At 49.9% G+C, this 139,643-nt stretch overlaps 5 protein-coding genes across 17 annotated transcripts in view; 2 read left to right on the top strand and 3 right to left on the bottom strand.

Annotated features, from left to right (window-relative positions):
- Window positions 1–28,095, bottom strand: part of MEF2D (myocyte enhancer factor 2D) — a 32,444-nt gene extending 4,349 nt beyond the window's left edge. The window contains exons 1-11 of one of the 8 annotated variants that reach the window (XM_055583967.1): window positions 28,030–28,076; window positions 27,333–27,439; window positions 26,044–26,366; window positions 9,534–9,725; window positions 8,717–8,920; window positions 7,214–7,351; window positions 5,972–6,182; window positions 5,701–5,757; window positions 3,955–4,145; window positions 3,439–3,459; window positions 2,135–2,264 (exon numbers count right to left, since the gene is read on the bottom strand). In XM_055583967.1, the coding sequence (XP_055439942.1) occupies window positions 2,135–2,264; window positions 3,439–3,459; window positions 3,955–4,145; window positions 5,701–5,757; window positions 5,972–6,182; window positions 7,214–7,351; window positions 8,717–8,920; window positions 9,534–9,587 (1,006 nt within the window). In that variant the 5' untranslated portion in view covers window positions 9,588–9,725; window positions 26,044–26,366; window positions 27,333–27,439; window positions 28,030–28,076. Of the gene's footprint in view, window positions 1–2,134; window positions 2,265–3,438; window positions 3,460–3,954; window positions 4,146–5,700; window positions 5,758–5,971; window positions 6,183–7,022; window positions 7,158–7,213; window positions 7,352–8,716; window positions 8,921–9,533; window positions 9,726–13,337; window positions 16,782–26,043; window positions 26,371–27,332; window positions 28,000–28,029 lie in introns of those variants that run through there. The other 7 variants (XM_055583968.1, XM_055583965.1, XM_055583971.1 and 4 more) reach the window with 7 other exon arrangements.
- A 28,576-nt stretch (window positions 28,096–56,671) lies between these two features.
- IQGAP3 (IQ motif containing GTPase activating protein 3) lies at window positions 56,672–96,023 on the bottom strand. Of its 3 annotated transcripts, none has more exons than XM_055583955.1 (38): window positions 95,871–96,023; window positions 93,582–93,669; window positions 89,629–89,785; window positions 88,917–88,994; window positions 87,576–87,652; window positions 86,761–86,828; window positions 86,557–86,670; window positions 86,141–86,319; window positions 85,610–85,697; window positions 84,880–85,043; window positions 84,057–84,144; window positions 82,331–82,494; window positions 80,741–80,898; window positions 78,973–79,094; window positions 78,707–78,870; window positions 77,319–77,409; window positions 76,040–76,207; window positions 75,807–75,946; window positions 75,529–75,699; window positions 72,082–72,165; window positions 71,846–71,917; window positions 71,675–71,744; window positions 68,677–68,885; window positions 67,827–67,979; window positions 67,370–67,533; window positions 66,812–67,036; window positions 65,824–65,964; window positions 64,308–64,392; window positions 63,643–63,875; window positions 63,144–63,276; window positions 62,940–63,042; window positions 62,240–62,366; window positions 60,893–60,980; window positions 59,919–60,131; window positions 59,308–59,474; window positions 58,914–59,015; window positions 58,374–58,482; window positions 56,672–57,699 (listed from the first exon to the last, which is right to left on the bottom strand). In XM_055583955.1, exons 1-38 carry the CDS (start codon window positions 95,905–95,907, stop codon window positions 57,586–57,588), a joined length of 4,908 nt encoding a protein of 1,635 aa, XP_055439930.1. In that variant the 5' UTR covers window positions 95,908–96,023; the 3' UTR covers window positions 56,672–57,585. The 3 variants fall into 3 exon arrangements, with proteins under 3 accessions (XP_055439930.1, XP_055439931.1, XP_055439933.1); XM_055583956.1 differs by having other exon boundaries at window positions 85,610–85,688; XM_055583958.1 differs by lacking the exons at window positions 93,582–93,669; window positions 95,871–96,023 and adding an exon at window positions 90,076–90,482.
- A 43-nt stretch (window positions 96,024–96,066) lies between these two features.
- Window positions 96,067–108,131, top strand: TTC24 (tetratricopeptide repeat domain 24). The gene is made up of 11 exons (XM_055583964.1): window positions 96,067–98,727; window positions 100,533–101,242; window positions 101,434–101,637; window positions 102,186–102,314; window positions 102,450–102,562; window positions 102,902–103,000; window positions 105,747–105,844; window positions 105,981–106,081; window positions 106,681–106,777; window positions 106,946–107,101; window positions 107,182–108,131. The coding sequence occupies exons 2-11, from the start codon at window positions 100,537–100,539 to the stop codon at window positions 107,273–107,275; spliced, it is 1,797 nt and encodes a 598-aa protein (XP_055439939.1). The 5' UTR covers window positions 96,067–98,727; window positions 100,533–100,536; the 3' UTR covers window positions 107,276–108,131.
- A 3,619-nt stretch (window positions 108,132–111,750) lies between these two features.
- NAXE (NAD(P)HX epimerase) lies at window positions 111,751–114,757 on the top strand. Of its 2 annotated transcripts, XM_055583963.1 has the most exons (7): window positions 111,751–112,058; window positions 112,193–112,301; window positions 112,452–112,562; window positions 112,641–112,754; window positions 113,523–113,670; window positions 114,000–114,208; window positions 114,523–114,757. In XM_055583963.1, the coding sequence occupies exons 1-6, from the start codon at window positions 111,877–111,879 to the stop codon at window positions 114,200–114,202; spliced, it is 867 nt and encodes a 288-aa protein (XP_055439938.1). In that variant the 5' UTR covers window positions 111,751–111,876; the 3' UTR covers window positions 114,203–114,208; window positions 114,523–114,757. The 2 variants fall into 2 exon arrangements, with proteins under 2 accessions (XP_055439938.1, XP_055439937.1); XM_055583962.1 differs by lacking the exon at window positions 114,523–114,757 and having other exon boundaries at window positions 111,752–112,058; window positions 114,000–114,256.
- Window positions 114,758–114,895: 138 nt separating this feature from the next.
- On the bottom strand, window positions 114,896–122,484 carry LOC129654609 (G patch domain-containing protein 4). Of its 3 annotated transcripts, none has more exons than XM_055583959.1 (8): window positions 122,350–122,484; window positions 119,046–119,182; window positions 118,519–118,592; window positions 118,319–118,411; window positions 118,141–118,227; window positions 116,369–116,460; window positions 116,089–116,139; window positions 114,896–115,856 (listed from the first exon to the last, which is right to left on the bottom strand). In XM_055583959.1, exons 2-8 carry the CDS (start codon window positions 119,122–119,124, stop codon window positions 115,103–115,105), a joined length of 1,230 nt encoding a protein of 409 aa, XP_055439934.1. In that variant the 5' UTR covers window positions 119,125–119,182; window positions 122,350–122,484; the 3' UTR covers window positions 114,896–115,102. The 3 variants fall into 3 exon arrangements, with proteins under 3 accessions (XP_055439934.1, XP_055439935.1, XP_055439936.1); XM_055583960.1 differs by having other exon boundaries at window positions 119,046–119,155; window positions 122,350–122,472; XM_055583961.1 differs by lacking the exon at window positions 118,319–118,411.
- Between the last annotated feature and the right edge of the window lie 17,159 nt (window positions 122,485–139,643).

Raw genomic sequence — 139,643 nt, 5'->3', positions numbered from 1 at the left:
ACTCAACCCCCAGTCCTGCACTTTCCCACCACACTCCCGCCCTGTCTACCTACAGATCTGACTCCCCACCGGCCCCTTGGTCTGCTCCTAGAAGGACCACAACCAGACCTCTGCAGCCACTGTCAACAAGGGGCCAGGCCTGTCCCTTACCCGTGGTATTTCCAGAGGCAGATCACCCCCAGCTGGAGTTTGGACGGGGGCCAGGGACTGTAAACAGTGAACAACTAAACAGCAACGTGTTCACTGGGGTTCTGTTTATATACAGAGGGTCACCTGAAAACACCTGCTGTTTAAACTGAGATCTACTTAACTACTGCAGCAGGAGGAACTGGAGCCCCTGGTTTTCGAGAGGATGTGAGAAAGCCCAAACACTTCCCAGCAGGGCTCCGAGGGCAGCCCAGGGTCAGAATCTCCTTTCTCACCAGCCTGACAAATAGAGTCTAAAGTCTGGCTTTGCTGAGTGTCTGTCCCAGGTTCAGGGACACTGACTAACCTCCCTCCTGCTCCACAGAGACCGGCGAAGGACCTGAGAAGACGGCAGAAAACCACCACCATGGGATTCTCCAGTCAACAGCAGCTCCTGAGCGCTGCCCTCTACCAACCACCCTGGCTGCCAGGGCCAAAAGGGCCTTAAAGACCCTGTCCACCCACAACTCACTGGGGAGAACTCCTGCTGGGCTCCAAGGGTGCAGCCATCTGAAGCAGTCCTCTCTAAAGCTGCCCAAGGACACGACAACTCAGGAGTGCACACACACAGGAGCACGTGCAAGGGACAACGGGCTGCACAGACACCCAGTGATACACTCTGGACCCCCAACACACACGCCGGGTCTGCCCCTCAACATGGGGCAGTCCCTCCAGCTCTTCCACCTGCCTTAAGGGCCTTTCCTACACACAGGGCTGGGTTCTGGATTTCTACATACAGGGAAGAGGTGGGATTCTGTGGCTCTCTCTACTGGTGTCTGGGACCTACGTAGCATGATTCAACTCTGGAATGGGGGCTTAGAGAGTGGGGAGAAGTTTAGCGGTCTCTGGTCTAGTCTGATTTCACTGCAGAACAGCCCTGATGCAAGTCACTCACAGCTGAGAGAAGCTGGGGAACATAAGAGGCTCGCCTCAGTGAGAAAAACAGACCAGGGTCACAGCCACATAGATGCTCTGAAGCAAGGTGACAAGGCATTTCTGCACTGGGAAGTCCTTCTTGACACAGCAGCTTGGAATGCAGGCAAGGATGTTCCATCACAGACTGTTCCTGGGAGGGTGTGAGTGGGTGACAGAGGCCGGGACAGCCCTGGGGACCCAAGACAGTCCAAACACTGGGTGTCCTTTCTGAATTCTTCTACCCAGAGACCTCCCTCACGTCACCAAGTGACAAGTCACCTTCAGATCCCCTCCCCCACCTTCATCGGATTTCCTCCTCCCTTCCCCCATCATCATTCCACCAAGCCAACAACAGGGTGAGAGCCTGCTTCTTCCTCCTCCACCTTGCCCTGGAGTCCCTACTTGGCTTTCCCAGGAAGCTGGATACACCTTCCTAACCATGCTTTCTCTCGGGCCTCCACTGCCTCCCTCTCTCTCATTTCTTCATCCTCCTCCTTCCGGACCTGGACATGCTTCCCTCCCCACTCCCCGACCTGGTCAGCCTGAGTCACCCAGCTGCTCAGCCCACCTCAGACGGGAGCTGCCCAAGGACAGGGCTCTCCATCTCCATCAGATCCTATGTAAAAATAAGGGATACTCACACTCACTCAAATTTGATTTTTCAGACGAAACAATGAATAATTCCTCCGTAACTATGTCTTGGAGACAGTTCCAGGAACACCAGCACCGTGTGAACGGCATCTGATGCTGCGATCTGCTAAACCTGGCACCCTTAATTAGGCAGTGTGCTGTGTGTGTGCCCATTCATGTCCGGCTCTGCGACCCCATGGACTATGCAGCCCACCAGGCTCCTCTGTCCATGGGATTTCCAGGCAAGAATACTGGAACGGGGTACCACTTCCTGGGGGCTCCCCCAAATCAATGGCCTTCCTCAGATTGGGGCAGCCCCCAGAGAATACATTGTGTTTCCTCTGTGGTCCCACCCCTGCCCCGAGGTCAACTGCACCCGGCTACATGTAACATGGACACTCACCTGTATTGTAGGCAGTGGGCATGGAAGAGAAGGGGAGGCCCTGGCTGAGTAAACTCGGTGTTGCCACGGAAACCACTGGGGTGGTGAGCGAGTGGGTGGACTGGGAGACCCCAAGGCGCTGGGCGTTGTTCTGCAGGAGAAAACAGTCTGTCAGAGGTGGCAGACGGGTGGGCTGCTTTACCCAGGGCCCCACTCCAAAGCCCACCTGGGCAACTCAAGGCCCAGGTGGGCTGCCTCAACATGGGAGGCCCCAGAGACACACACACACAGGTGCATACAGGGGCGCTGAAATCCACGGGAGAAACGTGTACGCACAGATGTGCCCCCACCTGCACATGTTCAAAGGGGAAGGTGCACATGCGGCCCTGCAGCCCCAGCACCAGCCGGGGCGCCACCCCCGCTCTCCTCCCGGCTGGCCCCTCCGTCCGCCACACCGCAGCACACAGCCTGCTCGAAGCGCGCTGGCATGTGTGATGGGAACGCGGGGCCGGCGTGGCGTGTGCCTGCGTGTACGCACGCACGTGTGTGGGGCTGTCAGCTCCATCTGCCGCTGAGTCACTTGTTTATTCCAACTCCACACTGGGGCCGAAACTGCCGCCGTGTTGGCCGCCAAAGCCTGCCTGCCTTTTCCAGCCTCTCTGGCCTCCCGTCAGGGAGATGGGCGGGGAGGGGTGGGGAGGAGCCCCCGCCCCACTCCGGCTGAGGGTGAGTATGTACGTGTGTGTGCGTGTGAGAGAGAAAGAGTGGCTGTGTGCGCCTCTGAGTGCCTGTAAGACAGGCTGTATGCAGGAAGGAGCACACGGAGACGGGGGAGGCAGGGAAACCCACAGCCAAGGACAACTCTGGCCTTGCCTGGCCTCAGCTTCCCCAGAAAGCCGATTTTCCTGTCTGGCTGGCACTCCGCTGGAGGGCCCTGTCCTGGGTGGGCCTGAGTGGAGTCAGAGGGCAGGGGCCTAATGCAGGCACGCTGGACACAACGAGATGGGACCCCTGAGGCCTGGGGCAGGCCTGCGCCCCTCTTACGCACATGTGCACGCACACGCAGAGATGAGTCTGCACGAAAGCAACATCACAGGAAGACGTCCACAGACACTCAGGTACACACACGTGCGTGTGTAACACCCCCACTGCATTCACTTCTGTACCCCACCTGGCACCAAGCACAACTCCTGGCAGCTAACCGAACACCACGCGCACACACAGGTAAAAGGACAGGGCACACACAGCACTCCATGCTGGGGCCACAGAGCAATGGGTTGGCCCGGGATTCAAAGCCACAGCAAACACCTCACAGCCTCACTTACCAGATCTAAATGGTCCTCAGTCTGGGAGCAGAAATAAAACCAAGGGAATGGTTCAGTCTCTGGCCTCTGCCCTTCCCTCACACCCCTGCCCCCATGGCCATCCCATCTACCTCTGCATCAGAGCAGGGCAGCTCTCTGGCCCAGAATGAGAGAGCTCTTCACTGATCTCCAAAGGTGCTATCTCCCAGAGCCCACCAGGGAGGAAATCCTCACAGGCTAACCCGCGTCCCTCTGCTGTGACGGCAAGTCCTCCTCTCATCCTCCTGTTATCACCAGGAAACCTTCTCTCCACCTTGTGTCCCGTTTCACCCCCTGTGAGGCTGGTAATTCTGTGTTCCAACCTCTCGTAAGGCCCTTTGGGAGACAAAGAGCTCATAAAAAGCCACGATTCCCCATTCTCTCGGGAAGCCCTGGCTGCTGGTTAACTTTCATCTCTTCCGCTGGAGGTCAGCTTTGTCCTCCCTCCCCACTCTCCCATTCCTCGGCCCCTGCCCTTGGTCCAAACACCCCACTCACCAAGTGATGCATTAACCCCTTTCCTCCCTGGGAAGTGATGACCCTCAGGTCAGGCTTGCGGCTGGGGGCTCCAAGCTGGGCGCTGTGGGCGGGTGGGGGTGGAGACTTGGCAGGGATGACCTTGTTTAGGCTGTTGCCGTTGGCCACGGGGAGGAGGCCAGGGGAAGCCCGAGCACTGACATAGCCATTCCCTGGAGAGGTGAAGAGAAAGGGATAAAAGGAAAAACATGGACCTACCACTTATCCTTATTAGCTGTGCCAGAACGCCTGTCACCCAGAACTTCTCAGAATCATGCTCAGGTTTTGAGTAGGGGCTGAGTTCTCTAATTTTCCCCTAAAACCACCTTGTCTTGGCAATAGGGGGAGAACACCCCTTACTCCTCAATCATCAGGTTCATCCCCATGCCTCCAAGCTACATGTGATGGGGCTAGGTGATAGGAGCTGGTCACTGATGACAGGAAGTCTACCACTTGCCCCCAACCAGGCCCATAAAGACACAGGTTGTGCAAAGGTGGCAGCCTGAAAGCTAAGACTCAGTGCGGATCCTGGTCACAAGATCAAATCAATACTCAGACTGCTCCCCTTGCCTTGAGCTGGGAATGCCGGGAAAGACGCACCATGAACTTGTCGTGGTGGTGTTACTGGAACTAGCGGGCTGGTGACACAGCTCCCCCATAATTAGACTGGTAATAAGCAGAATAACCATCTTTTACACTTGTTCCACACTCCATAACCAACACAGGGCCTTCACATACATCTCAGCGTATTTAATCCTCACACTAACCCTGCAAGATGGACAGGACACGTATCATTAGCCACATTTACAGAAGCAGAAACAAAGCCCACTTGGCAGAGGTGTGATGTGTCCAGAGCCACACAACCACTTTCTACTGCTGTGCTTGAGGGTCTACAAGGATCATTGTTCCTTAAGGTCTGCAGACATTTCTCTGGCCCTTTCTCTGCGGGGGGAGGGGTATTCACCCATTCCATGCCCCATATATAGCTCTTGCCAAGGAGGTAGTAGGACATGGTGCCTGGGGAGTTCTAAATCCCAGAGATGTGGGAGTGGCCACAATCAGAGGTGTCACCTTGCTCTGTCTCCTGAGAGCACACTGCTTCCCTGGAAGTGTGTGGCTGCCTCCATCCCAATTCCCGGATCACTCCGGGAATGGCAAGAATGTCAGGGTGACGTCAATGGTGACATTCGAAGTCACAGTCACCAGCGGACAACGGCACAGGCAGGAGGGGCTGTCAGCTGCTGGGGTTGGGGGTGGGGGGCGCACGGAGGGAGCAGCCTTTCTTCTGTGGTTCACAGATGTGTGCTCACAAGTACACATCTATTGTCTGGATATTCCCGTACAAGTGAGAATGTCTGTGTGTGAGAGTGTATGTGAGTCCATGCCTCTATCGTCGGCAATGTCAGATATTCGTGTCCTCCAGACCCCAACCAGACACACCTAACTCAACTGAAGACCCTGGAACCCCTCCTCCCACTGGAAATGTTGGTGAGTTCTCAGTTTGCCCTGAATTCCCAAAGCCTACATCTTTGTTGATCATCCGCACCAATCACTGCTACAGACAAAAAAATCCAGGGGCTTAAAAGTCCTCAGACTCTGTATACCACCAACTCAGGTCCTGGGATCTTTCTCTCCTCTGACCTAGGTCCCTCCTGGTCCCTGGACACCTGAAGCCACTGAGCAGGCAGACTCTGGCCCACTCCCAGACAGAAGAGCAGCTTGACTCACCAACAGGGCTGGGGCAGGCTCCGTTAGCACTGCTGAGGTCTCCCCCCAGCATGGCCCCTGCAGGAAAAAGAACCATTAGCTGACAGGATGCCCCCTTCCAGGGGGAGGCCTGGGAACTGAACAGGGAGAGGAGTTGCAGCCCCTTCCCTCAGGAGCCCCGCACATGGGACAGCGCTGCAGTGGGGGACGTGGGACAGTCGCTGTGGAGACAGAGTCCCCACGTCCTCACCACACCTCACTGCCGCCTCCCCCAGCCTGTCGGCTCACTCACCTGCACTGGCTGGCCGCTGGGGCAGGCCGGGAGACACGCTGCTCCTCTGCAGTGCTGGCTGCTGGGGGGACAGGAGCCGTGGGTCCGTGAGGGACGACGTCACCAGGGAAGGGGTGGCCAGGGAGCCGCTGGGATTGCTGAACTGCAGGGAGCTCTGACTGGACACGGGCACCGTGACGGGCATGGCAAAGTTGGGGGCCGGGACAGCTGACTAGACAGAAGAAGGAGAGGCAGGGTCAGGCCAGGGTGACCCCTTAGCCTGGACCCACTCTGCCTGGGAGGGCAGGCCGGGGCTCCTCTATAGTCTCTGGGCTGTGTGTCCTGCGGCCAGCAGCAGCTCGATCTCTCTGCTCTGGGCCCCCCTGGAATCATGCCTGCCCCTCCCACCAAGAAGTACGTAGGCTGGAGTGCTTTGGGATCCAGTTCTGGCCCAGAGAATGAGAAGAAGACTCTGCTCACTGCAGATGGACCCGGGACACCTAGAACCCCCCTAGTGGAGGTGGGTTAGTCCTCAGCCAGGCAGGACACACAGAGAGCAGGTTAGAGGCCCTGAGTATAGACCCCAACTCACACACAGAGCTGTTAAGGCTGAGCGCATGGGTCGGGGTGTCACCTCACTAGTCGTCTCTCATCCGCCCGCCTGCTATAGAGGGTGTTCACCCACCTCACTTTCTTCCCCTTCAGCAGTCTCTGCCTCCCCTCAGCAGTGCGACTGAGTATCTTGGGCTGGGGTGTCAGAGCAGGCTGAGAGGGGCCTCTCCCCAAAACAGATCTGGACAAAGAGCACATTCTCTACTTTCTAGTCATCTAAGGATCTCAGGCCATCTACACACTTCTTGCTGGTGAGGGGGACACTCCAGGACTCTCCCAGCTTATGCTCCATGACAAGGGTCACGGGTTTATCACAACCAAGGTCAGAGGGTCCTCAGTGGTCACCAACAGCCCCACGCGGCTCAGAGCAGAACATCCACCAGAGGCCGCCGAGGGCCGGGGCGGGGCGCAAAGCCACACCATGCACCACAGGGAGGCGCTCCTCCATGCGACTACTCACGGCCAGTCTATAACTCTGCATCATTTTATCAAATTCCTCGTCTATCTTTTTATATTTCTCCTCCGTCTGGGGGGTCAGGGCAAACACCTCGTCCACCTCAGGGCTCTCACATTCCCTGTGCTTCTTGTGCAGCGCCTGGGGGGGAAGGGGCCGGGAGGGGGGCCAACAGAGAGAGAGTGAGTGGGGCTCACCCCGTAGCGCCGGAAGAGCCCGTCCAGCTCCTCGCTGGCGCGCCGGTACTTGTCCTCCAGCAGGGGGCTCTGTTCCAGCGAGTCCTCCCCGTCGGGCTCCGGGCTGTCGCAGCCGTTGAAGCCCTTCTTCCTCAGGGTCTGTAACCGCACCACCACCGTCAGCAGGGGTGAGGGTCCTCCCCTGCCTGCCCTCTGGCGCTCCTTCCAGCCCCTCCCCAAGACTCCCCTACTGTCTCCCCACGTCAGGGTTCTCAGCCCCCTCCCCTCACAGTGGCCCACCCCTCCTGGGGCACCGTGTGGCTCTGTGGTTGGTGGCAGGGCAGGGCATTTCTGGGGGATGGGTTGAGGGGCCAGCCCTGAGCTGGCGGTGCCTGTGCAGCCTTAGGCGAGCCCCGGCCAGAGGCACAGAAGGTCCTCAGGAGAAGGCAGCTCTAGGGCTGACTGCCTGACTCCACCCCTGGGCTCTATTTAAAAAAAGAACGGAAGAGAGAAGTAGAGACTGAGACAGAAAGGGAGAAGAATAAGAGGGAGAAAGGCAAAATCGTTCCTTGCATTTACTGAGTTCCTAGCATGCACCACCTTGTGCGCTGTCCCTGACCGAAGGCTCATGCTTTTCTCGTGCATTCATACAGAGCAGGGCACGCACGCCTGGTGCGTCTAGAGGAGACCCCCAGGCCGCCCTCTCCACGCTCAGAACATCTTCACAGATACTTGCTTTGTCTTGGAAATGAATGTAAATTTTACTTTCTAGTCTAGAGTAAATCTGTTTTCTCTAATATAAAAATAAAGGAATTTCCTCCGTATCTGTTGAAATCAAGTCTTGCTCCCAGAAGGCAGGCCTGTGGCTTCCCAGGCGCCCTCTTCATCGGCACAGGTCCTGAACCCCCAGTGAGAGAAGCAGACACTGCACTGCCTCATTCAATTCACAACACTCTTCAAAGCAGGCACTGGCCCCATTTCATGGGGGTGGGCACCAAGGCTTGCGGAAGCTAAACCACCTGCCCAAGGCCACACAGCCAGTAAAGGCCAGAGCTGGATTCCAAAGCCCATGTTCTTTAATGGTTCATCAGGTCGGCTCTCTCTGAAACAGAAAACAGAGCCACGGGGACCCACAAAGGGACAAAGACAGAGCAAAGATGGAAACAAAGAACGAGACAGAGAAAGAAAGAGTCAGATGCAGGAGCACATCAAAAGATGGAGAAGGAAGAAAAAAGAGAGAGAGAATCTGAGAGAAGACAGAGCAGAGATGTCATGTTATACCTGACAGATGTGAAGAAAATGGCTCAGAGAGTGCTGGGTGGGCGTGGGCTGAGTGGGCAGCCCCAGCTGACAGCTACCTTGCTGCCCTCCTTCCTTCTCGGGCCCGGGGTTTGTGTGAGAGGATGTGGGTTTATACGCGTGTGCACATGGGTGAGGGGGCTTCACGGGGCAGGTGTACACGTGTGTGTGCGTGGGCGTGGGGTGTGCAGTTGCAGGCGGGGGCGGGGTCTGCGCGCGGCCCACCTCGATGATGTCAGCATTGGTGCGGCTCTCATGGGGCTCGTTGTACTCCGTGTACTTGAGCAGCACCTTGTCCATGTCCGTGCTGGCGTACTGGAACAGCTTGTTGGAGTGGTTGAAGATGATGAGCGCGATCTCGCAGTCACAGAGCACGCTCAGCTCGTACGCCTTCTTCATCAGCCCGAACTTCCGCTTGGTGAACGTCACCTGTAGATGGGTGGGTGGGCAGCGAGGTATGGCTCAGTCAAAGGCTGCCCAGAAGTCCCACCCACAGGCAGCTGGACATAGCCCCTACCTCAGGGTAACACAGCCCTGTTCTTAGGAGCCCCTGTCTGGGGAAGGAACAGGTCAGCACCTCTCTGCCAACACATGGCCAAGACACAGCCCGGAGCCAATTCACTGAAGGCAAAGAAGTCAGATGGACAGAACTCCACACCTCTGGGCTGTAGGCTATGAAGAGGTTAGGGAAGGAGAAAACAAGAGCTTCCAGGCTCTTCCCTTGGGATAGGAGGAGGGGAGGGATTCATCCTGTGAAAGGGGAAGTGCCTGGGCATGTTCTGAGGCCTGCACGCTGAACATGGGAGGGACACAGGTCTGCCTGGCCGCAGCAGCAGGTGAGTCCTAGGGTTCTAGGACACAAGACTCTTAAGAGATGCAGGGAGATGGGGGTTCCTCTTCTCCCAATTCAGCCCTTACCCTTCCATAATAGACTCCAGAGCCCCCTTATTCCAGGAAGCCTTCTTGGAGTGGCTAGAAGGATTGGAGGCAGAGGCCAGCTCCCTACCCACAACCACTCTGTGGGGCTCCAGGATCCCCTCACCTGTCGGTTCCGCTCATCGGTGATTCGCTGGATCTGAATCTTTTTCCTCCCCATCTTTTCTGGGGATCCTCAGTGCCAGGAAAGGGAGGGGACTGCTGGGTGGCGGGTCTCGGCACACCTTACACTGTGCTCATGAACGGTCTTGGACCAGCGCTCAGTTCATGGTCTGCAGGACACCTTCTGCACAGCCTCCTAGGTGGGGAGGATTACAAGAGGACTGTCAGCCATGGCAACCCGCAGCCCAGCTCCCTGGGCACACCAGCCAGGCTCACAGCACCCCTGTGAGAGGCTGGCAGCATCTGAGCCCCATCCACAAACCGAGGAGATGGTGGTGAAGAGGTGATGGTACGCCACAGCCAAGCACGAGCTAGAATTCACTCAGGCCCAGGACTCTGCTAAAGGCTTTCCCCACACTATCACAGCTGCCCTCAGGCTTCAGGTCAGACAATATACACTCAGGAAGCTCCCTGACTTCCAAGGGTCTGGGTCCTAGAGAATGCCTCAGGCCCTCCTTTCTTCCCAGAGCTCACCCAGAGCAGAGACACCTGGGCTCCCCGGCTGCCCCACTGGCCGAGGATGGCGGTTCCCGTACGGAGCCTGGTGCAGAGAATGGGCCGAGTGAACACACTCCAAGAGTGTGAACAGCTCACACGGGGTACCTGCTACCAGAATGCCAGTGTGTCTGTGCCCCTGGCTCAAGAACATACCAGTGCAGGTCCAGAGCAGTGGGTCTCACACCTGACTCGGAGCCCTGGAGCCTGCAGACCCAGAGCAGGGCTCAGGCTGCAGAAGCCCTCTCTCCCTTCAACCAGGGCTCCTGGACACCAATCTGTTCTACTCAGTGGGCCTTGGCCTAAATTTCAGGCTTGAAGAAAGGATTCTGCTGCTTTAAACAAACAAACAAACCCTCTAGACCAGAGGTCTGTGAATTTTTTCTTTAAAAAGCTAAATCGTAAGTATTTCAGGCTTCGCAGGCCATACACTACTCAACTCTGCCACTGCAGCGTGAATGCAGCTGTGGACAATACAATTAAAGGAATGAGTGTGGCTGTGCCCCCAATAAAACTACATTTTTAAGAACAGGCGGCATGGCCAGATTTGGCCCAGGGGTCATAGTGTGCACACTCCTGCTCTAGAGGAATGGGCCATGTCTAGAGCCCAAGTTCAGACTAAGAGCAGTGCCCCCCAACCTTGCTCAACTCCAAGCAGCAGATAAAATATAAGATCAGTGCCATACAGGAAAGAGGCTGCTGGCAGCCAGGGGACACAGGCACCAGGTAGAGGGACCCCCGTCTCAGGACACCTACAAACCCATCACGGCCCGCTGCTCAAAGAGCTCCAGTTCCAGAGCCGGGAGGGGAAACGGAGCCCCACACTGAACAACATGAGGTAATGGGATGGAGGGAGGCACAGAGATGGCAGCCATGCTCGAGCCAGAAAAGGTGCATGCTCGGGGTGGACAGCGCTCTAACAGGCCGGGCGGGGTTGGGGGAGGGGGCAGGAAGGGCCCGGGATGGAGGCACAAGATGACCCCAGGGCCCTTCCAGCTCTGATTCCAGAGATGAAGCAGTAGGGAATGGTGGCAGGGGGCCCATACCTCCTAAAGCCACTCTGAAAGGGTCCTGGGAGGAGTTCCGGCCACATGCCAGCCCTCCTCCCGAGTTCCCCTTCCGCAGAGTCCCTGCGGGAGAGCCCACCAGTGTCCAGGGGGGCGGGCTCTCACCTCTCCCACCCAACTCAGACAGAGGTGTCACTGGAACCCCCTCCCCAGCCCCCATTTCAGTGGTTGCTGAGTTTCTCTGGAGCCTTTACATATCCAATCAACTGTGGCCCCCTGGGTTCCACAGCAGGTGCCCAAGTTCTGCCTTGGCCACAGAGGGGAGCAGAGAGGGCCGGCAGGGACTCTGTGGACTTGGAAGGAGCCAGGAATATCCCTCCCCACTCTCTCCCACTACCAGGACTTTCCCTCAGGCCTTCCCTAGCTCAGTTAGCTGGGAAGAGCACTTCTGCTGAGTCCAGGTATCTCTGGAAAACAATGTAGCTCCCTCTCCAATCCAGGAGGGACCTTCCACCTCTCCCTCTCTCTTCCCAGGGAGAAATCCCCAAACATTCCTCCCCGCTTTCCTACCCTCAGGGTGCTCCATCAACCCTGGGCCTTCTACGGTCCACCTTCACGCATGCCCTAGGACATCACCAAAAACAGCCCAGTCAACCCTGAGCTGGCTGAGCCGACATCTGGACCCAGAACCAGCTCCAGCCATCCCATCCCTTGCCTGTGACCCCAACCTCTGCCAAACACTGGAAAGGCTCTACTCCAAGGATTTCAGCTCCTCTGCCTTCCAGTGCAACCCAAAGCCTGTATTTTCCAGAGTTTCAGTGGTATGGGCTTGGCAGTGAAATACTGAGGGCAAGGGAGGGCTTTCTTAAAATTTAATTATTCGAGAAGAGGGCTTTTAAAACAGGATTCTCTGATCTAGCCTTGAAAACCCCAATCCAGACTGGTAAATGCAGTCACGATAACCCTCCTCTGGCTTATAGCATCCACCTGTCCCTCTCTCCTATTTTACTACCTCATTCTTGTCACCTTTTGTTCACCAGCAAATTTTTGCTGAGATATAACCACTTTCAGCTTATGGCCCATGCTCTCTTTGCTCTCATGATCCTCAGAAAAGTCATTCCTACAATCTAACTTCTTTCCTTAGGTCCTCCCCAAATTACTGACTCTCGTAGTATTCTAATCTTTTCTTTTTAGCACTTATCGTGAATATGTGTGTTTGTGTGTGTGTGTGAGAGTCACTCAGTCGTGTACGACTCTTTGCGACCCCATGGACTATACAGTCCATGGAATTCTCCAGGCCAGAATACTGGAGTGAGGAGCCGTTCCCTCCTCCAGGGGATCTTCCCAACCCAGGGATGGAACCCAGGTCTTCCCCATTGCAAGCAGATTCTTTACCAGCTGACCCCCCAGGGAGGACCAAGAATGCTGCAGTGGGCAGCCTATCCGTTCTCCAGTGGATCCCGACCCAGGGATCAAACTGGGTCTCCCGCATTGCAAGTGGAGTCTTCACCAGCTGAGCCACCAGGGAGCCCTATCATGAATGTAAATAATCATCATTCCGTGCTTCTGTTTAATGCCTGGCTCCCCTATAGGACTGAAGCTTTATGAGGGCAGGAACCACGTCTATATTCTTCACCACTCTATCCCCTGTGAAGAGGAGCTCAAGAGATGTCTGTTGAAAGGAAGGAAGGGCTGTTTTATTGCCATGACCCTGTGAGAAGTTCTTCCTGGGGTCTAACTTCTGTTAGTCCTGCTGCAGGACCAGGTCCCCTTACGCTGTGCTCTGTGGAAACACAACTCTTCCTCTCCCAGCTGCACCAATAGCCTGCCTGTTTGGACACCATCTACCCTCCAACCACTCCTGCCACTTCAGTCCTCAACCCTCCCTACCCTCAGGTTGGTTGGTACAGAGGGTGAGACTCTGAAGTCTTCTAAGGAGCAGCCCTGAACACATGGAGATGGAAAGGATGGGGTTGCTCAGGCAACTGTCGCCTGGCAACCAGCTCCCTGGCTGATCTCCTACACTGCCCCCCCACCCCCACCCCCGCCTCATGCTGGGGGAGCTGGGATGCAAGAGGGAGCAGGACTGAGAAGACAGGGAAGGCACCGAGGCCCACTGAGCCTTGGCTGACAGAGGAGAGCCGGGTAAACAGGCCAGGCCTCAGCCACCGCCAGTCCCTGCTAAGGCCCCAAAGCACTTTCGTGACTCCAGGTTCCCATGGCCCCTTCCCCATTGCCACTCTCACCTCTGTGCTAACCGCCCAAGGAGAAGATGCCCCTCCCACGGGCAGTCCTTCTTCCTATCTCACCAGGAGGCTCCCATAAAGCAGGCTCAGTCTGTACTCCTTTCCCCTTCTGCTATCCATCCATTCTCTGTTGCTGCAGAGTCTTGGAAAGCTTGGGGGCAAGAAAATGAATTCAGCCCTTACTTTGGTAAAAGGGCTGGCTGGGGCCTGGGTGGGCATGATGAACCCTAAACTGACCCTCCATATCCAAGGTATGGAGGCCTACCTTGTCCAAGCTTCCCTCCTAGCCAATTAGGGAAATTTTAATGAACACCTGGATCTCCTTAATTAGCCCTCTGCCTAATTACCTAACCAACTGCCAGGAGCCGGAGGCCTGCGCATCTGTTATCCAGATGTGAGCCTTTTCTTCCTCGCCCAGCCCAGCCCCACTCCTCTTCCCCTCGCTAGTCACTGCTCCTCCAGGAAGCCCTCCCAGATGACTGGCTTTTGGCTGCTTCTCCTGGAGGCCAAAGGCTTGGGAGGGTGGAGAGCTGCTATGCAGACAGGGGGCTGTCCAGGATGGCCTTTCTGCTCCGATGGCCCCAGGGCCGAATCATTCCTGACCTCAGGCCACAGCTATGACTCGGGCTGGCAGCTGTCACTGAAAGTCTCCCCTCAAAGGCTCCAGTTGACTCTGATTCACCTACTCTGGGTAGTGCTGGGAGGACAGGACTGGAGGGTAAGTGGGAGCAGACAGAGAGAGGGCCTCACCCCACGGAGACAGAGGAGTGAAGGACGAGGGGGATGGCAGCTGAGCTGAGCCCCAGGGAGGCAGGCGAGGACCCACTGTGGAGAAGGGTGGCTGTAGAGAAGCCTTTGCTAGTGGAGTGCAAAGAGGCCAGGAGGCTTCTCTCACAACACTCTTGACAAGGAGGAGAGGCTGAGTGAGGGGACCAGACACGGTGGGGTTCCAGGAGGACCCCACGGACGACCAGTTTTCTCTGCTGGGCCACAGACCCAACAGGAACATGTGGGTTGTACTGACAAGCAAAGGAGCTGCAAATAATACATGAAGTGTACCCTAAAGGGGGTCTTGGTTTGGAGGGGGCATGGGAGAAGTAACAGGCCCCTGCCTCCCCCAATGTAACACCTCTTGGTACCTGAGCAATATTCAAACCATTCTCGGGTTTCAGAATGATGCTATCTCAGTTCCTGTGTGAGGGTGGCCTGGGGCCAGCTGGAGGAGTGGGGGGAGCGGTCAGGGCAGCCTCTCGGAGCTGCCGTTGCAGCAGGGCTGCCATTCCTGGGGGAGCTGCGGGACAGGCACCTTCCAAAGGTAACCCCCACCTCCTCTCTCCTGTTGCTGTCAGGGGACCACCTACCTCCCCGCTCCCCTTCCACCCAGATCCATCCTCTGTCCCAGTGGCCCAGAGGCTCGGAGGCACTGCAGAGCATCCGCTTTCAGAGCTGCCACACCAGCGCAAGTCAAAATGGAGCAGCTGCCCAGAGAGGCTGAGTGAGCAGCCCCCGTCACAGAGCAACGGGCTTCAAACCCCTGCTCTTCCACAGTGAGAAAGGCAACTCTCATTAAGCAGGCCCTTCATCCCTTCCTCCCAGGCTGCTCAGGGCTGCAGGCTGTGGACTGGAGGGGAAGGCAAGAGGCGCTGGAGACAGCTGTCGTCCCTCCTCCCGCCCCTTCCCTGTGGCTGGGCTGCAGGGCATGAAATAAGCAGCAGGCGCTGGGGGAGGGGGTGACAATCCAATCCACCTGTCACCCCCACAGTCAGGCGGCCTCAAGCAGCCTGCTCACTAACAAGGGAGGAGGCGTGGGTGAGCCAGACACAGAGGGAGGTGGCAAAGGGGGACAGACGCACAGACACAGGAAAAGAGACACAGAAAAAGAAGTAGAGTCCAAGAGGAAGGCAGAGTGAGGGGCAGAGGTGGACAGAGACAGAGAGAGCCAGAGGAGAAAGCAAGAGGCAGGAGACCAGAGACAAAGATTCAGAGAGAGGCGGGTAGAGAACAAGAGGCAGGTTCAACAACTGCTCGCAGCGCCCTGATGGAGGCTGGGCATGGGGGCATAACTCCACAGGACTCCATCCCCGCCCCAAAAACCTGCAGTCCCGCCAAGAGACAGACAAGGGCAGGGCAGGGAGAGCCAGGGAGACCTTCAGGGGCCAGGACTGGGCCCAGACCTGGCCTGGGACAGAGCATCTCGGCTCTTGGGGCTCTGGCTAGGTCTAGGCTTGAGGGCAGGCAGGCTGTGAGAGCGGGTGGATGGAGGTAAGCGTAAGGCCCAGGAGCCCTCTCAACACCCTGGGCACTGCCTCTATTCCCGCCCCACTCCAGGGCTCACAACCTTCCAAGCCACTCTCTCTAAGCACAGACACAGGCTGGGTGGGGGCTCTGGAAGATGGGTGGGAAGGTGAGCTCAGGGACCACTGACAGGTGGGGCCCAGGCAGGAGTCCTGGGGTTTGCAGCCTCAGGGGTATGCAGAGCCCTTTCTTCACAAATGCTGCACTAGTCCTCGAGTTGGGGGCATTCCCCTCCCCTCAAAGTCTGGGCCAAGGCAGGGCCCCTCTCCCTGACCCTGCACAGTCCAATTCTCACAGGCCCAGCCAGCTCCCCACCCACTGCTCCCTGGCTCCTCTCTGCTCTCCATTCTCTGCCCCCTCCCACGCACTTGCCCTGGAGTTCTAGGGTCTGCTCTCAAAGGCACAGGCCGGACCCATCCCCATCCTCCTCCTCCTCTCTTCAACGTACTGTTTGGCAGGCTCACTCCCCAAACCCCTGGTTCCCACCATCGTCCCCTCCCTCGGGGACTCCCCTCCCCCAGCCCAGCAGCCTCAGGGCTGGGCAGGGGCTATTTTTAGTCTGGGCACTGAGCTAATTTTAACTCACCGACAGGGGACCTGGGGGCGGGCTGTCGGGCTGGGGGGAGGGAGAGAAGGACCAGTCCAAGAAAGCTGGACGTGGGGCAGCAGGGGCGGGGTGGGGGGGGGGTCTTAGGTCCCAGGCGCCCTAAGTGGAGGCAGGCACTGCAGCCCCAGTTGAAGGCACAGGAATTGACCTGCCAAGAGGAGCACCCAGTGTGGAGAGCAGGGCTAGGGGCCCTCCCTCCAGCTTCCGCTGGACAACTCTCCACCCTGGGCTTCCCGCCCTCTTCTCCTTGGCAAGTCTCCTGGGATGGGTCATCCTGTTCTCTGCCCAGGAGATGCCTCTCTCGTGAGGGTCTGTCTCCTGAGCCTCCTCCACTGCTTCCCCACCCCAGCCTGTCCTTCCTGTAGTCTAGCTCTCATCCTTCCTGTAGCAGCTCAGAGGCCCAATGGCTCCCTAAAGAGGCAGCTGCCGACCCCCACTCCCAACCTCTAGCACTTCCCACCCAGCTCTGGCCTTCCATTAGTGGCCTCTGGGCTGGCTCCCAGGACCCACCCTAGTCCCTACAGGTTCGTGAGCCATGCTGCTGACCTCAGAAATAACTGGGGGGGGGGGGGGGGGGCGGGGAAGTGGTAACAGGAGATGGAGTCCTCGTAGAAAAGGGAGAGGTGAGGAAGGGCAGTGAACAGCCCAGGGAAATACTGGGACTGTGGGGAGGGATTCTGGGTGCTTGGGTTCAAGTCCCTGCCCTGGCCCTAACTCACTGTGTGAACCTGAGTAAGTCATTGCCCCCTCCAGGGTTCACCCCCCTCCCCTGGCCAGTACAATGAGTAGGTGGCATGGACCAGGTACCCTAGTGCCCTTCCAGCCTAGACATTCTGTTCCTATGCTCTTTATAGAGCCCCAAAAAGAAAGGGAGATCAGGTCTCTCGTGACACCATGGAGAGGTGACAGGGGAGGTGGCCCGCTTATGTGCCGTCCTCCAGCTTAGGAGGGGAGGGCAACGTGGAGGCCAGGAGAGAGGAGGCACAGGCCTGACGAAGAGGGGGTGCTTTCGGAACGACACCTCCACAACAGATGGCCAAGGCTTGACAGAGGCTCATGGTAGGTCAGGGCAGGTGCCAGGCGGGGCACACGAGCCCCGGCGGCAGAGGTTCTGCCAAACAAATCCCCTCACACACACAGAATGCTATCCACCCAGGGCTGGGGCACCTGCTTCCAGTTAGAGCAGTGACTGACCCAAGGTCGCTGTCATGGTCATTAGGGGGGCCAGCTCTGGAAGCCAAGCTGGAGCCTCGCTTCATGCTCTAGCTAGCAGGCTGATCAGTCATGACTCACTACTGCTCATCTGCATGGGCATTTGCATAGTGTATCTGATCTTATTCCATCAACTTCTACTTCCCACTCCAGGGCCTGGGACACCCCCATCCAGCATCCCTAGGCACTCAGGGACCCCAGGTGGAGTTCTTGGCACCTCAGGTCTCCCATCTCATCCTTCTCCAGAAAACATCCCTCACTTGATCCAGTGGTACCGTCTAGAGCTCTCAATCCAACAGGGTCCTCCCCTCTTGTCCAGGCCCCCTGTCCAGGAAGGGAAGAGAGGGGAGAAGGTGTAATTACGAGGAGCAACTGAGCACTGGAGCTAGAGGAATTTTACAAGATTCATGAGGTGAAGTGTGATCTTTCCACAACGGCCTGGGGTTCCTCCAGAGAAAAGCCCTAGTCCCCTCTTTAGTGACAAGGCTGGGGCAGTGGGAGGCTAGGGGTGGACTGTCCTTTACTTCTATTTCTGTCTCCATGTCTAAATTCCACTCTCAAGAGTGCAAAGTGAGAGGAAACAGCCTAGTGCAGTGTGCAAGACAGATGTGAAGACTACAGAGAGGACTTCCCAGGGCTGTCTGTGAACTCACAGTCATCTCTGGGGCTAAAATTTGCTTTGTTAGACGTTACTTGACCAAGCATGGGCAGCTGGTTAACTCTTGGGAGGGGATGATGGCCACAGCATTACAGTCCAACCACGGGACCTAGAAGACAGCCGATCCCTTGCCTACCTTGAAGAGGTCAAACTGACCTCTGTTTGTCCAGTTATAATACCTACGCTTCCACCCCTGAAAGAATGAAGTCAAGCAGTGGTCTCCTATCCCAGGAAGTTCTTCCTGCTATCTAACCACCATGCCTCCCACTGCTGCCAACCCTTCCCTGGCAACCTAAGCTCACTCCACTCATCTCCATCAGAGCGATGGCCAGGGGCCCGGCCAGCGGAGCCTGGGCTGAGGAGGTGGAGCGGTTGGGACGGTTAGCGTGTCACCTTCCACCTCCCCACCCAACTTCCCTCTGGGGTCTCAGGAGACAGAAGTGAAAGTGGCAGCTGGGGCCTTGGGGGCGGGTCAGCTTGAGAGCCGTTGGGGTGAGCTTAATGCCACCAGTGCTGGGTCTGGGCTGCCTGCCATTGCAGCAGGTGGGCTGATGGTTAGATCAGGAGAGGGACTGCCCATGGAAATGAGGGCTTGGGAAAACTATGATGTGTGGGCCCCTGGCCAAAGGAAGAGCAAGCTGAAGAGAAAAAAGTGGAGAAAAGCAGGCAGTAGTCTCAGAAGGGCACTCTCTTCCACGGCTGTGGTTTGTTCCCTTGTTTAAAGCAGCAGGGTCCTTTTTTCCACATCCACAGAACAGGGGCAAGACTGCTCAGGCTGAAGCAGGTGAAGGGACTGCATGTCCTGACTGCTGGGACACGACAGCAAGGAGAGAAGGGAGGGGCCTGAGGCCGGGCCCTCACACTGGACAGCACCAATTCCAATGGAAGGGAAGGCAGTGGAGGAGAATGCAAAGTGTTCACCTACTATTACCGCCAGCACCCCCACCCCAAAGAGGCCAATCCAATCAGGGAGAGCAAATCCTCCTAGAGACATCATGACCTCGGGAAGCCACCGAGGATTTAAAGGGGCCGCTCCGGGTGGCAGCTGGATCTCCTTCTGACTCGAAGGACAGTCCTCTAAGCCCCTGGCAAGGGAGGGCAGGCAGTGCGGCTGCGTGGGCCTGCCGAGGCGGGCAGCCAGGCAGCTCTTACAGGATTACCTTGCTGCTTTCAGGAAAGGTGCCAGGTGAGGTTAAGATGCCCAGCCAGATGGAGCACCCCCCCACCCCCATGGGCAGACAGTGGGGGGGGGCGGTGGGGGGGGAAGTACCTGCACAGATCTATGCAAACACTTGCCCCCAAATTTGATCCACGCCCTTCACCGACATGCAGTTTCTCACCCTTTCTTGAAGATATTGTACAAAGACCCCTCTGATTACTGACAGTGAGGATCCCTGTGTACCCAGCTTTCTCTGCCACTTCTATCATCAAGAGTTACCCTCCGTCTAAGGAGGAAGTCCAGTCTATCGTCTGCTCTCAATCCTTCTGCTATACTTTACAACCAGGGCCCCACCCCAGCAAGCAGGTGAGGAGGCCAAGAGGTTCCTCCTCTCTGCTCCCTGTCAGCTCCCCACCCTCTGGGCTGACAGGTGGGGGAGACAAGAGGGAACAGCTGGGCCAGGACACCTGTCCCCACCCAGTCAGCCTGGGCCTCACAGGCCACCATGGGGTATGCACAGGGGAGTCAGCAGAGAGGGGCAGGCAGCTGTGGGGGGTGGAGGGAAGGGGCTCCGAGGCCCAGAGATGTGACTGGGAAGGCCTGAGGCAACACTCTCAAAAGCAGCCCTCCCTCCAGGTCTGCCCCCAACCATCAATACACATAGGCTCTAAAGGTTGAGGTCATCTGCCCCATCCCCTTGCCTCTGTGCTACTTGATCCAGCTGGAGCAGGGAGACTCCACAAAGAGACCAACCCTCCTCTCCCCACCCACACCCACTCCTGCTGTCGGTCTTCCCTTGAGGTCTGAGCATCAGCTCTCTCTTACTCCTCCTTGTTCTCCCAACCCTCACTCCCAAGTATTTGCTGGCAGGGGTGGGGGCAGGGAAATCATGAGAGATAAGTAAGCAGCCAGAGGGATCTGCTAACACTCTGGGGTGAAATGAGGAGGGGACAATTCTGAGACAAGGAGATGTCTGGATGGGGAGGGCAGAGGTGGGCTCAGCTTCCCAAGCCCACCCCTGGGTCTTCTCGAGGCCCTCCTCAGCCCCCCTCACATCAAGTTCCTGCCTGGGACACAGTGTGCCCCTGCCCCACCTTCAGGACCACGGCCTTAGCAGGCAAGTCCAGGGCCAGGCTGGAGCTGACGTCTGGAAGAAAGGATACAGCCACTTTCCAAGCACTGTGTTGAGTACCACAAATTTTCCCATGGAACCTTTTAACCTTTTTTTCCCCCAGGGGAGGCATCTCTGTTTCATAGAGATGGAAACCAACTCAGAGATGGGCAGAGACTTGCCCAAGGTCACCAGGAGTAAGCGGCAGAGGTGGGCTGACTGGTGGGCACAGCGCTTCCCTGCACAACTTGGAGTGAGAGCAGGCAGGGTCTCCCTTCCCGGGAGCAACAACACATTCCTTCCGGGGCAGATTCCCTACCATCAGGCTCAAGTCAGCCATGCCTCTCACCCTTTGCACAAGCCCAGGACTCTTGTGGCTCAAATCTTTCCTGATCCTCAGTCATCTCACATGGCAGCTTTAGAGGGTACTAACCAGTACCCAGGAGGGGTCTGAGTGTCACCTGTTCCTGCTTACATATCCCTGCTTTGGGAACCTTACCCCATGACAGTCAATCAGAAGACCTTCTCAGGGAACAAAGCATGCCCCCCCCCGCCCCGCCCCCAACCTGCCACCAGACCCTAATCCTCTGTCTTCCTGTCAGGGAATCCTACTGGGTTGGTCCTTCCCTTCAGTGTATCTTCCTTTTACCCCCAGGTCTCCCTGGGCCTTCCTTTCCACTGCCCTTCCTGTGGGCACGATCCTTCCCTTAATCTTAGACAAAAGCCCTTAGCAACTCCTAACTAGGAAAACTTGAGCAAGTCACTTAAATCTCTTACTCAGTCTCCCTAATTACAAAGGAAAAAACAAATGAAATAGTGTATGAGAAATAAATGAATCTTCCCATGTTTCCATGCCCAGCACAGAGCTTGGCACACAGGGACACAATAAATGGAGGTTTCCTTCCTCCAGTCCCCAGGGATCTCAAAAGTTTTAGTTTTTAGTCTCCAAAGCATATTGGAAAACAGGGTGAGTGGGGTCCTGCCCGAGGGTGAAGTGCTCATGACCACGGAGCAAAATAAGCTCCCTCTCTATATGCTTCCTGGGCCTTTCTAACTCCTCAGGGAGTGGCCAGAGCACCAAGCCAAGGTCAGTGACCAGGCCTAGAGCCTGGAGCCTCCTGGGAGGCTGGGAGGGTGAGTTTAAGTGAGTAAATATGGTCCCGCCTGGGTGAGGCCAGCAACAGGCCAGAGCTCCAGACAAGTCCCCCTCCTCCCAGCCTGCAACAGAGGGAGGGACCAGACAGGAGGCGCAACTGTCACCCCCAGTCCCAAGCCCTCAGGGTCTCGTGCAGAGTCAGCAAACGCATTGCCGCCTCCACCCTAGAGAGGATCAGCCAGAAGCATGGCTGGGCTCCCAGGAAGGGGAGCTTGTGGACACAGCCTCAAGAAAAGGGAAAATCAGATGCAAAGGGCCTAGGGGATCGCCCAGGCTAGGGGTCAGCCCCGAGATGCCTGAGGGCTCAGATGTAACCTCGATACCTCGGACTGGCCTTGTTTATCTGGGTGAGTGGGGAGTGCGACAGAGACCAGTGACAAACCACCCAAAGACCCAGGTGCTCTGCTCACCACAAAGCTAGGTGAAACTCCTGTACATCTGCAAAGTGGACTCACCCAAAGACATGCGGGTAGCATGAGGGGCCAAGGCAGGCTGAGCCAGGGCCACAGAGGGACAGATGGTGGCGGGGATGGAGTGGTGGGCAAAGGGCAGTGATGGAAGTCAGCCAGGCCTCCCCAACTCACACGCCATGCTCTAGCTCTAGACTCAATTCCTCGAGCTCCCTTCAACACTCCTCTCTTTAGGGTTCTCCATGCCTCTGCCTTCTTGCCTCCAGTCCTCTCACCCTGTTCTCAGTCTCTGATCTTCTTATTATCTTTGCCTTTCAGTACCCCCACCCCCTACAGGACGCAGTGGCTCCAGCGTGTGACACACCATGTGTATGTGCTGCATACCTCCATGCACGTGTGCCACTAAACGCTATGGACCTGCCAGATGTACCCAGGCATGCTGGTTTCCATAGGACCCCCACTCACCCGCCCTTGCCAGGGGAAAGGGGCCCAAAGGCGAGCCATCCCACAAGTCCAGGACAAACTCTCCTCAGGATACTTGCAGTCCCAGACAGCGCAGGAGAGGAGAAGATAAATATTCCAGGAGCCAAAGAGCACCATCCATACTAGGCCAAAGTTCAAGGCCTTTCAGCAGAGCCACCAAGAGCCACTGGAGAAGAAAGTACTCTGAGATCCGTCTTTCTCCGGCCAAGCTGGAGCGCGCTCTCTCTCCCTCATCCACCTCCACTGTTAAGTCCTTCCTGAAGTCTAAGCTCCATTCTGCCTGCTGAAGCTGTGGGCAGACGGGGACATCAACCGCCACACAGAAAGGGGTTCAGCTCCCAGAAGAGAACTACCTGCGCCCGACGCCTCCCCCTCATCCCATGAGTAAGTCACCAAACTGGGACCGAAGGACAGATGGCTGGCCGGACTCCGGCCCCATGACTGGCTCGTAAAAGCCACTAGCGATTACAGTGATGCTAAGGCTACGCTGGCCCCGCCACCATCTCTTCCTTCCCTCTAAAAGGCAGATAATTGCCTCAAACCAGTTGGCTTGAGAGCCTGGAGAGCCCCAGCCCTGATCCCAAGGGGTGGGGCACGCCTGTCAGCACAGTGCCTCAAGACCCAGAACCTGAGCTGAGGTTCGAGGGCCAGGTCTGATCCTCAGACCCACTTCCAGAACCCAGGTGAACACCAGCTATGACTTGTTCCCGAGAGCTGAGGTCTCCATTACCCATCCCCCCCAACTCCCCTTCTCCAGTAAGGCCACCATGCTCTGGACTAGAGAGACACGGAGGCAGGAGGCCTGGCTCTCAACACAGCTAGGGGAGAAATGCTGGGCCCACCATTCGTTTCTGGCACCTCCCGCCCACAGAGGCACATGAGTGGGAGGCAAAGTGTCCAACACAGGGTCCCATCCACACCAGGCCAGGGCGAGCACTGAGAGTCTGGGCCAAAGCCAAACGGGGAGGGTGGGGGCCTGGCTGGCCAGAAGACGGTTGACAGGAGGAGTAGAGAGGCAGGCCTCTCTGGGGGCACAAGGGCCAGGAAAATCCAAGGCACAGAGACATTCCCAGGAAGTCAGGGGAGGAGGAGGGGCTAGGCCACAATCAGTGAGGGCCTAACCCCAAGGCCTCTTCTTTCCTGTCCTTCTCGGAGGCCAGGAGGCCTCCTCCAGCCTCCTGACTATCGGTTCTCCAGCCCCAACCTTGAGAGTCTACCCTCTGCCTTCTCCCCTCATCACACCTCCCAGGAAAAACCCAGGAAAGATTAAAAAAAAAAGAAAAAAAAAAACACCTTCTGGAGAGATTATGTAACAAGCAGCCAGAGAGACGATCATATCTCCCAGCCTATGAGAAGAGCCAGGAGCCAAGAGAGGCAGAGTGGGGAAGCCCAGGCTCCTCCAGCGCAGGGACAGCGGGTACAGAGTAGGGGGGAACGGGCACCCCCGTCACACTCCCAAGTCCTCCACTACTGTGTTCCAGGCACTGGGTACAGCAGACAGAACCTCCCATGCCTATGCCCCATTACAAGGGCCCTGCTTCTCCCCTTGGACCAGGGCCTCCATGGGGAAGGACCGAGTCCTCCTTCCTGTGGTCTCTCCCTGCTATGAAGCCATGCCTGAAAGAGTGGTGGCTGGACTAAAGCACTGACACAGACTTGCTGTGTGACCTCAAATTTAAAAAACAACCTCTCTGGCCTCTAAAGGAGTGTAAGTAAAAGCTCCCCATTCCCACAGAGAAACCAGAAACCCTTCCCTTTACAAATGTACACACACACAAATTTACAAACACCTACCAGTAGTGTTGGGAGAGGGGTGGCATGGAAGTTACAACAAAGAGAATATGACCACTGAGACCCAAGGGTCCATATGTCTGCTGGGCAAAGTGGGGAAAGACTTACACATGAACTCCAGTGATTCCCCAGTCACTCTATCTAAACGGGTACTCAGCCACCTTCACACTGATCCCACCCCACCCCCATCTTCTGCCCAACACACTGGGAAACCACAGGAAGGAAATTCATTCCCAGGCATGCCGTGGGAGCTGGGACAGCCAGGCTAAGTCCTGGGGCGGGTGTGACCCGGCGGCCACAGGAGGGTGGACATCTGTGAACACTGACATGTGCTTTTTTCAACACTCTCCTTGACTACTAAGACTTCCCTGTTGGAGGTTTGGAGGGGAGTGGGAGGTGGACAGCTCCCTAACTTCAAAACACCCAATCTCCTGCTGGCCTGGGCTCCCCTGCTATCTGGAGGCCAGAGCAGCCCAAGGTCACCGCCCCAGACGTTAAACTTCCCATAGTCCAGGCTGGGCCCTGAATTGCCTAGACGACCCACAGAGGGAATGGGGGGAAGGGGTGGGGAGGACCACTCACCCAAACCAAAGAAACCAAGGCTACAGAGACCTCAAAAGGGGGCTGGGCACTGAAAAGGGGGACACAGGATCCACCCACTGTACCCTCCCCCAACCCACCAACAATGAGCTGCTTAAAAGGAGGCAGAGAAAGCCTCCCACTCAAAGGACAAACCTGGGATAACCTAGTCAGTGGTTCCAAGGGTGCCCACACTCAGGAGCCCTCCTTTCATTAGGGAGAGACCTCAGGAGGCCTTTGAGAGATTAGCTTGAATCACTAGGGGAAAGGAGACCCTGCCTGTAAGACCAAACCAGACAGGAAAGGGGCTGGCACTGGAGTGAAAGACTAGATGCATCTCAGTCTCCTTGGCTCTCCGTCCCCAAAAGCCCCTCAACACTCACTAGACCCCCACTCCCAGCCCAGCTCAGCCTGCCATAGGTGAAGAAAGCGACTGGAGAACTCTCGCCCAGATGTTGAACAGCTGCAAACTTCTGGCCGGGGGTTCTCCAGTTGGGTCTACTGACAAACCAGATCAGGGGTCTCGGGAGGAGAGGGCGAGGAGGTCCCAAGGAAAGGCCCTGCGTGGCCACCTCCGCGGTGATTCCGCGTCCCAACTCCACAGGCACCGGGCAAGCCCGGGCCCCGGACACACACACACACACACTCACACACACACACACTCACACACCCCAACCCACCACCCTGGTGTCATCTGAACAACATCCCCCCTCCCTCCCCCGCTTCCCAAACAGCTGCGGCTCCCCCCGCCCCCACCCTCCCGCCGCCCTCCCAGGCCCCCTTCTGCACCATTTCGGGCCAAGGAGGAGGGAACAGGCGGCGCGAGGAGGGAGAGGGAGGGAGGGCCGGCTGTTAAAATGTCAGTCGCTCCCGGCTGTCACCGGAGACCCCTTCTGAGGATGGCGCCCCTTCCCAGACCACTGGGGGGTCCGCCGTAACCCCGGGACACCAACAGACCGGCGCGCCCCCAAGCCGTCCGTCCCCACCCCGATCCCAACACCCAAGGGAATTACAGCCCACTCCACTTGTCCCCGTCAGCCGACTCCCTCACCCAAACAGTCCCCCACGTAATCTCCCATCAACGCCACACGAAAAGAGCCCGCTCCGCGAGTTCCTCCCAGCCCAGGAGGCCACCCCATCCCACCTCTCAGGGGGACGGTCTAGACCACCCTCCACCCCAACCTCAGGACGGGGTGGGGGAGGGGGCCTCTTAAAGCGGCAGGCGCATTATTTTTCTTTACTCACCGGCCCCGCTGGGGGAAGGGAGGATGTCACGGCTGGGAGGGGGTAGCTCTCGCCCCCTAGTCCCGGGGCTCTTCAGCACCTGAAGCCGCAGCTCCGGGCGGGGGGAATAATTAGTGAGGACGGCGTCCGCGCGGGCCCTGGGCGGCGCCGGGGGGCCTGGGCCCCCGTCGTGGGCGCGCGGGCGGGCAGGCAGACGGGGGACCGGGGCCGACCGCCCGAGCCGCCTCGGCTGTTGTTGATATTTTGCTTCCTTCCTCCTTTCGGGCTCCAAAGGTAACTCCTCCAGCCCCCGGGAGTCGAGGCCGACGTAGGCACAGCTCAGCCTAGCTTGAGGGGTGGGAGAACGGGGGTGATGGACAGGCGGGGGGGCCAATGGGAGGAACCCGTGGGGGCGGAGGGGCGGGGCCGGAGTAGGGGCGGTCCCGGAGACGCGGCCCCGCCCCTCGCTTCCCTCGGGCCGGCCGGGCCGGGCAGGGTCGGCCCCCACCCCACCGCCCTTCCAAGCTAGGCTGCGGCGCCGGCAGCGGCAGATCCCTCCGCCTGCCGGGAGGGAGGGAGGGAGGAAGCGACAGAGCGAGGCAAAGTGGAGAGGCAAGACCCAGAGGCCTCTAAAGGGATCAGCCCGTGCCCGTGGTGCCGCTTTAGCCGGCGGGACGGCTGCCTAGCACTGCTGCCACCATGCGCTTGAGGAGGTCCTTTCCGGGGAGGTTCAGCGGTCTGCGCGTATACTCTCCCATGCTCTGAAGCTATATCGACAACTCCCCCAACCCCCAAGCTCCGAGAGAGTTGGAGGTGGGAGTCTTAGTAGATAAATTAAGGGTAGATGCTAGGTGTTGAGAAGATTCCATCTCTCTCACTTAGGGTGTGCCGAAGCCCCACTTAAAGAGACAGGTGCATTTCTAGGGAGTTACCTGGCGAGCTCGTTTGCTCCCTCTACCTGTGACAGGCCCCCTCCCTTCCCGGGACCCGGTTCGGCTGACGCCCAGCAATTTAAAGCGACAGCTCATAGTTCCTGGGTGACCTAATCCGGGGTGCCTGCGGCCCCAGAGCACTTACAGCCGAGGGGGCAATTTAAAGGGGTGTGACCTTAATTTCCCCCAGCACAGGAAACGCCCAAAAGCATCTTATTAAAGAAGCAGTAGTAGCTGTTTTAAAAAGTTAATAATTCCTGTTTGCTCCAGGGTGTGGTGAATCCTCTCCTGCCTTGCAACAGGAGTGTGGGTGCCATGTGTACTGGACAACTGACCCTGTCAGACTTACTCCCCGTTACTCCAATGTCAGCTTCCTACCTTGAGCTTGACGAAATGATGGAATCTGGCTTAGATCTCAAAGAACCTTGCAGAACAGAAGGGCACTCAGTTCTTCACATACTCGGATTTCTACTGGGTCTGATTTACTGGACAAAGAGTCAATTCTAGGTTAAGGGTTGCTAAGACAAATATATCCCTGAAAGGGGCTGCATGTTATGGTGATTAGAGGCATCAACTTTGGGGGAGTCAAGCTATCTTGGTTCAAATCCTTCTTCCACCATTTATTAACTGGAATACAGGCACATTACTTAACTTCCCTGTACCCCATGGGTAAAATAGAGATGATGATAATAGTACCTAACTCATAAATTGGTGTGAAGATTAAATTAGTTCATACAAGTAGATTGCTTTGAATGATAGCCCATGCTGCTTTATAATAAACTCAAGGGCAAGACCCCTTTAGGCCCATTATCCCACAGGAGCCTCAGAGGAGGCAAGTTCAGTGGAATTGCTTTGCAAATAGGTTGGAGGCTTGTCTATGTTTTAAGACAAGAAGCCAGCAGGCTATTTCCTTGGCCTTGGTTTCCGTCTCTTCCACCTGACCACTCCTGGAAACCTGATTTAAACTGTCCCACTTTGTTCCCAAAAGTGGCTTCTTAGTTCCCCATTAGATTTAGGAGTTGGGGCCCCAGCACCAGAAGATGTCTGTCTTCCCTATCAGGCACAGCTGGCTTACCTGAAGGACCTCAGGGTAAGCAGGGGGAGCCCATCTGCCTGGTCCCCAAGGACTGTGAGAAGAACAGAGCCTTGTGCCAGGTTTGGGGCTGTGGCAATAGCACGATGGGAAAGTGCCCCCCCACCCCTCAACTGGGGAACCTCCCCTCACTTGTGGCCTCTATTTTTAGTGCTTCCCCAGGCTCTAGCTGGAGAAACCGTTTAGTCATCAGGGTGTTTATTTTCCGGCTGTTTCCGACGTCGGGAAAGCAGAATGTTGAGACTGGAGAGATCCAGGGCTGCTGGAAAAAGACTTCTTAGGGACGGGCCTGGGAACTAAGCCTTCAGACTACTGGGTCCCAGATCATAGGAAAAAATTAAAGTGGGGAGGGGGGCATCCAGGTCCCAGGAGACCAAGAGAGCTGGGTCAATCAGCCTGCCTTCAGTTTCGAGGCTCTCCCAGCTGAAGACCCTTCTGGCCCCAGATCTAGTTGAAGGATTCTCTCCCAAAACATCAACGGTCCTGGTACAAATTCTTTCCCAGAGCTGATTCCCAGAAGCCCCCTCCACAGTATCCTATATATCTGCGTGGTGAGCCTCCCGCCAGCCGAAGCTCAGCCAATCTCAAGCCTGAGGCAGGCTTGTCAGGGCTGTGATTGGCCAGCTGGTCCTCCCCACCTTGGAATGTTGGGTCCTTAACAAAGGAATGAGGAAGGAAGGTAGGTGAGTCACCTGGGAGGGTGATAAAGGGCCAGGAAGAGCAGGAGCGAGAAAGGAAGGGAGGTATAAGCTCAGCAGAGGAGATGGAGTATCCTGGACCCTGAGACGCTGAAATGATAATCCAGTAGAAAACAGAGTAGGAAAGAGTAGAACAGGCTGACATTACAAGTGGAATAGAATTTACATATACACTTATTTATAGAGAGAACTTCATAGGAAAGGAAAAGTAACAAACATGAGGTCTTGATTTCCATGGAGAACTAAGAAAGGATCTAGGGAGTACTGCTGCAAGTTAGACTATAACAAAGACTTCCGGAAAATGACTCACTATATCTTTTTCTTCTAGCCCCTGGACGACCCATCCCAGGATGCACTAAGTGAAAAATGCCTAGACAGGCTCAGACGCCGGGGTCTCCCTTATCTTTCTCTCCCTTTACCAACTCATCTTTCTTAGAGAAAAGTCACCTAATGTTGCCATAAAATCCCCTAGGAGTTAGACAAATGCCCACCAAGGTTCTAAAAAGTGTGTAAACTCCTCTGTACAGTATCATCTTCATCTATTTGTATGGCAAAGGGACCTCAGCAGCTCCCTTGATTCGTGCTTCCCCAAACACCCCTGTACAACTTAATTTGGAAAGGTCTGCCTCATTCACAAGGGCTGCTGCTCTTCTGACTGTTGTCCTGACTATGGAACTCTGGGACACCATTACTACCATTTCAGCCTCCGGCTGGCTGTTTGGTTAACCCCTCTTGCCTTCTCCACAGCCATCTGGACAATCTCCATCCTCACCTCCATCCATGTCATCCTTTCCATTGGGCTGATCATTCTTCCTCCCAGTTTTCCAGTAATCCCAACAAAGGCCCCCAATCTCTCCCCACATCTTCCACCTTGTTTGTGCCATCAGCACACGTAATATACTGGTGATTCTTCTGTGTACACATTTTCCATGTGAACTTGTGTTTTCCTGTACCTCTGTATAGTGTATTATTTGTATCTACCTCATTAGTACACAATGCATTCATTGTACTGGCATTCTTGGTTTCTAATTTACTGTCTTTCGCTAATTTTGAGCTCCTTGAGGGCCGCAGTTTAACTCAACTTTGAGCTTTGTAGGGGCTGGCATGGTATGCGCTCAGCATTCTGTTGCATGAATTTCTGTGTTTGTAGCTGTGTAACTGAGTTAAGATTACAAAAAACTTTATTGAACACCTCTATTTGTCTATTGATAACTGTGCTAGGCCAGGGATGGGGCTCTGATCTGGGACCGAACAAGTCCCATTCTGAGCTGGGGGTAGGGCGCGAGGAGGAGTCAGGCAGAGAGATGTCCAAGACTGTTGGCAGAGCTGTCCTCCAAGCTCAGTGCCAGGGTGCCTGGGGCCAGGCCCGGGGCAAAGGGCAGATGCCCCACCCTGGAACTGAAGGGGGCAGGGACGGGGTGCCTAAGCCGGGTCCCGGGTCAGTGCCCCCCAACACGAGTTCCCTGCCCCCGGCTGGGCAGGATGTGGTGGCAGCTGCAGGAGGGTGGGCAGGATGTGGGGGTGGGGGCAGCTGAAACCAAGCCTGACAGTCGACTCCCCAGCTCCTCCCTTTTTCCCTCTCCCCACCCCCCAACCGCCCCCTCCAGGTCACGTGGTTCCAGCCCCGGCACCGAGGGACTATTTCCCCCTTTCCGCGGAAGGACATAATCGACATCGCAAAGTCTAGTCACTACAGATTTTAGCTGTACCACGCCTTTTTCTTGTCCCCTAGCGCAAGACGGAAAGTTTTCCAAATACACAAATCTTTAATGCCTTGAGCGCCAACCCTGGAGTGGCCCCTTTAAATGCAAATAAACCGCCCTCCGGTTTTCGCCCCCCCACCCCCATCCCAACTTTGCTCCTCGTGCCCAGACTCCGCCAGCTGCCATTGACGTCACGCGTGCGTCAGCGTCGCCAGCCCAACCAGACGGCACGTGGGGGGAAGAAGGTGGCCTTAAAGGGCCAGACGCTTTCGTCCTGCCGGGTTAGTGCTGTGAGGTTTGGCCTTGAAAAAGAGAAATGAAATGCGAGGTGGGGAAATCTATTGGAACAGAAAGAAATGCAGGATAGACGTTAGGAAGGACTTCCCAGAGTAGGACGGCCGGGCCTTTCCTCTAGATTACCCAGAAATTTGGGTATTTGTCCCTGGGAGAGAACAGAACAACTCTGAGGGTAAAGGCAACTTGGCTTTACGATTCGCCCAATTATAACTTCAGCCTTTCTTCTATCCTTGAAGAGCATGTCCACAGCGCAAGGACTTCGGTCACTTCAGGATCCTCGGCACCAAGAGCAAAGGACGGAGTATCTAGATATTCAGTTTAAGAATTTGTAGAATGAATGAAGTACAGGGCAAAACCACATCTTTCCCTGATTGCCCCCACCCAACCACGCATAGCACATACCCAAAGCTAAAGACAGTCTCGCTCTCTTTTGAATATCCACGGCATTTAATGAACTTACATCTTTCTTTCCTGTGTTAGCCACCACAACGGCACTGGTTAAGAGCACAGAACTTGGAATCACGTGCACACAGGTTCCAATTCCGTTTACAAGCTTTGTGACTTTGGCCAGATCTCTTCTCGGTTCTACTAACTGTCAAATGGGGGCTAATGCTGCTTAGACCACAGACTTGTTATGAGGATTAAATGGGACAGTTGATGCGAAGTTCCTATATGGTATCTAATTCATACTAAGCGCTCAAAAATGGTGGAGAGTAGGTTTTAAGATGGCCATCTTCCTTACTAAACTTAAGGTTTCTTGAGAGTAAGGAGCTTGCCATACTAATTTATTCCCAGCACCAACACAAGGCAAGACTTAGAGTTGTGCTTTTGAAATGTTTGTTGAATGAATAAACACGAATGAATGAGTATAAGTATTTCAGTATTTCCTGAAATCTGACCTCCAAACCCACCCCTGAAATTGTTATCTAAAGGAGAAAACATGACAAGTGCCCCCTCTGTGCCCCAGGTTTTTAAAGCCTCGGGGTAGAGTTGGGGTGAGGCCCTAATCTCTGCGGTTGAACCAAAAGTATTATGCAAACAAGCCACAAATGATTGGTCTGCAATGGAGAACTGAGGGGGCCCTCCCCACCGCTCCCCATTCCCAGCTCAGCTGCTAAAGCTCTGTCCCAGCAAACCCAGGCTGAGCATATGCCAGGAACACAGGACACCAGGGAGCTAGAAGAGGAGAGCTTCTTGCCCCTTCAGAGTTTCTCAGCCCTGACACTAATCCAGCTTTGGTCTTTTCTTCTCTGGAGCCTAGTTCGCCACCCCGTCCCCCAACATACACCCTCAATTCTTCTCTCCCGCTCTGCCTCCCATCCTCCACGCCAGTCCTCATCCCCCCCACGGCTTCCCAACAGATATATGGGGAGTGGGGGTGGAGAGGGACACAAAACCTCCTATCACCTGATTCCAGCTCCTTGGCCAGAGGAGCTGTAGCCACCTCCTCCTGATTCAGTCTGTCTTGAAGCTGCTTATCGATTTGATTTTCAATATCTGTCACCATCTCTGAAGTAGAAGGGCTGACAGACAACAGAAGGGACTTCCTGCCAGGGGTGGAGCTATAAGCAGAAGGCCGAGAGAGCCCTCTCCTTCCTTGAAGACCAGGAAGAAGCGGTGAGACCCTCCTCTGGCTGACAGCAAACCTGTCACCCCAAGGAACCCTGGGGGATGCGGGTGGGTTTCCCCCACAGGAATCTCCCATCGCCGTCATGCTGGCTCCACCCCCTACAGGGGTGGGGTGCCGCCCAGGAGCACTCTGTGTTCTAGAAAACCCGAAAATAACCCGCCTTAGCTGTCCGGCTGCTATTTCTGTCCATCTTGTTTAATTATTCAAACCCAAGTTGGGGAGTGAACTATAAAAAGCTCTCCCACTTGGGGACCCAGGAGAGCTGGGAGACTCGCCAGGTTGCAATAGCAGCAGACCACAGGGTTTGGGTGAGGTCACTCGGTCCGGCCTCCTGCCTGAAAGTTCCATCTGCTGTTTGCTGGCTTCCTCTGCTAGAAGGCAGAATCCAGGCCTCCCTCCCTAAATCTCTCTCATGCCCTCATTTCAGCATCCCTCCAACCCAACCCTGCCTAGGAGCTGGGCTCCACCCCATCTTCCTTTACTCTGGAAGTATTTTCTCAGCCATCTCTTTGCTGACTGCTCCCTAGTCCTGATTTTTAATCCACAGATGATATCGTCAGACCCGAGCCTCAGGGACTGAGGGAGATGGGGTAGGTAAAGAGATCAGGCCAGGTGACACAGACAGGGGGATCGTCGCTATGCCCTGGGAAGGCACTCTTGTCAGCTGGGGCAGTGCTAGGCAGCACTGTTCTGGGTGGGCGGGTTCCTGCCCACTGCAGGTGCTGAGCCTCTGCAAGGGCTTCTCTCTGGGACTCTGACATTATAGCTGATGAGATGGAGGGAGAGCAGCAGAGAGGACTTGCTTTTCTGGAGCCAGTCCTCTTCTGGTTAGCCAGAAGTTCAATGTCAGTTTCCATTGAACCTGAAATGGGGGCTGGCTGAGTGCAGAAAGCCTGGGGGTCATTTCTGTGAGGCACCTCCCACCACAGACTTTTCCTGAAAAGGTGGAAACAAGGGGTGTGGTCATGGTTGCTAAGGCAACATGGGGTCATCACAGTGATCAGTTTTTGGAGGTGGGGAGTGAGGGGATAAGTGTTAGTGAAGGGGAGACAGACAGTTACTCATTCTAAGCAGGAGGGGCCTAAAGAGAGCCTGGGACAACCACAGAGACCCCAGAGATAGACACCCGTGGATGTGGAGTTACAGGATTACAAGGAATTACCAGGGGCCTTGAACCTCAAAAGAGGAACAGATCACATGGGACAGATCCAGAGACCCAGGGCAGAGAGAGCACAGCAGTGGGGCGAGATGTCCAGTTGGGAGGGGGAATCATCGGCCTGGCAGAAGCTGGGGACAAGGGAGGGTGGCAGGACTTTCTGAGAGTCAGTGTGGAACATAAATGTTAAAAAAGAACCTGGGCCTATTTGGGGACTTTTCCCCACACATTCCCTAGCAGCAGCAGCAGCTCCTGTCAAGTCCAGCTTGGCTCTCCCTGCTGTGGCTGATACTAAAGCTACGGAGAGGTTGCTGAGACAGGGAGGAGAGGCACGCCATTGCTAAGCAACCAGAGGCTGTGTACCTGGCAGCATAGGAGGGGGCCCTGGCACCGTTTGTAGGGGGCAGGGCAGGCAGGGAGACAGTAAGGGAACAGAGTGGCCGAGACTCAAGGCTCCCTCTCCTCATGGGTTACAGAGGAGAAAGGTACTTGTCAATCCGCATGTTAATGAGTATGTAAGTGTGTGGTCCTTCTCCAGGGTGCTGTGACTGTATGTGCACTTGCCTGTGATATACTCCTCAGACTACCTCTTGAGAGCAGTCAGCGGTGGGGATGCGAGCTAGGGGACAAAGGACCAGGTTAAGCATTTTTCATCAGGTGACAGAAGGGGTCAAATGCCCCATCCGCTTAAAGGAGTTTCTGCAGAAATGCATAGGCCAGAGGGTAGAAATTTGGCAGGAGTTGGAATGGAGAGTCTGGTTGACCCTGCGTTGGCCTCCCAAGTCTGATGAAGGCTCCATAAAGGAGAGGCAGTGTGGTAGTGGGAGTCGCTCACTCGTTCCGGAAAACTGAAGATCTCCAAACTGTTCTCAAAACTGAAGATCTCCACTGTATTTCATTATTTTCATTCTGTTACTTAAAATTTGTTTTCAGGTTGGCTGGAGTTTGACAGAAGCAACCATCAATAGGAAAGAGTATATTCTTTCTCCTTTGAGCCCTGTCGCTCATTCAGCCGCACCTCTAACAAGTCTGTCAGGAAGTAGCTCAGGCCTTCATGCAGGGTGGTCTAAGGGCCATCACTCTTCTGCCGCTTCCTCCATCGGTTCAGCCAGCCCCTGTCCCCAAAGAGCACCTTCCTTTAACAATTGTTTATTGAGCACCTGTGACAGGGCACTGGAGAAGCAACAGGGGGTGGGCACCATGGTGGTTCATGCTCAGCAGCCCCTCTGGAGTGCCAGCCTGCCCGCTGGTGTCTTGCCAAACTCTGGTTCTCCCCCTTGCCCTCCACTCACACATGTTGCACATACTGGTTAATAACTTCTGGAGGTCAGTCTGGGTATGGTCCCCAAATTCCATAGGGAACAGGGTGTGCTTCAGCCCCCTCTTGCTCTCAGTTATTATTTATTATTGTTGTGTGCGTATTCTGTGTCTGACTCTCTGCAACCCCATGGACTGTAGCCCGCCAGGCTCCCCTGTCTATGGGATTCTCCAGGCAAGAATACTCGAGTGGATTGCCATGCCCTCCTCCAGGGGATCTTCCCAACCTAGAGATCAAACCCATGTCTCCTGCATCTCCTGAATTGGCAGGCAGATTCTTTACCACTGCTCCCCCTGGGAAGACACCCCCCCCACCCCCAAACATCCACTCCCCCACGCCCGCCACCCCCGCTCTCAGTAAGAGCTGGGAAATCGCTTCATCTCACACACTCCCCACTTGCCCCGGGGAGGCTGTGTTGCTGGGAAGACTCAGAGGCCAATAAGAGGCTGTCTTAGTCCTGATCCATGAAAAAGTTTAAAAATCAAGGATAGAAAAGGTATAAGCTTTGTTTTGTTTTCATTCCTGCCTGATGCCAGGCACTCTGAAAGGCATTAGATGCCCTCTTCTCATCATCCTACAATAGCTCAGCTGACATACAATTATCATCCTTATTTTACAGAGGATGAAACTGAAGCTCAGAGAGTTTAAGGAATATGTGCATATTCATCCAAGAGGTGGCTGTGGGATTCCAACCCAGGCCCATCTGTGGCCAGTCAAGGATCAGAGAGAAAATGGTTTCACTGTTTCCAAAAGAAGAAACACTGGAGGGGCCCAGGACTCCACACAGAGGAGAGACCTCAGTGGGTAATTGGAACTGTACTCTCGTGAATTCAGTGCTGCAGCTGCTAATGAGGAAGAAAAGCACACCGAGAGACCCAGCATGGTCACAAGGGACCTCGGAATTGCTCAGATTTCTAGGGAGAAAACCTGGGGAGAAGGCTGAGTCAGGCAGATCTGAGATCCAATCCCAGCTAGTCATTTCTAGCAGTGTGGCCTTAGATGAGTCACTGACCCTCTTTGAGCTTCAGTTTCCTCAGAGATGACGTGAGGGTGATACTCATAAACTACTGCAAAGATTACAATAAGTAATGTAAATGTGCCTTGCTACAAAGCCCCTCTCCTTCCATCCCCTACAGAAGGAGAGGATCGTGTGTAACTGAGCCCAGATGCCAGAGTGGTGCAAATCTGTTGGTATAGTACCAGGATGCTCAAAGCATGGCAGAGGTTTCTCTCTCTCTCTCTCACACGGCAGGGTGGAGGAAGGTCATGTTTAGAGCAAAAGTGTCAATAAAGGGCCAAAAAAGAGTCCTCTACTGGAACAGATGGAATAATGATGACAGATGACAGAGGGAACACAATTCCCAACACCCGTTCTCTACCCATTTCTCTCCTAAAGCAGATATTTAAAGTGGAAATGAAAGCACTGAAGTTCTGGAAAAGTGAGAATCACATCTATAGCCCATTCATTCAGTGACTTCTGGTCTCCACCCCATGAAGTTCAGCATCGAGGGACCTTGCACAGATGGTTGTGGTAGCATTTTCCCCGGTCTGTGAAGAATCCTGGAGAACAGAAGGGAAGTAAAGACTGGAGGTGAAAATAGGAGCTTCCAGTCTTTAGGAGGAGGGAAAGATCAGTTTTCAAAACTCCAGGCCTGAACCCCACCCCCATACCATTTTGGAAGGTGAGCAAGGAAAGCAAGGGTCATCAACAGCTAGCTGAGGTTTGGTAACCCCTGACTCAGCGGGCATGGGCATCACCTGGGAGACGGTCAGCACTGCTGAGAAGGTCAGCCCACTCCAGAACTACTCATCACAGCATTCATTTTAACAAGATTTCAGGGGTGATTCGAATGTACATTCAAGACTGCAAAAAACTTCACAAGAGAAAATTGGAACTACATGTGATCGTGGATTGTGCTGGTCATTTCACAATATATACAAATATTGAATCATCATTATGTTGTACACCTGAAACTAATACAATGTTATATGTCCATTGTACCTTAAAAAGAGAGGGAGAGAATTAAAAAACAAACAAACTAAAAAACAACAGATGCCTGTATGGGAAAGGAATCTAAAAAAAAAAAGTGGATATATGTGTGTGTATAACTGATTCATTTGTTGTACCACTTGAAACTAACAGCATTTTATATCAATGCTATGCTAATCAAAGTTATGCTGTGCTTAGTGGTGTCCAACTCTTTGGCCCCCATGGACTGTAGCCTGCCAAGCTCCTCTGTGCATGGGATATTTTCCAAGCAAGAATACTGGAGTGGGTTGCCATTTCCTTCTCCAGGGGGTCTTCCCAACCCAGGGATGAACCCAGGTCTCCCTCATTGCAGGCAGATTCTTTACCATCTGAGCCACCAGAGAAGCCCAAGAATACCAGAGTGAGTAGCCTGTCCCTTCAGGGGATCTTCCTGACCCAGGAGTCAAACTGGGCTCTCCTGCATTGCAGGAAGATTCTTTACCCACTGAGCTACCCGGGAAGCCCGGATCAACTATACTCCAATATAAATTAAAGCAAAACAAAACAAACAGATAGAGAAGCACTGCTTGACCTGTCCTTAGACCCTCTACAAGGTGATTGATTTGTAAATGTCATCTAAAGCTAGGAGTCTCTTCAGAGGCCTCTCCCTGTATGGAGGTTAGTGAGGAGAGGCACTGACTTGGACCAGCAGCTTATTTGACTTGTTTTGAACTGTGAGTTTCCAGGAACTCTTTTCCTTTGAAGAGGCAGTTCAGTTCAGTTCAGTCGCTCAGTCGTGTCTGACTCTTTGCAACCCCATGAATGGGGTCAATGGGACCCCATGAATGACTCTTTGCGACCTCCCTGTCCATCACCAACTCCCGGAGTTCACCCAAACTCATGTTCATCGAGTCAGTGATGCCATCCAGCCATCTCATCCTCTGTCGTCCCCTTCTCCTCCTGCCTCCAATCCCTCCCAGCATCAGAGTCTTTTCCAATGAGTCAACTCTTCGCATGAAGTGACCAAAATATTGGAGTTTCAGCTTTAGCATCAGTCCTTCCAAAGAACACCCAGGACTGATCTCCTTTAGAAGGGACTGGTTGGATCTCCTTGCAGTCCAAGGGACTCTCAAGAGTCTTCTCCAACACCACAGTTCAAAAGCATCAGTTCTTCAGCGCTCAGCTTTCTTCACAGTCCAACGCTCACATCCATACATGACCACTGGAAAAACCATAGCCTTGACTAGACGGACCTTTGTTGGCAAAGTAATGTCTCTGCTTTTGAATGTGCTATCTAAGTTGGTCATAACTTTCCTTTCAATGAGTAAGTGTCTTTTAATTCATGGCTGCAGTCACCATCTGCAGTGATTTTGGAGCCCCAAAAAATAAAGTCTGACACTGTTTCCACTGTTTCCCCATCTATTTCCCATGAAGTGATGGGACCAGATGCCATGATCTTAGTTTTCTGAATGTTGAGCTTTAAGCCAACTTTTTCCACTCTCCTCTTTCACTTTCATCAAGAGGCTTTTTAGTTCCTCTTCACTTTCTGCCATAAGGGAGGACACAGCTAAAGATGTTCGAAAATTCTCTATGCTCTGTTATGCAATATCTATGCTATGGAATACTGCACAGCCTTACAAAATATTGAGTGGATCTGAGCCCACTGACACACAGCAGTCTCAGAAATTGCTCAGTGAAAAAAGCAAACCTTGGACCTCCCTGGTGGTCCAGTGGTTAAGACTCTGCCCTTCCATTGCATGGGGCACAGCTTCAGTGGATCCCTGGTTGGGGAACTAAGATCCCACAAAAAACAAGTCTCACTTATGGTGGCAGGGGAGGAAGGAGAGGGTGAGATATACTGAGTAACAAAGAAACATACATTACCATATGTAAAATAGATAACCAATGGGAATTTGGTGTATGACTCAGGAAACTCAACCGGGCTCTGTAACAGCCTAGAGGCATGGGATGGGGAGGGAAGTGGGGGAGAAGTTCAAGAGGGAGGGGTCATATGTATACCTGCAGTGGATTCATGTTGATATTGGCGGAAACCAGCATGATACTGTAAAGCAATTATCCTTCAGTTAAAAGTAAATTAAAAAAAAAAACAAGTCTCAGAGACATCTATGTAATAGCAGGTCATTTATGCAAATAAGCATGTATAGGTGTATATATATATTAATCAATTACCCAATGGTTAGTGGCTTTTTCATTCAGGTCTCACGCTGTCCCACTCTGACAGGGGTTAACATGAAAGCTTCCTCACCTGTCTGGCACTGGGGGTGGGAACATTCAAGCAGGTGGGGTTCTAGTCTGTCTTTGTGATCTCCCTGGCATGGGGGCTTCAGGGTAGCCAGACTTCTTACAGTGTGGCTTACAGCTCTAGAAGTATGAGTCCTAACACAGACAGCCAAGGGGAGTCAATACTGTTTCTTATGACAAGCCTTGGGTGTCAGCTCACATCACTTTTGTCACACCTTAGTGAGGCAGGCAGAGAGGCGTGCTCAGGCGGACAGAGGACAGAACCTCCGCCTGATGGGGTGTGGAGGACAGAACCCCTGCCTGATGGGGTGTGGAGGACAGAACCTCCGCCTGATGGGGTGTGGCAAGGTTTTGAAAGAGCACGTGGGATGGGAAATGTTGTCACGGCCATTTTTGGAAAATACATTCTGCCACAAAAAGTTCATATCCAGGAATGCAAATATATAGAAAGAAGATCTGGAAGAATCCATACCAAACTATCAGTAAACCTTATCTCTAGGGAAAATGGGATGCAAATATATTTTAGCTTACCTTCACACATATCGTGCTTGTTGTTTAGTCACTAAGTCTTGTCCAACTCTCTGCGACCCCATGGACTGTAGCCCACCAGGCTCCCCTGTCCATGGGATTTCCCAGGCAAGAATACTGGAGTGGGTTGCCATTTTCTTCGCCAGGGGATCTTCCTGACCCAGCATCAAACCCGAGGCTCTGGAATCTCCTGCCCACTCCAGTATTCTTGCCTGGAGAATCTCATGGTCAGAGGAATCTGGTAGGTTACAATCCATAGGGTTGAAAAGAGTCAGACACGACTGAGTGACTGAGCATCCATGCAATATACATTATTTTATTCATTTAACGTAAAGGAAACTAAAGAGAAGGAAAAGGTAAAACTTTGCTGTAAGCCTTTTAAAATAAAATTATTTAACAGTTTGGTATTTCTAGGGAATGTTGTATAATGCATCTGAATTTCATGAAAACACTGAATTAGATTGATTATAATATATTTAAACAAGGTACAGAAATATGGGCATTATTATTATTCTCTTTATTGAGCTATAATGACATATAATATTGTATAAGTTTAAGGTGTACAGTGCGATGGTTTGATAATTATGTATTGCAAAATGATTATCCAATAAGGTTAGTTAACGCCACCAACAACCTCACATAATTATCATTTGTGTGTGTGTGTTTTGTGAGAAAAAACAGACACTTTTCTTCATCTTTGCTAGGAGAAAAGTCTCCTAGCAACTCTCAGGTATAAGAATACAGTGTTGTTAAATATAGTCACCATGCTATACATTAGATCCAAGATTTATTCCTCTTATTTCTAGGTCTTTACCCTTTGACCAATATCTCCCCATCTCCCCACCTTCTATGGATAAGATTATTAATTTAACAAGTATTTATTGAGTACCTATGTGTGTTAATTGAACAGATATTCTGAGAACATTTTTGTTCTGAGTCCATTCTGAGCGACATCTCTGGCAGTTTCATCCATTGCCTCATCCTTTTTTTTTTTTTTTTTTAATATTTATTCATTTATTTGGTTGCACCAGGTCTTAGTTGCAGCATGTGGGATCTAGTTCCCTGACCAGGGAACGAACCTGGGCCCCCTGCTTTGGGAGCTGAGAGAGTTAACCACTGGACCAGCAGGGAAGTCCCTGCCTCATCCTTTTTCACATGGCTATCTGGAAAGAGAAAAGGCAGGCTTGGTATCTTTGTGTAAAAAGACTTCAATATATTAGATAAGAATAATGAAAATGTTCAGCCTCACTCTTGTAGTTATCTATTGTTATATAACAAACCACCTTGAAACTTAGTGGCTTTGAGGGACTTCCCTGGTGGTCCAGTGGCTAAGAGATTGTGCGTCAAATGCAGAGGGCCCAGGTTCGATCCCTAGTTGGGGAACTAGATCCCACATGCTCCAGCTGCTTCCATGCTGCAACCAGGATCGAAGATCTCACGTGCCACAATAAGACCCAGCAGAGCAAAATTTTCAAAACAACTTAGTGGCTTGTAGAGCAGATTATGGACACCAAGGGAGGAAAGGGGGGTGGGATGGATTGGGAGACTGAGACTGACATACACACCACTGCTAAGTATAAAATAGATGACTAATGAGAACCTAATGTTTAGCACAAAGAACTCTACTCAATTCTCTGCGGTGACCTAAATGAGAAGAAAATCCAAAAAAGAGGGAATATGTGTATATGTATAGCTGATTCACTTCTCTGTACAGTGGAAACTAATACCACATTGTAAAGCAACTATATTCCAATAAAATTTTTTTGAAAAAAGAAGAGAGAAAGGAAAGATAAAAAGAAAATAAATACAGAAAGTCAATAAACATTTGAGCTGAGCAACCTAATAAACTGTATTAGTCAGGATTCTCCAGAGAAGCAGAACTGATGGGATGTGTGTATACAGAGACTGAGTTTCATTTGTTTCAGAACATCATGTAGAGTGTGGTCTCATTTGTATACACAATTGAAGAAGTAAACTGCTATGTTTCCTGGAAAGGACATTTACCAGAATCTTAATTGTAATTTTCTCTGAGAGGTGAAATTTCAGGTAATTTTTGTAACATTTATTGGAGGCATATTATGTGTCAGGCATTCTTTCAAATATCTTACATGGATTAAGTTCATTCAATAATCTGAAAAAAACAAAAACAAATCTTAATGGCTTAAAACTTCCTCCTCCTCCTCCTCCTTATCACCGTCATATGGTCCTGGGCTTGACTGAGCTCAGCCCAGCAGTTCTGTCCTAGGGTCTCTCATGAGGTTGCAGACAGACAATGGCAGGAGTCCTCCCAAAGGCCTCCTCACGTGTGTAGCTGTCAGCTAGGACCTCCTCTGGGAGCGTGAACTGGAACACGCTCGCCTGACTCCTCTGGGTCACCTCGGCTTCCTCACAACATGGCAGTGGGCTTCCACGAGCAAATGTTCCATCGAGACAGGATGCAAGCCATGGCATTTGTTATGACCTAGATTTAGACGTCACGTAGCTTCATCTTGAGTGTAGCGCTAGGCCTGCCCCTTGAAGGTAAGGGAACACAGAGGCCACCTCTCAATGGGTGGAGTGTCAATGCCATGGTAAGAAGAGCACGGGGGATGGGAGAATTTGTTATGCCCATGTTAGAAGATACAATCTGCCATCAGTTCAGTTTAGTTTAGTTGCTCAGTCATGTCTGACTCTTTGTGACCCCATGGACTGCAGCACGCCAGGCTTCCCTGTCCTTCACCATCTCCTGAAGTTTGCTCAAACTCATGTCTCTCGAGTTTAAGATGCCATCCAACCATCTCATCCTCTGTCTTCCCCTTCTCCTCCTGCCTTCAATCTTTCCCAGCATCAGGGTCTTTTTCAATGAGTCAGTTCTTCGCATCAGGTGGCCAAAGTATTGGAGCTTCAGCGTCAGTCCTTTCAATGAATATTCAGGATTGATTTCCTTTAGAATTGACTGGTTTGATCTCCTTTCACTCCAGGGACTCTCAAGAGTCTTTTCCAACACAGAAGTCCAAAAGCCATATTCAGTAATTATCAAAGAAATGAAGACTGAACAATCATGCTTGAATTTTTAAAGAAACAATGGAGTCAGTTAACCCAAAGCCAAGTCCTTCCATGTCAGGCCAGACGGGCTAAGATGTGGTGCGGTGACGACTACTCCCCGAATCTCAGTAGCTTAACATAAGTCTTGGTGCCTGTGCCCGGCTATCTCTCCAGGGTGCCACCAACTGGTGACTCAGCTCATGACACTCGTCAAACTGGTTAGTTAGTAGGGGGAGGTTCTGCTCTATGCAGTCACTCAGGAGTGACCCAGGCTGATGAAGGCTCTATCATCTTGTCGCGGCACTATCTGGACTGCAGACACCAACGAGGGAAAGAAAGACCAGAGAATCACATGTGGGATTTTTATTGCCTCAACCTGGAAGTGACACCTTACACGTCCACTCATGTTTCATCGGTCCAAACTGTTCTTACAGTCCCGTCTAGCTGCAAGGGGCTGGGGAATGCAGCAGAGGAGTTGAGGATTGGGGTGAGCTTGGTCCCTGTCACATCTTGTACAGCCCCCAACAAGGCCACATGTGATCCGTCCTTCCACTGTATCTCTCAGACCCTTCCTCCAGACATCCACATGGCTCACCTCTTCACCTCCTTCAGGTCATTGCTGTGACATCATCTCCTCAATGAAGCCTCTCTAGATCACCCTATTGAAAATTGTAGCCCACCCCTTATTCTCTCTTCACCTGTGTTGTTCCTTATTCTACTTTTTCCAAAGTAGAATTACTTCTTTTTCTCTCTTTTCTAAAAAAAAATCTATTTAATTTAATTTATTTATTTGAAGTGTGCTGGGTCTTACTTGCAGCATGTGGGACCTTCAATCTTGGTTGCAGCTTGAGAACTCTTAGTTATGATGTGAGATCTAGTTCCCTGACCAGGGATCAAACCTGGGCCCCCTATGTTGGGAACTTGGAGTTCTAGTCATTGGACCACCAGGGAAGTCCTTACTTCTTCTTTTTTTTTTTTTTTTAACAAGTATAGCTGATTTACGTATTTTGTTAGTTTCAGATGTACAGCAAATTACTCGGTTTTATATATGTATTTTATTTTTTTAATTCTTTTCCATTATAGTTTATCACAAGCAACCGAGTATAGTTCCCTGTGCTATACAGTAAATCCTTGTTCAAAGCACTTTTTGCTTCTAACAGACTAAAATATCTGTCTTTTTTGCTACAATGTCAACACCATGAGGGCATCAATCTATGTCTGCTTTGTTTAAAGATGTCCTGAGAACCTAGGATAGTGCCTGGCACATAGATGGTACTTAATAAATATTTGCTGAAAGACTGAATTTTTAAAAATACTTGCTGTTGGCAAGGTTGTGGTAAGACTAACATTTCTATGCCCTCTTAGTGGGACTCTAAATTGGTGTGATACAGTTTTAAATAAACTTTTAATTTTGGAATAGTTTTAAATGTACAGAAAAGTTGCAGAAACAGTACAGAGAGTTCCTGTCTATCCCTACGGTTAACAGTTTACATTGCTATGGTACATTTGTTAAAACTAAGAAACCAATATTAACATATTATTATTAACTGAACTCTAGACTTTATTCAGTTTCACCAGTTTTCCCATTAATGTCTTATTTTCTATTCCCGGATCCAGTCCAGGGTACCACACTGCATTTGGAAATCTGTATTTTTTATTTTCATTTATTTTTTTAAGTTCTTTTATTTATTTGTTTCCCTCAGGTTGAAGCACACAGGCTTAGTTGCTGGGAGGCATGTGGGGATCTTAGTTCCCCAAACCAGGGTTCAAACCCGCATTCCCTGCAATGCAAGGCAGATTCTCAACCCCTGGACCACCAGGGAAGTCTTGGCAACCTGTATTTTTTAAATGTGTGTTCCTTGCAGAGGAAGGGGCCACCTATGCTGCATTGAAGGTGGTAGAAGTGCAACTGAGAGGTCTCACTGTCCTGTGGGGGCAGGTTTAGGTTGACTGGCAAGTCATGCTGGGCTTCATGCTGGACCCAGGGCTCCTGGCCCCAGCAAGCTGCACCAGTTTGCTCTCACGTTCTGTGCCCCCTTTCTTTGTTAACTGATACTGATTTTCTGGAAGTCATTAGGTCACATACAAAAAGTACCTACCCTTCAACACGGCATCTTTTTTTCTAGGAATATAGTCTGAGAAAATAAATCCAGGCATAAAGATTAGGTACCAAGATGAATCAGGAAGGAATCTTTGTAAATAATAAAACATGGCACTGAAGAACTTGAGCAAGCAGGGATTGGCTGGGAGATGCCAAGGGGCACTCAGGGTTGTAAGGGGTTAGGTGACTTGTGCTGGGAAAGGTGACACGCTGACCCTTCTGGGGACCTCAGTGCCAGAAACTGGTGGCTGTCTCTCCACCGTGCTGCCAGCTGGTGACTCAGCTACCTCTGGCTTCCCTTCCTGGGTGCCGCCCTCAGAATTCAAATTCTCGTGGCAGACGGGAAGAGAGTCTGTGTCTATTCTAGAACCTGGAGTCCAGTGTCCTGGTCAGTGGGAGGCAGATTCTGCAAATCATTAACCCCATCAGTCATTTGGAGGAAGGGAGGATCAGTTCACTAAAGGAAAAGATCCAGGACTTCTGTGCTAGTCCAGTAGTTAAGACTCTGTGTTTCCACTGCAGGGGACACAGGTTTGATCCTTGGTGAGGTAACTAAGATACTAAAAAAAGGGAAAAAAAGACCCAGAGAGAACAATGTCAACAGAGCCCCTTACAAGGAATTTGCAACATAGCATTCTTTTATATATCAAAACTTAACCCTCTAAATGGTTATTTAATAGTGGGTGGATTAAGTAAATTAGGGTATATCCCGTTTAATACGGTGATATGTTTACAGTGTTAAATGGAACAAGCGGTTAATGAAATAAGATGCATAGTGTGATTCTAATTACAAATATGATGCATCAAAATGTTACAAGTAGCTAACATTTAGTGATGGTATCATGAATTATTTTAAACTTTGTTTCTTTTTAAAAAAGATTTATGTATTTATTTTATTTTTTGTCTCTGGCGGGTCTTTGTTGTTGCTCTTTCTATAGTCGCAGCCCAGGGGCTACTCTCCAGGTGCAGTGCGCCAGCTTCTGACTGCAACGGCTTCTCCTGCTGGGGAGCACAGGCTGCAGGGGCCGGCTTCAGGAGTCATGGCCCACGGCTTCTCCTGCTGGGGAGCACAGGCTGCATGGGCCGGCTTCAGTAGTCACGGCCCACGGCTTCTCCTGCTGGGGAGCACAGGCTGCAGGGGCCGGCTTCAGTAGTCACGGCACGTGGGCGGAGTGGGTTCAGTAGTGGAGGTGCGTGGGCTCAGATGCTCTGTGGCAGGTGGGATCCTCTCAGACCAAGGTCTGAACTAGTGTCTCCTACTTTGCAAGGAGGACTCTTAACCGCTGGACCACCAAGGAAGCCCCCCCTTTTGTTTTTTGCCTTTTAAATCTTTTCTAAATTTTCCAGAAGAACTATATAAAAAAAGATTTTCATAACCCAGATAACCACGATGGTGTGATCACTCACCTAGAGCCAGACAGCCTGGAATGCGAAGTCAAGTGGGCCTTAGTAAGCATCACTACAAACAAAGCCAGTGGAGGTGATGGAATTCCAGTTGAGCTTTTTCAAATCCTAAAAGATGATGCTGTGAAAGTGCTGCACTCAATATGCCAACAAATTTGGAAAACTCAGCAGTGGCCACAGGACTAGAAAAGGTCAGTTTTCATTCCAATCCCAAAGAAAGGCAGTGCCAAAGAATGTTCAAACTACACAACTGCACTCATCTCACACGCTAGCTAAGTAATGCTCAAAATTCTGCAAGGCAGGCTTCAATAGTACGTGAACCATGCACTTCCAGTTGTTCAAGCTGGATTTAGAAAAGGCAAGGAAACCAGAGATCAAATTGCCAACACCCGTTGGATCATCAAAAAAGCAAGAGAGTTTCAGAAAAACATCTTCAGTTCAGTTCAATTCAGTCGCTCAGTTTTTGTCCAACTCTTTGCAACCACATGAATCGCAGCACGCCAAGCCTCCCTGTCCATTACCAACTCCCGGAGTTCACTAAAATCATGTCCATCGAGTCGGTGATGCTATCCAGCCATCTCATCCTCTGTTGTCCCCTTCTCCTGCCCCCAATCCCTCCCAGCATCAGAGTCTTTTCCAATGAGTCAACTCTTCGCATGAGGTGGCCAAAGTACTGGAGTTTCAGCCTCAACATCAGTCCCTCCAATGAACACCCAATACTGATTTCCTTTAGAATGGACTGGTTGGATCTCCTTGCAGTCCAAGGGACTCTCAAGAGTCTTCTCCAACACCACAGTTCAAAAGCAACAATTCTTTGGCGCTCAGCTTTCTTCACAGTCCAACGCTCACATCCATACATGACCACTGGAAAAACCATAGCCTTGACTAGATGGACCTTTGTTGGCAAAGTAATGTCTCTGCTTTTTAATATGCTATCTAGGTTGGTCATAACTTTCCTTCCAAGGAGTAAGCGTCTTTTAATTTCATGGCTGCAATCACCATCTGCAGTGATTTTGGAGCACAAAAAAATAAAGTCTGACACTGTTTCCATTGTTTCCCCATCTATTTCCCATGAAGTGGTGGGACCAGATACCATGATCTTAGTTTTCTGAATGTTGAGCTTTAAAGCCAACTTTCTCACTCTCCTCTTTCACTTTCATCAAGAGGCTTTTGAGTTCCTCTTCACTTTCTGCCATAAGGGTGGTGTCATCTGCATATCTGAGGTTATTGATATTTCTCCCGGCAATCTGGATTCCAGCTTGTGCTTCTTCCAGCTCAGCGTTTCTCATGATGTACTCTGCATAGAAGTTAAATATGTGAACCGTGAACTTCCTGATGTTCAAGCTGGTTTTAGAAAAGGCAGAGGAACCAGAGATCAAATTGCCAATATCCGCTGGATCATGGAAAAAGCAAGAGAGTTCCAGAAAAACATCTATTTCTGCTTTATTGACTATGCCGAAGCCTTTGACTGTGTGGATCACAATAAACTGTGGAAAATTCTGAAAGAGATGGGAATATCAAACCACCTGATCTGCCTCTTGAGAAATTTGTATGCAGGTCAGGAAGCAACAGTTAGAACTGGACATGGAACAACAGACTGGTTCCAAATAGGAAAAGGAGTACATTAAGGCTGTATATTGTCACCCTGTTTATTTAACTCATATGCAGAGTACATCATGAGAAATGCTGGACTGGAAGAAGCACAAGCTGGAATCAAGATTGCCGGGAGAAATATCAATAACCTCAGATATGCAGATGACACCACCCTTATGGCAGAAAGTGAAGAGGAACTGAAGAGCCTCTTGATGAAAGTGAAAGAGGAGAGTGAGAAAGTTGGCTTAAAGCTCAACATTCAGAAAACAAAGATCATGGCATCCAGTCCCACCACTTCATGGGAAATAGATGGGGAAACAGTGGAAACAGTGTCAGACTTTATTTTTCTGGGCTCCAAAATCACTGCAGATGGTGACTGCAGCCATGAAATTAAGAATCGCTTACTCCTTGGAAGGAAGGTTATGACCAACCTAGATAGCATATTAAAAAGCAGAGACATTACTTTGCCAACAAAGGTCCATCTAGTCAAGGCTATGGTTTTTCCAATGGTCATGTATGGATGTGAGAGTTGGACTGTGAAGAAGGCTGAGCGCCAAAGAATTGTTGCTTTTGAACTGTGGTGTTGGAGAAGACTCTTGAGAGTCCCTTGGACTGCAAGGAGATCCAACCAGTCCATTTTGAAGGAGATCAGCCCTGGGATTTCTTTGAAAGGAATGATGCTAAAGCTGAAACTCCAGTACTTTGGCCACCTCATGCGAAGAGTTGACTCATTGGAAAAGACTGATGCTGGGAGGGATTGGGGGCAGGAGGAGAAGGGGACGACAGAGGATGAGATGGCTGGATGGCATCACTGACTCGATGGACGTGAGTCTCAGTGAACTCCAGGAGTTGGTGATGGACAGGGAGGCCTGGCGTGCTGAGATTCATGGGGTCGCAAAGAGTTGGACACGACTGAGCAACTTATCTGATCTGATCTGATCTGAAGCAGGGTGACAGCCTTGACGTACTCCTTTTCCTATTTGGAACCAGTCTGTTGTTCCATGTCCAGTTCTAACTGTTGCTTCCTGACCTGCATATAGGTTTCTCAAGAGGCAGGTCAGGTGGTCTGGGATTCCCATCTCCTTCAGAATTTTCCACAGTTTATTGTGGTCCACACAGTCAAAGGCTTTGGCATAGTCAATAAAGTAGAAATAAATGTTTTTCTGGAACTCTCTTGTTTTTTTGATGATCCAGCAGTTGTTGACAATTTGATCTCTGGTTCTTCTGCCTTTTCTAAAACCAGCTTGAACATCTGGAAGTTCACGGTTCATGTATTGCTGAAGCCTGGCTTGGAGATTTTTGAGCATTACTTTACTAGCGTGTGAGATGAGTGCAATTGTGTGGTAGTTTGAGCATTCTTTGGCATTGCCCTTCTTTGGGATTGGAATGAAAGGAGCTGACTGTGGCTCAGATCATGAACTCCTTATTGCCAAATTCAGACTTAAATTGAAGAAAGTAGGGAAAACCACTAGACCATTCAGGTATGACCTAAATCAAATCCCTTATGATTATTCAGTGGAAGTGAGAAATAGATTTAAGGGACTAGATCTGCTAGATACAGTGCCTGATGAACTATGGACGGAGGTTCGTGACATTGTACAGGAGACAGGGATCAAGACCATCCCCATGGAAAAGAAACACAAAAAAGTAAAATGGCTGTCTTGGGAAGCCTTACAAATAGTGGAGAAAAGAAGAGAAGTGAAAAGCAAAGGAGAAAAGGAAAGATATAAGCATCTGAGTGCAGAGTTCCAAAGAATAGCAAGGAGAGATAAGAAAGCCTTCCTCAGAGATCAATGCAAAGAAATAGAGGAAAACAACAGAATGGGAAAGACTAGAGAAAAACATCTACTTCTGCTTTATTGACTATGCCGAAGCCTTTGACTGTGTGGATCACAACAAACTGTGAAAAATTCTTCAAGAGATAGGAATACCAGACCACCTTACCTGCCTCCTGAGAAATCTGTATGCAGGTCAAGAAACAACAGTTAGAACTGGACATGGAACAAAAGACTGGTTCCAAATTGGGAAAGGAGTATGTCAAGGCTATATATTGTCACTCTGCTTATTTAACTTCTATGCAGAGAACATCATGCGAAATGCAGGGCTGGATGAAGCACAAGCTGGAATTAGGTTTGCTGGGAGAAATATCAATAACTTCAGATACACAGATGACACCACCCTTATGGCAGAAATGAAAGAAGAACTAAAGAACCTCTTGATGAAAGTGAAAGAGGAGAGAGAAAAAGCTGACTTAAAACTCAAGATTCAAAAAACTAAGGTCATGGCATCTGGTCCCATCACTTCATGGCAAATAAATGGGGAAACAATGGAAATAGTGAGAGACTATTTTTTGGGCTCCAAAATACTGCACATGGTGATTGCAGCCATGAAATTAAAAGACACTTGCTCCTTGAAAGTAAAGCTATGACCAACCTAGACAGCATATTAAAAAGCAGAGACATTATTTTGCCAACAAAGGTCCATCTAGCCAAAGCTATGGTTTTTCCAGTAGTCATGTATGGATGTGAGAGTTGGACAGTAAAGAAAACTGAGTGCCGAAGAATTGATGCACTTGAACTGTGGTGCTGGAGAAGACTCCTGAGAGTCCCTGGAGTGCAAGGAGATCAAACCAGTCAATTCTAAAGGAAATCAATCCTGAATATTCATTGAAAGGACTGATGCTGAAGCTGAAACTCCAATACTTTGGCCACCTGATGCGAAGAACTGACTCATTGGAAAAGACCCTGATGCTGGGAGGGGTTGGGTGCAGGAGGAGAAGGGGAAGACAGAGGATGAGATGGTTGGATGGCATCCCGGACTCGATGGACATGAGTTTGAGTAAGCTCCGGGAGTTGGTGATGGACAGGGAAGCCTGGCGTGCTGCAGTCTATGTGGTAGCAAAGAGTCGGACACGACTGAGCAGCTGAACTGAACTGAAATTTTCTACAATGAATATGTATTATAATATGGAAAAACCTAATTTTAAAAAATGTTCATACTCTTTGATCTAGCAATTTCTGTCTTAGTATTCTAGGGAGATATTTAGAAATATAAATAAAGATCTTATATTCAAAAACATCCTGGAATGTGAAGTCAAGTGGGCCTTAGGAAGCATCACTACAAACAAAGCTAGTGGAGGTGATCACATTCCAGTGGAGCTATTTCAAATCCTGAAAGATGATGCTGTGAAAGTGCTGCACTCAATATGCCAGCAAGTTTGGAAAACTCAGCAGTGGCCACAGGACTAGAAAAGGTCAGTTTTCATTCCAATCCCAAAGAAAGGCAATGCCAAAGAATGCTCAAACTACCACACAATTGCACTCATCTCACATGCTAGTAAAGTAATGCTCAAAATTCTCCAAGCCAGGCTTCAGCAATATGTGAACCGTGAACTGCCTGATGTTCAAGCTGGTTTTAGAAAAGGCAGAGGAACCAGAGATCAAATTGCCAACATCCGCTGGATCATGGAAAAAGCAAGAGAGTTCCAGAAAAACATCTATTTCTGCTTTATTGACTATGCCGAAGCCTTTGACTGTGTGGATCACAATAAACTGTGGAAAATTCTGAAAGCGATGGGAATATCAAACCACCTGATCTGCCTCTTGAGAAATTTGTATGCAGGTCAGGAAGCAACAGTTAGAACTGGACATGGAACAACAGACTGGTTCCAAATAGGAAAAGAAGTACGTCAAGGCTGTATATTGTCACCCTGTTTATTCAACTTCTATGCAGAGTACATCATGAGAAACACTGAGCTGGAAGAAGCACAAGCTGGAATCAAGATTGCCGGGAGAAATATCAATAACCTCAGATATGCAGATGACACCACCCTTATGGCAGAAAGTGAGGAGGAACTGAAGAGCCTCTTGATGAAAGTGAAATTGGAGAGTGAGAAAGTTGGCTTAAAACTCAACATTCAGAAAACTAAGATCATGGCATCCAGTCCCATTGCTTCATGGCAGATAGATGGGGAAACAGTGTCAGACTTTGTTTTTGAGGGCTCCAAAAATTACTGCAGATGGTGACTGCAGCCATGAGATTAAGAGATGCTTACTCCTTGGAAGGAAAGTTATGACCAACCTGCTGCTGCTGCTGCTGCTAAGTCACTTCAGTCGTGTCCGACTCTGTGAAACCCCATAGACGGCAGCCCACCAGGCTTCACCGTCCCTGGGATTCTCCAGGCAAGAACACTGGAGCGGGTTGCCATTTCCTTCTCCAATGCATGAAAGTGAAAAGTGAAAGTGAAGTCGCTCAGTCATGTCCGACTCTTAGCGACCCCATAGACGGCAGCCCACCAGGCTCCTCCGTCCATGGGATTTTCCAGGCAAGAGTACTGGAGTGGGGTGCCATTGCCTTCTCTGATGACCAACCTAGATAGCATATTAAAAAGCAGAGACATTACTTTGTCCACAAAGGTCCATCTAGTCAAGGCTATGGTTTTTCCAGTCGTCATTTATGGATGTGCGAGTTGAGCTATAAAGAAAGCTGAGTGCTGAAGAATTGATGCTTTTGAACTGTGGTGTTGGAGAAGTCCCTTGGACTGCAAGGAGATCCAACCAGTCCATCCTAAAGGAGATCAGTCTTGGGTGTTCATTGGAAGGTCTGATGTTGAAGTTGAAACTGCAGTACTTTGGCCACCTGATGCAAAGAGCTGACTCATTTGAAAAGACCCTGATGCTGGGAAAGATTGAGGGCAGGAGGAGAAGGGGACGACAGAGGATGAGATGATTGGATGGCATCACGGACTCAGTGCACATGGGTTTGGGTGGACTCTGGCAGTTGATCATGGACAGGGAGGCCTGGCGTGCTGTGGTTCATGGGGTCGCAGAGTTGGACACAACTGAGTGACTGAACTGAACTCAAAAATATTCATTGCAGAATTATATGTTATGATAATGGAAAACTAACCTATATTGTAGGAATGTTAAATACATGAACTATATGGCCTACATAATGTTTTGAAGAAATTTTAAAGAAATGGAGAACGTTTTTCATGGCTCAAGGAATATAGCAGAATCCAAAATTGCATATATAGTGTGATCTCATTCAGTCCATTCGGTCCCTCTGGTTTAATTCATCAGTGCTAATGCATTCTATGTCAGTTGACTAGAAGTATGCCCTGTAGAACAGTTCTTCTCAAACAGTCTGTAGTAAAGGGCAACTCCTTAAAATTTTCAATCTGTAATCGACTGATATTTTCGTGAAATATGAAAAAACCTAGTTACTAGAAAAATGAAATGAAGAGACCTATAAAATATAATCTCAGTTTTTTATGATTAGAATCATGGGTCAAACTGCAAGCTGTGAGTTTCCAAGTGCTTGCTGTCAATTTCTGCATGTGTCCTAGTAGCTGACCAGGCACAGACTGTGGCACCTAGTTGGAGCATCACTGCTCTAGAACAAGGGCCACGCCACTCCTCTGTGTTGCTCACCCCTCAGTTCTAGACGCATAATGTGTGCTGGCCTTCTTTTCTATAAGACTAGGATACTGCCAAGTCGCTTCAGTCATGTCCGACTCTGTGCGACCCCATAGACGGCAGCCCACCAGGCTCTGCCGTCCCTGGGATTCTCCAGGCAAGAACACTGAAGTGGGTTGCCATTGCCTACTCCATTGTGTGAAAGTGAAAAGTGAAAGTGAAGTCGCTCAGTCGCTTTCGACTTGTAGCGACCCCATGGACTGCAGCCTCCTAGGCTCCTCTATCCATGGGATTTTCTAGGCAAGAGTACTGGAGTGGCTTGCCATTGCCTTCTCTGAAGACTAGGATAAGCTCACTCTAATAACAGCACAGAAAGATAATTCCTACTCCCCAAAGGTGGACCACTGCCACGTTTCTCATGTCTCATTCCAAATAACATATGTAGCATTGACAGCTTTTTACATGAGTACACTCAGATCTAGCGCAACCTTTGTTTTCCTTCTTTTAAAAAAATGTAATTATTTTTACCTGTGCAGGATCTTCATTGCTGCACATGGACCTTGCCTAGCTGCAGCAGGCAGGGCTACCCTCCAGTTGCAGTGTGTGGGCTAGTTGTTGCAGTGTCTTCTTTTGTTGCAGGGCAGGGGCTCTAGCACACGGGCCTCAGTGGTTGAGGCTCGTGGGCTCTAGGGCGCGGGCTCAGTAGTTGTGCTGCATAAACTTAGGTGCCCCCACGGCATGTGGAATCATCCTGGACCAGGGATCAAACTGGAGTCTCCCGCATTGGCAGGCAGATTCTTTACCACTGAGCCACCAAGAAAGCCTGTGTTTGACTTCCACTTGGCATGTTTTCAAGATTCTTCCATGTTGTAGCTTATTTCAGTATTTCATTCTGATGGCTGAATATTCCATTGTATGGATATATCACCTTTTGTTTATCCACTTGTTAGCTGATGAGCAATGTGATTATTTCCACTTTTTGGCTATTAAGAATCATGATGCTATAAACATTTGTATACAGATTTTTGTGCGGACATATGCTCTCAATTTTCTTGGGATTTATACCTAGGAGTGCAATTGCTGACTCATATGGTAGCAAGGAACTGCCAAATTGTTTTCCGAAGTGGCTCCACGATTTTATAGACTCCTTAGCAATACATGACTTGTAATTTGTCCACAGCCTCACCAACACTTGTTATTCCCTATTGTACTTTAGCTATCCTAGTGGGGGTGAAGTGGTATCTCATGATTTTGATTTGCATTTTTATAATGACTAATGATGTTGAATACCATTTTTTTCTAATGATCTTGGGACTTTACAGCCTTTTTTCTATAAAAAGATTTTGTTTCTGGGTGTGCTGGGCCTCCGCTGTTACACGGGGGCTCTCCAGGTGTGGCGAGCGGGGGCTGCTCCAGTCGCAGTGCCTGGCCTCTCACTGCAGTGGTTTCTCTCGTCGTGGAGCAGGCTTAGTAATTGTGGTCCAGGAGCGTAGTCGCCTCAGGGCATGTGGGGTCTTTCCAGACCAGGGATCGAGCCCACGTTTATTGGCAGGCAGATTCTTAACCACTGGACCACCAGGGGAGCCCTGAGCATCACTTCATGTGCTTATTAGCCTTCCATGTATCTTCTTTGGAGAAATGGATTTTCAAGTTCTTTGCCCATTTAATTGGGCTATCTTTTTGAGTTGTGTAAGAGTTCTTTATACATTGCAGATATAAATCCTTTGTCAGATATATGATTTGAAAACGTCTCCCACTTTTGTGGGTTGTTTTTTTTTATTTCCTTGAAGATGTCCTTTGAAGCACAAGAGTTTTGAATTTTGATGAAGTTCAATTTATCTACTTTTGTGGCTTGTGCTTTCAGTATCTAAAGAAACCACTGCCGAATCCAAAGTCATGAAAATTTATATCTATGCTTCTTCTACGAGTTTTATAGTTTTAGCTTTTATATCTAGGTCTGTGATGTTTTAATTTTTGTTTATGGTGTGAGGTACAGGTCCAACTTCATTCTTTTGAATGTGGATATCCAGCGTCCCGGCACCATTTGTTGAAAAGACTACTCTTTCCCCATTGAATTGTCCTGGTACCCTGCACTTAAATATGCATATATTTAAACTATTTATTTGGCTGCACCAGGTCTTAATTGCAGCATGCAGAATCTAATTCTCTGACTAGGGATCAAACCCAGGCCCCCCGCACTGGGAGCACAGAGTCTCAGCCACCAGACCACCAGAGAAGTCCCTGCTCTTGTTATTTCTGATGCTGCCAAATTGTCCACTGAAGAGGTTGTACTGGTATCTAGTCCCACCCATTGGAACTAAGTGCCCGTATCTCAGATTGGGCACCAATAGTTAGGAAAAGAGGAACTGAAGCGCCTCAGGGACCAACACCAGGGTGGAGTGGGGCGGGCTTGAAAGACAAGAGTGGCATGAGAGTGTGAGGTGATGGAAGTGGAAATGTTTCAGAGAAGAGAAAGGTACAGGGGAATATAAATCCGAGCAGATGGACCTGAATTTAAAGACTTTCTTCCCCTTATGGCGGTGGAGCTTTGTGCAGTTATCTGACCCTTTGAACTGCAGTTTCATCATCTATTAAATCAATAGTTGTAGTTGTGGTTGTCCCTCTGTAGTTGTTGTGAGTAGTGCGTATGTGTAAATATCCCAGCAGGCACAGTAGCTATTGGGACTTTTTTATACGTGGTGTATGTGGCGGACATCCTATGACTGTGGGGGAGCGTCACAGTGGGATAGTGTTGGAATCATTTGGTGAATCTAAGTCTTTTAATGATGACCGATCATGTGTGGAAACTTGGATCCACTGGTACATGTCACTGTCACCCAGAGCGAGGCGGTACTTGAAGTCTTTGCTGTGACATGTTAAGCGGCGGGGGGAGGATGTGACTGAGGCTGAATGTGACAGCAAGACAGATCCTGAGCGACAGAATGGAAAGGGGTGCAGGGAGACAGGCTGCACTGCGCAGACCTGTGTGTGCCTGCCCAGCAGGAGCTGCTCGGGAGTTCCGAGGGCAGGATAGGTGTCCACCTAGACTGTCCCCTCCTCCCAGCTTCCTGAAACCCAGGGGGAAAAGAGTGGGGGCTTTCCTCCTGGACAGGGGATTTGGGTCCGAGTGTAGAGCCCACGATACCAAGAAGCTGTGGCTCAGGCGCCTTTGGTGTTGTCATCCAAGGCTCAGGCAAAGAACCTGCTGCAAATGTGTGCAAGAGTGGAGTAGAGCCTGGACTGGTTTCCCCTCCTCTTGGCTTTAGTCTTCAGAGTGGCCAATAAAAATGGAATCGAAATCTAACCATTTCTTCCTCCTCTCTGTCCCCTGGGGGAGGGAAGACAGGAATAAACGCCACATCTCATTAAGAACCAATGAGCTCAGGTAGGCAGGGTCCACAGCAGACGCCTGCAGAAAGGTGAGGGGGGCACTGCAGGGAAGACTCCCCCGCTCACCAGGGCGGATTTATCCCAGAACTCAGGGGCCTGCTCTGCAGGAGATGAAATAAGGCATTAACAACAGATGCGGAGTTAAAAGCTGTTTATATTAAAGTGAAATCAGAGGGGCCACAAGGACAGGAAGTTAGCTCTCAGATACAAGAATCCTGTTGGGTGAGAGAGAAAAGGGAAAGACTGCTTTTTGTACCGTATGAGGCTGAAATAATGAGATTTTAAACACGAGGGACCCAAGGTGACTTTATATACGAGGTATAAAAGATTGGCATGAGTATTAGTTTGAATAGGGAAATGGGAACTCTTTCTCTGAGTTCAGGAAGAAAGAATAAAAACCATGATTAAGGTTGCACAGGAGAGAATAAATACCCTGGTGACCCACATGTAAAACAGACTGTAAACAAGAGAGTGAGATTTGAGGCTAATGGAGGGTCATCTGGCCCAGGCCACCGTGTGTCACAAGGCCGAGCGGGCATTAACGAGCGCTGTCCACCCAGGGTGAGGGTCAGGGGTGGGAGGGTGGGAGGCGTCGCTGCAGCGGAGTGGCCTGGGCCTCAGCAGGACAGAACACAAGCTGCTGCTGCAGTGGGGGTGGGACAGGGAGCCAGCCCTGGCTTGGGTCTGCAGAGAGAAGGGAGGCAGCAGGAATCAGGCCGCTGGGACAGTGTTTGTCGTACAGGGAGGGCAGCAGCAGACACTAGAGCAGTAGCCTTCGCGGGGCAGGCCCTGGGTTCATTCCTTCCCATCAGACTGGAAAATCATGGGATTCTGTGGCTTATAAGCTACATGGCCGGACTGAAGCCAATTAGAGACCTTGCCTGTGGGCCAGGGAGCCAGACTCCTCCCAGCTGGGGAAAGGGCGAGACTCCTCGAGCCTTGCCTGGGCCTGAGTTCTGGGTGTCTGCAGGAAAGTGGAGCAGTGCATTAGTGTTAAGAAAAGCATCCAGTGAGGTAAGAAGGGCTTGGGGAGCACCGCCTGCCTCAGTCACTTCCGCAAGAATTTCTTGTTGAGAAGGAAAATGAGAAGGTTGACGTTGACCTTGGCCTTGTTGAAGAGTTTCATGACAGCCACACCCTCATACTGGAGCTGCAGGAGGTCCTAGGAGGGAGGGAAGGGGCAGGGAGGGGAGTTGGAGGGGCTCACTGTGGCCCACAGAGTCTACAAAACACTAACATCTTGGAGCCATCCACAGTCATCCAGTGGCACTGGCCGCTAAAGCGGGCGTGGAAACCCCCTTCACAGATGAGGAAACCACGACCAAGAGACAGGTGCAGTGACCTGACCAAATGTCAGCTCAAGCAGAGCCAGGGCTTGAAATCATTTAAAAGGCAAAGCAGCAGAGCGGCAAGATGTGGATTTAAAATCACTGCTTTCCTGAACACTGGCCTATGACTTAGGCCAGCTTCTTAACCTTTTAGCCTCAGAGTCTATAAAACAGGGATAATGCTGGAGAGCTTTGGAGAGGATTAAATGAGGTAATGTGTAAAGCCCCTGACATGGGATAGGGCGTCAAGTATTAATCTGCTCTGACACCGCCAGCCCACTCCACTCTCCTGTTGCTTGGCTGTGGGGTCTGTGTCAGGGCAGACTTGGTGGGGAGGCTTGGGCTACATAGACCATCACTCTTGTCTTCAGGAACAGACAATGTAGACCGGATAGGGAACAAAGCTGATACCATCCAAGGCCCAGGGAAGCCAGGCTGGCCTTCCGTCTTCAGGCTAGCACCTAAAGCCCGCCGGGTATCTGGAGGGCTCACGGGAGTGTCCCCTCACCTGGTAGTGGAGCTGAAACCGTTCCATGTCCACACCCAGGAACTTGGCGTTTACTTCAAACCTTCCCGCCTCCTCTCCAGGGGTGATGTCAAAGATCACATTTCTGAAACTATCAAGAACAGGATTCAAAACAGGGACCCCCTGCCTCTTACCAGGGCCACACCTGACTCTTCCACCCAGGGCTGCTCAACCCAGGCAGTGCTGTGCGCCACCCAGAGCCAGGCTTCCCTTGTGTCACGCCCCCTCTCTCTTTTCCTCCTTCCAATTTTACTTCTGCTCAGCACACCTCAGCCTTTTTCTCTGGCTGTTTTCTCTTCCAGGATGCTTTCCCAGCATCCTGTGCCTTGGGGTGTCTAGAACTGTGCCAGGCCACGCCCACTGCCCTTCGCTCTCCGTCTGGAGCTGCCTGTCTTCCCCGTCATAATAGCTCCTTCAGGGCAGGGACCACGCTTCTTCCCTCCCACCCAGTGCCCAGCCCAGAGATCCCCCATCCGCCTCCCAGGTTTAGGGCCTGATATTCTGCCCTCCAGAGACACATACTGAGAGGTGGGAAGATCTTCAATTTCCACCAAGACACCCTTCTCCAGGAGCTGGGCAGCCGTGTAGTGGAGAGATACCTGCTTCTTCCCTTTTCCAGAACTCCTGATGAAGAAAAGGCCCAGACAGTTCATTTAACAAACTCTTCAACACCAAAGACACTAATTCTCTCGGTGGCTAGTAGAAGGAAATTAGAGCCTGAGGAAGACTTCTCACTGGTGGAAGACACTAGAGCCCAAGACTTTACGAGGGAGACTCAAAGACAGTGTCGGGAAGGGACCACGCTGTGCTGAGGGGAGATGTCTGTTCCAAAGCTGGTAAACAGTGGGGCAAAGGTCGACATGGGTGAGAGGAGAGGTCACAGGTCACCTTCAGAGTGCAGGAAGGGAGCACCTACTTGGAGCTGGGGGCCAGGTGGTCCAGGCAGGCCCGGATGTACTGACTGTAGTAGTCGCCCTGCTCCTCATAAAAGGTGGTCTTGGTGCTGAGGCCCTGGAGCGTGGCCTGGAGCTTCAGCAGCTCTGCTTTCCTCCGTTGCCGGTGCTTGCGCTGGTTGCGGATGTCCTGGGGTGGGGGGACCAAGGCAGGGGTGAGTCGACCCTTCCTGGCAGGAGAGCCTCAGGGCCTGACTCAGGCCCAAGAACAACTTACTGTGAGGATCTTCAGGACAAGCCGGAAGAGGAAGACTTCAAGGCAGTTTCTCTAGGAGGCGAACAACCTCAAGGACCCCACCCCAAACCCTCAAAGGATGTTTCAGGGCCTCCCTCCTACTGAGCAGTAACAGGATCAAAGCTTGCTTTTTAGTAAAAGGGCGTTTTAAGAATACTCCCTTCCCTGACTAATTTTGAGACCTTTCCTTCAAAAAGGCCCTTGGAGGTCGCTTGGCCTTCCCCTGGCCGGTGACAATTTTGGGTGGGCACTTCCCAGGGAGAGGCCTGCCCTTGAAGTGTCAACACTATGAACATGTTTACACACACATACAATCTCTCCCTCCCTCCAGACCGTTACCTTGGCCAGTTCGTCCACCAGCCCCTGGTAGCCGTCCCTGGCACTGACCAACCCCAGGCCCTCGAGTCGGCGCAGGTTCCGCAGGACACGCCGCTGTTTGTCTGCCAGCGGCAGGAGGGAGTGGGCCGTCAGTGAGCGGTGTCGTCGCAGCGGCTCCGGGGTCTGGGCTTCACAGGCCTGGCGTCGGCACATCAGCCGCTTGTGGGCTGCTTCCTGGGGGGCAGAGAGGCTAGAGGGGTCTAGCGGGTGCTGACATGCTGCCCCATCCATGGGTCCCCACCCCAGGGTGGTGAAGAACATCACAGTGTACAACTTCATAGACACTGAAGGGCCCCGTGGGCCAGGACAGAGGACGAGTGGCCCAGGAGACCCAGCAGGAGGACGGCATAAAAAGTCCGGTGGACACTGGCTGCGACTCCCCAACGGTGGAGATTTGTGATGGCTTCAGGGGACCTGGGGGCATCTCCCTCCTTCTGTCTCATGTTTTGGGTCAGGCCTCTACTGGCTGTCCCCACCTGTGCTCTGGGAAGACCCTGGCTGAGCCTGTGATCCAGCTGGTCCAGCTTGCCCCTGGCCTCCCACACTTAACCACCTTCTCCTGCCTTCAGGCCCTCAAGCGGCCCATTCCCTATGCTGAGCGCCGGCTCCTTGGTGCTCTTCAAGGGAGTCTGCCCAGTCTGCCTCTCTGCACCCCCGACCCCTCCTCCCACTGACATCAGGGCTGCAGCAGGACTGGTTTTCCTGCAGGGCTCACTCTTGTTTCAGTGGGGAGTAGGGAGGAGCTGCAGTCTTAGGACTCTGCAGCCTGAGGGTCTCTGGGGGTTAAGGGCAGAGGCCTTAGCCCTCCAGAGCTCGCATGACTGGTGAGCAAGGTGTCTGCTTGGAGCCGACTGTGGGCAGGGCCCCAGGAAAGGAGCCAGCCATGCTGGAGTGGGGTGGACGAGACAGGACCTGGGAGCCAGGATGCCACTCACCTCCTCCCTGGAAGCCGAAAGGGATAGGATCTCCTGGAGGGAGTCTCCCGAGTGGAACTGCATGATGTCAGCCAGCATCTGCTTGGTGCTGCAGAAGGAGGGGAGCGATGGGGGAGAGGTGAAGGACGGGGGAGGGTCTGGACTGGGGCTGGCGAGGGAGCTGCCAGTAAGTAGCCCTGCCCTGCATGATGGCTGCCCGGCATGGCTGGAGGTAAGGAAAGAGAGCGATGCAGGGAGGTGTTATGCAGAGGACGTAACAAGGAGGAAGACCCAGGGGGACCGATGGCCTGTGACACCGAACTACCATGTCTGAACACACTGTACTCTCTTATGCCTCTGTGTCCTCTGCCTACAACGCCTCCCACAAATGGCCTTCTTTTGGGTCCTTTGGCTGAAGGATGCAGTTCCTCCTCTGTGAAACGCTTTCCCATCCAGGGGCCCCTCTGAGCTCTCAAGCACCCGATGCCTGCCTCCCTCTCGGTGTCCTCTGACATGTGTTGGCCTCTAGCCTGGCCCGGCTGTGAGGCCTTCCATGGCAAGACAGAGCTGAACACCCAGCTCATTGGTTTATTCAGTGAATGGATGAGTGGAGAGGCCGTCTTGTTGGCAGGGAGGTCAAAGTGGTGACCTGGCTCCTCTCTTGCCTAGATGACCAGCCCAGGCCTGCTGGGGGTCCTGCCTCACATTTGCAGACTTGGGGATGAAGAGGTCCACACCCATCTCCTGACCACGGTTCACAAGGCCAGGGGATTGATTAGAACACGAGTTCCTTCACCTCCTGGCTGTGGGACTTCAGGCAAGTCACTTAGCTTGAGTTTCTTTCCTCCACTGGAAGGCAGGGAAACCATCATCTATCTCATTGGTTGTCCCTTACATTAAATGACGTGTAAGAAAGCATTTGGGGGACTTCCCTGATGGTGCAGTGGCTAAGACTCTGTGCTCCCAATGCAGGGGGACCAGGTTCAATCCCTGGTCGGGGAACTAGATCTCGCACGCCACAACTAAAGATCCCACATGCCACAAAGAAGATTTCGCATGGTGCAGCTAAGATCTGGCACAGCCAGATAAACAATAAAAAAGGCAAGCATTTGGTAGACAGCACAACAACATGCAAACAACCATGCTGCCAATGTCCTAACTAGTCCTTTGCCTTCGGCCACAACACGGAGCCAAAAGCTGAGGCCGCCAGAAGGAAAACAGCTGAGGCTGCAGGAAGGGGAAGGCCAGTTAGGCTTGGGGGAGAACTTCGGGAGGGTAAGAGAGTCTGGGAGGAAGGCGGGATGGCCACTCCAGAGCAGCCAGCTTGCTGGCCCGGGGAGTCCTAGGGGGCCAAGGCTGTGCTCCCACCTCAGGAGCAGGCTCTGGCTGTTGGTGTCGTCAGCGTCTGTCTCCAGTCCTTCAAACTTGTTGGTGAGAGTCAGGGACACTTCTAGCTTGCTTAGATCCACATTCCCATCCGTAGCTACATTCTCCCCTGAGGCAGGTGAGGAAGGAGAGAGACTAGCACACGCACAGATGGGGCCATGGTGAACATGCTGCTCCACGTGCCCCTCTTCCTCTTCCCACACTGTCCCTCTGACCACCCTGTACCCTCAAGCCCTGAGCACCAACAGAAGGGCTGTCACCTGCATAGCTAACCCTCGTGTCTTTGGGGCTGTGCCTGTCTAGGCCAGGAGCTCTTCCTGGCTTTCTTCTATCTGTCCCCCGCCCTGCCCTGCCCTTCTGCCTCTGGAAGCCAACTTACTTCCATTTCACAGCTCCTGAAATCTACCCTCATCAGAGATGCATTTTGGGACCCAAAACAGGCCATTATCCCTCTGTCCTATCTCATGTGATTTAACATCACATTTATATGATGGTATAGGGTTCCATCAGTCTGTGTCCATCTCAGGACCAGAGGGAAAGAGGGCGTGTGTAGCCAGCCTCCTGGCACATGTCCCAGACTGAACAAAAACTCGAGAGGGCACGTTCCAAGGCCCTGCTCACCTGCCGACCCGCCCCTCCTGCAGGCCCCACCGCCCGCCCCAGTGTCAAGGAGGGCACGCACCGATGAGGTCAGGGACAGTGGGCAGCTCCCCAAGGTCCTCCAGGAGCTCGTGCAGGGGGTCTTGGTGATCAGGGGCGATCCAGTCCTGGTGTTCCAGCAACAGCTGCAGGATGGGGGAAGTAAAGGAGACACAGAGTTTGAGCCAGGCCTTCCTTTCAGGGCCAGCCCACCCACCCATTTCCCCAAGCTTGCACAGGCCCTCACCCTGTGCGTGTTGACGAGCTCCCCCATGGTGATGTACACCATGGGTTTGGCCACAGCCACCATGTCCGAGTACTCATCCACTGCAAAACGCTCCTCTGGCTCCAGCACCTGGCAGGCTCGGCAGATGAACCTCCTAGCTCCAGAGGAAAAGCACGTGAGAGGGTGGGGCGGTCCGGCACGCCCCTTACTGTTCTGTGTTCATCGGCCTTTCTCCCGCCTTGCCGGTGACTGCTCAGCCAACTCTGCCTCTCTGCCCCCGTCCACCGCCTCACCTCTGCCAGTGGCCCCCTCAAACCAGCTTCCCTCTATAGCCCTCTCTCCTCTTCACTGGGGGTCCCTCCAACAATCTGTCCTCCAGCCCACTAACTATCCTCCCCGCCTCTTTTCCTCACGGATTTGAGAAAGTAAGTTGTGCGTGATAGGAAGTGGTCTGTGAAAAGAAGGTGGGAAGAGGAGGAGAAGAAGGAAACAGAGAGGAACAGGAAGCCGGGGCCAAGACCTGAACTTGAGGTGCGTCTCTTCCAGATAGTCATTCAAGACGCGCAGGTGCTGGCTCTCCCTGGAGAAGGCCTTGCCGGCCGCAGCGTGCTGCAGGACCTGAGCCACAGCCCCCAGGGCGTGGCGCTGGGGGGCCGCCAGCGCGCCACCCGCTGCCATGGCCACAATGTCGAAGGCGTCGGGGGCCACCACAGCCGGGTTCAGGAAGCGGTAGTATAGGAGGTTCCCCACCACCTGAGGGCAGAGGAGACTGTCGTAGAAGCGCCTGTGGCCCACCTCCACAGCCCCAGCCCCGCTCTCCCAGCTCAGCTGCTTGGAAGGACGCCCTGGGTCAATCCCATCCTTGTATAGAAAAGAGACCCAGAGCACAGCAGCAACTTGCTCAAGGTCACGCAGCAAACGTTAGCCATAGCTGGGGCTAGAACCCGCTCTGATAAGCCCAGCGTTGTGTACTGGGAACTGCTGTCCTGGATGCCTTCCCACCTGCCACCTGAGCCCTGTTGGTGAGCCAGGCTTGACTGACAGGGTGGAGAACATTCGCCTTCTTGGCTTTTTATAGCATAGGTTTTGTTTTTTTTTTTTGGTCCTTTGGTCTCATTCTGGGGGTTCACAGCACCATCAGGGCAAAGCAGAGCTCTCAGGGTGGGGATGGGCGACAACACTTGCCTTATGGATCTCGCTCTCTGTGGTGTCGGGGAACTTCTCTGCCAGAGTTGTCTTCAGGACCTTGGCCACATATCGCATCCCGTACCTGGGGCCAAGCAATAGGTGCACTATGGCCCTGCCCCTACCCCAGCGCGAGGGCCTGAGTGCCTGCCTCTCCTTCCCTGGGCATAGCCACACCAGAGCTGACCCTCCACTTCCCACAGCCAGCTCCCTGCGGCTCCTTCAAACATCTCTGGGCCTTGTCCCTCCCTCATGCCCTTGTGTCAGCACCGAGGACCAGGGCCCAGCCAGCTCTCCCGGAGCCTCCAGCCTGTCCCCAGAGCCTCTTCTTTGGCCCCTTTAGTCTCCCCTGGGGACACCCCAGATCCCAATGTCCATCCTGCCTTCCCCACAGAAGCACCTTGAGCCTGTACGTTAGGTGTCTGACACCTACAGCCAGAACCCCATCCCAGGACAGCCCGGGAGGCTCTGTTACCACAGAGCATCTGTGCGGGCCTGGTCTGGGCTAGAGGCAGGCCCAGGAGGACAATGAACTGGAGTAGAAGCATCTGGTCCTGACTCCGCCACTAACCAGAGATGTCAGCTCAGGCTATTGCACTCCCCTTACAAGTTTGTTCCCTGGTCTGGAAAATGGGACTGCTCATTCTTGCCCTGTCTATCTCCTAGGGCTTTTGTGAGGATCCAGTAAAATTATTTTTGTGAAAGTAATGGTAGAGTGCAATTCAAACGGCCTCCCTGGTGGCTCAGATGGTAAAGAATCTGCCTGCAAGGTGGGAGACCTGGGTTCGATCCCTGGGACCTTATTATTATTATTCCTATTATGGATGTGCCACCTACAAATTTAATTAAATACTTCAAAAAGCTATTGCCTCCTCCTGGGGTACCAGGGAGAGAAGTTCACAGCTCACTGTGTGCTTTCCTTTATCAGTCCTAGGACAATCTTTTCTGAATCCTAACTGTAAATCCTTAATCCAGTCTTCCAGGTCTGGGGAGCAGGGACATGAGCTCTGTGGGCTCCCCTCTCCCGCATCCCCACCTTGCCCCGGGCACCACTGAGCACCAGGAAGGCTGGTTGGCTGAATGAAGATCTAGAGGAGACCCACCTTGTCAATATTTTCAATCATTTGCTTTTCAGAAAATAATTATTGACTAAATTTTAAGAAAGGAAAGGACTTTTATAATGTGCTTTACTGGTGTGAAGTTTTCTTATTTTTGACTTTATAGACTTAAGAATTTTATATTTTCCACCACTTACATTCAGACAATCATATGTCCCCATAATCACTTGAGGTACTTTTCTCTGGCCCAGGGATGTCTTGACTGCCCACTAGATCCGTGTGTGCTATAATCCAGCAAGTCTCTAGCAGGGGCTTCGCACCTTCTCCACCCACCTCCTGGAAGCCCGCGAGCACCCCCAGCCCAGTTTCCCTTCCTGCCTGCCACCCTTCAGGACTGCTCTGCTCTCCCCACCATGCCCGAGCCCTCCGGAGATCCATGCCTAGGCTGTTGCACATACGGAATTTGGTCCACAGATGACATGATGGCTGCAAGAAACTTATCAGTCACGGTGAGGAGGTTGCGGAGGGAGATGTCCAGGCGTCTTTGGACCTCAGGGTGGCTCAAAGCCTGCTCTGGGGTGACATCATAGGGGAGGTGGCTGTGGGCAGAGAGAGACAAACTATCAGCCAGAAACCCCTCCCAAGGCCTCCCCTCCCTGAGGCTCCACCCCTTAAACTTATCTCACAACAAGATCTCATACATACATGCTGAGGGCAGCCCAGGGTTTAGGCCAGAATAAGAGAAAGGACTCAGAGAGGACTAGAGTGATGTGGGTGGAAGAAGAGATGAAGCACCTATGGGGAGGTGGAGGAGTGTAGGAGGAAATAGAGGGCCTGGGTCTGTGGAAAGATCCCAGGGGGAACCAGAGGAGACCAGGGCTGCCCTGCAAGTCTCTGGTAGTTGTGGGATGCTGAAGGCTGGGCCAGGGCCCTGCAGTCCCCCCACCTGGATGCCTGTGCGCCATCCAGAGAGGCCACTAGCACTGCCTACTCTCCTCTGCGGCTCCATCTCCCTAGTACCTATGCACCTCAGTTAATGCCTCCAATCTAGAAGGCCAATTTATTTCTTCCACTACCTCATTTGCCTATTCATCTATAAATCTGAATATTCAGCTATATGCCTATCAATAAGGAGTCCAATCCCAACTCCCAGTATATCTGACAAATCATTTGCAAGCACTGACACAGCAATTATACACATTTGCATATTCATCTGGGCTCACTCTATGTTAAGCGCACCAGGTCCGGTGTCATGTACATCAGTTCCATGTTAATTACCAGAGGGAGTCTAAAAGGCTACCTTATTTCATCCTATAGGGCTGGTGTCATATTTACATAAATCAGCAAGCTCATTTATATGCCACCTTCAAAGCACACTCAAGCTTCCCCAGTGAGGCCCAAGACCAAGCTGATCAAAGAGAGCTCTCCCTCTGCCCATCTGCCCACCTGCGCTGCCCTGTCTGGGCCTCAGTCTGGTTGATCCAGCTCTTGTAGAGGTGGACAGGGTCTGTGTGGACGCTGAGCATCTTGTCCTCCAGCACGTCCTGGATCACCTTGCCCAGGATCTCCCGCAGGGCACTCTGCCCCCGCCCGTTCCGATAGAATCTCACCACCAGCCTCACCACAGTCGGGTTGCCTGTCACCATATCCTGGGGCTGCTCCACCTTTGACCTGTGGATTAGGAGGTTATTGAAGCTGGTCTCCTGCCTTGGTATAGAAGAGCTGCTTTTCCTTTTGAGATTTTCTTTAAAGCCTGTGCTGGCATCCCTCCTCTTAAGGACAGTCCTGTTAGGTCTGTCTCAGCTGTGATGTTAACATGTCAGCACATGTCCTCCCCCCAGGCTGTCCCAAGAGATGCCTTGCCTCCCTGGGAGGCAGAGAAAAGAGGTCTTCTGAGTCCATTTCTACCTTCAGACCTCAATAAATTGTCACCTTGTGAAGGAGCCAACACTGGCATCTTTTAACCCGTTCTCTTCCCATTCTTTTTGCTTCTGGAAAACCTACTTGATCTCCTCCTGGAGTGCTGCCTTGAACAGCTGGAGCAGGAGATAGGCCTCTCGGCTGTTGGAGGCATAGTTGTACAGACTGAAAATCACTGACTCCATGAATTTGGTGGTTTTATTCTGAGGCATCTGAAAGATCAGCTTGGCCAGGTAGGTGGGTTGAGTCTGAAAGCAATGGGGAGATAGGAATGGCTGATAACATACCTCAAGGACTAGTGATCAGATAAAGGAAGGCTTTGCTGACTGGAACTAGGAATAGAGAGCACTGCTACACTTTCTCAAGGGTCCTAGGAACATTCCAGACAAATGAAAGGAGGCAGTCTCTTTCCCTGGGTACAGGATGTTAGGATGGTAGGAAAGGACTCCTGGTACGCAGGTGAGGGCTTAGACATGAAGGCCTCAGGTCCCAGGCCCTCAGGAGAGAATAGAGATGTCTCCTCCCAAAGCCCTCTGCTCACCTGCAGCAGGTAGAAGAGGTGTTGGTAAGCTTCTAGTTTCTGCCGTTTCTCTTTGCTCAGTGACTTTAATCCCTTCTGCTTATCCAGAACCATCATATCCGACAGCTGTTCCTTATTCTTCTTGGTCAGCTTCTTGCAGTGGGAGACCACTTCCTGCCGGGGCGGGGGAGCAGGTGATACAACCCATCCAGGCCAGCACAGAGTGCAGAACATATGGTCTAGAGTCAGTGCTTTGAAGAGCCTGGGCTTTCTGCTGTGCAAGGTATTCAAGCCATGAGCCAGGGCAGACAAATGGTTCTAGGATGAGGAAGGGCCTCCTGCTGTCCTGAGACTCCACCTGGCACCTCTGCTCTCACCAGGTGAATCTCCAAAGAGAGCTGGGTTGCGGGACTGAGGCACCAGGTCTGTCCATTTCTGCTCTGACTTCTCATTAGCCTGTTGTACAGAGTTGAGGTGGAGATGCTGCTGCATCACTTCTACCTCATCACAGCATATATGTATGGTAACTGACAGGTTAAGGAGCTCTCATATCTATTTTCACATCTGCCCTGGTGAGCACTCTCATTATTCCCACTTTACTAATGAGGAAACAGACTGAGAAGTTAAACAACCAGCCTCCAGTCCCATCATTAGGAGTCAGCAGAGCCGGGCATTACAATTTTATGTCCAGTGCTCTTTCCATTATATCATGTGCCCCCAACAAATGACTAGAAGGGCAGAGGACCGCTGGAACAAGGAACTGAACCAGATGATAAAATCTAGATATTGAGAAAATACCTATTAGCAACCAGAGAATGGCCAGCATCACCTCTCCAGAGGCCACTAGCTAGATTTCGGGTGGGCTCCTCACCTGCAGGGTGATTCGATTCTTCACCAGCAGGCCAATCTTAATATCCATGAGATTGAGGTCCTGTTCCAGCTGCTGATTGGACCGGATCTTCCTGACCACCTCCTCCTGGAGCTTTAGCAGCTCTGCCTCAGCCAAGAAGTCCTCCTGGCTTTGATTCAAGAGGTGGACAAATTTGCGTACCACACTGAGTGGGGGGTGGGGTGTGTAGACTGGCAGGAAGAGACGAGGTGCCAGGATTAGACATGTCCTCACCAGACACCTCCTCGCTGCCCTCTTCCCCAGTAACCCCACCCTCAGTGTCCATGCTGCTTGAAGCCAGCAGGTACCCAACTCCAGTTCTTTTCTAATGGTTCTGCCTGCAGCTGGAGGGCAGTGGGCAGCCTCCCAGCCAGTCCTTTCTCTGAACTCCTTGTCTTATAACCAGGGATGACACAAAAGCTGCTTTCCTCTGCCTGGGTTCCCCCTAACCTGGGCCTATCTCAGTGTCATCCCGCCCTAAAGTCAGAGCCCTAGCAGCCTCTGATGATTCCCTAGGGCCCCCCCATTCTGATTCATTCCCCCCTCGTGCCAGGTCAACTTACTCATCCTTCATCCCGAGTCTACTTCCACCTAACAGCCTCCACGCGGCCCTGCCTGACCCTCATACAACAATGGGTTTTATAATATAGGGAGATCAGAGCTAGATGGATTCTCCTTGAATCTCTTTTGGAATGAGCATTTGAGCAAAGAAGAGTCTCAGGGCTGAGCTACAGGGAATAACAAGAAATATCCTGAATATTTATTGGAAGGACTGATGCTGAAGCTGAAATTCCAATACTTTGACCACCTGATGAAAAGAACTGACTCATTGGAAAAGATCCTGATGCTGGGAAAGACTGAGGGCAGGAGGAGAAGGGGACGACAGAGGATGAGATAGTTGGATGGCATCACCAACTCAATGGACATGAGTTTGGGTAAACTCTGGGAGTTGGTAATGGACTGGGAGGCCTGGCATGCTGCAGGCCATGGGAGTCGCAAAGAGTTGGACATGACTGAGCGACTGAACTGAACTGACTGAACTGAAGACATATAATTTTCACTATGGAACAGAAATTGCTCCAAGTGCTTTACATACTTTATACACTGTAACTTACTGATGAGATCACTCAGGCACAGAGAGAGTAAGTAACTTGCCCTAGGCTACACAGCTAGTAAGAAATAAAAGGGTCAGTTATGGAAGATGAACAAAACTAGGCCTGGTCCTTAAAGGCTATTCAGTAAAGGAAGCAGACAATCAAACAACTCACTACAGTGTGGTTTAGTGCTCTGAGAGGGGCAAGCATGGGGACCTTTGGGGAAGTAAAAGCGTGCCACCAAAGGCCGTGTCTGGAGCATGGAGTGGAGGGTGCAGGTGGTGAGGGACAGGGCGGGGGCTAGTGAGGCCAGAGCTGCAGGAGAGGCTGGGTCAGAGAGTTTCGGAAGCTGCACTTAGGAGGCTGGACTTTATCCCCAGGGCAGTGAGGCATCCTGACATGTTTTAAGAAGGAGAGTGATAAGATCACAAGGTTTAATAAACTAATTTGGCTACTGCATGGAGGACAGATCTTTGAGGAGTGAAGAGTTGTGGAACCAAAGACAACTGATGGCATCTTGGATTCAACAAGATACAGCACTTAACTCATTTGATCCTCACAACAACTTGACCTGATCCTTATCTCCATTTTATAAGTGAGAAAGTGGAGGCAATAAAGAAATTCAGTAACTTGCCTAGGGCCACATGGCTAGTAAGTGGCAGCTCCCTACGTGGAGTGGGACTAATGAAGTTGGAACAGACCAGGGAAAAAACAAATTCTTCCAGAAAAACTATAAACTAAAGAAGAAAAAGAAGATAAAGGATGCCCCAGGGCACTGGTGTTAATGTAACAGCAAGAAAGAAAACAGAAATGGCCAAGCTGGGGAGAGGTAAGGAGGGAAAAGCAGCTAGTTGCCCAGAAGCAAATGGGCTGAGTTTCTGTGGTCAGAGAGGGGCAGGGGCACCCCTGCCACAGGACAGGGTGGGAAGAGGGACTGAGGAGGTGAAGGAGACGATTCCTGGGCAGTGTACTCAACCTTGAAGCCCAGAAGCATGGTCTCGGGCCCGGCAAGGAGAGGGGCCTACCTCTTCAGGAAACCCAGGGCTGGAGGCCAAGCTGGAGATGGGCCGCTAGTCCACTTCACCAAAAGGAGGCAGACTGCCAAGGCTGGGTTTCTGGGCTTTGACACAGGAATCAAGAGGGCCCTGAAGGACCTCTGTAAGCCTTTAGGGGGGTGTTCAACTATTGGGAACCATGGGGCAGGAAGATGGAACCCCCTCAAGTTCCCCAGGACTGCAGAAAGGACTCCAGGTCTGCCTTCCTGTGGGTTGGGCCACTAATGGGGGAAGAGTCATGGGTCAGGGAAGAGGCAGAGGGGGAAGGCTGGAACTGTAGGGAAAAGAGCCTTTCCTTCCCTTTTTCCTTCCCTTTCTGCTTCTCTCTCTCTCTCTTTTTTTTTTTTTGCTTTTTTGACTTGTGTCATAGTAAGAGGAAGAAAATCAAAGCCCGGTACAGACAGTAGCTGGTTGAGGGACCTTTCCTGTGATGAGGTTATCTGCTGCTGGGGTGGGGCGGGGGGCTTTTGTCACCAGCCCTGTCCCACATTCCTGCACTAGTACCTTCCCCTAACCTGCTGTGTGGCTCCAGGAGGGATACCTAGACCTGCCTGACTCTCAGGGGACTCCTATCACTCCCACCAAACCGGGGGATTGGCAAAGGCAGGAGCACACCTCCTCACTCCTCAGCCCACTTTGGGTCCTATGGTGCATGCTCAAGGTTGTAGGCGTTAGCTGTTGGTGAGAGAAAGGCTCAGGAAGGTCAGACCACTTCTCCAAGGCTCCAGTTTACGGGGTGGTATGGCTTTCTGCCTCGTTCACTGTTGAAAGCCAGGAAGCTCACAAGGACAGTCACTTGCACAGACAGAGGAGGGAAACCAGGCACTTTACCTAACATCCTGTAGTCATCCCGGGCTTTCCTGGCTCGGAAAAATGCCTGGATCTTCACAATGGAGTTAACCTGTCATGAATGCAGATGGAAAAAGGACTGTTGGTGGCCCCTGCCCTGGTCTCATGGATAAAGGTGGGGTATGGGGACAAGGGGAGCAGAATGACACTCACATTCTTCTGGAAGTAGCCCAGACGCTTCCGGTATTGCCTCCGAGCTGCCCACATCCGGGCCCAAGCCTGGATCTGGGGGCAGACACAGACTGACTCAGAGCTCCAGGCTCAGGGCCCACCCTTAGACCCACGCCAATTCAGCCTTCTCCAGAGGTCATGGGAGGTGAGAAGACTACAAATGGCTTTCAGAGTGTCCTTTAAGAGAGCCAGGAACCCACCCAAATCATGGGAGCTACCTTGATTATGGCATTTGTGTTCGCTTTTAAATACTGCAACCGTTCCAGGTAAATCTTCCGCTGTCTGTAACCACGCCAATGAGCCTGCCGATCAGAAGAGGGAGAAAGATGACCCCAGCTGGTCCCAATTGCCCTGAAAAGCTTGCGGGAAAAGCCTCGTTCTGGACTCTCCAGAAAAGGGTGGTGGGGAGGCAGGAAAGGAGAGTGGAGAGGCAAATTTGGCTCTGTCCTCAAAGAACTGCCAACTTCATGGGGAGGACTAAACATCTGCATGTAGTCACTCAGGCCCTCTGCCACACTCCCTGGACCTAGCAAACACATACTCGTGCACACAATCTCTGACGCATGCACTATGCAATCAAACATACATTCATAACCAACACCTCCTCACAGAAACAAGTGTTAAGACACAAGCTTAAAAGATATTAGTAAAGCATACACTTACCGACTTCACCACAGCATGTACCATATCCCCTACAACATACTCATCCACCCATAAAACCACTACCCATAGGACTTCCCTGGTGGTCCAGTAGTTAAGAATTTGCCTTGCAATGCAGGGAATGTGGGTTTGATCCCTGGTCAGGCAACTAACATCTCACATGCCATGGAGCAACTAAGCCTTCGTGCTACAACTAGAGAGCCTGTGATCCGCAATGAAAGACCTTGCGTGACACAGCAAAGATCCTGCATGCTGCAATTAAGATCCAATGTAGCCAAACAGATACATATTAAAAAAAAAAAAAACTACCCACACACCATCACACAATCCAAAGTCTGGAGACGTGCATGGTGCAATGGCTGGAAAGTGTGTGCAGGCACAGAGCTGTGTGCCCACCATCTCTGCCAACGGCCCTCTGGGCAGCAGGTCATTCATGTTCTCATAACTCACACTTCTCTTTACAACTCTCCCACTTAGCTCTGAACCTCAGCTCTGAGCAAATCTTCCCTCCAAGGTCCCCAGTAATTCAGCTGTCAGGCTGATGGCCTTTCCTCACTGAGTAGTCTGCTGCAAAGGCGTCTAAATGACCCTCTCCTTAATAATCACACCCGCTTTGGTCTCTAAGACACAAATCTCATGACTCCCTTCTGTTTTGGTGTCCTTCCTGTGGGCCTTTCCCCTTTCACCCCAAGCTTTTGTGAATTTTCCTAAAACACTACTTGGATCATGCTTCTCATAGCCCCAGTTTCCAGGACATCTCAACCATCTAACCCCACACTCCTATCTGACTGTCTGCTGGCCCTACACCCTTAAGAAGTCTAGCCACCTCAGACATTTCACTTTCTTTCAAACATGCTTTATGATCTGCTGCCCCAAACCTTTGTCTATCTATGCCCTTACCCCAGCCCTATCTCTACCCACTGATACCTGTCTTTTAGGGCACATATTAAACTTCTCCTGGGCACACAGACCCTGGAGGACACTCTGCTGCTGATGATGTCATGGTTTAGTGTGTTAAGTGCATTGACTTTCAGGGACTTCCCTGGTGGTCCCGCGGTTAAGACTCTGTGCTTCCAGTGCAGGGGGAATGTGTTCAATCTCTGTTCAAGGAACAAAGATCCCAGGTGCCACGCGGCACAGCCAAAACATTTTTTAAAAGAGCATCCCCTTTCAGCCAACTGCTCTCCCAGCCTTTCCTAAAGCCAACTCTCCTGGGCAGGCTTTCCACCTAAGACTCACACCATCCTTCTGTTGGGAAAGATATAAAACAGGCAGGTTGGTCCCATGGTACCAGCTGTCTATTTTGGAGCCTAGAGGCCAGGGAGCCCCAAGTCTATGTCCCTTCTCAGCACCCCTTCCCTTCCCACTCCAGGTACTGCCTGACACACTGTTCTTTGTTATAGGAAAAGGCGGAGGGGTCTCCTCTCTGCTCTTACCACCCAGCCATCCCCACATGGCTTCTCCTTCAAGAGAGAAGGCCTCTCAGTCTGGATTGGTGAGAATTTGGACCCTGACTGGAGTCCCGGCCAGGGTTAGAACTCTCAGGAGACCCAAGCTGCTTCATTTCTGACTCTCACTCTCCCTAGCTGGAGGGCAGGTGGCCTGGGGTTCCAGCCCCCTCTCCCTTCTCTGCCTCCCAGACCCAAGCCAGTGTCAGGACAACTCTAGGATGGGTGGCGAACTCACCTTCTGACTCTGTCCCCTCTCCCACTGTTGGTGTGGCTTCTCTGCTCCTTAGCTGGTGTGAAATTCCAGGCTGCGTTCAGGAGGACTGATTGAGACACTAAATGCTGATGGCTAAGGTTCTGAGTTCTGGGATCAATGCCCCCAAATTTAACATCTCGTAACGGCTTTCACCAATAGAGCATGTCCCCACACTAAGTGCTACATGTAATTTTCCTGCTTTACCCTCACAACCAGCATGAGGCAAGCACCATATGAATAAGGAAACCGAGGGCTGGCAAGGGCTCGGTAGGCGCCCAGGAGTAACAGGACCAAAACGCAAACTGCAGCCTCAGGGTCTAAAGCCTGCACGCTCAGTGACCACGTATCCCGTATCAGCATCGAGGGCATTTGCCCGTCTCTGTGCCTCTGGCTCCCTCAGGGTTCTCTGCTGTTATTTGTGTGTCCCCACTACCACAACATCTAACACCCACTGTATTCCAGTTCCTGCGATGGAAGACACGTGAGCATGCATCTGTGTCTCACACACCATCTCTCACCCTTGCCCAATGCCAAGTGGTATCCTTTGCAGATACTGGGCATTTGGAGGTGTTCATTAAATAAAGTCTCTTTACACTGCCCACCTTGCCATGAGACCCTCCAGATCATGTCTGCCTGAGGAGGCCTCTGTTTGCTCAGCTCCCACTGTTCCTGGCTTGGAAAGCGCCTCAGTCCAAGGCCTCGTGCCTGAGTGACTTATGGGTCAGTCTCAGAGGCCATCCTGAACCACCCAAAGGTTGGAAGAATAAAAATGGAAAGGGCTGGCTGGAGAGAAAGGTAGAAGTTCTTTCCCTAAGGGATTCCATCCCTTTTCTGTTTAACAATCACCACTTCTTCACTACTCCTTTCTAGTCCTCCTGGTGTCTAAACCCTGATGTCACGCTAAATCTTGTTCCACTCTCTCTGTGGAGAAGCTAAAAAGCAGCTCTCATACCCTCTGGATGGTGATGATGATAACAGTAACTGGCATTTGCCCGTGTTCTTGCCTATCTGCCAGGTACTGTTTAAATGTACTTTAGATATCACCTCATAACACCCTAGAAGAGGGGTGCTACAACTTTCAGTTTTCAGATGAGGAAACTGGGAGAGAGTAAGTAATTAGTTAACATGGTGGAGAGGGGATTCAAACCCAAGTAGTCTGGGCTCCAGCATCCATGCCCTTACTACTACTGCACAGAGGCCAAAAGATCACCCCAACTCCACTCAGCAAAGAGGAAGCAGGAGGAACCTCTGAACCTCAGGGAAGCCCAGCTCTGCCACCCCAGAAGGCCAGAGTCTGCTACCTGGATCTTGATGATGGCTGGAAGCCAGGTCCTCAGAAAGTGGGAACGTTTCGCAAACTTCTGCCGGACCAGGAAGCCGCGGAGGTGGGCCTGGAGCCGGATGATGAAGCCCACGTTGGCCTTCCAGAGCTGCTGGCGGTCATAGGCAGTGGTGACCGTGGTGACAGCTGACTGCAGAAGTGGAAGAAGAGAGGGCCTGTGGTGTCCTGTGGGTGGGAGCCTCTCCCACAGGAAACCTCCCATCCACGAGCCCCCTCTCTCACAGGGGCTCCACCAACCTGGATCTCCTTCCGAGTTAGGTGGGAGGTGTTGAGGCGGCAGCCAGGGGGTCGCTCCCAGGTCCCCTGGAAGGTCTGCAGGTGAAAATAGTAGGCAGTGCCATCCTTCATGGCATGTTGAACCCAGAGTGCTGTATCTCCTAAGCAGAAGCCAAATAGGCAAAGAAGGCTCAGAGGCGGTGAGAGGTAGCTGGGGCCGGCCAAGAAGGGGAGAGGCAAGGTGAGGCCACTACCTGGGCGCTGCTTCTTTGCCATGGCATCTTCCAGGAGCCGCTGGTAGCCATCGGCACAGTCGGGAACCACTCCTCGGAGGCCCACGGAAGGGTTCCTTAATACCCGTTCTGTCTGGGCTGCTTTGCCCTCCTTGATGGCTTGATTGATGGCAGCCACACCAAGAGCCACTAACAGGGGTATAGAGAGGAAGTGGTCAACTTTTCCTTGAGCCCCTTGCACAGGCTCTGTCCTGTCTATTGTGAAGGAATCCAGAGAAGGACTCAAAATCACGCTGTGTGATGGAAGGGACAAGGACATCCCAGGATGGACAGATGAAAAGCAGCAGCATGCAGCTGTGCTTAAAGGGAAAGGTAGCAGTCAAGGAAGGCTTCCTGGGAGAAAGCAGTGTAGGGCTGGGCTGTTGTTTAGTCACTACTCGTGTCTGACTCTTTTGCAACCTCATGGACTGTAGCCTATCAAGCTCCTCTGTCTATGGAATTTCCAAGGTAAGAATACTAGAGTGGGTTGCCATTTCCTCCTCCAGGGGATTTTCCCAACCCAGGGATCAGACCTGGGTCCCCTGTATTGACAGGCGGATTCTTTACCACTGAGCCACCAGGGAAGGCAGGGCTGGACTAGGGCTTGGTAAAAGGAAGGCTTGTACAGAAGTTCTGGGGCAAGACATGGTCAGAGACACCACAGGACAGTTTCATAGGAGGAGAATAAAGTCCAAGGAGTGGGGGGAACTGATGTACCCCTTGCCTTCCAGTCACTAACAGACATACAGATGGATTCCAGACACTGAGAACTAACATCTTCAGCATCCCACACAAGAAGGCCAGTGTCTGTGCTGACTTGGCCTTTACTTTTCTTCAAAGCCAACCCCTCTTTGCCAACTTCGAGACTAAACATTCTCTAACCAGAACTAACTGTTGAAACCCAAACTCAAGCTACCAGTAGAAAATGGGATGAGTTTTCGGCCCCCACCTGTTTCACATGCTCACGCTGGAGGAGGAACATGCACACAGGAAGGCATAGAAGGAGGCAGTGGGTGGACCAGGGGCTCTCGACTCCAGAGGATTTCCTGCCCAGCTGACTGCTAGGAAATCCATCCTATGGTCAAAGCAGCAGCCCTCCTGTTCTCTTTCTGGCCTGCCTTCCCAATCAGTTGAAATGGAGAAGGAGGTGACTGGGGAGGCTACCTGACTGTCTGGGCTCCCACTGAGCCCACATCTCCTCGCCTCTCCCAAACCCTCTTCCCTCCAGTACTGCCCCCCACCCCCACCCCGGCCCGTTTACTTCTCTGAGCTGCATCTGTATCCTGGTTGGCTCTAACCACTTCCTGGCGGATCTCTTCCAGCCACAGCACAGCCTCAGGATCCCCTGTCACCTGATAAATTGAGAACAATGGGATATGATGAGAGCTCAGGCTGGTCTCCCCAGGTTCCCAAGCCCAGGTGCCCAGGGGAGCCAAACTGCAGGCTGACTTGGGGAGCCACAGGGATAAGCAGTCTCTGTGCCCCTCTGCCCACCCTGCATGGGCACAGCCTTGTGGCTCCCTTGGATTGCTGCCAGGCTCACAGGGTTCTTTCCCACCCTGCTTTCAGGACATGTATCAACTCGCCTGGGCCGTAGCACCCCAGAACCCTCTGAAACCTTCAGCATCCACCACGCTCTCAATAGTTCCCTTTCCTGCCCTTGTGCCTCAGCCATGTCCAGGGAGAGCCCACATCGGAGGGTGACGGGCTCTCCCCACTCCTCCTCCCTGTTCCCTTATGCCTCAACGCACAGCTTCTCAGGCCAGCGCTGACCCTGACCTCCACCTTCCCCTTCCTCCCCAGGCTCCTCTGCCGCACAGGTCAAGGTAGCCTGTGCGCACCTCACTGTCAGGCTTGTTCCCTCCCTAGATTTACCCAACCCCAACCCCAGAATCCTCCCTCCCCACTCTCCTCATTCATAGACGAACTTTCTGAACTAACATGTTATTGAGCCCTGGTGTTCCAGGAAGTGTTCTAAAGCACATAAGACAATATTCGGCACAGGGTGAGAACTTGATCAACATTACCTGGTGTCCCTGTCTTATTATTTCACTTAAACCCTGTATCTCTGAGGTAAGTTTATTATTATAACAAGCTTGTAGGTGAGGAAACTGAGGCCCAGAGATGGTGAGTAACATGTGCAGGGTCAGATGCCAGGATCCAAACTCAGCTAGTGTGGCTCAGGACTAGTAGCCCTAGCCGCTCTCAATGCTGCCACCGACTCCGGGCATTACAGGCTCAAAACCCTGCCACATTCGTCAGCTCACTTGGTTTTTTACCCCCATTCCAGTAGGGAGATAGGACCAGGGCATGTAGTGTTTTACAGATGTATAAGGAGAGCTCAGGGACGTTAGGGATTTGCTGTAAGTCACATGGTCACTGAGCATCAGAGCAGGGAATGCAGCCTGGGTTCTCAGCCCCCGAGACCTGTGCTCTTCCCACACACAAGGTGCCCACAGGCCACTCTGTGGTGTCAACTGGACCTCTGCCCTTCTTCCCCAAGGTCATATCAGAAGCCCCCTGCCTCCCACGCCCAGAAGGGACCATGTCCATCAGACTGGCTTTCCCAGGGTGCATACTGGGCACAGCTCTACGCACAGGGGATATTCTTCCTGTGCTGGTGACCAACCCAGCCAGCCCAAACCTCACCTGGGCCTTTCGCCTTTTGGCCGCCATGAGGAGGAGATGGTACCGAGGGGCAACGGGAAGGCTGATATCATCCAGGCTGGCAGCAGGAAGCAGAAGGGAGGAGAGGGTCTTCTCAGGGTTGTCCTGGTCCAGAGCCTCGTTGATGAGGCTGACCACAAGGACCTCTGGGAAAGGGAGATGGAGGTGGGCGGAGGGCACAGGCTTATGGCTAAAGGGCGGGGCTGTCCGAGTTGGGCCGTCATCCCCCTGTCCTGGACTCCACTCACGATCAGTCTCTTCCTGGACCTGGGCGTTGACCTGGCTCACTGCAGCCTGTAGGTCATTCCAGCTCAGGAAGGCCCCATCCACTCCACGTATCTGTCGCAGCTTCACCAGAGCATCAAAGTACCTGGCAGCCAGGTGAGTGAGGATGAGGGGGGAGCGTGCGCATCACCAGCCAGAGGTCAGGGGAAACTTCTGGACTTTCCGCGCTTGACCTCCAGGACATCACATCAACCTCACAGGTTGTCCCTTCTGAGTTTCCTCTGCCAGTTCCTCCTTCACCTCTAAGCACAGAGCACCCCAAGACTCAGTCTTCAAGCCTTTCTCTCTCCATGCGCACATTCTAAGTGATCTCACCTAACCTCATGGCTTGACGCACCATGTGCTAATAACTCCCCAAAGCACACCTGCAACCCATTCATGAATGCCAGCTGCCAGCTCAGCATCTCCACATGAATGTCTGACACTCACCTCATGTTGAACTCACATCTTAACTCCTGATTCCCCCACTTGCTCTGCATCTTCCACAGTCTTCTCCATCTTGGTAAATATCCACTCCAACTTCCCAGGCCAAAAATCTTGAGGTCACACCTGACTCTCTCTCATACTCCATATCCACCACATAACCAAATCCTGTCAGTTCAGCTTTCAGAATATATCCAAAATATGGCTCCTTTTCACCACCTCCACTGCCGTGGCCCTAGGCCAAGCCTCCATCATCTTGTGCCTGGATTACTCTGACATTTAACAAGTCTCCTTGCTTTTCCCTTCTAACCTATAGTCGAGATTCTTGGCACAGCAGCCAGAGTGATCCTGTTAAAAGTAGATCGCATCACCTCCCTCCTCACTCAGATCCCTCCCATGGCTTCCTCCTCACCTGGAGTAAAAGCCAGAGGCTTACATGGTCAGGTCTCTGAGACTTCACCTCCCATTATTCTCCTCCCCTCCTTCCACCCCACCTCATGGTCTCCCAGTGTTCTCTGAACACACCAAGGACACTTCTTTTTCAGAGTCTGTGCTACAGATAGCTCATGGCAATCACTTATACCATTTAGGTCTCCCTCAAAATGACACTCTTACCAAAGAGGCCGTCTATAATCATGCCATGTAGCAGACACAAACTGCGCTTACCAGGCCCACATCCTTTATCCTCTCTGCCCTGTTTTATTTATCACCCTGTATGCTGTGCTTAGTCGCTTTGTTGTCTGACTTTTTGCAACCTCATGAACTGCAGCCCACCAGGCTCCTCCGTCCATGGGATTCTCCAGGCAAAAATACTGGAGCGGGTTGCTATGCCCTCCTCCAGGGGATCTTCCCAACCCAGGGATCAAACCCAGGTCTCCCCAATTACAGGAGGATTCTTAACCGACTGAGCCACCAGGGAAGCCCATTTATCACCATAGCTCTCCTAATCATTTAACGTATTTGTTTTTTGCCTCTCTTCCTCTGCTAGCACAAAGTCAGAAGACGGCAGAGTCTGTGTTTTGTTCGCTATTGTCCCCAGCACCTAGATTAGTATCTGGCACATCAGTGGGTACTCAAACATTAGAATGAAAGATTAAATAAATGGAGGGAAGGGGAATGACTGTGAACCCAACCACTCCCAGAAGAAACACAGGTCAGGGAACTGCAAAAAGACCCAGAGACCGGGCCTGGGCCCAGAAACAGGACATCATGCAGAAGGCTAGCCTCTGAGCACAAGAACTTGGAGTCTTGGCTGCACTCTCTCCATCACCCATCCCCTCCCTCAGTATGGTGCTACACCTTTCTTACCGCTGAGCGTTCTCCCTGTCCACCTCGGCCAGGCCCGTGGCGGGGTTCACCAGACTGCTCCAGAAGCCGCTAGCATCCTTGGCTTCCAGAGCCCGGTTGATCAGGACCACGGCTGAGAGCATCTCCACAGCCACAAAGAGCTCCTCCTGGGCCAGCTCCTGCAACATAGGGAGGGCTGAATCTCCACGGGCTGGAGAAGGGCTGGGGGCCCAGCTGCCCTCCTGCCCCCAAGCCTCTCCCACATCCCAGAGTCTACATCTCAAAACCCTTATGGCCTAATCCACTCATGAATAATTAAACTTAATAATGCTTACTATGTATTCAATGTATAAGTACTTTGCTCACACTATCACTTAATTTTTCTAACAAGCCAAAGAGGTAAGTACCATTGATATCCTCATTTCACAGATGAGACCATAGTTAAGTAATATAAGTTAAACCTAACTGCCAGACACCAGAGCCCACACTCAACCAGTGAGTTCTACCGGTCCCTACCACACACTAAGAACTGCAGTCAGCCCTGGGCACACAGAGAGGAAGAAAAAGTAGGCCCCTCTGTGCTATACCACACACCAAAGGGCCCCTTTCCTGCCCAGTCTTCACCCTGTGCTCAGCCCTGTCTGGAGCACCCTTCCTGTCCTCTACAAACAGAATGCTGCAAATAATAATAATAATGGCTAAAACTTTCAGGCCAGGCTCATTTCTAAGCACAGATGATAACTGTTTTAATCCTTACAACAATCCTATGAGATAAACATATTATTGTTCCGATTTTATACATGAGTTGAGGGGCAGAGGAGGTAAATAGTTGGCTCAAGTTCACATAGCTGGGAAGTAGCAGAGCTGAAATTTAACTCAGGCGGTCTGGCTCTAAAGTCCGCATTAGTGGCTATATCTTACTTCTTAGGACTTATTTTTTGCTTCCCTGTCATAGACTTCCTCACATTCACTGAGACCAGCCCCTTCCCAGGTGCTGTGCCTGGATTTGAGGCTCTATAAATGCCTGCTGTGGGGAGGATTCTCCGTTGAGTCTCCTCTCTTCCAAGAAGACTTCCCAGGTTTACCCCAAGCTCTGCCCGCTCCATTCTCCTACTGTGAAACTGTCTTCCATTCGCATCATCTACACCTCTCTCCCTGTCTCTGCTTGGACCCTCGGATGTGTTCTAACTTCTCCAGCAGGCTGGGAAGGCCCTATCACTTCACTGTCAGAGAAGCTGTATGGACGAGGGGAGGCGGGATAGCAGAGTGGTAAAAAGCATAGGCTTCAAGTATACTCGGCTTTGCATGCACTCCCAGCACTGCCAGCTATAGCCATTTGGGGCAAATTACTTAACCTCAGCATCTGTTTCTTCATCTCTAAAATGGAAATAATACTTATCCTATAGAGTTCTTTTAGCATTAAATGAGTGTTTAAAGCAGCGTTTGCTCAAAGGTATTTGCTATTATAATGTACCCAGGATGGCAGCCCACCTCCCACCCCTAGTCACTTGCCAGCATTTAACCGTGCTCTCATGGGTGCTCTGGACTGACTGCTCTGATCCCTCCAGCTCCAGGGAACCCGAGAGCTGGACCCTCACTTCTAGGGCTTACCCCCTGCTGCTGCTGCTGGAGCACTGCCAGCTCCTGCTGGTACACAGCCGAGGCAAAGGGGTGCACTGGAGGCAGCTGGGCTTCTGGGCACATCAGCTCCTTCACAGTGTCAGCTGCCACTCCCCTCTGGATAGCTCTGTTGATCCTCTGCACAGCCCGGAGCACTGCAGGGGAGGAGAGAGAGGCCGTGGAGGCTGGGCATCCAGTGCCATTTCCATTCTCCTAGCTAAATAGATTCTGCTGGCAATCTCTGAGTGGAAATGGCTTTGAACCTCTGCTAGGTTCCAAATGTATTTCTAAATGTTCAGGAGGAAAAGGGGCTGGGTCGCTTTAAGAAGAGGTTCTGGAAGAAGCAATTTGTCAGGCCTAGAAGTGGAGTAGCTCAGCAGGTAACAAGGAGTGGCTGTCATAGCCGAGGTGAGTTCCTAAGGTGGTGAGTGCAAGACTGACAGGAGGTTATGGGGCGCAGCTAAGATGAGGTTGGTCAACCTCCAGAGACCAAATCTTGATGATAGTGCAGAGGAATAGGGAACCAGCTTCAGGGCGGAGCCATTTGGGTTGCAAAGGGGCCATGGTGCATCAATGTAGTTTTAGTTTTCAAATGCCGGGGCTTATAAAATGCCAGGCAGATATGGGCATTGCCATCAAGGAGCACAAAATCTACTGGAAAAAAATAAGGATACAGAATTACTACACGGCATTGCTGTCACGGCTATGAAAGGTACTTCCCTTCCCCACTAGTACCCTGGCAGTGCAGGGGAGGAGAGACTTCGGGGGAGAGAGGAGGAAGATTTCACAGAGGAGGAAGCTGTGAGGCAGCTCTGCAGGACAGTTTCATCTGGTCTCCACTGGTGACAATGTGGGGGAACTGTAATCTAGAGGACAGAGGCCTAGCAGTGGGCAAGGCTGGGGCCATCAAGCAAGAACAAGCTGTCTGACCCGGCTAGGCTGGTGGGATGTGAAGAGAAGGGTCGGAGAGATATTCGGAAGGTCTCACATACCAGGAGGAGGAGGAAAAGGGACTCAAGTCTTGGAGAAATATGGAAGAACCCGTGAAGGTCTGAAGGTGTGCAACAAAGAAGATCAGATCAGATTTGTCAGATTACGTTGGCACGAGGAAAGAACTGAGTGATAAGGCAGACTATTAGCCAAGAGTGACCTGGAGGCTCCGCAGAGCCTGCCAGACAAAGGTGAAAGGTGACCGAGCAAGTCCAGACAGAGGCAAGCATTCGCGCCAGGTATGGTGACCACAGGCCTCTGCAGGACGCTTGGGGCTCTGTTTTCCTTCATGCTTGCTCTCCAGGTTGATCCCCTGAGAGGGAGATAATCACTAACTCACATTCTTTTACTGAAGAATTCTATCTGTATAGCATAATTTTAAGGGAAACTTATAGCGAGTTTCTCTCTCATCTGGGCCATCACTATATTTTGGAAGCCAAAGGAACCCAAGCAGGTTGAAACGGTCAAAATACAGGGCAAGTGCTTACAAGGAAACTGCCTGCCCCAGGAGTTCAGCCTGGTGCAGAACTGACTGTCATTATCTCCAAGGCCTTAATGAATTTAACTGTAGCATCCCTCTAGGGAGCCAAGAATAGGGCATACTAGGTGGCGGCCGGGATATGGAGCAGCAGTCTGCACTGCTCTGTACAGAAGCCAGCCAAGGAATTACACTCTTCCAAGAACCAGGGATACAGCCAGACCAGGTCTCAGCCTGGAGGTGACTCACTGGCTTGTTCTTGATCACCCTTTATGTTGGCAGCAGCCACACCAGCTTGGACCTCCTCCTTTTCCAGAAGCTCCATCAGGCCCAGCTCCTGGAAGAGGGAAGAGATGCAGTAGAAGAGAGTCCTCCTGGGGCCGTGAATGTGCTTCAGGAGCAGCCAGCGAGCGCCCCAGGTCCACCCAGTCGCCTACCCTCAAGCCCACTTCCCCCCTCTTTTGGCAGACTAGCCTGGCCCGCCCAGCCCTAGGAACTCATCTCTAACCTCTGGCTTTTTCTTACCCAGCAAACATCGGAAGTAACAACACAGGCAACACAAATATAGTGTCTGGGAGAAAGTCAACAGCATTGAAAATAATATTGCTAACTTCAAGCTGCAACTCAGCAATGGTGGAGCATATCACTGCCTATCAGGCTGCCCGCTGGGGCCCCCTGGTCAGTATGAGAGATGCTCAGAGGGCAGAAGCTGACCAATCTGGTCCATTAGACTCTGGGGTAATTTAACCATTTAAATAGGCTTCCCTGGTGGCTCAGATGGTAAAAAATCTGCCTGCGATGCAGGAGATGCAGAGTTCGATTCCTAGGTGGGAAAAGATACCCTGGAGAAGGGAATGGCTACCCACTCCAGTATTCTTGACCGGGAAATCTCATGAATAGAGGAGCCTGGCTACAGTCCATGGGGTTGCAAACAATTAGACACAGCTGAGCAACTAACACACACACACAGCATGTAGTCAGCACGTACTAGATACAAAGAATTGACAGTGGTGAGGCTCTCCACCATCCCATAGTCAGATAGAGAAGGTAGCAAGTCATAAACAAGCCTGACCTGTGCTTTCTGCTCTCTGTCTGAGCTCAGCTGTTCCAGGTACCAGTCCGCAAAGTCTCTCCTCACTCCTTGCAGGGTCAGGACAGGGTCTTGAAGGGCCTCAAGCAAGGCCTCGGGGCTCTGTCTTTCCAGGGCATCATCAACAACTTCTAGGGCCCCATGGACTGAAAAGACCAAGACTCCATAATGGACAGTGTGAGAAAGCCAACCCCTCATCATTCCCAGCTCAGCCTGCTTCTTTTCTGCCCAGGGTTCCCCCCACCCCTGCCCCCTGGGCTCCTAGGGCCCAACCTAAATTCTTTAGCTTGATCCTCATGGTCTTCCCAGCTCATCACTCCAGACCCTGAGAATACCTTACACAAACAGGCAGGTGCACACTCCATCCTGGGCCTTCAAGCAGCCTCTCCTGCCCTGATCCCCCATCCCCATCCATCCATCCATCCTCCAAACTCACTTCTTGAAGGACCCCAGACCAACGGCCCCCAGCGCCAAGGGCTGAATGGCCTTCCCTTTTGTCTCTGTCCTCTCCATGGCTCTCCATTCAAACAGAAGCCCCCTTGACAGAGATTGCTTCTCCAGACACTGACAGATGTAAACACATATAGCCTTGACTTCGAAATAAAGGTTGACCCAAGTGAGGTCATGGGCCTTCTGGCCTGAGAGAAGCTAACCTCAAAACTCCCTGGGTGGGGGCTAATCCCTCAAACCTGTCCTGGCCTATCCCTCTTACCAGTGACATGGTTGATGTTGCCTTGGATTTCCGCTTGAGTTAGGTAGCAGTCATAGATGTCCTGGCTTTCTCCATCATTCTGCAAAAACTACATTGAGAGGGGAACCTGGGAAAACCAGTTCAATCTTTTTTACTCCTCCCTCCCTGTATAACTATTTGGACTTCTGGGGGTCTTCTCAAAGCCAAAGATCAGTCTGGTTAGAAGGAATCTGGGGAAATTGTGTGACCTAACCCCCTCCCCCCTCAGCCAGTACTAACACAGTTAAGCTGAACTAACCTTGGGAATCTCCAGTCTAGTCTCATCCAGTTCTACATTCCAATCTCTCAGCCCTGCCCCAGAACCTTTTCCCCTATTGTCTCTTCTGAATTCTCATCATTCTCCTCAGTTCCTCTCCTATTTCTCTATAGTAACTGACAAGTTAGTTTCTCCAAGCTACTCTACTCAGAGACAAGACAGACAGGAGTCCTGGTTTCACTAGAGACTTTCCAGGCCACCCAGCTTTTCGGCCCTTGCCAGCCAAGTCTCCTTACGCGGTTCCTGGCGTTGGCAGCCTTTTCCATCTTGGCCTGAGCCAGAAGCTCCTGGTAGATGGCTGCCAGAGGCTCTCGAAGATTCTCCAGCAGAGCACTGGGATTCTGCAAGGCCACCAGGGTGTCTTTGACCACGCCTCGCTCCACTGCCTCATTGATGGCAAGAACAGCCGCATGGACTATGAGGGGACATGAAAACAAGGTCAGGAGGCCAGAGCAAACCCCAGTCCAGCTACAGCATAATCAGCTGCAGACCACTCTGACATTACCCTTTTTTCTATCCACAAGGCCAGGCAAGTCAGGTAGCCTAATGGCCCTGCCTATGATGAGAGGTAACCCAAGTTTATGTGGGGGCATAAGGCTCAGAGTCCTCCCATACCCACTGAGTGACACCAACAGGTGAGCCTGATCTCTACCTGCAGCCTCATCCACTGAGAGTTCATTGGCCAGGATGCCCCCGATCTTGCTGAAGGCAGGCAGCTGGAGGTCATACTTAGCCAGTTCAGAGGCCATGTTGCTGAGTTCCTCAGCTGCAATGATAGGACAGGTGCCCTTCATCAGGCCCCAAACCCCCAAGACCCCGCCCAGGCTGTGGAGGTTGGGGGAGGAGCTGGGCTTACCTGTGAATTTCACCTTCCCATATAGATCATGTATCTGAGGAGCCAATCCCAGCCGGAAGAGGAAGAGACTGGGAAAGAATGGAAGGCATTGGGGCCTATTCATTTTGACAGGCTGCCTAGAATAGGTTTGCAGGAGATACTACGGGAATTTAGAGATGAAGACCATTCAGCACCTGCCCACAACTCATCCCCCATTTACAGGGAGATAGGCAATGTAAGTCAGCCCAAGGCAATGCTGGAGCAGATAAGTAAGATGCTATAGGAGGTCTGTGGGGATTGGGAAGGCTTTACAGAGAAGGACACACTGCAGCAGCAGGTCATTGGATGGAGATGGAGGATGCAAAGGGCATAGCAAGCAGAGACCCGCTGAGCTAAGGCATGGCCACGTGAAAGGATGCGGGAAATGAAGCCAGGAGGAGATGACGTGGTGGACACAGGAACAGGTCAATCACTTTCTGTGATTTAGCCAACTGGTTGCTGATGGCTGGCTGTAAGCAGGACTAAACAGCCTTCTCTCTTCACACTGACTGTGAGAGCACGTGCCCCTCCTGATACATCCTAATCAGACTTCTCTGCACCCCAGTCACAAGCTGAAGACTTTGCTGCCTGCCTTTTCCCTTCACCCACAGAGGTCACATGTAAAGGTGCCCTCCCCACACACATAAATCTAAACAAAACTAGGTAGATGGAAAACGTCACTCCGAGGAGTGCTCCCCGTGGTCCACCCTCCGTCCTTCCTGTGTCAGTGTTGGTTGCTGTTGACTGTTGGTTGCATCCACCCAAGGAACCCAGATGACAAAGTCTTGGTCTCTCACCTGAGTGCATGGATGCAGTAGACCACCCGTGGCATGTTCTTCTTGTCATAAATGTCCGTGGTTTCTGGGAAGAAGGTCTGGAGGGGAAACCACCCAATTACTGCCACTGAAGACTTCTAAGCAGCACCAGATATGGAAAGAGGGGCTGAGGAATGGGTCTTCCTATCTGACCTGGGGTGCCTGTTCCTTTGTTGCCTGGGGCTTCTGGGTCAATCTCCCCAACTCTTTACAGCCAGCACTCATCCACATACTCAGTGTAAAAGAAAGGCACAGGGACACACTCCAGCTGAGGCCCAGCCACAGACACACAGCCAAACCAAACATTAACCCAACATCAGACGAGACTATCAAGTCTACAGGATGCAGGCCACACGCTCCAGGAGAAATAGGTGCCTCCATTCATCCTACAGACACAGCCAGCCTCTATCCCTCACCTTGGACTCTCACCAGAAAGGTGGCATGCTGGGAGCTGGCCATGACCCCAAAAAGGGCCCAGTGAGACACACACTGCCAAGGACCACACAGGATCAGGACGTGCCATCACTGTGTCCAAGCCAGAGGTCTCTAACCAGCGGGGACCCCTCTAAGAGCTAAGTCACCCCTGGCATGATTTTGCATGCCACCTGATGACAGTAATGAGCTTTAACCTCAATACATCTTGGTTACCTTAGATACATAAGAAAGGACCAAATCTCGGGACTTAAAAGCATTCTAGCCTCATCAAGGACACAGGTTTCTATTGTTTCTGCCTCTCACTAAAGCTTCTTAACTGCCATTTCCTTGTCTTATAGTTCTCTCCTATAGTGCAGAAAAACACAGCATAGTCTTACCATGCCTTAATATGTATAGTCTTTACAATCTACAAAAAGAGATCAAACAGATCATGTGATCTCCCTAACAACCTTGTATGGTAGATAGGGAGGGATCATTATCCCCATTTTACAGGTGAGAGACAGACTGGGAGTCAAAGAGCCGGAGGACACACGGCATGTGTCCAGCTGGGGTCCTGGCCCAGGCTTCCAAGCCTGTCACCTAGGGGTGTGGTGCGTCCTTGCTTCACACTATGAAATTCTGGTGGAAAGACGGCCCGTCAACACAAGGCCCACCTCCTGCATTATACAGGGGCCTCACTGACTAATGGGAACAATGCATCCTGGGCCAGGGAGCCTCCACCTCCTTTCACTTGACATACCCACAGGGAAACAGAGGCAGAGACCAAGTAACAAGGTTCAAAGACACATGGAGATGAACACTGAAGGGTCCCAGGGAGATAAAGCATGTGTATGGTGGGGGTACTGGTAAAGAGCAAAGATGAACCCCAATCTTAAGGCCCAGTGTTACCGAAGGCAGACCGATGTGGGCTATTGCAGACAGCCAAAAGTTGATGTTGTCCGTGTGACGGAAATGCAAGCCAGTTGCCTGAAAGGGAAGGAAAGAGAAGAGAATCTATTTCCACAGTTCTTGGGGTTTGCTATGGGTAGAGTCCAGACCGGAACTTGCAGATTCAAGGGGTGAGGGCAGAGGACCCCGCCCTGTGGACTTCCCACGCCCCCAGGAGGGAGACACACAGACAGACAGAAGCCACCGGGTATGGATGCCCCAGCGGGGCGTTTGGGAAGGGTGGCACGGGGATGCGATTAGCAAGCTAGTACGGCTTCTGAGAAAAGGGGAGTCCAGAGCTGGGATGGGAAGGAGAGGCAGGCTGGGCTGCTAGAACACAGGGAAGGGGAAGCGTGCCCTGGAAGTACCTTCAAGGTAGTAGAGCCCACAGCCTCTGCGTGTAGACTGTAGGTAGAAAAGCCTGCTTGGAGGTTCTCATATTAGGGCCTCTCAAAACCCACCTAGCAAATGCCTGTTAAGGGTGATACACATTGCCTGGCTGGCAGATACCCATTGAAACCTGTTGTTCTGGTGCAAAGATTAACAGCATCCTTTTCATCCTCAATAGTAGCCAGGTCTGAACAATAAATTGTATGGTCTTCCCACTCGCACAGCTTTGAGAAGAGGGAGTTTGAGAGGAAGAATGTAGAGGGTAGAGACCTCTGCTCCCCACCTGGTACCGCAGCTGCTCCGCGTCATAGATCTTCTTCAAGGGAACCACAGAGGGTGCGAAACAGTGGCCCAGCTTGGCCAGCAGCACTCCGTTCCGGAGGCTCTCCTCCAGCTCCACTGGGGAAGGCAGCTCCTCCTTCAGGCAGGCCTCCATCCAGCTGAGAGCGTGAGAGCAGCTGTGACCCGCTCGGGCAGGCCACAGCACTACATCCAATCCCAGGACCTTCCTCCCTCCCTCGCTCCCTTTAAGCAGCCTCACTCTCTCCTGACTCCTGCTCCTGCCCTGCCCCCAACACCCACCTCTGCCCACTGCCTGGCTGTTTCCACAGTCTTCCAAGCTGCCTCAAACACCTGGAATGGCCAGTCCTCAGCCCCCACGTGCCCCATACATCTTCCATGACAGATACTGAAGCTGCCCATCTTCAGTGAGGCTTAAACAGTCTCTTACCTGTTACATGATATAACCTCTCACTCAGTCTGGTTATGCATTTGAGTGCTGAACCAAACTTGCTCACTTCTCTTATTCTGCATGTTCTCAGAACCCAGGCACACAAAGGTCATGTCTACACAGCCCAAAACCCAGTTTTGATGGTTTTGATGACGAAGAGGGGAGTAGGATTGAAGCAAGGGGAGCAGCACAAACAGACAAAAAGGAATCAGGAGACCTGCTTTCCACACCGTCTCCTAAATTCACCTCTCTGAGCCTCCAGTTGCATAATCTGCAAAATGAAGATACCACCTGTACTTCCCACTTCAGCGGGCAGCTGCCATGATTAAATGAGATAATGAATGTGAAAATACCTTGAATGTAAATATTAAGCATTATTATGGTTGATGAGTATATAAGGGAGAGAATAAGGGCTCCCATCTGAGAGGCCCAATATGTGGGCTCCTCCTCCACATTTTGGGACCTATAGGAAAGTATCTGTTTTCAAAGAAAGAGCAAGTCACACTTCATTTCATGCTTTCTCTACCACAGACACCTGATTTCCTATCTACCCCATCCTACCTACTTTTTGGGAGAACATTAAAATTACACTATTGATTGTAAGGAAAAAATTAAGCATTTATCCTTCCTTTAGAGCCAACATCCATTCATAGGAAATATGGGGTAGAGTGGAACAAGTTGAGTGAGACAGGAAGTGAATAGAAAAAGCCAGAATGTAGGATGTTCTAAAGGACAAATGACTTGGTTTCTTCAACAAGTCAGTGACATAAAGAACTGAAAAGTGGAGGTGAGCTGTTCTAGATGAAAGAAGACTTAATAGTACATAACAACCAAATGTAATACATGAATTCTTTCAGATCCTTAACTGGATAAGTCAAGTGTAAAAATATGTGATTTTCAAATCAAGAAAATTTGAAAATGGCCTGAGTCTTGATCTTTCAAGGATTAATGGATAACTTAGGTAGATATTATAATGGCATTGTGGTTATGAAGGCAAATGTCCATATACAGAGATATATATTTAAGTATATAGGGGGATAAAAGGATGCGATGTCGTCTTTGTTCACAGATGGCACACTCGTCTTTGCAGAAAATCTGAAAGCATGACACCAAAAAACTCCTGGAGATAATAAGTGATTATAGCAAGGTTGTAGGAGACCAGGTTAATATATAAAATTCCACTGCTTTCCTATATACCAGCAGTGAGCAAGTGGAATTTGAAATTAAAAACACAATACGGTTTATATTAGCACCCCCCTCCAAATGAAATTAGGTATAAATCTACATAAGGAAATCTACAAAGCTGATGATGAAATCAAAGAACTAAATAAATGGAGAAACATTCCATATTCATGGATAGGAAGATTCAATATTGTCAAGACGTTAGTTCCTCCCAACTTGAGCTATAAGTCAATTCAATCCTAATCAAAACCTCAGCAAGTTATTTTGTGGTCGTCCATACAACGATTCTAAAGTTCACAAAAGGTGCGCCCAGCTAGCTTAGTTGGTAGAGCATGAGACTCTTAAAGTTTACACGGAGAGACAAAATACCCACACTAGCCAACATGATATTGAAGAACAACAAGTTGGAATACTAACACCACCTGACTTAGCCACAGTAATCAAGACAGTACAGTACTGGTGAATGAACAGACAAATAGATGAGTGGAACCGAACAGAACCATGTAAATACAGTCACTTGATCTTTGACAAAGGAGCAAAGACATTCTTTTCAACAAATGGCGCTGGAATAACTAGATATCCACATGCAGAAAATGAATCTAGACACAGACCTTACACCCTGCACAAAAATCAACTCAAAATGGAGCATCCACTCCAAAGTAAAATGCAAAACTGTAATAAATATCCTAGAAGTCAACATAGGAGGAAACCTAGATGACCTTGGGTATGGCAATGACTTTTTAGATACAACACCAAAGGCACAGTCCTTGAAAGAAATAATAAGCTAAATTTCACTAAAATTAAAACCTTCTGCTCGACAAAAGGCAATGTCAAGAAAATAATATGACAGTCACAGATTGGGATAAAATATTTGCAAAAGGAAACATTTACAAAATGTTTACACATTTACACATCTGAGGAAATTTCCTGGCGGTTCGGTGATTAAGACTCGGTGCTTTCACTGCCAGGGCCCAGGTTCAATCCCTGGTCAGGAAATTAAGATCCCTTAACCAAAAATAAATAAATTAAATTAAATAATTATTTTTTAAAAAGACATATCTGATAAAAGACTGCTACCCAAGATATACAAAAACTCTTAAAACTCAACAGTAAGAAAACAAACAACCTGACTGACAAATGGGATAAAGATCTTAACAGACACCTTACCAAGAAAGATGTACAGGTCTGGCTCTCCCTTGAGCCGGCCTGCTGTTCTAACAGCATCTCCCACTCTAATAAACTTTATTCTCCTCTCATAAGAAAAAAGAAAAGAAAGAAAGATGTACAAAGAAAATAAACATATGGCAAATAAGAATCTGAAGAGATGCTTCACATCATACGTCATCAGGGAAATGCAAATTAAACCAATGATTAGATAGCAATATACACCTATTAGAATGGTCAAAGTCTGGAACACTGACAATATCAGTGCTGCTGAGGCAATGGAACAACAGGAACTCTCCTTCATTGATGGGAAACCACTTTGGGAAGCCATTTGGTGGTTAATGTACTCTTACCATGTGATCCAGCCATTGTGCTCTTTGGTATTTAACCAAAGGAGTTGAAAACTTATATCTGCAAAACATATTGCCAAAACTTGGAAGCAACCAAGATGACCTTCAATAGGTGAATAGATTAATAAACTGTGGTACATCTAGATAATGGAATATTATTCAGCACTAGTAACGAATGAGCTATGAGACCATGAAAAGACATGGAGGAAACTTAGATGTATATTACTAAGTAAAAAGAAATCGATCCTAAAAGGCTACATATTGCATTATTCCAGGTAAATAAAATTCTGGAAAAGGCAAAACTATGGAGACAGTAAAAAGATGAGTCAGTGCCAGGAATTGGGGGTGGGGTGGGAGAGAAGGGGTGAATACGTGAAACAGAGACTTTTTAGGGCAGTGAAACTAATACTATAATTATGGAAGGATACATGTCATTATATATTTGTTCAAACTTATAGAACGCCTAGAATTCAAAGAGTGAACTCTCAAACTATGGGCTTTGAGAGATTATGTGTCAAAGTAGGTTCATCAATTGTAACAAATGTACTACTCTTGTGGGGGATGTTGATGGTGGGGAAGCTATGTATGTTACTAGGAAGGGGATATATGAAAAATCTCTGCATCTTTATCTTAACTTTGCTGTGAACCTAAATAGGCTCTATAAAGTCTTTAAAAAAATAAAAGCTGCTATTTCAACTCTCCCTTTCCCACAGAATGGACTCTTGTCTTTTTCCGTTTGCTTTGGGGGCAGATGCCTGGGGTGGGCAAGATGGGAAAAGGAGGCCAGAAAGAGGCAGCCCCTCTGCTCACCGCTTGGCTTCCTCCAGCCGGCACAGGTATTGATAGGCGATGTTCTGCCGCCTCTGCTCATCCATTTCCTCCGCTGTGAGGCGTTCATCTGAGGAGTCAAAGGGAGCATTAGACAGAGGGCCGTAGCCCTCTTAGTAGATTTTCTTAGGCAACTCTGCTCAGAGACTGGAGGCAGCTCCCACATGCCTGTCCCCCTATTCCCAGGACACTGGCTCCAATCTTCTGCTCCCATTCAGTAAAGATATCCTAGTCAGCACCCTGCTAGAGGGAGGATCCTTCCTCTACTGGAGGCATTCCTTCCCTTTCCAGCCATCTTCCAGACCTCCTCCTTCCCGAAACTTCATAGCCCTTCCCTCAGTTACCTCCTTTCAGGGATGTCCAGATCCCTCCTTGGCTGGGAACTTAGCTCCTCATTTTATCCCTAATTAGGCTCTGAGTTCTCCAAGAACTGGACTTCTGTCATCCGCCTCATGTACTCTCCCAGAGACTAGGTTAACAGAACAGCTAAGACGCATCAATCAGCAACCATTCATTCATTCAATACCTCCCTCCTGTATGTCGCACTAGACTAGTGGACCCCTACTCTCAAGAAGTTGTTGTTTAGATGCTCAGTCCTGTCTGACTCTTTTTGACCCCCAGGGACTGTAGCCCGCCAGCTCCTCTGTTCATGGGATTTTCCAGGCAAGAACACTGGAGTGGGTAGCCATTCCCTTCTCCAGGGGATCCCTGGGATCCCACCCAGGGATTGAACTCAGGTCTCCTGCTTTGCAAGTGGATTCTTTACCATCTTAGCCACCAGGGAAATCCAAGCAGAAAGGAAGGAAAAACAACTCAACAGAGAGTACCATGGGAAAAAAAAGCCACTCAATTTGGGATTAAATGGAATGACAGAGAATTTTAAAAGATCACAATGGTGTATTTATTCTCCCTTTTGGTATAGGTCACCTGAGGAAGAAAATAATCTCCAAGCTAAATAAAATGCAGACAGTAATTTGACTCCCAAACTCAAGAACAGGAAATCCCTTAAATGAGGCAGCATTCATATTTTGCCCTAGGCACAACCTCCTTTTATCCTTCCCCTAACTCTTCTCTCCCATCCGTCAGTCTCCTTAGGGAAGACAATACAAAATCAGACAAAATGAGAGAAAGCTACATATACACACCAAGAAAATAAAGTCAGAGAACTTAAAAAGAGAGTTTAGCAAATCTGTCTTTGACTCAGCACTTAATGCCATTCCGACTCTTTATCTCTTTTCCTTATATTGCTTATCCTATGATATGACTTGGGGCAGGGGCAGGGCTTCTTTGAATTGATAGTTAAGCAAGTTAAAACACACACACACCCCTCCATGTTCAGATTTGAAACCACTGGCCAACAGCAGGAAATCCACCAGTTCCTCTGAGGGGGTGTACAAGGAACAAGTGTTGGTTGCTAAGCATGGAAAATAAACCGGTAAGTGAATGACATCACTTCAGAATTATGAACTGAGGACTGTGAGAGATGGGCGGGACTTTGTACATACACAGAGTCTTAAAAAAAAAAAAAATCAGTTTTCCTGTTCTTTTCAGGTCTGAAACTAGCTTTCCTTCAACTGATTGGTAGACATGGACTTTGCTTTTTGAATCCAAATGGAGAAGAAGGGAAAGGAGTAGAAGATTTTGCTTTCACTCAGGTCATATGAAAACCTTTCTGCACTTCCATTTTTCCAACCCCACTCTAAAGCACTGTTTTTGAAAATGTGGTACATGGACTACTCGCATCACAATTAGGTGGGGTAATGGAAGAAGCCCAGTGGTGCATGTTATAAATGCAGATTATGGACACAAGTTGAGACCTACTGTTGCTAACGCTCTGGGATAGAACAGACACCATAAAGTTTAAGAGGCATTATCTCAAAGAAGCACCAAAAAGTCAGGGAAGTCCCTCATGTCTTGTTAGGCTTTTCGTCCCCTGACAGTGCTTGGAAAGTATGAACTGCTGAATTTTTAAGGAGCCAACCAGACCACCTACATTCTCCCAGCCCCGGAGCCCCAGAATTTGGGAATAAGGGAGAAAACTCTTTGTAAGCTTTGAAACGCGACACAGAAGTCAGAGCATTTCGCAGCTCACAGCTTTACTCCTGCCCGCCAGAGTCCGAACTGGGTGCTCCCTGTCCACTGAACACAGTCCGGCCGCCCCTTGTCCAGCGGGTACCGCGCCCAGCCCCAGCCCCAACCTCTCCCAGGACCGCCGTGTCCCCAACCAGGGGCACCACAACCGGATCCTACTCGGCCCCTTCTAGCACTCACAGATCGCCCGGCCTGGGCCCGCTCCTCTCCGCTCCATGTTCCTCCTTCTTCCAGGTTTGAATCTCCCGCCGCCCAGCCACCGCCCCTCACCGTTGCCACAGGCGGACAGGATACTTCCGGTCTATGCCGCAGGGGCCTCTGGGATTTGTAGTACCAGGTTTCGGAGGCGTGACACCAGGTAGAAGGAAGGATACCACTCAAGGCTGGGAGGACCCTTCTTGCGATACTTTGGGTCGCTATTTCTCTAGGGCTTCTTCGCTGCTAAATCGTCTTATTTCGAGTAGCCTCTGCTCCTGCCCCTGCCACTTTCATTTCCCCCTAATAGTCCCATTAACCTCACTCCCGTTCCTGTAGTGTTCTTTGGTCTAGCTAATTTGAGGGCCTATTTTGTGCTATGCGCTGATCAAGGTAGTGCTGATGCAGAGATGCGTGCGTGCTAAGTCGCTTTAGTCGTGTCCAACTCTTGGCGACCCTATGGACTGTAGCCCGCCAGGCTCCTCTGTCCATGGGATTCTCCAGGCAGAAATACTAGAGTGGTTGTCATGCCCTCCTCCAGGGAATCTTCCCGACCCAGGGATCTAACCTGCATCTTTTATGTCTCCTGCATTGGCAGACGGGTTCTTTACCACTAGCACCACCAGGGAAGCCCAATGTAGAGATAAACAAACATAGCTAATGCCCTAAAGAAACTTGCTTGAGTGATAAACACATAATCAAGTAACTCAGAGGTCAGTGATACACAGAGGGAGCAGATAATTGCTGTTGTTAAGAGCAGTGAAATAATAATGCTTTGTGAAATAAGTCAAATAGAAAAAGGCAAAAACTATATGATATCACTTATATGTGGAATATAAAAAATAATACAATGAATGTATATACAAAGCAGAAACAGACTGACAGACACGGAAAACAGACTTGTGGTTACCAAAGAGGAGAGGGACAAATAAAGTGTATGAGAGAAACAGATATAAGCTACTATACATAAAATAGAAAAGCAACAAGGATTTACTGTATAGCACAGGAAATTATACCCAATATCTTATAATAGCCTATAATAGGATACATCCCCTGGAGGAGGCATAACCCACTCCAGTATTCTTGCCTGGAGAATCCCCATGGATAGAGGAGCCTGGTGGGCTACAGTCCAAAGGATCTCAAAGAGTCAGACATGACTGAGCCGCTAAGCACAGCACATAATAGGTAATAATCTGCAAAAATACTGAATCACAATGCTGTACACCTGAAACTAACATAGGTTTATAAATAAATGATACTTCAGTTAAAAAAATTCAGACGACTGGATGAAGTAAGTGTTTGAGGAAGAGTATGTAAAATAAGAAAGGAGCAAAGGGCAGAGTGTTGGGGAACACTGGTATTTTAGAGGTGGACAGCCTGGTGGTCCAGTGGCTAAGACTCCATGCTCTCAAAGTAGGGGCCCGGGGGTTCCATCCCTGGTCAAGGAACTAGATCCCACATGCTGCAACTCAAGAGTCTGCATATTGCGACGAAAGGTCCCGCATGCCACAACTGAGACCTGGTGCAGCCAAATAAATAAAAATTAAAAAAAAAAAAGTGGACAGAAGGCAAGCAAAGGAGATGGAGAAGGAGTTGTCAGCACAGGAGAAAGACAGCCAGGACACAGTGGCTCATGGAGCCATGTAAGCAGAGATTTGCAAGGATATGTCAGATACAGCAGGGAATCAAACAAGAAAAATGATCCAGAAATGATCACTAGATTATTAAGAGGTCATTGGAACCTTGGTGAGATCAGTGTCAGTCCCTTCCCCCTTCCCAAATCATTTTTATTCCTTTAAGAGAGGCTGCTCAGTGAGCAACAGACTGAGCAGCATATTTGACTCTGGTTATGCTGTGGTAGCATCCTGAAGGCCCAGCCCATGGGCAGAAGCCGCAGGCAGCTAGGAGAGCCCGCCTCGGGCATGGGCACTATCTGCGGCACACAGCACTAGGCTTGCACACAGCAGGCATTCAACCAAGTCTGCCTGGCAAATGCAGGTGAGCCCAACTACTTCCTTATAATTGTGTTTCTGGCCATGGCCTCTCTACTTAAAAGAGGCCTTTCTCCCAGATAAATGAGGACATTTGCTTTCTGATGCAGGCCACCCTTGGTGAGTTAGGGCAGGAGGTGCCGGTTTTCCTGGGTCCTGCTGTTCTCTCATTAAGCAGAACCTGGAGGTTGCAGATCAGTGGAGCTGGGAAAAGGAGTCCGGGGGCAGAGAGGCTCCTCTGATCTCCAGGCTTTTCCTGACCATCAACTTTTCACCCTCTTCCCAAATGTAAAACTACCACACAGAAGCACAGTGTATGAGTGTGTTCGTGTGTGTGTGAAAGGGTTCATTGCTGGGACAACCCACGCCTCATTAAAACTTGCAATCACGGTTAGTGGAAGGGACCTTAGGCTAGTTAGCCCAGAATCAGAAAACCTGGGCTCTAATCTCAGCCTCATGACTGCTTTGTGACCTCAGGCACACCTGCTCTTATGATGTCCCTTCCTCTGTGAAATGAGGGAATGTGATAGATGATCTTTGAAGCTATAACTAGCAACAAGCCCTTGCTGCTTTGATTCTTGCTTGAAGTGAAGGACTTGAAGCATGTGTCTGCAAGAGTGGGGAGAGGTGAGGCAGGAAGGGCAAAGAAATCCAAGTATTCTATGCCCAAGCACCAGCAGAGTTCAGCACTAAGATAGGATACTTGAGCTGTCAATCAAAGAATTCCCTAGGCATTGAGGGCGGTACCTGGTTGTCTGGTAACCCCAGGGGCTCTGAGCTAAGAGCTGAAAGAGGTAACCCTAGCCAGAGGGACCATTCCAGAAAGTCAGCTACAGAGAAGATCAAAGAAGGTAAGGCGCCTGTGCCTGGGGCCCCAAGGTCTGGTGTGGGTGTAGCCAGGAATGCCCAGGAAGGAGGGCCTCAAAGAGACAGAATTTCTGGATGCTCTTAGGAGCAGAAGTAGTTTCTTTAAAAAGAGAATGTATCACCTTTGCTTGCTTCTCCTTAAAAAAAAAAAAAAAAGCAGCAGGGAAGAAGAAGAAAATGGGAGGGACTGAGAACTCAGCTCTTGGGCCTTTTCCATTCCTTTTCCCATCTCTTGGGAGAAGAATTCAGGAAAAAGGCTTTGCCTTTCTTGGGGAGAGATACTAACGAGAAACCCATGCTGATGCGAGAAATATATTTGGGTTTAACAGTGCCCCAGAGACAACAGCAGGATGTTAGGCGACCAAAACTAGCAAGCAGACAGAAAGTCAAGGAGGTAGCGGGGAGAGAGGTTCCCCTTGAGATAGGGAGTAGGCAATAAACGGAGACACAGAAGCCTTGCTCCTGAAAGTTGGCTCCTCGCCAATTACATGGCCTAGTCAGCTTTGTGCCCCTAGTGCCTTGTATGGCTCCTGGCACACAGCAGGAGTGCACTGAGCTTTTGTCGAACTGACTTGAACTCTACCTTGAGATTAGATAGCAGGAGTATGTAGATTATGAGTGGATGTCTTTGGATGCACCGAGTGAAGGAGATGGTGGAGCAGAGGCCCTGTATGTGCTCTGTTCATTCATTCATTTATTCGTTCAGTATACCTTTTTTATTGTGGCAAAAATCTATATATAACATGAAATTCACCATTTTAAACCTTTTCTAAGCTTACAGTTCAGCAGCATTAAGTATACTCCCATTTTTGTGCAGCCTTCACCTCCATCCATCTCCACAACTTTTTCATCTCATTCGGGAAACATATTTTGAGAATCTACTGTTTTAGAACATTCAAGTTGCTCCAAATCTCGTAGGGGAAATGGTCAAGAAAGTCCACAACCCTAACCCGGTGTGAAAAATGCCATAAAAGACCTAAGGACAGATAAGCACTATGGGAGTACAGAAGAAGGACCCAGTTGGTTGAGGGGAGGGCCTTTCTGAAGGAAGCTGTTACTTGAAATTGTTGCAAGAAAGAGAGTGGTTAGAGAGAGGATGGTCACATCCCAGGTCCGAGTCCCTGGGGTGGATGCCAAGTATGTGTTCTTAGCCTCATGCAGGAAAGAATTCAATGTTGAGCCATAGTAAAGAGAAAGAAGGTTTATTCAGGGAAGAAACACACTCCATAGACAGAGTGTGTGGGGTTGTCAATTTTTACATAGGCTCTTGGTGGGTATCGTCAGTATTGAGGTTATTACACAGGCTAATGATTGGGAGGAGTATTTCGGTTGTTTTGGAAAAGGGGTGGGGATTTCAAGGAATTGGGCCACACCCACTTTTTGACATTTTGTGGTCATCCTTAGAACCATCATGGCACCCGGGGTGTGTTACATTGAGAGTATACTGAGCCTCGAGGTCAAGTGGAAGTTGAGTCCGCCATCTTGGACCCAGTTGGTTCTAATCAGTTTATGTTGTGTCCTCAGGCTAAGTCACTTTTTTAAAGACTGTGCCCTGCCCCCTCCTTGTCTTAAAATGAGTCTTGGAGGATGAGCAATTAGTCAGAACATTGGAGTGAGAGTTGATGTGGTGTCCAATGGGATAGGTGGAGCAAAGTGAGATGGCAGAGAGAAATCCTTGAAACCCTGAGGGTCACACCAGGGCAGAAGTAGAGCTGAATTGCTGTAGAGGGACAGTGGTCCTTTGGAAGACCAAAGATAACATACTGACCCCTCTGCTCCCTATTGTCAGCCCTATGTCTTCCCTCAACACTGAGGATACCCCCCAAGAACCCTCGCTCTCGTCCTCAAGCTCCAAGAAGAAAAAGAAGAAAAGAAAGTGGCCTCAGCAAGAGGCCACCATCCAAGCCCTCACCAGGGCTGGCCACAGGGCCCTATTGGCTGGCTGGAACCATGAGGCCTTGACCAGCTTCCAGAGGGCCTTCCTCCTGGCTTCCAAGTCACCACAAACCAGAGACACCCCTGTTCTCCGGGCCTGTGCCTTCAACCTGGGGGCTGCCTATGTGGAGACTGGGGACCCAGCCAGAGGCCTTGAGCTGCTCCTATGTGCTCAACCTCAAGAGACGGCCCAGGGCGGGTGTCGTGGCGACCAGTGTTTCAATGTGGCTTTGGCCTACCATGCCCTGGGTGACCTGCCTCAAGCTTTGGCCTGGTACCACAAGGCCCTGTGCCACTACCAGCCACTAGGTGACCAGGGACAAGCCCAGGCAAAAATGGGAGCCTGCTACCGAGCTCTGGGACAGCCTGGGCTAGCAGCCCACTGCCTGCAAGAAGCGGGCCAGGCCTTTGCCCAAGCAGGGCAGCCCCAGGCTGCAGCCCTGACACTGGGGGCTGCAGCGGGGTGTATGCTGAAGAGCGGGCAGCATGGGGTGGGTGAAGTCATGCAGGTGCTGGAGGAAAGTCGGAGGCTTGCTGAGAGAAGCACTGAGCGGGGACTGCTGGGTGAGGCCTTGGGGCTGAGAAGGTGTGGGATCTGGGGGATTTCTGACCGGGTGATACTCTGAGACATGGGGTGGAAGCAGAGGCCTTTCTGAGGGCTGGGAGGGGCTGGGGGACCCTGGGAGAGTGGAACAGAGGCTGCACCAGTACAGCTTCAGCAGCATCTGGCCAGTGACCTTGGCCATGCCCTCTAGGGCAACTCTATAACGATCTAGGCCTGGGCTACTCCCAGCTCCAGCTGTTCCCGCTAGCAGTAGAGGCCTTCCTGCAAGCCCTGCCCCTGTGCCGGGAGCCAGGAGAGGAGGCCACGGTGCTAAGGAACCTTGGGATGGCCCACAATGCCCTCGGCAACTATCAGGAAGCCCGGGAGTTCCACCAGAAGGCTGCCGACCTGCACGGTGGGTACCAGGGACTGGGGAGTGAGACTGAGACCAATTTAGAACTAATTACACTGGGAAGTCCTGAACCAGGGAAGAGAGAGTGGGGGTGGGAGGGTGCAGGAGATGGGATAGCCAGGCAGGACAGAGGGTTATGGGCCCAGAGGCTGAAGCCTGGGGTTGGGAAGGCAGCAATGGACAGAGAGAAGAACCTAGCTGGAAGGGGAGGCCTGAAGTGGAGCCCAGTGCTTCTTCTAAATGATTGTGTGACTTTCAGCACATTACTTTTGCTTTCTGAGCTTCAGGTTGCACGTGTATAAAAATGAAGCTATTAATACCTGCCTTGCCTGCCTCCCTGGGTTTTTATGTGGCTCAAAGTAGCCTGGGGAGGCATTCAGACCAAAACTCAGGCTGGGTTTCAAGAGTTCAAGCCTTCATGGTGCCTCCAGAGGTGTGCCAGGGTGGCACACCAGGACTCCTGGCAACCCTCCCTTCCTCGTTGTGGGGCAGGGTTCTGATGCCCCAGCAGGCCAAGTCCTCTCTTAGGATGGGGCGGGCTCTGTCCCCAGGCTCTGTGGGGCAGCGGAGGGAGCAGGGCTGGAGCTTTGGCAGCCTGGCATTTGCAGTGAGCCAGCTGGGAGACCACAAGGCCGCCAGAGACAACTACCTACATGCTCTGCAGGCTGCCCGGGACACTGGTGAGGGGAGCGGCTTGCAGGCGGCTTGGGGTGGGGCAAAGCCTGAGGATCCTTGGGGCTGGTGGGAGGACCTCTAGAGGGGAGGGTCGGTGGGGTTGGGAGCCATGGGAGGACCTCTCAGACTGTCTTCCCCAGGGGACGTGAAGGGGCAATGGCAGGCCTGTGAGGGTCTGGGGGCTGCTGCAGCCAGACTGGGACAGCATGACCAGGCTCTGAAGTACTATAAGGAAGCGCTGGCCCGGTGTCCGGTGAGACCCTCCATCCCAGAATCGAACTGTTTCCCAATAGCCCTCCAGCTGCTCTCCTGACATGCTTTCTCCAGCTGATATTCCTGTCTCTCCCCACCATCCATTCACCCATCAAATGTGCATCAGGCACACGATGTGCTGGGTCCTGGGACACTATTGTGAGGAAGAACCCACCTCTGCCCACGGTTCTGGGTAGGCGGTGGCAGGATGCTGGCAAAGGCACTGGAATGGGCTAGAGAAGAGAGGAGACAAAGGCCCCTCCCCTCTTCCTCTTCTATTTCCTTCCCGGTCCTGAAGCCCAGGCTTTCCCCACTACCTCATTATCCACTCTCTCCCCAGAAGGAGTCAGATTCTGTGCGAGAGCGGCTGGTGGCCAAGCTGACAGATGCCATAAGGAACCACTTGGCCCGGGGTGGGCTGCTTCCGACTCACACCCTGGTGAGATGACACCCGAGACAAGCAGTAGGGGGTGGGGGGAGGTTACCCAGAGAAAGGGGTGGTGATGAGTGGAGCTGATGTCAAGGATGCTGCACTTGACTGCTCGTCTGTGTTCATCTGCCCCAGGGCCTGCGTGTGGGGCACATACCACTTTCCAGAGGCCACCTGGGGATGGGGAGGTGGGTGGGGGATTGTGGCACGCCCCCAACACCAGGGCTGTGCCAGGGCTTTGGCTGACTGGTAACTAGCCCAGTGGGTGAAGGCCAAAGGCTGTCACTGAAGATGGGGCTTCCCAGGTGGCTCAGTGGTAAGCAATCCACCTACCAATGCAGGAGCCCCATGAGACACAGGTTCCATCCCTGGGTTTGGAAGATCCCTTGGAGGAGAAAATAGCAACCCATTCAGTATTCTTGCTGGGATAATCCCATGGACAGAAGGAGCCTGGTGGGCTACAGTCCATCGAATCCCAAAGAGTCAGACATGACTGAGCACACTTGCACGCACGCACACCATCAAAGGTAACTGAGCCAGACCTGCAGGACGTTGTTTTGTCTCTAGCTGCAGTTCCCCAAAGAGCCACAGGATGGGAGCAGTGCTCCAAGGATGTGCTCTCTCTCCTCTCATTCTCTAGGGGACAGTTCTCTGTGGGTCTCTACCCGTGCCCCTCCTTCTCTGAACTCCTCCTCCCTCCCTGTCTACCTCCCATCCTCTCTCAACAGGTCAATGTCTCTTCAACTGCCTCTTCCCTCACACTTTGAGATTTCTCAGGCAACCTACTTACCAGAGGAATTGAAATTATGGTTGAATATTTGTTATATTTATTTGCTGGGTTTTATGTCTCCACCACACGATTGCACTCATCTCACATGCCAGCAAAGTAATGCTCAAAATTCTCCAAGCCAGGCTTCAGCAGTGCATGAACTTCTAGATGTTCAAGCTGGATTTAGAAAAGGCAGAGGAACCAGAGATCAAATTGCCAACATCCACTGGATCATCAAAAAAGCAAGAGAGTTCCAGAAAAACATCCACTTTTGCTTTATTTATTACGCCAAAGCCTTTGACTGCCAAAGCCTTTGTTTGATTATGTCAAAGCCTTTGACAGTTTGTTGTGTCGATCTCAACAAACTGTGGAAAATTCTTCAAGAGATGGGAATACCAGACCACCTTACCTGCCTTCTGAGAAATCTGTATTCAGATCAAGAAGCAACAGTTAGAACCAGACATGGAACAACAGACTGGTTTCAAATTGGGAAAGGATTACGTTAAGGCTGTATATTGTCACCCTGCTTATTTGACTTCTGTGCAGAATACATCATGCGAAATGCCAGGCTGGATGAAGCACAAGCTGGAATCAAGATTGCTGGGATAAATATCAATAACCTCAGATACACAGATGACACCACCCTTATGGCAGAAAGTGAAGAGGAACTAAAGAGCCTTTTGATGAAAGTGAAAGAGGAGAGTGAAAAAACTGACTTAAAACTCAACAAAAAAACAAAGATCATCTGGTCCCATTACTCCATGGCAAATAGATGGAGAAACAATGGAAACAGTGAGAGACTTTATTTTCTGGGCTCCAAAATCACTGCAGATGGTGACTGCAGCCATGAAATTAAAAGATGCTTGCTCCTTGGAAGAAAAGTTATGACCAACCTAGACAGCATTTTAAAGAACAGAGATGTTACTTTGCTGACAAAGGTCTGTCTAGCCAAAGCTATGGTTTTTCCAGTAGTTATGTATGGATGTGAGAGTTGGACTATAAAGAAAGCTGAGCGCTGAAGAATTGATGCTTTTGAACTGTGTTGGAGAAGAAAGGCTCTTGAGAGTCCCTTGGACTGCAAGGAGATCCAACCAGTCAATCCTAAAGGAAATCTGTCCTGAATAGTCATTGGAAGGATTGATGCTAAAGCTGAAGCTCCAATACTTTGGCCACCTGATGCGAAGAACTGACTCATTGGAAAATACCCTGATGCTGGGAAAGATTGAAGGAAGGAGGAGAAGGGGACGACAGAGGATGAGATGGTTGGATGGCATCACGGACTTGATGGACATGAGTTTGAGTAAGCTCCAGGAGTTGGTGATTGACAGGGAAGCCTGGTGTGCTGCAGTCCATGGGGTCTCAAAGAGTCAGATACGACTGAGTGACTGAACTGAACTGATGTCCTCTCTTGGGAAGATCCCCTGGAGAAGGGAATGGCTACCCACTCCAGTATTCTTGCCTGGAGAATTCCATGGACAAAGGAACCTAGTGGGTTCCAGTCCACGGGATTGCAAAGAGTTGGACACAACTGAGTGATTAACACTTGCACTTTTTCATCTATGTCCTCTCTTATTTGAAAGACTAGGACATCATATTTATAGTTTGCAGGTAAAATTATCTTGGTATAAGCAGTTGACTGGGTTAGGCATCAGAAAACCTGGGTTCTATCTGAAGTTGGCCACCAACTTTCTATGACTTTGTCCCTGGAGGCCCCAGGAAGGATGAGGTGGTCATCAAGCTCTGGCCGGGTCTGATAGTCCATGAGCTTGAGTTCTAACTTGAGAGTTACTGCTGGGGACCTTAACAGAACAAAGGGCCTTGCCCTGTAGTTTCATCCTTAGACACAAGGCACAGCCCAGCTGTCTCTAGCACTTCTCTGTCTCTCTGGGGCCATTGTGTGTGGAAGAAACGTACATTCACACCACAACCACAGCTGGGATAGCCATTTTTCTCAAACTGATCCCGTTTACCCCTCTTTATTCCTAGACCTCAGCTCCAGAGAGATCCCTGGCTCCAGGTGGAGGCGACCTGGTGGAAGGGACCCCAGCCAGGGTAGGCAGGGGCACACCAGGAGTGCAGCAGAGGTAAGCAGGGTGGGAGCAGAGCTTCAGGGACAGATGTGGTCTCAGGGGTGTGTTGGAAGATGTCACAGCCTGGCACAGTGGGTAGGAGGGGAGCTGGCCAGAGTACCACTCTGCCCCCTGTTTCCTGCCTCTACAGATCTTCTGGTGGGTGGGAAGATGAGTTAGAGGAAGGCCACGAGGAGAAAGAGGAAGAGTCAGCGAATGTTCCCACGACATCTTGGGCACCAAGGCTGGAGGGTGAGTCTAAGGAAGCTGCTTCTAGCATTGCCGCCCCCCAAATGCGAGTGCTCTTACTTCCTTTACCCCACCCTCCCACTCGTCATATTCCCAAGGCCAGGACCAGCCCTCCCCGCTTTCTGCTCCTCTCTCAAGGCCCTGGGCCATTTTGCCTAAACCCTTTCCTGAATCTGCCTCTTCCTGCCTGCTCCTGAGGCTTTTCTAACATCTAGAACTCTGTATCTTGGAGCACCAAGCTTTCCACACCTACCACATGCCAGGCACTGGATGCTTTTCTCACCTTAGCTTACTAGGCTCTTCCCCCAAAGGCTTTGCACTCTGAGGACAGAGTTCCTTGCTTTTTGGTGACTTGAATTCACTGATGTCTTCTTTTCAGTGTGTTTTCTTCCAGGCACCAGGCACACTGGTGAATCATTCCCATCCAGTCAGTCCAAGTTTGCCAAGCACCTGCCCTATACAGGGGGACCCTCTGCATACAGTGACCAAAACATCCCCTGACACCCACCCTCCTGGTTCTTCTCCCAAAGATGTCTCTTTCCCCCCGTGATGGTTCTTGGGGCAGCGAGGCCCGTGATGAATGTGTTTGTCTCTCCATCCAGGCCCAACACCCAAGGCCCATCTCTCATTTGGAGGCCAAGGCCCCCTCAGAATGGAGAACCCTGGCCTTCTGGTACCCAACGTGCCCCGTGGCAATAGGTAGGTACTTGGGAGGAGGGATGAAGCCTGGAGAATGGATAAAAGAAGTAGGAGAGGATGTGACTTTGGATGACTTTAATGGAACATGATCACTGTTAAAGTTGGGGGAAGAGGTGGTCTGTTGCTTGGGGACATGGTGCTTTGAGCCTCTCTGACTTTGCCCTTTAGCAGTCTGCACAACCTTCACCCAGCTCTGGAGGTCCGGAGTGTCCCCCGCTTCCTGCATGGCCTGAGTGTAGGCCTCGGTGAAAGGGAGAATCCTGCTGAATGGGGGAACGCATGGCTTCAGCGTACTCCCCACTGCCCTGGAGCCCATCAGCAGAGGTAGGGCCAGAGAGGGTTACAGAAGTTGGAGCCAGAGCAAGCTCCCTCCTCTTCTCTCCTTAGTCACTCCCACTGGCAAGCCCCTCTCTGCCTCCTTCAGGTCATTCAAACAGCCCAGGGAACCCCCTGGCAGGAACCCTCAGAGGAGATCCATGGAGTCTGGCTTCTGCATAATCATGTGACCATCCCCAGCTAGCCACAGCATGGCCTCTGCAGTACCCTCCCAACATGCACACTTCAGGGACTTCTGGGGCTGAACCCCTTCCCTGTCGTTTCTGGTGAGCACTGCATGGGCATGGAATGCAATGTCTGCAAGTGGGCCCCCAAGCAGGCTGCACAAGGGCTTGCCAGTCTTAGCACCAAGGCGTTCTGGGTGCTTCTCATTGGGATTTTTGGATTCAATAGGGAAAAGAAAAAAGGAAAATGGATGATACATTTCTCCCCTTTCTTTCAGGCATCAAACCTCACAATCTGGCCTTGCCAGTTCTTAAAAGCATGACATCTTGTTTAGGACACTTTAGGGTCACTGACTCCATTTTCTCATATGGGAAATGTGTATCTCATGCTACAGAAGATACACCTTAACAGAGCTTTTGATGCATTCCTCTTCCTCCACAAAATAAAAGCAGATGCTGGATGCAGGGCCCCTCGGGCCTATAGCAGCTTTACTGCTGCTAGCTGCTGCAACAACAGTATTTTGTAACATTGCTCACTTGCACATGCCACACCCTGTTGTGCTTCACAAGTGTCTTCTCCTTTAATCCTCACAGCACATGAATCCCCTTTCACACGTGAGGAAAAGTAGGCACAAATGTTAAGTGGTCTACCTACCAGGTCACACAACTAGTAAGTGAAGCTGAGATTCATACCTAGGCAGTGAGCACCCTTTCGGATGCCGTGCAGTTCAATTCCCCCAGTTAAGCCATTGCTTACCAACAGTTGTTCGTGTTTGATACCAAATGTGTTTATTCCAATTGTATGTGTTATCGTTGTTTGTAATTAAACTGATGAACTAAGAGTGTGAAAACAAGCTGTTTCTATGACAACTAAGTTGAATCTTTAGAAGACACAATTCAGGTGAGTGACTTTAAAAACTGCTGTTGAATTAGATGTGAGCAGAGAGACTATTACAAATTGGGGGAAATCATAAAAATCTAGGTGAATTTTGCACTCAGATTGCTTTAAATATACCATCAATTTTTTGTTCCACCTTAAGGAAGCAAACTTCAAACTGTTAGGTGATATGTAAGTGGTGAAGTTTATGCAAGAAAGAAGATGGATAACTACAATCTTTGGCCTTATCCTCAAAGGCAAGACCCTGGTCACACTTTGACAGATGGCAAATGAACGTTTGTTGAAATAAAATAATCTAGTCCCAGTCGTGTCAGATAAGAGGCATTCTACTGCACTGTGAATTACTTCACAGTGAGATTTTAAGGATTCATTAAAATACTTGTAGATAGAGGACCTACTAGGTTTCAGGCACAAAACCAGGTTTTGTTAATCTTCCTTATCTCAATGGAGCTTATTATCTTGTCAGGCATTGGAGATGTCTTGACTGAGATGTAGATTACATGACTGTAACAAAGCCAACCAAACTGCCTTTAAATGAAGAAAGAAGAAAGGAGAATGATTTTGAGGGACAAGTAGCAGCATCTGCCACACAAGAGTATTGGTCCTAGGTCAGGATCAAGCATCACTGGCTCTACCATTTTATAGCTATATTACCTTAGGGAAATTACATAACTTCTCTCTGCTACTCAACTTCTCATCTATAACATAAGGACAAAAATACATCATAGGATGTACAGGATCAAATTACATAATATAGGCAGAGCATCTGGAACTTAGCAAATACTCAATCCTCATGCGCCCTTTCTTTAAAAATTTTTCATTTATTTTTTTACTGTGCTGGGTCTTCATTGCTGCACAGGCTTTTCTCTAGTTGCGGTGAGCAGGGGCTGCTCTCTAGTTGCGGTACTCAGGCTTCTTATGGCAATGGATTCTCCTCTTGGCGCAGAGCATGGGTTGTCTAGGCACATGGGCTTCAGTAGTTGCAGCCCCTGGGCTCTAGAGCACAGGCTCAGTAGTTGCGGCACACGGACTTAGTTGCTCCTCTGCACGTGGAATCTTCCCAGATCAGGGATTGAACCTGTGTCTCCCGCACTGGAGATAGATTCTTTACCACTGAGCACCAGGGAAGCCCGACATGCCCTTCTTAAATTGATTTGGAAGGCATTTTCTAGAGTACACTCCAAAATGTGAAAGGCAGCAAGGTGGAATAGGTTGGGCACTGCCTTCCTGAAGATAGCCTTCATTGGTTGTTTCATAAATTCTAAGTGTGTATGGTGGGATATGTTTTGTGTTATTATTTTATAGTTACATCTCATCTGAATGAAGTCAGCAGTTGATAACTGCTGACTTCAGATATATAGCTTCAGATATATAGCTCTGCATTTGGAGAGGCATTTCAGCATAGAATAATGCTTAAGACTTCAGACTTTAGGTCAAGCTGCTTGGGTCCTATCTCCACTGATAGCTATCAGTGTATCACTGGACATATCATTCAACATCTTTGAGCCTCAGTTTCCTAATCCGCCTTCAGTGCAGGAGACCCAGGCTTAATTCCTGGGTCAGGAAGATCCCCTGGGGAGGGGAACGGCACCTACTCCAATATTCTTGCCTGGAGAATTCCATGGACAGAGGAACCTGGCCGGCTACAGTCCATGGGGTTGCAAAGAATCGGACACTACTGAGTGACTAACACTCTCACTTCCTCATCTGTGAAATAGGGATAATAACAGTTGTAAGGATAAAATGAGAAGACTCACATCAGCACTGGGTACATATACTCAAAATGTTATCTATGTCAAAGAAACATTCTTCACATTATGTTTTGGAAATGAATCTTCAGAATTGACTAATTTTCTCAAGTAGGCCTGTAGGGAGTCTTGTTGTTTAGTCACTAAGTCATGACTAATATATAAAAGTGAAGCTACTTATATACTGGTGAAGCTATAAAACAAAATTAGTGAAGTCTTAGATAAGATTATGCAATTGTAATGTAAACTCTATTTCAATTAAGATGAATAAACTAAAAAACAAGGATGAGTGAACCACAAACATAGTCTAACCAAAGCAATTTTCCACCACAATCACAGTCTGATACATTCAATTTTCCACATCAGACATGTAAAATAAACATAGATGAAGGCAAAGTACAACCCACAGACGATCATAAGCCTCTTATAATAAAAAAAAGGAGACTATCAGAGGAATGGGCTTCCTAGATGGCTCAGTGGATAACTAAATAATCTGCTTGTGATGCAGGAGACACAGGAGACACTGGTTCCATCCCTGGGTTGGGAAGAGCCCCTGGAGAAGGAAAATGGCCTCCCATTCCAGTATTCTTGCCTGAAAAATCCCATTGACAGAGGAGCCTGGTGGGCTACAATCCATGGGGTTGCAATCAGACACGACTGAGCACAGCACTACACAGCATCAGAGGAATACTTAAAAGTAAGAGGGGTTCTGGCTTCTCTTGTGGCTCAGTGGTAAAGAATCTGCCTGCCAATGCAGAAGACATGGGTTCGATCCCTGGTCCAGAAAGATCCCACATGGTGCAGAGTAACTCAGCCCATGTGCCAAAACTACTGAGCCTGTGCTCTAGAGCTGGGGAACCACAACTACTGAGCCCAGGAACCGCAAACTACTGAAACCTGCGTGCCCTAAAGCCCGGACTCTGAAACAAGAGAAGCAACTGCAATGAAAAGTCCAAGCGTTGCAACTAGAGTAGCCCCCCCCCCTCCCCCAGCCCCTCGCTGTGAATAAGGAAAAACCCTTATTCAGACTCAGCACAGCCGAAATAAATAATTTTTTCTTTTAAAGTAGGAGGGGTTTTTGCTTTTCTCAGTGAGCTAGCCAGGAATGGAATTCATGTTACAGAAAAAGAATAAACTAGCATAAAAACACCCGCCTCGATCCTGTTGTTGTTTAGTCGCTAAGTCGTATCTGACTCTGTGACCCCATGGACTGTGGCCTGCCAGGCTCCTCTGTCCGTGGGATTCAAGAATACTGAAGTAGGTTGCCATTTCCTTCTCCAGGAGATCTTCCCCATCCAGGGATCCAACTCGCCTCTCTTACTTCTCCTGCATTGGTAGGCGGGTTCTTTACCTGGGAAGCCAGGTAAGCAGAGATAGGCGAGGCTAATTTAGTGGGGAGAGGAGTCCCAAGTTATATGAAACGCTTAGTAGTGTTAATAAGAACATTCACTTATTGAGCCCTATGTGCCTGACGCTGTCTACGGCTTTGCATAGAATACAGCCCCATATGTACTCGTATCCCATTTTATAGACAGGCAACAAATCTAGAGAGCCAAGTTCACTCAGTAGGTGGTAGGGCAGGAACCCGGGTTAACTGCTGTGCTATACAGCTTAGTAGTAACAGAACTGCTACACAAAAACATGAAGAAATGAAGAATTATTATCGACGGGCGCTTAAGAGCAAAGCACTTCGGGTCATTTGTGAGGCAATATGAAAATGCTCCGGCGATGGGCAGGGACCCAGACCATAAGACCGGACGCCCTGACGGAGGCGGGGCCGGGGTGGGAAGGCACCCGGGCGTTGGCGCGCACGGTAACAAGGGGAGAAGCGGCGGAGTTGCCAGTCCTAGGACCGCTTCCGGCAAGGGTGCGTGCGGGCCCGGCCCCTCGGGGGCAGGGCTAAGTGCTGCGCATGCGCCGGGCGGGCCAGAGGGCTCCCTCCTGGCTAGCTGGATGTCCGGTTTGCGGGCGCTTCTGGGGCTCGGGCTGCTGGTTGCAGGCTCGCGCCTGTCACGCGTCAGAGTCCAGGCCGGCTCCTGTCGCGCAGGAGCCACTTGGTGGGTGCCGCAGCGACTGATCTCGGGTGGCCGCGGGGACTCAGAAGTCATGGCGAGTTCAGCAGTGAAGTACCTGAGGTAGGCGAGGTTCTGAGCGGGCAAGCGGGGCGTAGGACTTGGGTGGAACCCAAGGGGGCGGGACCTGGGGCGGCCATGCCGCCCGCGCGAGGGAGCACCTGAGGGGTGGGGACTCAGGCCGTGGGTTTCCTCAGCCAGGAGGAGGCCCAAGCCGTGGACCAGGAGCTGTTTAATGAGTACCAGTTCAGCGTGGACCAACTTATGGAGCTGGCCGGTCTGAGCTGTGCCACAGCCATTGCCAAGGTCAGTGGCACAACTCTCGACCTTTGGGGCAAGCCAATGTACAAGCCCCCCTGGCCTAGGCACAACGAAGTGAGGGGAGGGACGGCCGGGCCAAGCCTGGTCTGTCACTGCCCAAAGCCCCCTCTGAATCCCCTTTGTCTCTGCCTCCAGGCATATCCCCCCACGTCCTTGTCCAGGAGCCCCCCTACCGTCCTGGTCATCTGTGGCCCTGGGAATAACGGAGGAGATGGCCTGGTCTGTGCTCGACACCTCAAACTCTTTGTGAGTACGCAGGGAAGGGCTGTGGGGGAGAGGTTTCCAAGACCTGGGCTTGACTTAACCCCCTTCCTTTCCTCATAGGGCTACCAGCCAACCATCTATTACCCTAAAAGGCCTAACAAGCCACTTTTCACTGCACTGGTGACCCAGTGCCAGAAAATGGACATCCCCTTCCTTGGTGAAATGCCCCCAGAGGTAGGTGCTCCTGTTCACTGCCCTCCTCATTACTGCTGCCTGCATCCTGCTCTTCCCTCACCTTTCCAGGCTGAGCTCACTTAGGACTCTTCCTCTCTAGATTAACTCTTAGAGGGCAGGGAGAGTGCCTGACACAGGGGCCTAAAGTATGCTACCTGAATGGAATTGGTGTCATAGGGTGTGCTCCATTTATGAGTTGCCAGGGGAAATAAAGCTTTATTTCCCCTTAATCTCCGCTGGTCACTCTTTCCACACTGTAGCCAATTCCTCTTCCCCTAGCATGTGGTAAATACATTATGTGCCTGTCTTGGGAACTGAAGTGACTACCTAATCCTTATCCTAAACCCTTTCTTCAGATGATGGATTTAGGAATGGGTAACTTGAGAACGTTTTAAAATTCCTTAGCACATTTTACAGATGAAGAGACTGAGATGCAAAAGAAGGTTAAGTGATTTGTCCAAAGTCACACATCAGTTCACAGCAGAGGCAAGGCCAGAGCCTGTCCCTCCTGACTCCAGGTCTTGGGCTGTCCTACACTGTAGCCTCTCCAGTGGTTGGCAGACACTCAGAGCGGAAAATGTGACTGGACTCAGCTTGACCTCAATCAGTGACTTGCACTGAACTCCAGGCCTCAGAATGCCATTTGAATGAGATTAAAATTCTCCCTGTGCCTATGGCCTTTGGGTACAGAGGACAGCCCTTTGCTGTTAAGGGTTCTTTATGAAGCTGCTAGCTCTGACATCTTCTCCTTCTCCTGCTCTACCACAGCCAATGCTGATTGATGAACTGTATGAGCTGGTGGTGGATGCCATCTTTGGCTTCAGCTTCACGGGTGAGGTTCGGGAGCCATTCCGCAGCATCCTGAGCGTCCTGAATGGACTCACTGTGCCCATTGCAAGCATCGACATTCCATCAGGTGCTGGGTCCAAGGAGGTTGGGGGGATCAGGGCCCTGCCCTGTCTTGAGGTAGGTAGGTACCTAGGAGTTCTTGTTTCTGATTCAAGGTTCAGAGTCTAGAGGTGCAGAACAGCGCCAAAGTAGGGCTGAAGAACAAAGAGTTTAGGAATGCCCTTTACATGTTGACTGTGAGACCAGAGCCCAGGAGTACGTGCAGCTCCAAGGACATGATTTCCTCATGGAGTGACCCAGGGGGCTTCCCACTCCTTTAAGATTAGACCAGAGCAAGGTGTAGAAGGGGACTGGACATCTTGGTCCCTTCTGCTCTGACTACTACCACCTTTTCAGGATGGGACGTGGAGAAGGGAAGCTCTGGAGGGATCCAGCCAGACTTGCTCATCTCCCTGACAGCACCCAAAAAGTCTGCAACCCAGTTTACTGGTCGTTACCACTACCTGGGGGGTCGCTTCGTGCCACCTGCTCTGGAAAAGAAGTACCAGCTGAACCTGCCACCCTACCCTGACACCGAATGTGTCTATCGTCTGCAGTGAGAGAAGGTGGGGGGGCATTCTTTTCAATAAAGACTTAGTGCCTCTCTCCCAGAACTGTGGAGTCCTAGGAGCTCTTCTGACAATAACGATTAAGAGATGGCACAGCCAGAGAGCAACTCTGGAGAGATGGCGCACTCTCTCTGGGAGAACAATATGCATGAGAGGTTTCTATGGCATTTGCGGGCAATGACAGTTGACTTTAAGATGCTGAAAAAGGCTCCCAGCTGAGGTGTGCGTCCTTTACACACACAGAGTTCTTATTAGGGATGCAGACAGGGAGCTGAGTGAGGTTCTGTGAACTCTCTCTTTTCACTTAACAGCATAGCAAGACTACCAGACTTAGAAGGAATTTCTTCAGAGGCCTCTAAGGAAACTAATTTGTATTTAAGACCTTCCCGGGCTGAGAATGGAGATGACAGTCACAACTTATCTACTGGCTAGAAGACCAAGCTGATGTTTATTCAATTTGGTATAGTTAGAAACTGGCAATCTATGGGCTGAATTTACATGTTTTTCTTAGCCTTCAAAATAAAAAATCAGTATATTTTCCATAGATCTACATTTTCAGCTTCTTTTAGCCAAGATGTCTCTTCAGATGTCTGCATTCCCATTGCCACAGCTCCCTGCATCCTGGTCCCTTAGCTGCCTGGCCTGTGCAGGTGCCTGAGTGCACCATTTCTGGGTTAGATGCTGTAAGGGGGACTTGCCTCTCCCTCGACTCAGACACGGCACTACCACTCTCCTCTCAGCGGACTGTTGCTCCACAGCTGATTCTCAGGAGGAATGTTCAGTGTTCAGGAGGGACTCCTCGCTGAGAGGGTGCCTAGACTGCGTCAGCTCAGGCCCCTGAGGCCTCAGCTCCTGCAGGGGCATCAGTCGGGCCCCGCCGTGGCCTGGCCTTCAGTCTCTCTTCTTCTGTTTCTTCTTTTTTGCTTTCTGCGCAGTGTTGACTCCAGGTCCATCCAAGACTTCCTCCTCCTGATACTGCCGTCTTTTCTTCTTGCTTCTCCCCCTTTTCTGATCACTGCACGATCTGCTTTCTGCTTCTCTGGTCCCACTATCTACGAGAGCCTCTTCAACTTCTTCATCCTCTGTGTTCAAGTCTTCTTCCTCATGCTGCCGCCTCTTCTTGCTTCTGCCGCATGGGTGAGTGTATACTCTCCTCTCTGCTTCCTCTGTCCCGACTCCACTGACAGCCACCTTGCCTCCCTCACTATCTAAGATCGCCAGCTCTGCCTTCTCCTCTTCATGGTGCTGCCCGCTCCTCTTCTTTTTCCTGAGGGACCGGTCGACGTGCTCTCTGTTTTTCAATTCCCCAAGCCCACCTGTTCTTGTGGTCTCTTCCTCATTTTCTGTAGCTGTGCCCTCTCTCTGATCTGTGACTCTTTCTTCTTGATGCCGTCTTTTCTTTTTCTTGCTTTTTCTGATGCTCTTGTCAGTGTGTTCTGAGTACTCTTCTGCACTCCTTTCAGTTGCTGTAGCCTCTTCCTCCTCTTTCTGCTTCCTTTTCTTTTTCTTTTTTTTGGAGGGCTTGCTCTCAGACTGCAGTTGAGGGACCCCAGGGTCCTGGCCTTTGAGCCGAGCCAGGAAGGCCTGCTCCTGGGCCTCTAAGCGAGCAAGCTTAGCTTTCATTGTGATCCCAAGACGGGCAGCCCTGAAATAGATGGGGCCCAAGTCAGAGGGAGGCTATCAGGGAAAAGAGGTCTAATCTTTGAGACTGCAGGGAAAGTTGGTAAGGAGGAGCTACCTATCTTCAGGCAGCTTCAGAAATGGGCAAAGAGTAGGAATCATTTCCTCTGGGGTGAAAAGAGTGGCACAGGCCACCCTCAATGGTGGGCTTGTGATGGGAGAACAGAAGGGAGCCCAAGAAGCCAACCACTACTTACTTGTGTGCTGTTCGTCCCTCGCAGGCCTGGAGTAGCATCTCATCGGTCAGACTGTTGGAGAGGGGTGGGAATCAGGAATTACAAGTGGTGGAAAGGCTTGACCTCTCCTCCCCTCTAAAACATTCACCAATGAATTCCTATTCAGGACCTGGAAGTGCCAAAGATTAGTACAACAGTTCCACCCCCCAAGAAGACCACAGTCAAGCATTATACTGGTCCTTTCTTCTGAGATTTGAAGGCATCTCCTCCCATATGCCCCAGCACTAGAAAGAAGTCTCACACATTTGGAGGCTTGGGCTCCTGGCTGTCGTCATCACTGCAGCTTTCCCAGTCCTTGTCTGGCTTCTCCCCACTTGAAGTCAGTGTGGCCGTCTAGAAGGAGGAATCGTGGGGATGGACATGGCCCACTCAACACCACCGTCATCCCACCTCCCTCTGGAAACCACTCCCAACCACCATCTTAAGTAGCCAGAGGCATAAATCTGTCAGCCCTCAACATCACTCCTTACAGACCTCCACAGAGGTGTGCCAACCTGCATATGTCAACTTGGGCAGGAAGTGGGCTGCAGTTGGGATTGGGTGGGGCAGGGCAGTCCTGGCTCCCTGGCCCACAGCCAGCCAGCTAGTGGGCAAAACAAGGAGAAGGGAGGGACAAGTGCTTGGGTCATCAGGTCTTCACAGTGGGACAAGTGCCCCCTGGCAGTCATCTCATGGTTCTAGCAACAGACAATAAAGATGGTTCTTTTCACAACCTGTGCGCCCCCCGGCTCTGCCCCAATACCTACGCACAGTTCTTTATTTAACCAGGTTAAGAACCTACTATGGATTAAAAGGCTGGGGATACAGAGTGGAATAAGAATGAGATGGGTGCAGCCAACATAGATCCTACGTGGTTAACAGGGAAGGAGATGTGGCAGAATGTAGGCAATTATGAAGAAAATACTGGCGGACTACAGTCCATAGTGTCCCCAAAAAGTCCGACATGACTTAGTGACTAAACAACAATTATCTCTGCTAGAGGAGGGGTACCTGACTCAGGCTTCAGGCTTTGGGGAATAGTTCCTACAACTAACTCGGCTTTGAAAGACAAGGAAAAGGTCAGCAGGTATGTCCCAGACAGCAGAATGTCCCAGACAGAGGGAGCATATGCAAAAATCTGAAGGTGAAAAAACATGGTACCTGAAAAAGAATCAGAATCAATCTGGCTAAAGTGTAGATAGAGGTCCTGAGAAGTGGCAAGAAACAGGCTAGGGAAGAAGGCGAGGACAAGGCCTGAAGGGCCATCCGAGTCAGTCTGACACCTGCAGACTGTGTCATCCTAGGTCGAGGAGGAGCCAGTGACACAGTGAAACTTGTGTTTTACAGAGAACACTCTGGATGCTTTGTGGAGGATGAACTGATTGGCATGGGGATTGAGACTAGAGTGAGGAGCCTAGCTAGTTATGAGGCTGTGAAAGAAATCATGCAGGAGATGATGGTCTGAACTGGGGCCGAAGATGGCCACAGGATGAATGGGAGAGATCTGCTGGATAACATGCAGAGCCCTTAAGCAGGTAATGGAAGATGGTTAAATGTCAGCTCCCTTCCATTGGCACGCCAGAAAAGGGAAGTCTGAACACCTGGGTTCTAGTCCTAGGCTAGAACAGGCTTTTATTGTCACTAGCCACCTGTGGGCTCTTCAGTGAGCCACCTCGCCCCTTCTGGCCACATCTGCAAAAAGACAATGGGTCCAATAATCTCTCAGGTCTCCTCTGGCTTCTCAGTCCTTTGAAATAGATGTCCCCGCCCTGCTGTCCTCTGGCAGCTCCTGACTGTCCCCCACCTCCCACTCCCTGTTGCAGCCCCCTCAGCAGATGGCAGGGATCCATGCAGCCTGAAGATTTCAATTCTTGCTGAGGATCTGGGCAGTCTGGGTCAGCAACAGCGAGGTTAGTCCCAGGACCCCACTTAGGACAGTCCTGAGAACAGGTAGGGCATGCAAGGCAATTGTTCAGACCCCAAGAGACCAGGGAAGGGGAAAGGGTGAGCCCTCTCACCCCCAGCCTCTAATACCTTCACAAACTTCTGATACAGCAAGTTGGGCTTGGCGTGATCCTGGCGGGTGGTCTCCTTAGATAGGCGTCTTATCTGTACTCCGTCCTGGGGGAAGTATGTGTGAGTGGGTGCCACGTCTCCCTCATCCCGTGTCCCAGGCCCTCGTGTTTTACATGCCTACTATTAGATCTTATACCTGTCGAGTTTCCACCACCAAGTTGGCTGCAGTCTTGTTGAACAGATCATTCCACCAGTGATTTGTGAACTCCTTGGCAGGGTCGTGTCCCACCTGCCAGAGAAATGTGAACTCAGGGCTTGTCATTCCCCTCCCTCACCCTATTTTCAAGGCCCCCATCTCCCATCCCCACTGACCTCCCGCAGTCTGTCCAGTCTTACCCCATAAGTGTCCTGCTTCAGCGTCACCCTGAGGGCCTGGGTGATACCATTCTCCTTCCGGCCCAGGCCTTTGCCTGCAGAAGACAGCGAACGACCTGGCTTATTCCACTGCCTGCCCTAAGCCCTCACAAAGCAACCCTGGCACATGTCACTCCTTGTCATTCCACACACCTAGCATTGGGCGTGCCCTGTCCCTCTCAGAAACCCTCCCAGTTCCACTCTTTCTAGTACCTCTCCATACGGTCTGCATGTCTTTGAGCCCAAACTCTCTTTTCCCATAATTCTCTCAGGACAGAGGTCATCTCTTTCCCACTCCCAGTTCTCTAAGCCACTTCCTTTTCACTATCCACAGTCATATTTCTTCCCTTTTCTGGAAATGTCAGCAATTTTCTTCTGCAAATTTTCTCTTTAACTTTTCCTCTTCCATTGAACAGACTACATAGAGGTTAATCCAGGATAATGCCTCTCCCCTGGGCACAGGGTAGTGAGGGAGTTGGGGGATGTGGAAGGGGCCCCAGGGGAATCACCTTGAGTCCATCCATGCTTTAGCAACTGCTCCTCAGCAAACTTCATCCCCCGACTCTTGACCTCGGGGGTGATACTCATGGTGAGAAAAGTCACTGTCTTCAGGCTCTCACTGGAGAAGAAGCAGTCACTGTCATCCCTTTAAGAGCAGAGGAGAAAGTGCTCAAATCATGTACCAAATCCGTCCTGACTGCTCTTAGAAGAATTCTTTCCTGGAGCTGAAGCAGAGACCGAGCTGGGAGGCCTGGTCCTTAGGGAGCTCCCTGACCACTGAGAGGTCAACATGCTGAGAGTCAAGGAGGACCGATATTAACGACAATACCTAAATTTATGGAGAGCGCACCACACGCTGGGCTTCGCTGAGGCTTTGCATGGATCATTTCATGTAATCGTCCCAGTCCAGGAAGATTTCCTAAACTTTGCATTCAGGAAAGTATTACTACCCTTTTGTACAGATGAGGAAACTAAAGCCTAAAGAGGTTAGGTGACTTGCTCAAGGTCACACAGCTGATGCATGTAGAATTCAAACTCAGGCAGCTGGTCTGCAGAATTCCCACTCTTTACTGCTACCTGACAACATCTCCCATGATTTATTACCATGTTAAAAACAAAGCAAAGCAATGAGATGTTTGTTAACCTGAGTGATGTCTGTCTGTGCTCAGCTGTGTGATTCTTTGTGACCCTTTGGTCTGTAGCCCGCGAGGTTCCTCTGCCCATGGAGTTCTCCCAGCAAGAATACTGGAGTGGGTTGCCATCTCCTCCTCCAGTTATAAGACAGCAGTGCTTAATAGAGCCTGTATCCTATACCTGTGCCCAGCATTTACACTGTCCTCTTACTTGGTGTGGGGGCTTCACCACCACGGTCTTTCTGTCTTGTTGGAGCACCCTTTTTGAAACTGTCCAGCTTGGAAAGGTGCTCTTATATTTAACAGGAGGATTACACATACTATTATACTGTCTCATTTAACCCTGACAGTTCTGTAAGACAGATATTATCCTTATTTTATAGAGGAGAAAAATAAAGTCTCGGTTTCTTGCCTGGTTTCTTATACAGCTGGTAAGAGATGCAGCTAGAAATATGAGCCCAGGATGCATGACTGTATAGTAGCCCTGCTTCTATTACATTCCCAGCTACAGTCATCCCTTAGTTATCAGCGGGGGACTTGTTTTAGGACCTGCCATTGATACCACAACCCAAATTCTATATTCAGCCTTCCACATGCCCTAACCACGATGATACTACTGTAGTATTTATTGAAAAAAATCCACATATAAGTGGACCCATGCAGTTCAAACTCATGCTGTTCAAGGGCCCACTGTAGCTGCATTTCTTTTTAGTCATTCAGGTGTTCCTCCTTTTTGGACTCCACAATGCCATTATCCAACTTCATTGGAGGGACTGATGTTGAAGCTGAACCCACCTGATGCGGAAAGCTGACTCATTTGAAAAGACCCTGATGCTGGGAAAGACTGAGGGCCAGAGGAGAAGGGGAGGACAGAGGATGAGATGGTTGGATGGCATCACCGACACAATGGACATGGGTTTGGGTGGACTCCGGGAGTTGGTGCCTGGAGTGCTTCAGTTCATGGGGTCACAAAGAGTCAGACACGACTGAGCGACTGAACTGAACTGAACTTATATATCAAAATTTGCCTTGAAATGGTTAAGATGGCTTATTACACAGACATTCAAAACTAAGACAATCACTGCTGCTTTGAGTTACTAAAGTTAACTTTTGTATTAAGATCACTTATTAGAGGCATTGCAGAACCATTTTAAAAGTTGATTAATGGCAAAACTGGGGCTTCCCTGATGGCTCAGTGGTAAAGAATCAGATTGCCAATACAAGAGACGCAGGTTTGCTCCCTTGTCTGGAAAGATCCCTTGGAGAAGGAAATGGCAACCCATTCCAGTATTCTTGCCTAGAAAATCCCATGGACAGAGGAACCTGTTGGGTTACAGTCCATGGGGTTGCAGAGAGTCAGACACAACTTAGCAACTGAACAACAACAACGGCACCACTGGAGTAAGCCTCTAGCCTCCCCAAGTGAGGACTTTGAAGGCTAAAATTTTCATTTGTGTTTAAGAAGGTTTACTAAGTATGCTAGTAAAAAAATCAGACACATCGTTAAGTTACCTACCCCTCCTAAACATTACATATTAAGCTTAAGAATGATGACTAGTCTGGTTAGATATGAAAAGTAGCAAATTTAGGGTGACTCATATTTCTGTTCACACTTCTACTTTGAAGGATGATTACCTGAAAACATAACTTTCACCCTGAGAGTCCCAACAGAGAAGCATTGAGTGAAGAAATTACCCTATCCTGCTTCTTGATACTGCAAGAGAAATAAAATTCAAACACTGAGGGCTTTAAGGACACTTCAAAACTCTGCCTCTTCTCAGAAGTTATTTCTGATCTATTATAACAAAAACAACTAACACTTATGCATTTACTCAGTGCCAGCATGTTGCTGTTTCACGCATATTATCTCATTTAATCCTTCCAACAACCCCACAGGGAGGTGTTTTGGGTTTTTGTTTTGGCTGCCCCAGGTTCCTTGCAGGATCCTAGTTCCCCAACCACGGACTGAACTCTAGCCCTCCGCAGTGAAGGTGCAGAGTCCCAACCACTGGACCACCAGGGAATTCCCAGGAGGTGTTTTTACTGTAACTTACAACTGAAGAAATGGCACTGAGAAGTTTAGCTACTTGCACAAATCAAATAGCTGGTTAAGTAGCGGATCTAGGATCTCAGGCACTCCAGAACTGGTGTTCTCAATCACTACACACAGGCTCATAGCCATTTACGCTTTAAACTCTAAGACTTACCACAGCCTATGCCTTGTCGCATTAATTCGAAATTATATTATATACCACAGCCTATGCTTAGTCTTATTCCGCAATCCCTGATGCACTTAATGCAGCTCCTGAGTGCGTTCAGTCCTTAATTGTTGAACTGAATGACACAGGTAGGAATTTCCTTAACCGACCTAGAACAGGTAACTGTGGACAGAAGCTAGATCCCAGGCTGTGCACCGCAGTCTTTGCGAAGGCTGGGGGCACATTTTCAGGAACTGTCTTCTTTCCAGTCAACGTGAGTTTTCTGGAGAAGGGGCCCTGGGCTACCATTCTTACAGAGGTTCTTAAGAGCTGGCTCCTCTCCCTAGGGTTCCTTCCTGTGGAGGTTAAAACTCCAGCCCTCCGACCGCAGCTTCACTTGAGTAGAACTATTCTCTTTCTGTCACATTTGCCCCTGAGCCCGGGCTATGACAGTCACCATTCGGGGGACTGTAGCCACTTACCGTCATTGCGAGATCCTCTCCGCAGAAACATGTAACAAACGTGACTTGTGCGCAGCCATCTTCCCGGAAGTGCTGTTTCGACCCTTCTAGGCTGTGGAAACCATAGAGATGCACGCTGGAACTGAGTCTCTGGTTCCCAGAGAAACTATATCGGAGAGGCAGGCTAGCCATATGGTTGCCATAGAAACTCCGCCGCAGAGCGAGCCCTTTTCTGGAGATTCGAGTGGTATTCTACTTATTGCCTCCCAGCAGGCCCTGAGCAGCTAAGGGACTTCAGTCCAACCTGGCTCTGTTGGGGTTCGGAGAATAGCTTTGGGTCCGACATTGACTAGTCCCAGGCACAAATACGAGAAAGGAAAAATTTAGGTGAAAGCATTGAGAATGGCCTGAGAGATTCGTGGAGGCAGAGAAGGAGGTAGTACCTCTGAGGTGATTAATAATTCAGGGGATGAATACTCAGCCTACGGGGACAGTTTTTTTTTTTTTTTTTAATAAAATCCTAGAGGTAAGAGGTTTCAATAGGTTCATCAAACACATTTTGATTCACCACTGTGTGCCAGGACCTGTTCTTTGGTACTGGTGATACAAAAATGCATAAGAGACGAGTCCTGACTTCGAGGAGCACTTTGTCTAGCCCAAGCAAAGTTGGAAGCTCGAGTGGGACTGGAGAGGCAAAATCCCGGAATGCATGATAGGTTGAGGAGTTCAGACTTGCCTTGTAAGTATGAGAATCCATTGAGCAGGAGAGGGAAAGAACATATTGCAAAGAGGTCAGCAAGAGAAGTTGCACATCCTCTCTTAGGGTTCTTAGGGTCCACTGAGCCACCCAGGAACTAAAATCTGAAGGGAAAAAAAGTTTTCCCTTATTTGCGTCCCTATATCAATATTTACGGTAACTTAGCGCCCCCTAGGATCTTCAAAGAGAAAAGCTGCCATTTCACTCAAGCTTTGTCACAATTGCCCAGTATGTCATACTACCTCATTCCAGTGAGTTTTTTTTTTTTTTTTACATGAAATTAATTTTACTTTAAAAATATGCTACATGGGAACAATACCTTAAACAATGGATCTTGGTTAGTGGGCTTTTAGATGCTTTCATAAGTGATGTGGAATGCTTCAAACATACTGTTCAGAGGTTGGATTCAATAGAGGAACATTTCGTGAATGGCAGTCAGATCTGAGTCCTTTTCCTGCTCAAGAGCAACCTTTCCCTGGTCCATAAAATTAGAATGTTGGACTAGTGCAGTCATCTTTACAAACTCGGTTTTATTGTAGTGTCTCAGGAGCCACTGAGAAAATTCCATAGATAGGGTTTCACTTTCCACCATTTCCTCACTCTATCTCCCCTGTCTATCTAATATTACATATTATACTGTGGTCATAAAAGAAGTTTGAAAACTCATGAACAGGGCAAGGGCCCTTTTCAGCCCACAATTTCTGTTCAGCATACTCTTTGTTGGCCATTCTGAAAACCTAATGGCCATAATTTGTTGAATTGAACATTCAGAAAACTAAGATCATGGCATCCAGTCCCATCAGTTAATGGCAAATAGATGGGGGGGGGGGGGGAATGGAAATAGTGACAGACTTCGTTTTCTTGGACTCCAAAATCACTGCAAACAATGACTGCAGCCATGAAATTAAAAGACACTTGCTACTTGGAAGAAAAGCTATGACAAAACTAGACTGCATATTAAAAAGCAGAGACATCGCTTTCCTGTAAAGGTCTATATACTCAAAGCTATGGTTTTTCCAGTAGTCATGTATGGATGTGAGAGTTGGACTATAAAGAAACCTGAGTACCAAAGAATTGATGCTTTCAAACTGTGGTGTTGGAGAAGGCTCTTGAGAGTCCCTTGGACTGCAAGGAGATCCAACCAGTCCATCCTAAAGGAGATCAGCCCTGGGTATTCATTATAAGGACTAATGCTGAAACTGAAGCTCCAGTACTTTGGCCACCTGATGAGAAGAACCAACTCTTGGAAAAGACCCTGATGCTGGGAAAGATTGAGGGCAGGAGGAGAAGGGGGCGACAGAGAATGAAATGGTTGGACGGTATCATCCACTTGACAGACATGAGTTTGAACAAACGCCGGGAGATAGTGAAGGACAGGGAAGCCTGGCATGCTGCGGTCCATGGGGTCGCAAAGAGTCAGAGATGACTTGTTCAGTCGGAGCAACTGAACAGCAACAACAACAACATAACTTGTTGACTCAAGATTCCGAGTCTGGCCTAGGAACTTGAACTCCTGCTCTGCCTGGCTCACTCAGTTGATAAACATTTATTAAGGGTCTTCTATAGACCAAGGACTAAAGGTCCAGCCCTTGTTCTGTTGGGCTTCTCGATCATGTGGGGGTGTAACAAGTTACCGTGAACTAATATCAGTGAGTGATGAGAGCTGTGGCAAGGTCGGAACACAGTGCTGGGGGTAAGAGGAGAAGTCAGGGCCCCTGCAGGCCTGTCCCTGGGGGCTATGTGAGGTTGCCAAAGAAGAAATGGGCCTCCAGGAGTTCGAAATTTCAGGGGATTCAAACTTATCACAAGAGTTGTACAAAATAAAAGCCATTATGAGAGAGCAAGAATACATGACTATTTATAAGGTAAGCTTGGGGTCTTTCTACTCCTCCATCTTGGCCCCTCCCAGTTCTGAATGCTGGGAAGTCCAAGATCAAGACACCAGGTTGATGACCTTCTGGTGAGGGCCCTTTTCCTGATTCATATCTGGCAACTTCTTGCTGTGTTCTTTCGTAGTGGAAGGGGCCATGACTACTTATAAGAAAACAATCTGAAATGCAGACATAGAAAGATCAGCAGAAATATTTATTACAGGAATATTTATAAAATGGGGGGGGGGAATGTAAAGAACCTAAATATCCCACAACAGGAGAATGGCTAAATAACTTACAATGGAACCACTGTTGCTTACTGCCCAGTCACTGAGTCATGTCTGACTCTGTGACCCCTTGAACTGCAGCACACCAGGTTCCCCATCCTTCACTATCTCCCAGAGTTTGCTCAAAGAGTGGAACTATACAGTGCACTAATACATAGTCTTAAAAAATGAATTTGAAGAAGGATTCTTAATAATTTGGGGGAAATGTCTATGATATGATTGAAGTGAAAAAAGCAGGTACAAACTGGTCCCTAAATAGTAAGAGCCATCTATGTTAAAAAATTAATCGACTATGGCATCAAAAATAAATAAAACACTTAGTAATTTACAAAATATAGCAAAAAAAAGTACAATAATTATACACTGAAAATTCCAAAATGGCATTGAAAGAAGCAAAAGAAGACCTACATAAATGGAAAAATACCTGTGTTTATGGATTGTCAGACTTAATAAGATCACAGTACTCTCCAAATTACTTTGCCAACAAAGGTCCGTCTAGTCAAGGCTATGGTTTTTCCAATGGTCATGTATGGATGTGAGAGTTGGACTGTGAAGAAAGCTGAGCACCGAAGAATTGATGCTTTTGAACTGTGGTGTTGGAGAAGACTCTTGAGAGTCCCTTGGACTGCAAGCAGATCCAACCAGTCCATTCTGAAGATCAGTCCTGGGTGTTCATTGGAAGGACTGATGCTAAAGCTGAAACTCCAGTACTTTGGCCACCTCATGCGAAGAGTTGAGTCAGTGGAAAAGACTGTGATGCTGGGAGGGATTGGGGGCAGGAGGAGAAGGGGACGACAGAGGATGGGATGGCTGGATGGCATCACCGACTCGATGGATGTGAGTCTGAGTGAACTCCGGGAGTTTGTGATGGACAGGGAGGCCTGGCGTGCTGCAGTTGCAATTTTGTCACAAAGAGTCGGACACAACTGAGTGGCTGAACTGAACTGAACTGAACTGACTCTCCAAATTGGTCTACAGATTCAGCACAATCTCTATCAAAATCCTAGTCGGATTTTTGCATCACTCGACAAGCTGATTTGAAAATTCAAGTGGAAATGCCAGGGATCCTTTTTCTTGAAAATGAGCAAAGTTGAAGGACTAACACTTCCTAATTTCCAAACTTACTACAAAGTTATAATCATCAAGACTGTGGTTCTGGCAAAGGCTTGATATAAAGATCAACAGAATAGAAATGAGGGTCCAGAAATAAATCCATACATTTACAGACAATTAATTTTCCACAAGAATGCAAAGACGATTTAATGAGGAGAGAAAAGTCTTTTCAACAAATGGTACTAAGACAATGGGATAGCCACATGCCAAAAAATGAAGATGGACCCCTACCTCATATCATGTGAAAAAATTAACTCAAAATGAATCAAAAACCTAAAGTTAGAGTGAAACCTCTAAAACTCTTAAAGTACAGATGTAAATTTTCATAACTTTGGATTAAACAATAGTTTCTTAGATATGAATCCAAAGGTACAAGCAACCAAAGAAAAAAACAGATAAATTGGACTTCATCAAAGTTAAAACATTTGTGCTCCAAAAGACACCATAAAGAAGTAAAAAGAAGGAGTTTCCCCAGTGGCCTAGGGGTTAGGATTCCACCATGGCCTGGGGTTCAATCCTGGTCAGGGAAGTAAGATCCTACAAGTGTTGCAGTGCAGCTGGAAAAAAAAAGAAAGAAAGAAAGAAAAAAAGTAAAAAATTTCTCTACAGAATGGAAGAAAATATTTGTAAATTTAAAAATGGGTAAAAGATTTGGATACACATTTCTCCAAAGAAGATTTGCAAATGGCTAATAAGCTCATGAAAAGATACCCAGCATCACTAGTTATCAGAGAAAGACAAGTGAAAACCACGATGCACTGTCATTTCACACATGCTTGTATAATTGTAATTTAAGACTTTTTTTAAAAAAAATGTGGACCATCTTTAAAATCTTTACTGAATTTTCTGCAGTATTCCTTCTGTTTTATGTTTTGGTATTTTGGCCATGAGGCATGTGGGATCTTCGTTCCCCAACCAAGGACTGAACCTGTGCCCCCTACCTTGGGAGCACAGAGTCTTAACTACTAGATCATCAGGGAATTCCTGGATAATTGTCATTTTTAAAATAAGCAATAACAAGTGTTGGTGAGGATGTGAAGAAATTGGAGCCCTCATACACTGCTGGTGGAGAGGTAAACCAATGCAACTGCCTTAGGAAACAGTTTGAAAGTTCCTCCAAAAGTTAAATGTAGAATTACTGTATGATCCAGCAATCCTGCTCTTAGGTATACACCCAAGAGAACTGGAGACATAAGTCTGTACAAAACTCGTACACAAATGTTCATAGAAGCACTATTTATTATAATAGTTTAAAAGTGGAAAAAATCCAAATCTCTCTCAACTGATGAACAGATAAACAAAATATGGTAAATTCACAGTGGAATATCATTCAGTCATCAAAAGGAATAGGGTATTGCTACATTCTACAACATGGATAAACTATGAAAATACACTAAGTGAAAGAAACCAGATGGAAAAGGCCACATACTGTTTAATTCCATTTACGTGCCATGTCTGAGTAGGCAAATCCATTGACATAGGTCAACTGGGAAGAGGAAAATGGAGTGACCACTAAGAGATACCGGGTTTCTTTTGGGGTTGATGACATGTTCCGGAATCAGTGGTGATGGCTAAACTTGGGAACATACTAAAACTCACTGAATTGTACACTTTAAAAGGGTAAATTTGATGTTATATGAATTATCTTTTAAAAATTCATATATGCAGTAAAAGAACAAGAGAAGAATGCTAACATGTTATAGGCAGTCGTTCTGAGATGAAAGAGCTGTGGGTGTGTCCCTTTATAACTTTTTTCTGAATTTTAGTTTTACTATAATTAACCTATTTTATCAGGAAAAATGACTTTAAAACAGCAAATGGATACAAATCAGAGTTCCTTGGTGCTAAGAAACTTGGTATGAAAATAAGGAGAAATATCACTGGAAGAGGGAATGGCTATCCACTTCAATATTCTTGCCTGCAGAATTCCATGGACAGAGGAGCCTGGCAGGCTACTGTCCATGGGATCTCAAGAGTTGGACACAACTGAGCAACTTACATTTTCACTTTTTTCATGATTGGTAACAGGGGGATCTTCAAGAGGAGGTAAGTGTGGCCCTGAGATGACCAACACTTGAATTCCTTTCTAAATTTCTGGAGCAGAATGAAATCCTAAAAACTAGGTATTAGGTTATTTTTCTTTACTCTAAGTCTGCACAATGTCATAAAAATCATACTCTGCTAACAAATACCTTTGGTGCATAAACATATAACATTTTCCTCTACCTCTTCTCATTTATTTATTTGTTCTATTACTGAACTGCAAGATTGAGGGAAGAGAAAAGAACTTGTGGTTGCAACTACAGTATGGGGATTTTTAAAAAGTTTGTATCACAAATACTGACAATGTTTATCTAGTATAATGTGTGTGTGCGTGCGCTTTGACTGTGCTGCAAGGCTTTCGGGATGTTATTTCTCCCATCAGGGATTGGAACCAGAAGTCCTCCAGTAGAGAAAGTGAGGAGTCCTAACCACTGGACCACCAGGGAATTCCCTAACATAATATTATTTTTCTGTCTGTCTCTTAGAGTTTTTCTTTAGGCTGATAGTATTTCCTAATCTTCAGGCCTAGGCAGTTTCTAATTTTCCTACTCCTTAACCATTTGGAATTTATAACAATAAAAATAATACAATTTCTTGTGTAGAGTGCTCTGCTATTTAAAAATAGTGGATTTCATTTAAAACAGTGGTTTACAGTTTGAAATATTTTCACAAACATCAATATATTTGATTCTCAGCCTAATCCCATGTTGTACACAATCTTTCCCATTTGTAAGTAGGTAACCTGAGGGCAATGAGAAGGCAATGGCACCCCACTCCAGTACTCTTGCCTGGAGAATCCGATGGACAGAGGAGCCTGGTGGGCTGCAGTCCATGGGGTTGATAAGAGTCAGACACGACTGAGCGACTTCCCTTTCACTTTTCACTTTCATACATTGGAGAAGTAAATGGCAACCCACTCCAGTGTTCTTGCCTGGAGAATCCCAGGGACGGGGGAGCCTCGTGGGCTGTCGTCTAAGGGGTCGCACAGAGTCGGACACGACTGAAGTGACTTAGCAGTAACCTGAGGGCCATTCGGCACAGAAAAAGGAAATCGAATGGTCTCAGCCACAGGGGGTTGTTCTTTGACGCAGTTTAGTGTGTGTTCTGCTTAACAAACATTTATTTCTCTTTGAATCATCACTGCCACTGCTCCTTGGTCCCATGCTTCTCTCCGGTCTGGATCAAGACCTTTCTCTGAGTCTGGCATCACCGTCCCTATACTTCTCATCTCTGACTCTCCCTGGCCTCAGTGTCCCCTGTGAAGGGGCTTGAACACCCCAGAGCCTGTCCACGCTGGTTGTGGTCGAGGGTGGGGAGAATGGGTGAGGGGAGAACCACCGAAGAGGTCTTTTTTCCTCTGTAGTGCTTGCTGCCACTTCTAGAGTCAGCTTAGAGGATTAAAGTTTTCAAGACAGCAGATACTTCCAACTTGGGTTGCTTTTTATATTTAAAAAATGAAATGGAAAAATTTCAGTAAAAATGTCATGGAAAATTTTCTGAACGGGGGAAGTATGAAAGACACCAACATGAGTGGGAGCAGAGGTAGGAAAAAGGACTGAGCTGAAAAGAGAAACACCTCATTCCTTTGACACTGCGGCTGCATATATCAAGAAGGAAAACACTGAGAAACTGGAACTCTCCCTCTGAACTGAAGCTTAGCTAAGCCTTGGCAAGCAAGAGTCTGAAGGGCGCTCTGAGTCTGGTAGACGCCCCCAGAACTTTAAAGTCTCTGCTGTAGCATTCCCATTTCAGAATGTTCTCCGCCTTAAACAAATGGTGATTTTCCATCAGGGCCCAGGACGCCAGCTGAGGGCGGAGTCCAGCGCTCTGCAGGGCCTGTCAGTGGGTAATGCAGCCTTCTCCCGCCACCTGCTGGCTATGTGATGTATTGCATATTAAATCACGAAAAAAGTACAAAATAGTTCAGTTCAGTCGCTCAGTCGTGTCCGACTCTTTGCGACCCCATGAATCGCAGCACGCCAGGCCTCACTGTCCATCACCAACTCCGGGAGTTCACTCAAACTCATGTCCATCGAGTCGGTGATGCCATCCAGCCATCTTATCCTCTGTCATCCCGTTTTCCTGCCCTCAGTCTTTCCCAGCATCAGGGTCATTTCCAATGAGCTGGTTCTTCATATCAGGTGGCCAAAGTATTGGAGCTTCAGCTTTAGTGTCAGTCCTTCCAATGAATATTCAGGGTTGATTTCACTTAGGATTGATTGGTTTGATCTCCTTGCAGTCTGAGGGACTCTCAGGAGTCTTCTCCAGCACCACACAACTCAAAAGTATTGCTCAGCCTTCTTTATGGTCCAACTCTCACATCTGTATATGACAACTGGGAAAACCAGAACTTTGACTATACGGACCTTTGTCACAAAGCAATGTCTTTGCTTTTTGATATGCTGTCCAGGTTTGTCATAGCTTTTCTTCCAAGGGGCAAGTGTCTTAATTTCATGGCTGCAATCAATGTTAGCAATCAATGTTAGCTGCAATCAATGTTGGCTCAAGAAAATGAAATCTGTCACTACTTCCACTTTCCCCCCTTCTCTTTGCAATGAAATGTTGGGAACAGATGCCATGATCTTCGTTTTTTGAATGTTGAGTTTTAAACCAGCTTTTTCACTCTCCTCTTTTATCCTCATCAAGAGGCTGTTTAGTTCCTCTTCACTTTCTTCCATTAGAGTGGCATCATCTGCATTTCTGTGGTTGTTGATATTTCTTCCAGCAGTCTTGATTCCAGCTTGTGATTCAACCAGCCCAGCATTTCACATGATGTACTCTGCATAAAAGTTAAATAAGCAGGGTGACAATATACAGCTTTGTCGTACTCCTGTCCCAATATTAAACCAGCCCGTTGTTCCATGTAAGGTTCAAACCGTTACTTCTTGATCCGCATATAAATTTCTCAGGAGACTGGTAAGGCTATCTGGTAAACCATATCTTAAGAATTTTCCACAGTTTGTTGTGATCCACACAGTCACATATCATGCAATAATGGATATGATAAAGGACAGAAATGGTAAGGACCTAACAGAACCAGAAGAGATTAAGAAGAGGTGCCAAGAATACACAGAAATATACAAAAAAAAAAAAAAAAAAAGGTCTTACTGACCTGGATAACTATGATGGTGTGGTCACCTACCTACAACTGGACATCCTGAAGTGTGAAGTCAAGTGGACCTTAGGAAGCATCACTATGAAAAAAGCTAGTGGGGGTGATGGGATTCCAGCTTAGCTATTTCAAAATAATGCTTAAACTGATGCTGTTAAAGTGCTGCACTCAATATGTCAACAATTTTTGAAAACCCAACAGTGGCCACAGGACTGAAAAATATGTTTTCATTCCAATCCCAAAGAAAGGCAACACGGACAAATGTTCAAACTACCATACAATTGTGTTCATTTCCCATGCATGTAAGATTATGTTCAAAATTCTTCAAGCTAGGCTTCACCATTCTGTACCAAGAACTTCCAGATGTACAAGCTGGGTTTAGAAAAGGCAGAAGAACTAGAGATCAAATTGCCAACATTCGTTATATCATAAAGAAAGCAAGAGAATTCGGGAAAAACATCTACTTCTGCTTTACGATGAGAGAGCCTTTGACTGTGTGGATCACAGCTGGAATATTATGCAGACATGGAAAAGAATGAAGTTTTATGTCACGCACTAATAGGAACAGATGCTCACAACATATTATTAGGTTAAAAAAAGCAAAGTAGGGAACAGTTTGTATAATATGATCTCAAATAGATTTTAAAAAGAATATATACCTGATGTATATTTCTATTTATCTGCATTCTTGTAGTTTCTTTACAACTTTCTGGGCATTTACAGAAGAAGCTTAACAATAGTTTAATTGCTCCAGGAGAAGGTAAGAAGAAGGAAGGATTTTGCTTTTCATTTTATTCCTTTGTTGGTAGTTTAATTCTTTTTTATTCTGTTCATGCATTAATTTTGTTGTATTTTGGTGTATGGATGTGAGAGTTGGACTGTGAAGAAAGCTGAGTGCTGAAGAATTGATGCTTTTGAACTGTGGTGTTGGAGAAGACTCTTGAGAGTCCCTTGGACTGCAAGGAGATCCAACCAGTCCATTCTGAAGGAGATCAGTCCTGGGTGTTCACTGGAAGGAATGATGCTAAAGCTGAAACTCCAGTACTTCAGCCACCTCATTCAAAGAGTTGACCCATTGGAAAAGACTCTGATGCTGGGAGGGATTGGGGGCAAGAGGAGAAGGGGACGACAGAGGATGAGATGGCTGGATGGCATCACCGATTTGATGGACATGAATTTGGGTGAACTCCAGGAGATGGTGATGGACAGGGAGGCCTGGCGTGCTGCGATTCATGGGGTCGCAGAGTCGGACACGACTGAGCGACTGGATTGAACTGAACTGAACTGAACTTGGTGATAGAAATAAGCGGAACACTGACTTATATGCGTTCATGGTATTTGTGTTCTTAAGATCAGGTGATCCCTTAGAATCAATCAATCAGTATCTGTGTTTTGATTGATTCTGTTCCCTTTGGCACTTCTTCCCCTTACCAAAGCTAAGGACTAAAATATATTGAGTGCATTATATGACTCAGTTTATTTTTGTCGCTAAGTAGTATCCAACTCTTTTGCGACCCCATGGACTGGAGCCCACCAAGCTCCTCTGTCCATGGGATTTTCCAGGCAAGAATACTGGAGTGGGTTGCCATTTCCTTCTCCAATATGAGTCAGGCTCAGTTCTAATTACTGATGTTGTTATCCTCATTTTCCGATGAAAACAATGAAGAGAAGGTAAGGTGCCTAATGTTATCCATCTAGTGGGTTGCCTGAGATTTATCTCCAGATACTCAAATTCCAGAGCCTGTGAAACTCCAACATTATGCCCTGCCTTTTGGTTAAGCTTGCAGAAATTAAAGAAAGAAGACCTCAATTTTATCTATCTGCTCAGTCAACATTTTCTGAATGCCTCCTATATGCCATGTGAGAAAGCTGTCAAATTTGGGGGAGGCGGTGACTTCCTGGAGGAAGCACAGTGGATGCATCCTGATGTCTCTGATGTAGCTAATGAAATCGAGTTGCTGTACCAGTGGTGGTCCACTGGAGCCGCAGCCTTCGTAGCCTTGACTACAAGGAGGCACTGCAGAGGACTCTTGCTGCGAATGGCCACCTCCTGCTCGTGCCTTTGCTGGTCCTCTGCAGGCTGGTGACACAAAGGAGCCTACTCTCAGAGAGGTTCTGCAAGTGGATCTGCAGCTGGAGGGAAAACAGCCAGAAGTATAGGGAAGCTGAGGAGTGGAAAAACACATTTCTCTAAGTTATTTGTTAACACACATTAAAGATTGGCTTAACTCATTAATGAGGGAACTAGAAGACAAAGGAGCTGCTTTGAAGAGCATTTGAGAAACGGAATTTATATAGTCAATAAGTAAAAGGAATACTGAAATAAGACTGCTAATTTAGATATGATTGGTCAATTTTCCAGGACAATAGAACCAAAATACCTTTGTGGTTAATTTCTCTATTGGGCAATAAAACCTTATTGTTTTAGCAACTTTAGCAAGTTAACCACTAACCATGGTTGTGGTGGTTTAGTCACTAAGTCTTATCCGACTCTTTTAAGACCCCATGGACTGTAGCCCGCCAGGCGCCTCTGTCCATGGCATTTCACAGACAAACATACTGGAATGGGTTGCCACTTCCTTCCCCAGGGGATCTTTCCAACCTAAGGATCAAACCCAAGTCTCCAGCATTGCAGGTGAATTCTTTACCAACTGAGCCTCCAGGGAAGCCTAACCACTAACTATCAGATCAGATCAGATCAGATCAGTCGCTCAGTCGTGTCTGACTCTTTGCGACCCCATGAATCGCAGCACGCCAGGCCTCCCTGTCCATCACCAACTCCCGGAGTTCACTCAGACTCACGTCCATCGAGTCAGCAATGCCATCCAGCCATCTCATCCTCTGTCGTCCCCTTCTCCTCCTGCCCCCAATCCCTCCCAGCATCAGAGGCTTTTCCAATGAGTCAACTCTTTGCATGAGGTGGCCAAAGTACTGGAGTTTCAGCTTTAGCATCATTCCTTCCAAAGAAATCCCAGGGCTGATCTCCTTCAGAATGGACTGGTTGGATCTCCTTGCAGTCCAAGGGACTCTCAAGAGTCTTCTCCAACACCACAGTTCAAAAGCATCAATTCTTTGGCGCTCAGCCTTCTTCACAGTCCAACTCGCACATCCATACATGACCACTGGAAAAACCATAGCCTTGACTAGACGAACCTTTGTTGGCAAAGTAATGTCTCTGCTTTTGAATATGCTATCTAGGTTGGTCATAACTTTCCTTCCAAGGAGTAAGCGTCTTTTAATTTCATGGCTGCAGTCACCATCTGCAGTGATTTTGGAGCCCAGAAAAATAAAGTCTGACACTGTTTCCACTGTTTCCCCATCTATTTCCCATGAAGTGGTGGGACCGGATGCCATGATCTTTGTTTTCTGAATGTTGAGCTTTAAGCCAACTTTTTCACTCTCCACTTTCACTTTCATCAAGAGGCTTTTGAGTTCCTCTTCACTTTCTGCCATAAGGGTGGTGTCATCTGCATATCTGAGGTTATTGATATTTCTCCCGGCAATCTTGATTCCAGTTTGTGTTTCTTCCAGTCCAGCATTTCTCATGAGGTACTCTGCATATAAGTTAAATAAACAGGGTGACGATATACAGCCTTGACGAACCCCTTTTCCTATTTGGAACCAGTCTGTTGTTCCATGTCCAGTTCTAGCTGTTGCTTCCTGACCTGCATACAAATTTCTCAAGAGGCAGATCAAGTGGTCTGGTATTCCCACCTCTTTCAGAATTTTCCACAGTTTATTGTGATCCACACAGTCAAAGGCTTTGGCATAGTCAATAAAGCAGAAATAGATGTTTTTCTCGAACTCTCTTGCTTTTTCTATGATCCAGGACTGTAAATGTTTTATCTTTTTTGATTGTAGATTATTTATCAAATACACTTCAACAGCAAAGTCACAATCTCCAAGAGAACCAGTTGAGTGTTAAGCAAGCTTTTAAACAGTCCACCAGAGCGACACCAAAAAAACCCCAAGCTAACAAAAACCCCAATAATCAAAATGACTCTGGGCAACCCTATGAACTGTGCCCGCCAAGGTCGTCTGTCCATGGTATTCTCCAGGCAAGAATACTGGAGTGGGTTGCCATGCCCTCCTCCAGGGGATCTTCCTGATCCAGGAACCGAACCCACGCCTCTTATGTCTCCTGAAATGGCAGGAGGGTTCTTTACCACTAGCACCACCTGGGAAGCCCTAATAATCAAAACAAAACAAAACAAAAAGAAGCAATCCTCATTTTACCTCTTCTAAGTTTGGAGGAATTATTCTTCTATAGAAGGGAAGAACTCATCTAACTCTGGAGATGAGCTACCTGGGTTACTTACTAACAATTTAGTAACTTTCTCTAGATATTGATTTCTTCATCCATAAAATGGGAATGATACTTTGAGAGTATTTGTATCTGGCAGTGACAGAATGTAAAGCAATAATTTGGTGCTTGCTTTTGTATATTTGTTTTTTATTTTTGGCTGTGCTGAGGCTTCGTTGCTGCATGCAGGCTTTCTTTAGTTGTGAGTGGGGGCTACTCTTTGTTGCACTGCACTGGGTTCTCACTGCAGGGGCTCCCGTAGTTGCAGCTCGCTGGCCCTAGAGCGCAACCTCCATAGTTGGGGCACATGGACTTTGGTGCCCCGCAGCATGTGGGATCTTCCCGACCAGAGATCAAACCTGTGTCCCCTGCATTGGCAGGCAGATTCTTAACCACTGAACCACCAGGGAAGTCCAGGGACCTAACTTTTTAAAATTATTCACATTTGGGTCTGAGAACGGTTGATTAATACCTGCAAAACTTCTTACTTCTGGGCTTAAATTTGAGCCACATGAGACTGAGAGTGAGACTGTCTACAAAATCGAGTTAGATCCTGCCAAGGCTGGCTTGAAGGAGGACAGAAGCAGGAATTTGAGAGAGCAGGCCTGAGGCCTGGGGGCATGAGAAGGGATGATAAAAATGAGGCCTCGGGAGCTCAAGGAATTCGTTCGCAGAGGTCAAAACCACAATTTTTAAAAAAATGTATTTTATTGAAGTAGAGTTGATTTACAATGTTGTATTAATTTCTGCTGTACAGCAAAGTGGCTCAGTTGCACATATATGTACATTCTTTACCATATTCTTTTCCACTATGGGTTATCACCGGCTGTTGAATATAGTTCCCTGTGCTACACAGTAGGGCTTTGTGGTTTATCTGTCCTACATGTAACAGTTTGCATCTACTAACACCAAACTCCCAATCCTTCCCTCCCCAGCCCTCCTCCCCCTTGGCAACCACAAATCTATTCTCTATATCCATGAGTCTACTTCTCTTTCATAGATAAGTTCATTTGTGTCCTATTTTAGACTTCACATATGGTATTTGTCTTTCGCTTTCTGACTTCACTTAGTTTGATAATCTCTATGTTCATCTATGTTGCTGCAAATGGCATTATTTCATTCTTTTTATGGCTGGGTAATATTCCATTGTACATATGTAACACACCTTCATCTGTTCATCTGTAGATGGACATTTAGGTTGCTTCTTTGTCTTGGCTATTGTGAACAGTGCTACAGTGAACATTCTCAAATTATAGTTTTCTCTGGATATTTGCCCAGGAGTGGGATTGCTGGATCATTTGGCAACTCTAGTTTTAGTTTTTTGAGGAATCTCCATAGTGTTTTCCATAGTGGCTGCACCACAGAAATACAATTTAAATGGCCCACTTGGACTTTCCTGGTGGTCCAGTGGCTAAGACTCCTCACTCCCAATGCAGGGGGCCCAGGTTCAATCCCTGCTCCAAGAACTAGATCCTACATGCTGCAGCGAAAGATCTTGCATGTCACAGTGAAGATCGAGGATCCTGAGTGGCACAACTAAGACTCAGCACAGCCAGAGGAGAAGGCCCACCTGAGTATAGCCACGAAGTGACTGTGACAAAGAGAACGGGTAGGTAACGTGGCTGCTGCTGCTGCTGAGTCGCTTCAGTCGTGTCCGACTCTGTGCGACCCCATAGACGGCAGCCCACCAGGCTCCCCCGTCCCTGGGACTCTCCAGACAAGAACACTGGAGCGGGTTGCCATTTCCTTCTCCAATGCATGAAAGTGAAAAGTGAAAGGGAAGTCACTCAGTCGTGTCCGACTCTAGCGACCCCATGGACTGCAGCCTACCAGGCTCCTCCGTCCACAGGATTTTCCAGGCAAAAGTACTGGAGTGGGGTGCCATTGCCTTCTCCGAGGTAACATGGTTAGTGATATGTAAGATATAAATCTTAGTAACCATGAAAATAGCTTCTAGATATTTTTTGTTGTTCTCTGCACGTTCCATCATTTTATTTTACCCTCATCTACCTCTGAGGCTGGAGAAAGAAATGGCAACCCACTCCAATATTCTTGCCTGGGAAATCCCAAGGACAGAGGAACCTGGCAGGCTACAGTCCATGAGGTCACTAAGAGCCAAGCGCAACTTAGCAACTGAGCATGCACCTCTAACACAGGAGAGGTGTTAGTTCACTAGACTGAGCACTTCATAAGGTCAAGACCTTCATAAGTCCATTTACTGAGTTGCTCAAACAGTTCTCTATATCCTGAAGCCCTTCAGAAAAGAGGGGTTTCAGAAAAGCCCTACTCTGGCCCCACCCCTGCCCACCCCACCTTAAGGATGGAGGTGGTTGACAAGCCTGAGCATTTGCCAGGTTGAGATGAGGACAAGACATCCCCATTGCCGTCTTCCAATATCTTTTAGAGTCAGCCAGCTGCTCCCTCTGGACATCTTCACTTTTAATTTCTAGGTTCTGGTCAGGACTGAAGTGGGCTTTGTGGGGTCCGCTTCTCAAAAGCCCAAAATCAAGGGGCTGAAGTGACAGGGAACAGGGCTGGCAGCCTGAGATGAGGCACAATCAGGGCTCCACGTGGCATCTGAGGCGTGGTGGTGATCTCTTCCTATTCTCCACAGAGACGGAAATAGAGTAAGATAGAAATATAGAGAGGGACACCCCCACTGTTTAGACAGACCCTAGCCCCACGAGGGGCCCCCCGTTCTTGAAGGGTGTGGCTAGTGCAAGGATGAGTGGGTCTAATGGGTCTCAGCTCTTTCCCATCTTGTCCTCCCCTTTTCTAACCCTTTTCTAACTTGAACCAACTGTTGAAACAATGAACATCATTCATAACGTGCCTTTCACTTGGTAGAAGGCTGCTCCATCACCCTCACACCAGCCAGCCCCTTTGGGCAGGTGTGGTGCCCATTTGACAGTTACAGAGACTGAAGCTCCAGGAGGCTGGCAGAGCCTCATAGGAAGTCAGCATCTGGAGAAGGATTCCTGATTCATGGTCCAGAGTTTTTCCCATTAGGCCACGTGGCCTCATGCCCCCTTCAGATTGGCAGGTCCCCTGCAAGGGCAGGGACCACATCTTCCCCTTCCTTCCCACCCTTGACTCTAACCCCAGTACAAACACTGTTCAGAGTATGCTGAGGAGTCCTGAGAGGAAAACATGTCTTTCCACAAGGCTGCGTCCCCCAGGTTTACCCCCCACAACATCCTGTGGTGTGGCCAGGATCCAGCCCCATAAGAGGCTTGAGCCTGGGTTAGGAAAAAAGGGAGGCCTGGGGCTCCCAGGCAGGAGGACAAGGGTGAGAGCCGCCAGAGAAGGGGCATGAGACTGCCCTGCAACGTCTGCCGAAGACAGTGCTGCAGGATGACAGGGAGGTGGGCAAGCGGTTGGGTGTGAGTGTAAACTCTATTGGGAGGAGAGGGAAGTCCCGCCAGGCACACCTGGTCCCTCTCTGCTATGCCCTCTGAAGTACCATTTTGCCAACTCCTCCAGTCCTCCATGCAACAATCCCGTAGAAAACTGGGCCCCTGCTTGCCATCACCAAAGATCCAGCAAATTGGTCAGCTGAATGAGCCTGGAAGGCGGAGGCTGACCCTGGGGTGTCAGGAAAAGAGGTGTTGGAACTCCAGGCTCATCCCAGATGATTCCACTTCATCCTGGTTGGTAAGCAGTGAGAATGGCAAAGGCCTGTCCTCAGAAGATGCTAGAAAAGATGCCATCTCAAGCCTGAGCAATCTTACCCCATTCTTATCTCACAGTGTCTTTCGGGAGAACTGAGAATGAGCGTGACCTTGAGCAAACTAAACACAGTTTGGTTACTCAGGGTATATTTATTCCT

This window comes from Bubalus kerabau, chromosome 6 (assembly GCF_029407905.1).
Source record: "Bubalus kerabau isolate K-KA32 ecotype Philippines breed swamp buffalo chromosome 6, PCC_UOA_SB_1v2, whole genome shotgun sequence".
Taxonomy (NCBI): Eukaryota; Metazoa; Chordata; class Mammalia; order Artiodactyla; family Bovidae; genus Bubalus; species Bubalus kerabau.
Note: the sequence above shows the minus strand (reverse complement) of the source record. Positions and strands in the feature narration are given on the sequence as shown.

What these genes read in the sequence shown, in the direction of transcription:
- IQGAP3 (XM_055583955.1), bottom strand. Translation starts at nt 95,907, where the DNA reads ATGGAGCGGAGAGGAGCGGGCCCAGGCCGGGCGATCT. An exon ending in CTCAGTGGATGAGGCTGCAG is followed by an intron (nt 86,320 to 86,556) that starts GTAGAGATCAGG and finishes GTCCCCTCATAG; the next exon opens with TCCATGCGGCTGTTCTTGCC. An exon ending in CACCTGGCCCCCAGCTCCAA is followed by an intron (nt 59,016 to 59,307) that starts GTAGGTGCTCCC and finishes TTTCTTCATCAG; the next exon opens with GAGTTCTGGAAAAGGGAAGA.
- TTC24 (XM_055583964.1), top strand. Translation starts at nt 100,537, where the DNA reads ATGTCTTCCCTCAACACTGAGGATACCCCCCAAGAACCCTCGCTCTCG. An exon ending in GCAGGCTGCCCGGGACACTG is followed by an intron (nt 102,315 to 102,449) that starts GTGAGGGGAGCG and finishes TGTCTTCCCCAG; the next exon opens with GGGACGTGAAGGGGCAATGG. An exon ending in TGCTTCCGACTCACACCCTG is followed by an intron (nt 103,001 to 105,746) that starts GTGAGATGACAC and finishes CTTTATTCCTAG; the next exon opens with ACCTCAGCTCCAGAGAGATC.
- NAXE (XM_055583963.1), top strand. Translation starts at nt 111,877, where the DNA reads ATGTCCGGTTTGCGGGCGCTTCTGGGGCTCGGGCTGCTGGTTGCAGGC. An exon ending in TCAGCAGTGAAGTACCTGAG is followed by an intron (nt 112,059 to 112,192) that starts GTAGGCGAGGTT and finishes GGGTTTCCTCAG; the next exon opens with CCAGGAGGAGGCCCAAGCCG. An exon ending in CTCGACACCTCAAACTCTTT is followed by an intron (nt 112,563 to 112,640) that starts GTGAGTACGCAG and finishes CTTTCCTCATAG; the next exon opens with GGCTACCAGCCAACCATCTA.
- LOC129654609 (XM_055583959.1), bottom strand. Translation starts at nt 119,124, where the DNA reads ATGAGTATCACCCCCGAGGTCAAGAGTCGGGGGATGAAGTTTGCTGAG. An exon ending in TGAAGCAGGACACTTATGGG is followed by an intron (nt 118,412 to 118,518) that starts GTAAGACTGGAC and finishes TTTCTCTGGCAG; the next exon opens with GTGGGACACGACCCTGCCAA. An exon ending in GAGGGACGAACAGCACACAA is followed by an intron (nt 115,857 to 116,088) that starts GTAAGTAGTGGT and finishes CATCTATTTCAG; the next exon opens with GGCTGCCCGTCTTGGGATCA.